Here is a 144,179-nt window from a genome sequence, read left to right as displayed (position 1 = left end):
GGTGTCTTTAGACTTTAAACTTAAAGAATAATTAGTTTCAACACCCATTTTAGCTCCAAACAACATTTGCTCAAATGAACACTGTTCTCAATTAAAGATACAGATATGTTTGATGCTGTTTTGGTGAAAGCATAATGCTACTGTTATCTATTGGAGGACAATTGAATAATCTTCTTTTTGTAGGAACCAATTTTCTCCACTGCTTCGAATAATGTTTTGTCATTTAATTTTTGAGATCAGAATCACTGTGACCCTCTGGAGACAGATTTGTTTTCAGATGCTGCATCTGTCTACAGCATGGAACATGAAAGAATCATGAATCTGATATTAGCTGAGCTGAGTGTCTTCATGTAGGGCAGTGTCAGTTCAAGGTGCTATGTATAACCAGAGGGGATACTACTGATCTGTGATAAACCAATGAAAAAGATGGAGTGTGTGTGTGTGGTGTGTTCCGCATGTTGAGACCGATTCAAACCAGGTTTCAGGCATGAAGTACAAATTACATCAGCTTGCTTTGAACTCATTAACCCAAACATGAAATGGCATGTTTTTATCCTCTGTTTCTTAAAGGAATCATTAGAAAGGTGCATATAGTTTTCAATGAAGTTAAAAAAAACTATACACATTTGGAACAGATTGGGATTGTCTGGATGTGGCCATTATATTTTCATTTATATTTTGTCATTTAGTAAGCGGTTTTATCTAAAGCATCTTACAAATGAGGACTACATCAGCAATCAAAAACCAACAAAAGGGCAATGATATGTAAGTGCTGTGAAAAGTCTTGGTTAGCCTAACGCAGTACGCATTGCAAGGTTTTTAGAAGAAGAAAGAATAACAAGTAGACCGAATAGGGAACATTAGTGTGAGGGTCTTTTTTTAATAAAAATAAAATAAGTCAAAAGAATAGAGTGCTAGTGTCAGAGGCTCTCTCTCTTTAAAGTAGTAAGAACAGAAATAGAATAGCGAGTGCAAGTTGTTAGAGCAGGGGTGTCAATCTCCACACAGAGACGCTACTTGCTGTATACGCATACATTGGAGTGTTGGAGCAGGGTTGGATCTAAATTGTGCAGGATTGCGGCCTTCCAGAAATTTAGTCTGACACCCCTGTGTTAGAGTGTCAAGTTTTTTTTTTGTTTTGTTTCTTCTTCTTAAAATTAGAACAGAGAGTGCTAGAATTAATTAGAGTGTCAAATGAAGATGAAAGAGATGTGTTTTTAGCTGTTTGTTGAAGATGGCTAAGGATTAGGATTTCTCAGAGGGCAGGCTACAAGTATAACTCGTTTGAAGTAATGGTACTTCATATAACATTATCCAAAGAAACAAATGTTAATGATAAATCCCCTGTTATGTTTGTACTGGCTACTGTATACAGGCCACCAGGGCACCATACAGACTTTATTAAAGAGTTTGGTGATTTTACATCCGAGTTAGTTCTGGCTGCAGATAAAGTTTTAATAGTTGGTGATTTTAATATCCATGTTGATAATGAAAACGATGCATTGGGATCAGCATTTATAGACATTCTGAACTCTATTGGTGTTAGACAACACGTTTCAGGACCTACTCATTGTCGAAATCATACTCTAGATTTAATACAGTCACATGGAATTGATGTTGATGGTGTTGAAATTATTCAGCCAAGTGATGATATCTCAGATCATTATTTAGTTCTTTGCAAAATTCATATAGCCAAAATTGTAAATTCTACTTCTTGTTACAAGTATGGAAGAACCATCACTTCTAACACAAAAGACTGCTTTTTAAGTTATCTTCCTGGTGTATCCAAATTCCTTAGCATATCCAAAACCTCAGAACAACTTGATGATGTAACAGAAACTATGGACTCTCTCTTTTCTAGCACTTTAAATAAAGTTGCTCCTTTACGCTTAAGGAAGGTTAAGGAAAACAGTTTGACACCATGGTATAATGAGCATACTCGCACCCTAAAGAGAGCAGCCCGAAAAATGGAGCGCAGCTGGAGGAAAACAAAACTAGAGGTAATTTGTATTGCTTGGCGGGAAAGTAACATATCCTACAGAAAAGCATTAAAAACTGCTAGATCCGATTACTTTTCTTCTCTTTTAGAAGAAAACAAAGATAACCCCAGGTATTAATTCAATACAGTGGCTAAATTAACGAAAAATAAAGCCTCAACAAGTGTTGACATTTCCCAACACCACAGCAGTAATGACTTTATGAACTACTTTACTTCTAAAATCGATACTATTAGAGATAAAATTGCAACCATTCAGCCGTCAGCTACAGTATCACATCAGACAGTGCACTATAGACCCCCTGAGGAACAGTTCCACTCATTCTCTACCATAGGAGAGGAAGAATTGTATAAACTTGTTAAATCATCTAAACCAACAACATGTATGTTAGACCCTATACCATCTAAGCTCCTAAAAGAGGTGCTTCCAGAAGTCATAGATCCTCTTCTGACTATTATTAATTCCTCATTGTCATTAGGATATGTCCCCAAAACCTTCAAACTGGCTGTTATTAAGCCTCTCATCAAAAAACCACAACTTGACCCCAAAGAACTAGTTAATTATAGACCAATCTCGAATCTCCCTTTTCTGTCCAAGATACTAGAAAAGGTGGTATCCACACAATTATATTCCTTCTTAGAGAAAAATGGTATATGTGAGGATTTCCAGTCAGGATTTAGACCGTATCATAGTACTGAGACTGCTCTCCTTAGAGTTACAAATGATCTGCTCTTATCATCTGATCGTGGGTGTATCTCTCTATTAGTTTTATTAGATCTTAGTGCTGCGTTTGACACAATTGACCACAACATTCTTTTGCATATACTTGAACACTTTGTTGGCATCAGTGGAAGTGCATTAGCATGGTTTAAATCGTACTTATATGACCGCCATCAGTTCGTAGCAGTGAATGAAGATGTATCCTATCGATCACAAGTGCAGTATGGAGTACCTCAAGGCTCAGTACTAGGGCCGCTACTCTTCACGCTTTATATGTTACCCTTGGGAGATATCATCAGGAAACATGGTGTTAGCTTTCACTATTATGCTGATGATACTCAGCTCTATATTTCTTCGCAGCCCGGTGAAACACACCAATTTGAAAAACGAATGGATTGCATAGTCGATATAAAAAAACTGGATGACGAGTAATTTCTTACTGCTAAATTCTGAAAAAACAGAGGTGTTAATTATAGGACCTAAAAACTCTGCTTGTAATAACCTACAACACTGTCTAAGACTTGATGGTTGCTCTGTCAATTCTTCGTCATCAGTTAGGAACCTAGGTGTGCTATTTGATCGCAATCTTTCCTTAGAAAGCCACGTTTCTAGCATTTGTAAAACTGCATTTTTCCATCTCAAAAATATATCTAAATTACGGCCTATGCTCTAAATGTCAAATGCAGAAATGTTAATCCATGCATTTATGACCTCAAGGTTAGATTATTGTAATGCTTTATTGGGTGGTTGTTCTGCACCCTTAGTAAACAAACTACAGCAAGTCCAAAATGCAACAGCAAGAGTTCTTACTGGAACCAGGAAGTATGACCATATTAGCCCGGTCCTGTCAACACTGCACTGGCTCCCTATCAAGCATCGCATAGATTTTAAAATATTGCTTATTACTTATAAAGCCCTGAATGGTTTAGCAGCTCAGTATTTGAATGAGCTCCTTTTACATTATAATCCTCTACGTCCGCTACGTTCTCAAAACTCAGGCAATTTGATAATACCTAGAATATCAAAATCAACTGCAGGCGGCAGATCCTTTTCCTATTTGGCGCCCAAACTCTGGAATAACCTACCTAACATTGTTCGGGAGGCAGACACACTCTTGCAGTTTAAATCTAGATTAAAGACCCATCTCTTTAACCTGGCATACACATAACATACTAATATGCTTTTATTATCCAAATCCGTTAAAGGATTTTTAGGCTGCATTAATTAGGTAAACCGGAACCGGAAACACTTCCCATAACACACTATGTACTTGCTAAATCATTAGAAGAATGGCATCTACGCTAATATTTGTCTGTTTCTCTCTTGTTCCGAGGTCACCGTGGCCACCAGATCCAGTCTGTGTCCAGATCAGAGGGTTGCTGCAGTCACCCGGATCCAGTACGTATCCAGACCAGATGGTGGATCAGCACCTAGAAAGGACCTCTACATCCCTGTAAGACAGTGGAGACCAGGACAACTAGAGCCCCAGATACAGATCCCCTGTAAAGACCTTGTCTCAGAGGAGCACCAGGACAAGACCACAGGAAACAGATGATTCTTCTGCACAATCTGACTTTGCTGCAGCCTGGAATTGAACTACTGGTTTCGTCTGGTCAGAGGAGAACTGGCCCCCCAACTGAGCCTGGTTTCTCCCAAGGTTTTTTTCTCCATTCTGTCACCGATGGAGTTTCGGTTCCTTGCCGCTGTCGCCTCTGGCTTGCTTAGTTGGGGACACTTCATCTACAGCGATATCGTTGACTTGATTGCAAATAAATGCACAGACACTATTTAACTGAACAGAGATGACATCACTGAATCCAATGATGAACTGCCTTTAACTGCTTTTATCATTTTTGCATTATTGACACTGTTTTCCTAATGAATGTTGTTCAGTTGCTTTGACGCAATGTATTTTGATTAAAGCGCTATATAAATAAAGGTGACATTGACATTGACATTGATTGAGTTGGGCAGGTAAATTCTGCCATCAAAAAAAAAAAACACTACAGTAGTTCTTGTCATGAATTTTTAAATCAATGTGCCAGAGAGAGAGTTAGGGCAAATCTGAAGATTTTAAATACACTGGGTTAAAAAAAAAACAATCCTCCTAGTGCTCAACGTGGGTGTCTCCAGGGTCGTTGTGCTGGATGGTCAGGTCTGGCTTGATAAAATTTGTCGATAAGATGACCCCCTCTCATACGTGAGTCCAGCAACACGTTCACCTTATAAGTGGGAGTTCTGTCAATGTCTGAAGGTGGTGGTGGCTCTCGGACCTCAGCTCCACAGTCAGCATCCAGGTGGACCGGTTTGAGCAGGGAAACATGAAAGGAGGGAGAAATATGTTAATTAGCAGGAAGCTCCAGTTGGTAAGTGACCTCATTTATTCTTCTGAGAATCTTAAAAGGGCCAACATACCTTGGCCTTAACTTTCTGCTGTGCAGCTGCAGCTTGAGGTTCCTCGATGAGAGTCAGAACCTGACCTTGTTGGTAGAGAGGATGTGGGCGACATTGTCTGTTTGCCTGTAATTCCTGTGTTCTTACTGCTCGCTGAAGGTGGACATGGGCACTGTCCCACACCCTCTCACTACGACAATCCATTCATCCACCACCGGGACTGAGGAAGGTTCTCCAGACCACAGAAACAAGGGATGTTGGTACCCCAGGATGCACTGGAAGGGGGATAAGCCTGTGGATGTTTTTGATAGAGTGTTTTGGGAATATTCTGCCCAGGGTAGGAACTCAGACCACCAATGTTGCTCTCGACTGCAGTAGGTATCGGCCGATCTCCTGGTTTAGTCACTCAACTTGGCCATTAGTCTGAGGGTGATAACCTGAAGTCAGACTCACGTTGATATCCAGATGGTCGCAGAAAGCCTTCCAGACTTGGAAAGTGAATTGGGTGCCCAGATCACTGACTATATCCTCTGCAAGGCCATAGATACAGAAGACATGGTGGAACAGTGCTTGAGCTATCTCCATAGCGGTGGGTAGTCCCTTCAATGGTACTAGGCGACAAGACTTAGAAGGATCAGTTACGAAGTAATCTGAGAGATTGGACCAAGGGCATTGTGGGATTGGCAGTGGTTGGAGGAGACCAGATGGTAGTTGTCTAGGGGTTTTGGACTGGGCACAGACTTGACATGATTTCACATATGCAGCAACGTCTCTTGACATAGATGACCACCAGAAGGAATTGTAAATCAGACTATGAGTGTGAGATATCCCTGGGTGTCCCATACCAATGGATGTGTGGACCCATTGCATGATTCACTTTCGCAGGTTGTGAGGTACAACCTGTTTGTTTGGGGGGCAGTTAGTAGGTGTTGGGTCAATTTGTTGTTCCCGCTGTAGCTCCTCCATGATGTCCCAGGTAATTGGAGCAATGATAAATGAAGGAGGGAGAATGGGTTCTGGTGTAAGCATTTCAGTAGAGGGATCATAACGTCTGGGCAATGCATCTGCCTTGCTATTCTTACTGCCTGGTTGGTACGTGACTGTAAATTGGAAACGAGTGAAGAACAAGGACCATCAAGCTTGACGTTGGTTGAGATGTTTGGCACTTTTGATATATTCAAGATTTTTAGGATCTGTAATGACTTGAAAAGGATGAATTGCCCCCTCTAGCCAGTGTCTCCACTCCATGATTTACATTTACATTTATTCATTTAGCTGATGCTTTTTATCCAAAGCGACTTACAATTGCTATATATGTCAGAGGTGGCACGCCTCTGGAGCAACTAGGGGTTAAGTGTCTTGCTCAGGGACACATTGGTGTCTCACAGTGGATTCGAACCCGGGTCTCTCACACCACAGGCATGTGTCTTACCCACTGCGCCAACACCACCCCATGATAGCTTCCTTCATGGAGAGAAGATCCTTGTTACCCACATCATAATTATGTTCAGCTGCCGTTAGCTTTCATGAGAAAAAATGTACATGGAAAAAGCCTGCCGGGTTGGCCATGATGTTGGGAAAGTACCGCTCTGATCCCACAGTCTGAGGCGTCTACTTCGACTACAAATGGGAGATTAGGGTCTGGATGTTTCAAGTTGGGTGCTATGGTAAATCTTTCTTTCAAGGTATTAAAAGCATTGATCGCCTCTTCTGGCAATCTTAATTTTAAGGGCTTGCCCTTCAGGAGAGAATGAAACTTCTATAGAAATTAGCGAAGCCCAGGAATCTCTAAAGTTCCTTTACCGTGGTTGGTTGAGGCCATTTGGTGGCTGCCTTTGCTTAAGTCTTGTCCATCCTTACACCCTCATGACTAACGAGATAGACCAGGAAAGTTGTTTGTTTTACATGGAATTCACACTTTTCTGCCTTGACGTAAAGCTGGTTCTCTAATAGTCTAGTAAGAACAGTTCTGATGTGGTTGTGTTCCTCTTCAGATCTAGAGTAAATCAAGATGTCAATGTAGGCGATTACATACTGATTGAGTATGTCTCTGAAGATTTCATTAACGAAGGATTGGAAGACAGCGGGTGAATAAGCAAGTCCATAAGGCATGGCCTGATAGTCATAGTGCCCCATAGTGGTGAGGAAGGCAGTTTTCCATTCATCTCCCTCCTATTCTAAATCAGATTGTATGCACTTCTTAAATCAAGCTTGGTGTAAATGGTGGCTTCACAAAGTTGCTCTAGGGCGGATGGTAGTAATAGCAGTTGATAACTAAATGTAACTGTTACATTATTGAGTCCGCTGTAATCAATGCAAGGTCTTAATCCTCCATCCTTCTTTTCAACAAAGAAAAACCCTGCGGCAGCTGGTGATGTGGAGGGACGTATAGGAAATGAGCATAGACGAAGCAGAGGGAGTGAAACACAGTCAGTACGCTGCCTGGGCATTACAATAGCAAAGTTTTTATGTCTATTATTATTATTATTTTTTTTTTTTAAATAAATGTACATATATAACATACTGTTTAAAAATCATATATAATCAATTCAAAAGTTAGTTTACCTAATTTGTCAACAATTTTAATTGTCTATCTATCTACATAGTGGGAAAATAATAATAAAGTTAGCCTTTGCTAGCTGTGTAAACTCTCATTAAAGCTGTGGAACCAAAGATAGAGGGCAGCCAAATGACACTCTCCTGTTACTGTCACATCTTTACACCTGAGACAACAGCCTTGAGTGGGATCTGTCAGTCACATTGTCACAATGAGCCTGAGAGGGTGCCTGGAGCTGACTGCTCATTGTCATGGCAACACTCTAAGGTGAGCACCTTAAGGACTCTCATTTGCGTCAGAGAGACACAGAAGAGGGCAGAGATCTTGCACAACACACGATACTTTCTGAAAAGGCAAAAAAATAAAGGAACATCTTTGTAAAGCTATAATTATGAGAATATTTCCTCAAAATAGATTTTTTTTTAAAAGTACTATATCTGAAACAAAAACAATCCAGCCTTTGCTGAATTGATTATCATGTTTAATTCCCAATAAATTAACATCTAAACAGCCACTAACATTCAAGCAGTATGCTATTGGTAGAACCCATTGTAAATGTGTGGTGTGTGTGTGTATAAAAAATAAATATATATATATATATATATATATATAGAGATAGATAGATAGATAGATAGATAGATAGATAGATAGATTGATTGATTGATTGATTTTGTCGATCCTAGTGGTTATTAAACAGAACTGCATGCATCCCGCGGAAGAACATTCTAACCGGAGCTACTTCTCCAAGTTTACGTCTGTGGCGATTCACGCAGGTATTGGTCACTCCGCAGCGGTGACGACCCGAACAGGCTACAATAGTCCACAATAGACACTTATTATAAATGTACCGAAGTGATTTAGGATAAGACAAGAAGGCGGTATGGTAGATGAATTTATGATGTACTCGTTCAATTTATACATTTAGCAAATTTTGGACATAGAAAAAGTTACAGATTTAAAGATCTTTAAGATCTTTGTGAATTTTGTATTATTAATCCCCAAAAAATAAAAATTCTGATTCACTGCTTATTATTATAGATGTATTATAAGTCCACCAAATTAAAGTAATGTGATCAGCCCAACACGATTGAATGAATGAATGAATGAATAAACAAATGATTTTTTTTTTTTTTTTTTGGATACTCTTCATTTAATATTGAGCTCTAGATAAGTTGACAGTCAGGACTAGTTGTGTTGATATCTATATGTAATTATGGTAAAAACCAGTCTAAACTTGTGCCACAACAGACTGTTGTTAAAGGTCTCCATAATAGCATTTCAGACAGAAACAGACCAATGACCATCTCAAACCAATTAAAAACATACATATATATATATAATTTTTTCAAGGACATGGTTAAATCCTGTTTTTTTTTCATGAAATAAGATTTCTGGGCTTTCTTCTGAAATATTCCGAGGGTAGCGTGACCCTGATTATGACAGTCTTTTTGCTGGTGTCTGTGGTAGATATCTCTCCAAACGAGGGTTAATAGGATAACCATGTCTTAAATAAATCACCAGCGACAGGGAAAGAAGAGACATCAGAGATAACTGCCTTCTCACTGAACAGTCCCTCTTTTGAAACAAGCTTCCGTGGTGGTTTTAAAACTGATTACACTGTTATTCAGTTACATAAAATGTGTACACATTATATACATGCATTATCAGATCTGCCTCATATATATATATACAGTACAGACCAAAAGTTTGGACACACCTTCTCATTCAAAGAGTTTTCTTTATTTTTATGACTATGAAAATTGTAGATTCACACTGAAGGCATCAAAACTATGAATTAACACATGTGAAATTATATATGGAATTATATACATAACAAAAAAGTGTGAAACAACTGAAAATATGTCATATTCTAGGTTCTTCAAAGTAGCCACCTTTTGCTTTGATTACTGCTTTGCACACTCTTGGCATTCTCTTGATGAGCTTCAAGTGGTAGTCACCTGAAATGGTCTTCCAACAGTCTTGGAGGAGTTCCCCGAGAGATGCTTAGCACTTGTTGGCCCTTTTGCTTTCTGTCTGCGGTCCAGCTCACCCCTAAACCATCTCGACTGGGTTCGGTCCGGTGACTGTGGAGGCCAGGTCATCTGGCGCAGCACCCCATCACTCTCCTTCTTGGTCAAATAGCCCTTGATGCCTTCAGTGTGACTCTACAATTTATATAGTCATGAAAATAAAGAAAACTCTTTGAATAAGAAGGTGTGTCCAAACTTTTGGTCTGTACTGTATATATATATATATATTGGCATTAAGGGAAGTGCATTAGCATGGTTTAAATCGTACTTATATGACCGCCATCAGTTTGTAGCAGTTAATGAAGATGTATCATATCGATCACAAGTGCAGTATGGAGTACCTCAAGGCTCAGTACTAAGGTCGCTTCTCTTCAAGCTTTATATGTTACCCTTGGGAGATATCATCAGGAAACATGGTGTTAGCTGTCACTGTTATGCTGATGATTTTCAGCTCTATATTTTTTTACGCAGCCTGGTGAAACACCAATTTGAAAAACTAATGGAATGCATAGTCGATATAAAAAACTGGATGACGAGTAATTTATTAGTGCTAAATTCTGAAAAAACAGGTGTTAATTACAGGACCTAAAAACTCTGCATGTAATAACCTAGAACATTGTCTAAGACTTGATGGCTGCTCTGTCAATTCTTCGTTACCAGTTAGGAACCTAGGTGTGCTATTTGATCGCAATCCTTCCTTAGCAAGCAACGTTTCTAGCATTTTTACTGCATTTTACCATCTCAAAAATATATCTAAATTACGGCCTAATGTCAAATGCAGAAATGTTAATCCATGCATTTATGACCTCAGGGTTAGATTATTGTAATGCTTTATTGGGTGGTTGTTCTGGACGCTTAGTAAACAAACTACAGCTAGTCCAAAATGCAGCAGCAAGAGTTCTTACTAGAAGCAGGAAGTATGACCATATTAGCCCTGTCCTGTCAACATTGCACTGGCTCCCTATCAAACATCGTATAGATTTTAAAATATTGCTTATTACTTATAAAGTCCTGAATGGTTTAGCACCTCAGTATTTGAATGAGCTCCTTTTACAGTATAATCCTCTACGTCCGCTGCGTTCTCAAAACTCAGGCAATTTGATAATACCTAGAATATCAAAATGAACTGCGGGTGGCAGTTCCTTTTCCTATTTGGCGCCTAAACTCTGGAATTACCTACCTAACATTGTTCGGGAGGCAAACACACTCTTGCGCTTTAAATCTAGATTAAAGGCCCATCTCTTTAACCTGGCTTACACATAATATACTAATATGCTTTTAATATCAAAATCCGTTAAAGGATTTTTAGGCTGCATTAATTAGGTAAACTGGAACAGTGAACACTTCCTATAACACCCGATGTACTTGGTACATCATTAGAAGAATGGCATCTATGCTAATATTAGTCCGTTTCTCTCTTATTCTGAGGTCACCGTAGCCACCAGATCCAGTCTGTATCCAGATCAGAGGGTCACTGCAGTCACCTGGATCCAGTACGTATCCAGACCAGATGGTGGATCAGCACCTAGAAAGGACCTCTACAGCCCTGAAAGACAGTGGAGACCAGGACAACTAGAGCCCCTGATACAGATCCCCTGTAAAGACCTTGTCTCAAACGACCACCAGGACAAGACCACAAGAAACAGATGATTCTTCTGCACAATCTGACTTTGCTGCAGCCTGGAATTGAACTACTGGTTTCGTCTGGTCAGAGGAGAACTGGCCCCCCAACTGAGTCTGGTTTCTCCCAAGGTTTTTATTCTCCATTCTGTCACCAATGGAGTTTCGGTTCCTTGCCACCATCGCCTCTGGCTTGCTTAGTTGGGGTCACTTCATCTACAGCGATATCATTGACTTGATTGCAAATAAATGCCCAGACACTATTTAAACTGAACAGAGATGACATCGCTGAATTCAATGATGAACTGCCTTTAACTTTCATTTTGCATTATTGACACACTGTTTTCCTAATGAATGTTGTTCAGTTGCTTTGATGCAATGTATTTTGATTAAAGCGCTATATAAATAAAGGTGATACATGAAGTCATTCTATAATTGTATTTATAAATGTGATATCTTAACACAAATGTTACAAATGTTGTCAATTAAAGGAAAGTAACTGCTTTGCCAGTGCAGTGGTTGATTTTGAAGTTGGCAAATGAAAGAGAAGAGAGTTAGTTAATTCTTTCCAGAGAGCAATGAGTCTAAGACTTAATGAGCTGTACTGCTTGCGAAAATAACATTTTGTTCCCCAGTACTTTCCAAAAAATTACACACTTTTAAAGCTGATGTAGTCAAAACCATGTATTATTTATTAGAATTTTTCCAACTGCATGTTTGTATTTATCTATGGCAGAAATCCAAGTTCCAGTGGCAGGGACAGAAAAAGAAAGGCAAGTGTTCCTCATTCACTGCTATGAGACTAACTATTGTAAGGCTCTGTAGATATTTGCATTGCACATTAGCAGTTAACACTGTACTAAGTGGTCATGAATTTTTCAGAGATAATCTAGTTCCAACTAGACTGTTGCATTCTCTGAAAAAGTTGGTCATGCATTAAAAAATTGATGGCAACAATGCTAGGGATGTTGTTATCAGGGCATTGCTATGCATATATATTAGAAAGGAGCATATATATATTAGAAATATTGCTATGCATATATATTTCACCTGGAGAACTACATCCTTGTTCTCTTTGCCTTTTTTGTTTCCGTCTCATTCTTGTTCTTTCTCTTCATCTCCATTTACACTTAGTTTAATCTCTTCTATGTTTATGATTAATTAAAATCATATTTCTATTAAAAATGGATGCAGGCCAGATGTAACATGACAGATACTTTTGCTACTCTCACAGTTTTCAAAGATAACCTCTTACATAGTCCAGCAATAATGGCTTGATCCACTCATCTCGTGTCTAATGATGAGAGAGCTTGTAATGTAATTTCTTTTTTTTTTTTTTTTTATTACCCTGACCTTGTATGACAGCTACGATTGAGTTGCACTTATTTATAAATTGCAAAACCATGGACGTGAAAGGAGCTGAAATGTTTATGGTCTTTGGGAAATTCAGCTGATAAAAAAAGCCATTATATTTTGAAATATTTAATGGACAGGCTTTAATTATGGTAGGGAATTAATTTTTTGAAGTTGCACTGTACTGTACAGTCATAGTGATAAAAAAAATAAGTTCTTAGGGATATTCATTTGTTCACCTATTTGTTAATTGCAGAGATGAAACATTTAGCTTTCATCTCTTACACCAAAGCATGAAATTCTGAGGATTGTCGAGTGATTTGTTAGTTTATTGTTAAAAGTCAGTGATGTGATATGAGGAGCCAGACCTGAACTACAAGTTCTTACAGTGGTTATAGAAAAGATTAACCCTCCTTACTGTAATAATAAAAACTCCATAATCATCGGGAAGAAGGAGGCGGGAACCGGCGGACGACTGATGCGCACAAATAAAAAGCAAACATAAAATAAAGCCCAGGCCTGGTTCCTGCCACTCTCAACACGATATTTATTTGGGCTCTCAATTTTACTGTTAAACTTCAGAACCAAACAATAATTCCATATCTTAAAACAGACTCAATCGTTGCTTTATAAAAAATTTACATGATATTACTGCTCACTCCAAACAATCACAATCTCCGTAAAAAATTTAAACGCAGGTGGATCCTTGTGCACACCCATGATCAGTGTTGGGGAGTAACTAGTTACATGTAAAGGCGTTACGTAATTTAATTACAAAATAAATGTAACAGTAATCAGTTACAGTTACTAAGAAAAAATGAGTAATTAAATTACAGTTACTTATGAAAATTGTAACGATTACAAAGAGGATTACATTTGAATATTTACACACATCCACATACAGCTTATTTCTTTTTCCAAATTGCACTAAGACATATGGCCCGAGACACGGAAAACACATTCGTAGAATCGAGTAATTAAAAATGGAATTCAGCCTATAACGCGGACGCAATATGACACATTTTGGATGAATAAATCAAAAGTAGGTCAGTACACTTGAATCAAAACCCGATATGGACTGATGTCTGTGAATATTAAGCCGCAAAAAGACTGAATATGAATCCTGCACGTTCTGCCTGTCTGTGGAAATCAGGCGCTGACTGGACATCGGGAGAACCGGGACTATTCCCGGTGGCCTGGCAGACGATTTAGCCTTCTACTTTAATATTGTTATTGTACAATTGCAGGCCGAATATACTAAAGCGATTATTTCCGACTCCGCCATTCGATAATTAAATCTCTAATAAATCATGAATCGGTTAGTCGTGACTGGCAATGGTTGGGCTCGCGCGCTCTCTGCGCCTCTGCCGAACGGTTTGGATCAGACTCCGAGTAATCAATGCGAGAGAGAGAGACCGGAGTGAACTGTGTAAGCGCACAGCTGGAGAAGAGAAGCGACACTTCTGTTCAGGGTTTCAGGTGCAGGTCAGTTTCAACTGTAAATATGCTAATGTAGTTTTGTCTTTGTTTACTTAGTCAAGCAGCAGCAGCACATTGCTCGCAATCACTCAAAATACTGTATAGCTAAACGACGTCATTATTATCTATTGTAATGTTACAGTAGTAAGTTAGCAGACAAATCATCATATTTTATCATAGGTTTAGGGGGAGCTAGTGGATACAAAAACACAACCCTTAGGAAAATTAATGTAGCCTATGTTATGGCACTAACCGTGGTTTAACTATGGAATTTGTAGTAAAAATAAATACAAGTGGTAATTCATTTGCCAAAAAAACAAAATTGCACTTACAAAACATGGTAAAAGTCAAATAAAAATCTTCAGTATTAAAGTCATGAGAGAGATGGATGGATAATGGAAGTGAAGGTGCAGTTCAGGAGAGAACTCTTGATTAAGTTGCCAGTCCCCCAACCTAAGGATTCAAATCTTTTTTGATGTCAGGTCCAAAAAAAAATAGGGTTTTCCATGTTTCAGAATGGTTTGTGGGTGTATGAGTGTGAGATTTCCCAGCCTATTTTTTTCCCAGTCCGCCCCTCATGGAAATTAATCTCTAGAATAGTCACTTCATGAGCATTTTTTACTTATTTTGAGAAACTATCATCATATCATATACAAAGAGACAGCAGTGTTTCAAAAAGACACCAATGTTTCAGGAGTTTAGTACACAAAATAGGACACATGCTTATTAGATAACCGTATTTGAGTTGATGTATATGCTTTTATTTTTTTATTAACTACTTTTCCCCAAACCATTGTTAGATGCAGTTAGATGCCTGTAGTTATGCAAAGATTTGGTTTCAAAAACAGTATCTATAAACTATTTCTTTTGATTTTAAATCTGCTTTGAACTTCAGATCAATCTCTAAGTAAAAGGCAGTAATAAAGTCTGATTGTGTGGTGGATGTGTTCAAATGTGATCATCTTAATTCAGGTGATGAAGGATGGTGAAAGTCTGACAGTATTGAGCACTACTGTAAGGTTAAACCTGCATGGTGTAAAATGGTTGAAGATGATTAACAGTTGCAAATTAACATTCATTAGAAATTTATAAAAGTAATCAAAATGTACTCAAAAGTAATTAGTTACATTACTTTATTAAAGTAATTAAAAAAGTTACACTACTATTACATTTTAAATAGGGTAACTTGTAATCTGTAACCTATTACATTTCCAAAGTAACCTTCCCAACACTGCCCATGATACACTTAAACTCACTATCAATGTAAACCCCCAAATATTTATAAGAAGGAACCTGTTTAATAGCTTCACCATGGACCACAACAGAGCTCCTATCCCCCACTGATCAAGGGTCTATGATGACCTCTTTAGTTTTTTTAACATTGATCTGTAGATAATGTTCATCACAACAGCCCACAAATGCTTTTATAGCAGCTTTGTTGTCATCAATACTGCAGTCTCTTGTCAACAATTGCAATATTACTGTGTCATCCTAAAGTTTTATAATAAGTTGATTTGATTGCTGACTAATGCAGTCGTTTGTGAACAAAGTAAACAGAAGTGGCGAACTTACACACAAGGTGGGGCCCCTGTATTATTTACTGCAACATCCGACAACACTGAGTTAAATTTCACCTGTTGTGTCCTATTTGTTAAAAAGGAATAATACCAATTAATTATAAAATGATTAATTTGTAGATTAATTAATTTCTCTAACAGTTTATGCGGTTGGATGGGGTTGAACGCAGAACCAAAATCAATAAAAAGCAGCCTAGCATAAGCAGCTGGACTCTCCAGATGCTTTAAAACAAGGTGTGTTAATGTGGAAACCGCATCATTAGTACCACGATTGCTTTTATATGCAAATTGATACTGATCTAAGGATGGCTCCACTTCCTTATACAACTCTCGTATTATAATCTTCTCAAATGATTTCATGACATTCGATGTTGAGGCCACTATAGGCCTATAGTCATTATTGTCCTGAGGGCATGAATTTTTTGGAAATGGGATTACAATAGATTTTCTTCAAAGCTCTTGTAATGAATAAGTATCAACTGAGAGCTGGAAAAGGCGATGCCAGGCTGATGTGAGCTCCTCAGCAAATGTCTTTAAAAGAAAGCATGACATCCCATCTGGTCCCGTTGCTTTACTAGAGCATAAATTTTAAAAATCCCTTGTAACATGCCCTGAATATATTAATATTCTATCATCACTGATGTTACAGTTTACATTACCTAATATATCATGACATTCCTTAAAGGTTTCTGTCTCAAATCAAATAAAATAAATAAAATAAAAATTATTCAGTTCATTTGCTCTATCAGTTTCATTGACGGCGAACAATGGCTTCTTTTTCGGGGTCATGTTGGTCATTCCTTGAATTGAATTCCATCTGTGATGACATCATAATTGTGTTGCATTATGATCTACAGAGCGGCCTGAAGTGTGCACATGAAGCAGACTCACTCCCTCTGTCAGAATTGAGGGATCGAGGGTATGTCCATGTAAACTTCCCTTGTCCACTTGTCGAAGTGGAACACATTTCAAAATGGCGGCGGGGATAACCCAAAGGTAACCCTTACGAAAAGGAAGTTTATTCAAGTGTGCCATAAGTATACTTAGTATACAAGAATACTTCTTTTAAACTAAAAATAGGAAAGTATGCTTTTAGCTTACTTTTTATGTACTTCTCAGAAGTGGGCGTTATGTACTTCTCAGAAATATAATTAAAATGACTTTTGAGTATACTTGACTTATACTTACAAAAAGTCAAAATATATTTGAACTTATACTTGTGCTCCTAAATTACTGGAACATGCGCGATCACACATGAACATGATAAAAGTGGCCGTTTGTGTGCATGCTTTGTTAAATATTCAAATTCAAAAGCATCGATGTTTTACAATAGAATAAGTTATACATTGATCATAATGAATTAATTCATCAGGACTCAAAATTAATCACACAGAAATACAGTTATTTCTATTTTATTTATTTTCAATGCTTATGATAATACAGTAGCCTGCTTATTCAGTCGACCCTGTTTCTGTTTATTTGTAGCCACACTGTGTTATAGCTGTGGCTGCCACAGTAGCCTTTACGTCACATTTAGAATGAATGATAATATCTCTATATTTATAAAAGCTCCCGAACAAAAACATTATATTTTTTATGATAGGCAACGTGGAACTAAACTCTCGAGACAAGACTTATGGCAGATAATATAAGTGACTAAATAAATACACGATTGTGATAGAGAATAAGAAGCTGATGTCTGATTTCTTCAAGCGGTCATATTTACCATGTTTACTATGGTAACATGTTTAGCGTGCATAGACTTTTACATCACTTAAAATATTTCTGCCTTATTTAGTGATTATAATCCACATCGGATCGCGTTATTTCAAACACTCGCTGCTGAGTAAGAGTGATTTTTGAACTCAACTTATTTTAAAAAGTCTTTAATACTGGTGTTATAGCTGTTAGCTTTCTGTAATGATCTGCAGCGCTGAGCTCTCCAGACACAGAGAAACTCTGCCTTTGTTCATAACCCCTCCACTAGCCCCAGCTGGCCCGCTTTAGCCCAAGGTTGTTGTCGTGCCAAAAAACCCTGGCCGTTGGTCCATAGGAAGTCCCGACGAGGCACGATCCAGCCCCGGAAGTGACAGTGGAAATGCGACTGGCCCTGGCACGCACTAGCACTCACGGTTTTAGCTCAACAGTGGGAACACGGCTATTGTATCCCCCAACCTGTAGGCCATTTTTTCTTTTTAATGCAATCTTTAATTCCCCTTGTAACATGTGGTTTGTTTTTCGGATACCTCTTAATAGCTCTTTGAGGGATAACTAGATCCACACAAAAGGAAATATTGTTTCAGTGACCATATCTATATTTGCATCTTGATAAAAAATGTCCCAATCCGTACAGGGGAAACATCCCTTCAGCTCCTCTACACTATCACTTGACCACAACTTAACCACCTTTGTAACTAGTTTACTTGTCTTAAAAACGTTAAAAAAAAAGAAGTTGAGGATATTTTGCCCCACCTGTCCTGACAAGTGTGCAAGGACAAGGATATTACCACCTTCATGCTTTACTGTAAGAATGTGGAATTTGGATGGTGAGCTGTATTGGATTTCCGGTAGACATATTGTTTGATGTTGAGGCCAAAAAACCCCCCCTCATTTTTAGTCCCCTCTGCCTCAGACTCTTCAAGGTGCATTTTGGCAAAGCTCAGTCGTGACTGCATGTGATCTTTCCTGAGGAGTGGCTTTTTTCTTGAATTGCTGTTGGTCTCTTGGTTGCCTAAAAATAACCACAGCTGATCACAGTTGAAAGTTAAATGGCTTTGTCTGCATTCCAGTCCATTTTTTATGCCCTTCACTCTCAAACTTCCCTCTGTCTCGTTAACTCAGATGTACGTCATTGATTACGTTGCATAAATGCCCACTTCTGGTGATGGGCTGAACTGGAACATCTTAAGCCCTTGATCACTGAGAATCAGGTATTCAGTTGGTTTATTGTTTATATTGTTCCCCTTATAAATTTGTTTGGTGAAGCATTCTATATGTATATATGTATGCCTGGGCTGTTTGAAAAGTAAAAAAAAAAAAAAAAAAGTATATATATATATATATATATATATATATATTATAGAATTGTTTGGGGTGGGGATAAATGAAACGCGATCTGTGATGACATCATAATTGTCTTGCATTATGGTCTACAGAGCGGCCTGAAGTGTGCACATGAAAGCAGACTCGCTGCCTCTGTCAGAATTGAGGGATCGAGGGTATAGGGTCCATGTAAACTACCCTTGTCCACTTGACGAAGTGGAACACACTTCAAAATGTCGGCGGCGGGGATAACCCGAAGTTAACCCTTACGAAAAAGAAGTTTATTCAAGTGTGCCATTATTATACTTTTTTTAAACTAAAAATAGGAAAGTATGCTTTTAGTTTACTTTTTATGTACTTCTCAGAAATGGGCGTTATGTACTTCTCAGAATTATACTTAAAATGACATTTAAGTATACTTGACTTATACTTACAAAAAGTCTAAATATATTTGAACTTATACTTGTGCTCCTAGAATCCATGTTTTCATTATTATACGGTAAAGGGCACTACATCTTCTGTACAGAATTTCCAAAAAAAAACAAACAAGTGAGGAAGAAAAAGAAACAACAGATACTAACACATGCAACACGATCATCTAACATGAAACAGCATCAAAACTGTAACGTTATGGAATAAAATGTTGACCGATGAAGAGGTAATAATTACACTCAAGCTTTGGGGTGTTGATGGACTCCATCTACATTTTGATTATCATTCCGAATCCAATTCATAGTCTATTTTCAGCTTTTTGTTCAAAATGTTATTTCTTTATTTTTTTTTTTTAGTTTTTAGTATTATTTTTTGTTATGAAACCCAAATTCAAGTGTTTAAAAAAGAATGCATGAAGCTAGAATATAATGTTTTTGTTTACAATCAGATCAGGCGCGCAGATGGCACTAAGGACGGGGTGGGGCGACATGACCCCCCCAGATTCATAGTAACCAGATCCATCCCCCTCAGTGTCTCAATAGACCATCACAGTCCCGCCCACAGCTGGTGCCGGAAGTAAAAATTCAATACAATTTCTGCATTGACATTTGGGAAATAAGCCATAAAAACTTAACCATACATGGTAGACTTAAAACCAGCTATGGCTGTACTAAGCGATAGTATATGCTCATATAAACGCCAAAAGTTCATGGGGCACTAACCTTGTTTTGAAATAAATGCCTTTTATTCGAGATGTCTTGGATAAGTACTTCATTACCCACAATCCTGAACAATCCCACAGTGATGCATCTGATTGGTGGAACTTGTGTAACTGTCTGGTTAAACCCCGCGAAGGTCCGTGCAGACTGAAGATCATTAATAAAAAAATAAAATAAAATAAAAACCTGTGTTGCGTTTTTGCACGGTAGACTTATCAGTACAATCATTAGCTCCTTGGCTGCCATGATGGCTTTTTTCAAGGAGGAAAACAAGTGTTCAAAGGGGTGAAAAACACTTTAGATAGGGTCATGTAACGTTAGTTGAGTGAAGCGTGTCCGAGGGTCAGCTTGTGGGTTTAGTAAGGGCCAGCATGAGGGACAAGACCTACAAAGTTTTGGTGAGTTTTGCAGGGAGGTTGGTTTGTAAGGTTAGTTAGCATTATCGTCCACTTTAGCTAGGCTACTGTAGCCTTCATACGGTGTGAGTCATATCAAGCATTTTATGATGCCACTGTCAAAACAATATTTAGCCTAGGCATACCTTTTTGTGCAATTACTGAACATTTGTGTAATGGCAACGACATGTGTTGACTACTGAGCGGTGATTTCAGTCAGGTACAAAGCACTGCACCATGTTGCTGACGTTATCGTTAACGGCTTTCAAACACGCACACAATATATAAAATACACGATGATAAATATAAAAATCAATACACAATACCTATATAAAACACTATTTATTTACACGATTAATACTGAAAGAACTGCTATTACTGCACATTCACTATATAAAATAAAATTCACTGGAGGAAAAAGTTAGATTTGGAAGTCGCTCAAAAGGCTCGTTCGCGGCTGTGGGCTTCAGTCTAATTCAGTGAGGCGCGGTGGTTTATGGGATGAATAGTTCCTTCGCTCGAAATGAAAATATGTACACAGTCTTGTACCTTTTTCTCTTACTTTTTTCACTTGAAATGATATGTTGTATGCTTATGAGTTCAGCCATAGCTGGTTATCCTCAGACATGCTCTAAAACTCTTTAGATACGGATTTTTCCAAAAGTCAATGGGAGAAATGAATGGGAAATTTACTTCCGGCACCAAAGCTCTCTCGGGCTGTGGGCGGGACTGTGATGCTCTATGAAAGGCTCTATTGGTAAACAGAGGATTAATCTGAGTTTCCGCTATGTACAGTAGTCTAAGTAGAAGCGACCCGACCCGCCGCTCCTTAAATGTGTACTAAACGATTTTTGAAAACACACTTTTGACCGCAGTGTCTGACCCGAGTCCCAAAACACACTTGTAGCCAATCAGCGGTAAGGGGGCGTGTCTTGTCCTGATAGCGAGAAGAGAGAGTGCTCAATTTGAGTGCACAGGACGCATATTACATTACATTTACATTTAGTCATTTAGCAGATGCTTTTATTCAAAATTAGCATATTAGCAGATCGACTACAGATTGAGAGAGATGGCAGACAAAAAAGAGGGTTTACAATCAGGCAAGAGGCAGGACCCACGTAAATATCGGGGCAGCTTTCCAGCAGTGGAGAGAAACTCAAGGATTGGGAAGGGCTCAAATCGGACGCTGAGGTTTATTTGTTTCTTTTTGATAGGTGAGTAACGTTGATTTTGCGTTGTTTCACACAACTTTTTGTTTGAATATGCTTGTGTGTCATCTTCGCTTGTTTCCGCGATCGTCGTTTCCATGGTTGCGCACGCACATGTGGGGTCAGGTGAAGATTTCAAAATAGGGGCGAGGCACGGTGGCCGAGAGAGCTCAACGCGCTGCAACTTCACAAAACGCGTTCAAATAGAAAAAGCACCAGCAAATTAAGAAAACATCTTCATCAGTTTGACAGCACACGTGCTGCAAATACTCACAACACAAACAAATACAGAAACGCTCTGCAAATACTCAACACAAACAAGATTACCCCAACAAAAAGAAAATTTAAACAAGGTTTTTTATTTTTGTGTATTGATTACCATTTGTATAACCATAGTTGTACAAATACCATGGTTAAACTATGGTTAGAGTAGTAAATCCATGGTTAATTTGTTAATGATTACAGTAACAATTTTTTTTTGTTTGCTTTTTTTTATATAATAAATGTATTTATTAATTAATTCATTTCAATAGTATAACCATAGGCTATGTTTTGTTTTTGTAAGGTAAGTTATAAATGTAAGTTAGCCAGCTTACATAACCTTTCACAGTTACAGTAATTGTGTATTTAGTCAGCTTATTTAGGCTAATAATATCCATTTAAAAAAAAATAAAGCTAAGGAATCTATGACCAGGATTGTTAAAATAAAGATATTTTCAGAGTAAACATGGATAAATAATGTACCAGCCATGTTTGTCACTTTACGGTTCCCTTAAATATAAAACTTCTTTATTTGTTTGTATTGTGAGTATTTGCAGCACGTGTTGTCAAACTGAAGATATGTTCATAATTTGCAGGGATTTTTGTCATTTGCAGCACGTTTAGCTCTCTCGGCCACCATAGCAGGTCCTGTTGATGTATGGGTGTGTTTGTTTTGGTGCTAAAGAATGGGGTCAGGGCTATATCTAATAATCTAACCATTACTTTGTACCCACCTTCTCACTACACACTGTTCTGTTGTCAAACACACGACGATGGTGCTGCCACTGACGTTTATGTTCTCTGTGTGTGTGCTATGACTCCTGACCCCGGGGTCCTACGAGGAGCTGGTAGCTGCCTCAATTGTGCCTGTAGCGGTAACCATAGTGATCTTATACAGGTGCATTTAAAAAAATTTGAATGTCATGGAAAAGTTCTTTATTTTTGTAATTTAATTTAAAAAAAGCAAACTTTCTTATATTCTAGATTCATTGCACACAGACTGAAATATTTCAAGAGTTTTTTGTTTTAATTCTGATGGTGACTTCCAGCTAAGAAAAATTAAAAGTAGGAAACTTTGAAAAAAAAAATTCAAATTGAAATCCAAAGTAGGTTTAAATATGCACTCAATACTCAAATACAACCTGGGCTTCAGTGTGGCGTGGCATGAAGGTGATCAGCCTGTGGCACTGCTGAGGTGTTACTGAAGCCCAGGTTGATTTGACAGTGGTCTTCAGCTCCTCTGTATTGTTTGTCAGATGTTACTTATCTTCCTCTTTACAATACCCCATAGATCCTCTCTGAGGTTCAGGTCAGGTGAGCTGGCTGGCCAATCAAGCACAATAGTATCATGTTCAGCAAACCACTTGGAAGTGGTTGTGTCACTGTGGGCAGGTGCTAACATCCTGCTGGAAGAGGAAATCAGCATCTCCATAAAGCTTATCAGCAGATGGAAGATGGAAGTGCTCCCAAAACCTCCTGGTAGATGGCTGCATTGACTTTGGACTTGATAAAACACAATGGAGCAATACCAGCAGACGTCACGGCACCCAAATCATCTCTGACTTCAGAAACTTCACACTGGACTTTGAATTCTGTGCCTCTCCAGTCTTCCTCCAGACTCCAGACCTTGATTTCCAAATGAAATGCTGAATTTACTTTCATCTGAAAAGAGGACTGTGGACCACTGAGCAACAGTCCAGTTCTTTTTCTCCTTACCTCAGGTGAAATGCTTCTGACATTTTTCTCTGGTTCAGGAGTGGCTAGGATTGTGACAGCTGTAGCTCTTTTCCTGAAGACGTCTAAGTATGGTGACTCTTGATATGCTGACTCCAGCTTCAGTCCACTCTTTGTGAAACTTTCCCAATTTCTTGAATTGGCTTTTCCTGATAATTTTCCCAAGACTGTGGTCATCCCTGTTGCTTGTGCACCTTTTCCTACCACACTTTTTCCTTTCAGTTAACTTTCTATGAATATGTTTTGATATAGCACTCTGTGAACAGCCAGCCCTTTCAGCAATGACCTTCTGTGGCTTACCCTCCTTGTGGAGGATGTTGATAATCATCTTCTGGACAACTGTCAAGTCAGTAGTCTTTCCCATAATTGTGGTTGCATGTTCTAAACTAGCCCAGGAGGTACCCTGTATTTATACTCAAAATTAATCAAGTGAATCAAGCTCAAAATAGAATATTAAAATTTTTGAGATTTATTTTTTATTTTCTTAAGCTGTAAGTCGTAACCATCAGAATTAAAACAAAAAAAAATTGAAATATTTCAGTTTGTGTACAATGATTCTAGAATATAAGAAAGTTAGCTTTTTTTAATTAAGTTACAAAAAAGAAAGACCTTTTCTATGATATTCAATTTTTTTAGATGCAATTATACTGTCGTATATGACTGTGCTGGTGATTTTTCTGGACAGAAAAAATTTGACTGCTGGACAGCTTGGTCCCCCCCAGTTAAAAAATCCTATCTGCGCCCCTGAATCAGATACCCTGTTCTTTCTTTTGATGTTTTGTATGTTTAGATATTCATATAACAAAATATATACAAATTAAAACCTAAATAGGGACATAGTAGTATACTTATAGTATGATCCAAAGTTTACTTAAAGAAAACTTATGTGATTATTCTTGCAGTATAAAACTACTAAACTAATAGTTTACTGAGACTATTCTGTACTTCAAATTGTACAAAGTATTTCATTAGTAAACTTTCAGTATATCTATAAGTTCTCTTTTAGTATAATTGCAGTACAAACTACATAGAGGTAAACTAGTTGTGTACTCAAAAGTATAATTTTATATACTAGAAAGTGGGCCAATTTAGTCACATGGAGTATTGAAACAGTACACTAACAAGTAAACTACTAGAACACTGATATTTGTATACTTGCTAAATAAAGTATACTTAAAAATATACTTGAACTTTACTTAAGTATACTTAATAAAATAAACTTGAATTATACTACTTTATGGTAAGTGCATGTCTAAAAGTAAACTGGAACGCAGCCTTTGTGTGCCACTAAGGGCTACACATGATTTGAGTTTACAATATTTAGGAGGGGGGTGATCCTTTCTCCATCTCAGTGATTCTGTTTTTTGTTTTTTTTTCTCTCTTGTTTTTTTCCCTGAATGTTAGGGTTAGGTTTATTTATATCTTTTATGTGGATGTTACAAGTTGCACTAAGTAAATATTGCTGGATAAAACAAAAACTCTTGTCTGTCTTCATTTCTGGCTGAAAAGCAACAAAATTAGATTTTTATTTTATTTTTGTTAATGGGGGGGGGGGTCTTTTCAATACCCACTATATGTTTTACCCATCTTTCTTTACAATGCACTAAAATTTACTGCAGTTTTTAAATATTATATCAGCTAGTCAAGGATATTCAATATCTGTGCATTCAGCATTTATGCTAAAAAAGCCTTATGTTCTAGGAGGTAATAAATCTGTTTTGGAGAACTCTCTTCCTACGTTTTTAAAAGAAGCAGTCAACGAACTTTGAAGTGAAATCGGAAACAAAACACATTCAGGAGTCTCTGGCCCACCTAAGGCAAATGTAAATGAGACCTGTGGGAATTTAAACTGGATAAAAGGGAGATTTAATGTTTCACTGGTATCATTTATTTTTTTCTCCCTCGGCATGCTCCTAATCTCCAAATGTGTGATCAGTATGAGGCTTATAGGAAGTGACAAGATCAGCTCATGAACAGATGGACTCGATATAGCCACTCTAAACTCTTCTTCAGCCCCTTTTCATTTGATTTCAGGAACTGATATCTGCTGAATGTCTTCGATTATTTTAAATTTTGCAGTTGTGCACAGCATGAGTTAAGTAGAGAGGGCTCAGGTTCACTCTGCACCACAGTTTCATAGTCCTCAGCATCTATTCTAGTATAGCAGCCTTCATTAAAGATTTAGCCTGTACACCACAATTCTTTTGTTTTCGCCGTTTTAAAGACACTGTACAAGAAAAATAGTTTGAAAGCTTTGTTAGCTTAGCTTCATATTGAATTTACAGCTGCAGTTACCCTTTCTTAAAGCACCACAGGAAGACTTGACATACAAAGCTTAATTTCTTCCATGTAAATTCTGGTTTTGTCCAGTTCAGGCGTGACCACAAAATAAATAAGCGACAGATTGTGCGACATCAGCCACCCACTATATGAAACATCATTAGACCAAAATTTCACTCCTCATAACTGTACATTAAATATTACATATATTCTAATTGACTGCAACTGTGTGCCATCGACAGCACATTAACATTCAACATAGAAAGACAAATTGCTTGTTGTTGAAATCTTATTGCATTATGTCTGGTTAGCACATAGTCTAAGTCTCTTCACAGTGATGGGCCTCTGCATGAGTCCTGCTTTGCAAATGACCATCTGGAGTGTCTTCTCTCAGACACTATAAGTATCACTTAATCACAGTTCAAGGATTGTCAACCCTGATTAAGGAAATCGACTCATAAATACATGCAAAATGCACCAGCGCTTCTCATTTTAGCTGTCTTGCATAGTTTGCATGACTTTCTAAACAGCACAACAAAACAAGACTTAATGAACAAAATTGCATAAATGAAACAGGATGATTAAAATCAAAGCAAAATATTTCCATTAACATTTTTGTCTTCTAAGAATTCAGTAATTATTTTTACAATATAAGAGAATCTCTTCATGTGAAAGTTAAAGATCTCTGCTGAGTCGCACTTTCTTCTTTTGTATATACTGGAGGAGGGCCTTGGCTCTTTGCTCTACGTGCCGGATGATAGATTTGAGTCCGGACGCTTTTCCTCTGCTCACCCAGAATTCCCGATCCACAGACAGGGAACGAAGGAGCATCCTCTCCAGACATCCTGATTGCAGCACTGAAACGGCCCGCTCTGGAAACCTGCCAATCAACAAATACACTGTTACACTAACTGTTTTGTATGTTGATCAGTCTTATTTCCTTGAGAACAGAATCCTTATTCTGAAATTTGTATTTGTAAACATAACTTGTCTGCTTCTAATTCAGTTGGCACTTGTATCCAAATGGACTTGGGTCAGCAAGTCTGTTATTCAAAGGCACAGTGTTAAGAAGTCACAGTTCAAACTTTTAATAGTTAAAAGTCCACATTTTTTACCACTGGGCCAGTATAAGATAGTATAAATATTGTAAGTCTAGATAAATATTCACAAATATTAATACTTACTCATCAATACCTTCAAGCAGTCTGAAGTTGAGGTTGTCCTGTGGTTGATGAGGTCTTCCTGCATTGTCAATAAAAACCAGTCTGGATGGTTCTGTCTTCTGAACCTATAAATAGAGGGATTAGATTCATGCTTATTTCTATTATGTATTTGGAAACATTTAGACATTTAATTGGTTAGTTCCACCAATAATAAGAATTTTCAGAAGCTCAAACATGCTGATGTTATACGGGAGAACAAACCTCTTGGTTCTTTTGGTCAAGCAAGCACATTTGAGCTTCCTCTTACCATATGTGATGAGTCTTAATCAACATTTATGTGATTAAAATCCTAAATTAAATCTGTCCATCATATAAATTTACAATGTCTTTATGAACTTTTTAAAGGATCACCAAAGTTTTGGTTCCTTGTTCAATGGAGGGACAATAATATCTCATGTTTCATTAAAAATTTATTTTTGTGTTTTGAAGATGAACAAAAGCCTTATGGAGTTGGAACAAAATGAGGATATGAGAGAACTTTCATTTCTGGGTGAACTAACCCTTTAACCGCATCAACTCTGGGGACCCACCGGTGGGTCCAATATTGCATATGCCTAATTCTCAAAAAATCAAAATAACAGCTGAAGTGGTTAAGTCACACCTCAAAAATATTAGAATTGCATTTAATAACATAAATACAATGTATTTTTTTTTTCAGTTCGTATGCATGTTTAATGTTAGGGTTAACAAAAGAAACAGTTTGTATGAATTATACTAGCTGCAGTGGGCTCTGTAAGGTTTTCTAAGCAACAGGGAGATATTTCTGAAATTGTGGAATTTTTTTTTTGTGAGCAAGCAATATTAAAACAGATGACTTTTGCAGAATGGGTCCAAAAACCTAAACTACATCTACACTGGAGCTCCATTTCACCAGCTCTCTTAACACTATCAGATATTGACTATAGAACCAATCTAAAGGCTCCCATGGAAACTGATTGGCTTGACTTATTTTAGCTGCCCTCACATTATTTAGTTGGGTTTCTAACTCACAGTTTGAGAGTGATCTCAAACCTCACGTAGATCTTGAGAGCTGTTGGAAAGTTATTGCTTTTGATACTGGGAAGCCGGATTAAAGGGGAAAAAAATCTCTACACTCTCCTGGTAGAAAATGAATACTTTCCAGCTATGTGACCTTGTCATTATCAGTAAGTACAACTTGAGGAAAAAGGCAATTGCTTAAAGTTACACTGATGCCATAGTGTCATTATTTATGCATGTTTACTCTCTTCAAAGTCAAATGGTGTACTGATCATTTTAAGGATACTTTATAATTTAACTGACGCTAATACCTAACTAAATAGAAACATCTACATAATAGAGCAAAGAACACTGCAAGGTCAGATTTAAACATTTTAAACAGATAAAAATAAGGGTTCATCCCATATCATATTTATCATTATGGGTCTTACAAGTTTCATCTGCTCAATATTTTGTTATTCATTGTATTCCACTGTATTGCTGTAATGGATTTTCAAGCAGTTATGTAAAAATACAAAAAAATTACAATTGCGCTGGATCTTGTGCCCTTGATGTTTTTTTTTATTTATATTTATTACCATTTTAGTTATATAAAATATGGGACCCTTTACTCTACAACTGGGAGGTAACTAGGGACTATAAGGGTGGGACTTGAATGAGGATGTTGTTTATTGACATTTTTTTATTGGAAGATCTGAGAAATATCACCAATATTTCCTTTACCAAGATGTGCACCAAATTTAAGTCCTTTGGGTTTCCACATTTGACATGCAGAAGGTTTTCTACACAGAGTTCTGATGGGTCTGGTCTGAAACCACAGCAAGACCGGTCTAATCTGTCATTCACCTGGAGAAAACAACAAATTAATCACATGTTTAAAAAAAACAAAACAAATTCATATGTCAATAGACATTCACAAATAGGCTTTCAAAAATTTTCAAACCACTTACGATTTAAACCTGGGTAAAGTCATGCTTCACACGTTTTTTGAACAGGGGTTAGTTTGAACAGCTTGTATTTGTTCATGCTACATGATTTCAGTTCAGGTCTAGTCAACGTTTTTTTCTTTTTCTTTTTTTTATGGCAGGTCTTCTACTTTGGTTTCAGTTATGTTTCTTCTGTTTCATGTCATGTGACATCCTATTCCTGCTTGTTGCTCATGTCATGTTTTCATTGGTTCATGGTCTTGCTGTCTCATTATTAATTCTGTTCTCTCATTGGTTCATGTTCATTTTGTTTAGCAATTCAGTTTCGTCATTGGTTGTTTACATCATGTGATTACCATAAAGTCTTGTTTTTAAGCCCTCGTGGTTGTTACTTTGTCATGTATTTAAGTATATTAAGATGTCGCATGTCATTATTTTCTAGTCAAGCCCATAGTCATTGAAAATAAACTGCAACTGGTTCTCCATGCCATCATCCTTGCATGTTTCATACCAGCAAAATTACAGTGTTAAATATTTGCATCTCATACAAAATATCTAGTTATTTTTATCAATCTCATGAATATGTAAATAAGAATATGAATGCAGTTTACAGTGTAAAATATTGCACAGCTTGAGTACTCAGGGTTACTTACTTACCTTACTGTTTTCAAACAAATTTGTAATTTATAAAGGCAATAAGTGACTAAACTTTCAAAGCAGAGAGAGTCCAGCGAAAATACTGTGGTTGATTTTTTTCTCGTAACATTTAACTGCATTACTCCTCTAACAAGAACATTTAACACATTTGGTTCCAATGTGTCCTGGGACTGTTGGTAAGAAGAAAAAGACTGTTGGTGAGAAGTTAAGGTGAGATGTGACCCTGTGGTACGGTAAGTGTTTTAACAGCTCATTCCTAGTTAGAACACCTTCCCTACCTCTCAAACCCCACAGGCCATACTGACACACCATTGCTATATTTCACACTGTAAAGTGAACCGCGTCTGATTTTAGAACAACAGAGATCCACTGTAAATGGATATGATGGGTAATAAAGGCCATCAACATTTTGTCATTATTTACTTTTTAAATTCTATGGTGCTTGTCTTATTTGTGTTAAACCTGACATGATGCAAGGGCAAAAGAGATTTGAGAACTGGCATAAAGAGGAAGATTCAATATCAATAACAGCTTATGTTTCAGTCTGTTCATCACACAAAACTAAATTCAGAACACTCACATTTTCAACCACATACTCTATGGTAACACTTAGATTTCTCAATATCACATATTTAAATAAATAAATAATTTATTTATTTATTTTGGACCTTTAAAGTGTAAATGACCATTAGTTTTTGTATGGAAAAGAGCTCCTTAAACATTCTGCTAAACATCTGTTGTGTTTCATGGGATATATAAATGCGTTAAAAATAGCTACAAAATGTTTATGTCACTTGTCTGCATGCTGATTTAATACTAAAAATACTAATATTTTTAACATCAGTTCAGTGTCTGTGACAGCTGCTGTCAGTTGGCAGTGACACACATTGTGTTCTTGCCACACATCGCACTCAAATCTGTGCTCTCTTTCCTCAAACAGCCAGCACTGTGATAACCTTAGGGCTCGCTTACGTAATGCTCTAGCCCAGTAGTGAACCATGGTGAATGCCACAGAGCATTTCTGTTGAAGACATTTCCATGTCACAGCCCCTGAATATTCTGATTAATCTGACCTTTTGTTCAGAAACTAATGAAATCATCTTTGCCACTGGTTTGAGTTATGTTGGGTTTATGCAGTGCCTTTATACATACTGGTATACAGTCATTTTTAGCATTTTATTAAACAAAAATATAGTAATTACAAATTATATTTTTAATATTCAGTAAAATAACTTGAGTAAAATAAATAAATAAATAAATAAATAAAATAGCATGTTTTTCAGAATTTTCTTTAATGACAGCAGCACTTGACCTGCCGTTAACACAATTTGTGTAAAACTTTTAAAATGTGATAGTGTCACAATCTCCTACTGGAGTGCCTACTGTATGTGCTCCTCTAAAGGGCACTCTATAATTTACCTGTACTATTGTTTCACGATCTCCCATAACACCCCATGCTAGGAACTAATTGCGTGCACAGCTGTTTCCACTTAGAAGGACTGGTCAAGTTTAGGACTATTAAGTTTCACACATTCTGACTCACATGGTGAATTATTGTTTAGCTGTTGCAGACTGTGCCAAGAGTTTTTTTTTTTTTTTTCATTTGCCATTGCCTTGTTTCATGGTTTTGTACTTTGAACTGTTGATTTGGATTTCGACCATGGACTGTTCATTTGGATTTTTGTTTGCTGGGTTTTGACCTTGCCTGTTTTGACCACGTATGCTGTGTAATAAAGCTTGCATTTGGTTCTATAAAGTGAGTCCCATTACAAAAAGAAGCAAGGAAATTTACAGTTAAACCCCATAGAGAGATAAATATGGTCAGTGAAACTCAAATATGATCAGTGCAGACCAGGAGTCAAATTTGATGTTCAACCCATTGACAGTTTACGAAGATAGAGTTCACCACACTACCAAGGGCAAAAGAAAATTAAGTGCAGACTTAACCTAAATTAAAACAGAGAAACACTAGTACTAATAGTCATATGGATGATCAGTTGATGTCATTTACAAGTTCTGATAGGTTAACAGTATAGATAATTCAGATTTAAATTAGGATTTTCAGTGTGCTGTCAAGACCATACTGTTTGGTGTGTTCTCTTTTAATGAGTTCTGTCACAAATTGAAATAAGCTAAAACACAACGAAATCGTTGCAGCACAACAAAATTAGCACAAAGGAAATGCACAAAACAGCAGCACTGTACAGAAGATTCCACCTCCTCCCAGTGACCAGGTGATGATGCTATCCCTGGACAGCGTGAGGAGATCCCTCAGCAGGATCAACGGACGCAAAACTCCAGGTCCTGACAACATTCCTGGGCATGTACTGAGAGACAGTGCAGTGGAACTCACTGATGTCTTCACAGACATTTTCAGCATCTCACTAAGACTGTTGTCCCCACATGCTTCAAAACTACCACCATCATTCCAGTCCTGAAGAAGCCGTCTCCATCCTGCTTCAATGATTACCAGTTGCAATTACTCCTATTCTCATGAAGTGCGTTGAACAGCTAGTCATGCAACATATCAAGTCTGGGCTCCCCCCTCCCTAGACCCCTTCCAGTTTGCATATCGGTCTAACCACTTGACCGATGACCCTATTGCACTCAAACACATCTAGACAAAAAAAGTCTCATATGTCAGAATGATGTAGATAGACTTCAGTTCAGTATTCAACACTATCATACCTCAACAGATCATTCACAAACTGGTACAGCTGGGGCTCAACACTTCGCTGTGCAACTGGCTGTTGGACTTTCTGACTAGATGACCTCAGGCTGTACGGTCGGCAGCAACACATCTAGCACCATCACACTAAATGAACACTGGGAACTTCCAAGTATGTGTGCTGAGCCCCCTCCTTTTCACTCTGCTGACTCAACTGCACACCATCACACAACTCCAGCCTGTTCTTTAAGTTGTGCAGATGACACAACTGTAGTGGGTCCCATTAGCAACAGAGATGAGTCAAACTACAGGACGAGGTCAGCCACATGGCCGTGTGATGCAGTGACAACAATCTCTCTCTCAATGTGGAGAAGATGAAGGAGAGTGCACACTCAACATGTTCCTTTGACCATCAATGGTGCGACTGTGGAAAGAGTGAGTAGCACCAAGTTCCTGAGTATGCACATCACAGAGGACCTCTTCTGGACTGACAACACTGCAGCACTGGCCAAGAAAGTACAGCAGCATCTCTACTTTCTCCACAAACTGAGAAGAGCCAGAGCCCCCGCCCCCATCATGTGCACCTTATACAGAGGCACCATCGAGAGCATCCTGACTAGATGCATTACTGTGTCATATGACACCTGCAACGTGTCCTACCGCAAGTCACTTCAATGCATAGTAAGAGGAGCTGAGAAGATCGGTGGTGTTTCTCTTCCCTCCCTCCAGGACATTTATGGGACCTGTCTCACCCGCAAAACCCTCTGCATTGCAGGAGATCCCACTCACCCACCACACAGCTTCTTCACTCTGCTGCCATCAGGTACTGTGGAGTCTCCAGGCCAGGACCAGCAGACTGAAGGATAGCTTAATTCATCAGGGTGTCAGGAAGCTGAACTCCCTCCCAACCCTGATCCCCCCTCCCCACTTTTGCCCCAGGTGCACCAATGAACTCTGAACCCTCTCCCCTCTTTACCTCCCCCCCAACTCCCACATCCCCAGGTCCTTCCACTTCCAACCCACAATTCCCCCCACCCCACAAACAAACTGTGACCTGCACCAGACACTTTCTGTAGCAATGGTCCGCTCACTACCTCATTCAACTACTTCTTCAGTCAGTTTAAATAAAAAATTGCTCTCTGAGTTTTTTGTCACTTTAATCAGACTGAATAAGCTCTTTTGCACTACAATCACTTTATCTGCACTGTTTGTTTACTTCACTGGTTTGCACTTTGCATCTGCCATGTGGCTTGAGCTGCTTTTTTTAACTTTATTTAACTTTATTTTTTTATTGTAATTTTATTTTATTTTTTTACATGCCCATATTTCACCACTATATAGGATGTATTAAAACTAAGGACTATACCAGAGGTAACAGTCTAATGCAATACAAATTTAGGGCATTTTAGTACCTTTCTTTTTTTTTTTTTTTTACCATTAACCATGTCATTTATATGGTGATGCGAATTTAAAGTGTCATTTAAAAATCCTAATGCAGTAAAAGTTCTTTAAAATAAATAATGTTTTTGGACCATTAACTATAGTACAAATTTTTGCTTTAAAGCATAATTTACGTTACAGTGAGAAACAGCATTATGGAATTAATTCAACAGTAATAATATGTGCAAGTTCAAGAGTCCATAAAATCATTGGTATGGTATTGATATAGCTAATTGTTTAATATTAAGTTTTCGCTAGTCCATTACAAGTATATAAAGCTTGCATGTACGGTATAGAAGGCAGCAGCAATTTGCAGTGTGTAAGCAGCATATTTTAGATGTTGTTTACACTAATTGACAAAAGAAAGTATTTTAGAGATGCACCATTTAAAACAAGTAAAAATAGCAATAAATTCTATTTACACTATGTGTTTTCTATGCAATATGTGTAAATTGCCATTGGATATAATTGTCATTAGATATAATAATAGGCTATAGTCTATGTAGTGGCAGATGTTTGCACCTCAGTTTTGTTGTACATTAACAGGATGCAATAGTAATGTACAGTGTATATAATTACAGGTGCATCTTAATAAATTTTAATGTCATGGAAAAGTTCATTTCAGTAATTCAACTCAAATTGTGAAATTTTTATATTAAATAAATTCTGACTGAAGAAATCTGACTGAATAAATTCTGACAGACTGAAGCAGTTTAAGTCTTTGGTTCTTTTAATTGTGATGATTTAGGCTCACATTTAACAAAAACCCACCAATAATCTCAACAAAATAAATAATTTTCCTTCCACTCAACTTTATGTTATTATGCTTGGATACAGCACTCTATGAACAGTGGTTAATTTAAATCCAACTATGATTCCTATGCCTAAAAAAGTAATGGACTATTAAGAAGTTCTAGAAGTTACTAGTTACTATTTTGGTCATGTGAATAAGCTACGTTGACCAACAGAAAGCTGAACTATCGCTAAACTAGACAATGGACAAAATATACTTTTTTTGCCCATAACATCTTGTTAATATGATGATAATATAAAGGTACAGACACATTAGTGAAACTTTAGTGAGATTTCACTGGCAAAGTAGGTCCACATCTGTTGTCAATAGTGTATGAAGCATCACTTACTCGGGTCACTTCCAAACCAAGTGGTTTTATACAGGTAAATGCACATTTGCATTTTAAAAATGAATCCAATGTGAAATGTATTGGTTTGGACATCAGCAACAAAAAAAGGGCTTTTTCCCCTCACACCAAATGCTGTTTAACATATTTAACTTGCTGTCTTATAACTATGCTTGATTATATGGTTAGTTGCATTGATTTATCTGCATTATCTTATTTCCTGCCATCTGTGGTCCTATCTGGCCAGACATGTGGCCCACCAGTTGAGGACCACTGATCTACATTTCAGAGCGCCACACAGAAGGACTTGTGTTTCCTATGGTGACAGTGAGTGTGTCCTTCACACTGTTCGGTGCTTAAGGGTGTGAGGTTTCACATCAGTTCCATCAGAGATGCTAAATGAATAGAGAGGAACAAGTGTTCAAGGGTCCCAGTCAGCGATTTCACCAGATCAGTACAAAGGTATTAGCTGTTGGCCATGTTACAGATATTGACTTTTCAAAGATCTAATGTATTATTCATGGTCCATTCATCCTCCCACTTTTCCACAGTGCACAGATTTTACACGCATTGATTATTTTCAGAAATTCATGAAGCACATTCATGAGCACTTGCAATTACATATTCTTGGGCACGCAACATTAGTCTACAATATGTCTGCCATCTAATTATTATTATTATTTTTTTTTTACACATGATTTGGTCTAGTTTTTAATAAAGAAGGAAGATGGTTGAAGTCTTGCAGTGCTGTAAATTATATGTAAAATGGTCCTCTTAAAAATTTATAAATATTCTGTGTTAAAGAGGTGCTCATCACGCAAAATTAGTTAAACAAATGCCAAGGATAGCTCCCAAGCAGTAAAAGCTATTTAAATAAATAGTTTACTCAGAAATTCTAATTTGCTAAACCTTGGTGAGCTGGCATGTAGCTTTAGAAACATGTATCTTTTCACTTCACAAGACATTAACTGATAGGAGTTTTGTGGATTATTGTAATGCTTTTATCAGCTGTTCGGACTCTCATTCTGACGGCACCCATTCACTGCACTGGTGCGGAAGTGATGTAATGCTATTTTTATTTTTATTTAAAATCTCTTCTGATAAAAAAAACAATGTGCATTACATTTAAATTTTTTGGTGAACTGTTTCTTTAAAATCTTCAGCCAACTATTATAACTAGGAGTTACAATACATCTCAAGAGCAGCATTTAATGCAACTGCCAAGATTTAATTTCAGTGTGTTATTTGATTTGTAAAGATTATACTAAAATCATAAAATTACAAAGGAAGTTTCACCCTGTCAATTTCAACCTGTTTATTAGAAAGGATTCATGCAATTACCTATGTTCAAAACGTTACCTATTTTCACAATTTTAATTATCACCATGACAACTGTGATTCTTGAAAAAAAAAACAGTGCAGCTATGGGGAGCAAAAAGTAAAGAGGAAGAAAAGAAGAAAGTGCAAAATATATCTTCTAAACTTGCTAATGAGGCGATACTGACTCACAATTCTAATGTGCTCCTCAGAATTAGAGATATAATCATTCACAGTGAATGAAACTCTCAGTGGGCACTCTTGTTACTGTGCTACTTTGCCCACATCATATTTAACCTGTCTAAGAGTGTTTGTCTAAGAAATTAGTATTAAATTATATACATACTAGTGCTGTCAAGTGTTAACGCTGGCAATTAAAAGACAACACTGGCCTCAAAATTCTGTAGCCTATTTATTATGTGTCTTTCCAATTCAAAGTAGATTTTGAATGCAGCTTCCAAAAGACAAAAATAACCGATTAATATTTTATATATTTTATACAATCACACCGGCATGAATATAACATTCAGTGCATCATATCATCAGCAGTTAAATTCAATCTGCATTCACTGGCTGACGCTGAACCAGATACAGACGTGTTTTTACAGCACTGTGCATAATAACAATCAAACACAATGCTGTTGAGCTTATAAATGCAATGACTAATCAGAGGTGTTCAGATGAGTCATTGCTAAAATACCGTGTTTTCTTCAATCACTTGCTGATTGAATACATCTTTCTGGCAAATTCTCATCCTCAAAAATAATGAGTGGATGACGCCCCTGACTGCCCCATGCCCATCATGATAAGAGAATTCACAAGAGTGCAGAATTCAGTCAGCGAGCACGCGCACTAAAAACGACAACAACAACAACAAAAACGCAAAGGTTAAATATGTACGAAGCTATCACACAGCTATAGCTAGATAGGCTAATATATAATGTAGTGCTACTATGTTGCTTCTTGTTATTACACATATAGAGAACAACAATAATTTTTCTATCTTACAACTATCTTACATTTTCTATCTTTAACTATCTTACATAATCAGACAGTAAAATGTGATATTGTAACATAATGTGTTAAAAAACAAAAACAAAACATATAAACAAAAACAAGTGTAACATACTCGCTTTATTATTATTTTTTTTTTTATTGTTTCAGAGGGATGTTTTGTATTGTTTATTTATTTGTATGAATTGTAATAATCTAAATATATATATACATTTATATAAAATAGCTAAATTTTTGTAAAATTCATTTCATTTAGAGGTGGCAGATGGGGTGGTTCGCCCAGTGCACCATATACAAGCTAGAACCGCCACTGGCCTCATCACACCCGAATCAACTCATGAGCTGAGGTGGGTAAGAATAGGTAAATGGATGTGTTTCAGATCCGCATCATGTTCAGCAGCAGCTCTTAAAGTAATAGCAGCCAAAAAAACAACAACAAAAACAACAACAACAAAAACCCTAATAACCCAGCTGCTGTGATGTCAAACAATACAATGGAAAAAGAGGAAATCAATAATTTTTTTATAGCTTTAAGGATTCATCTTTATTTAATTTAAAATGTAGTGTTTGATAACATTATTCAATTTCTGTATATTTCCTACTTGCTGAAGGCCACATTTATTATAATGAGGTTTTGTGAAGATTGTTTTAAGTTCACATAATTTAAGTTATTTTAAGTTAGTTATTTTAAGTAGTCTAATAAATGTTCAAATTGATAGCTCTCAATTATACTGTAATGTTGAATGGCTAATAAATGGTTAAATATTAGGAAAAACAATTTTATAGATACATCAGTTGCATTAGTATCAATGATACATACTGGCCGTCATTCATAAAGAAAAATATTCCAAAAAACATTAACAAACAAACAAACAAACAAACAAAAAACCTTCAATGGGATTAATCACGATTAAACACAATTTATTTCAGAAAACAATGTGTGATTAATTAGTAATTTTTCTTTTGTATTTTTTAATCGATTGACTGCTCTAATAAATACACACATTTGAACTACTGAGCTTGACAAAGACTTATTCAGCATTTAATATTTAGCATTTAATATTATTTTCAATAAAGGCTAAATCTCTGTAAATATTTAACCCTTTTATAAAATTACCAGTTTTCTGCCAAATCTGTGATTGGTTTAGAACTTACAAAACCCTAGAATCACAGAAAAATAAATAAATAAATAAAACAAAGATAATTAAAGTAAGCTAAATCACAGTTTCATTATTTACATGTCCAATGCAAACAATTAATTATATGCAGTTTTTCTTTAATATAAATCAGCCTGTAATTCAAGCTGGGTATTAACTAGTTATCAATTTACAATCACTGTTTTAAACAAGTAGGTAAACTAGGTCATGTGATTGCATTTAAAAAATATATATATATTAGAAGCGCTATCATGAGAAAGAAGTTGAATTATATAATAATTCATTAAAAATCTTAATCTTCAACAGAGATGTGAACTACGGTGGCTCTCCCCTGAGAAGTGAATCAGACAGACTTTCTTGATGTTTCATGTGTGACTGTTTGCTGCAGATGTCACACTTTTGGTGCGCATTGTCCAGACTTAAACCATGTTGGATTTCTCTAGTTTGTCAAATCTAAAACCAACTACAAAGGTTAGAGTTTGTTTACTTTATCTTTGCGCAACTGGGTAATATCCTTTTAGTTATATTAGTAGTTAGTCGTAACGGCACACAAAGACACATCTATAACACTTTCTCCTGGGAATGAACTGTTTTCTGCCAAATCTGTGATGGGTTGATGGCAGCTTACAAAATACCCCCCCCCCCCCCCCCCCCCCCCAAAAAAATAGATTGATAACATGCTTGTTTTTAATAGGTAGTGAGGAGAAAATTAAGCTTAATCAACCCTGCCTGTGATTCAAGTTGGGTATTAACTGCCTGGTTATCAATTACAATCATTGTTTTAAGCAATTAAGTAGTTGACTAGGTCATGAACACACCAGTGATTGTATTAATTGTTTTAATTAAAAAGACTTTCTAGATGTCACACAATTATCTTGGCTCAATCAATGTTTTGAGTTTAATGCAGGACATAAAGTTGGTCTAACCAATGACAGATGGGGCAAAAGTTTGAATCCCAAAATGTTAAAACAACTCACTTCACCTTTAAGAGAGTAAAACCTTTTTTATTTTTTTACAGGAAAATGCCAATACTAAAATGGAAAACATTAATTATTTTAATTTAAATACCATGCTTGGCAGGTAGGCAATTTTTTACTTGGCAACACCTAAATTTTGTGACTCATACAAGGGTTTCTAACAATAGTGGTCAAATACATCATTTAAATGCATATAAACTAGTGTCATATAACCTAGTAACCTTTCAAATGTAAGTTAGAATCATTTCTATTTTATGGTCTAGATCAGGGGTGTGAAACTCAATTACTGGAGGGCTGGATCCCAGCAGAGATTAGAATCAACACTAATTAAACATACCTGATCCAACTAATCAAGTCCTTCAAGCTTATTTGAAAACTACATGGTTTGTGTGTTGGAGCAGGGTTGGAACAAAACTCTGCAGGGATCTGGCACTCCAGGAATTGAGTTTGACACCCCTGGTCTAGATATTCCAGTCTTTTTATGTTATAAGATCTAGTTCTTCCACACTGCTTCTGGGGACCCACTGTCTTAGCTGGTTTCAGGGGTTGAAGTCCTAGGTTATAAGATATTAATACTTTTTGTTTTTTATTATTTGCAATATAGGCCTACTGTACTTATACTATTTACTCTCAATACATGTATAATAACACATTAAACTCAAATGTTTGTGGAAAACAAATAGTAATTTTAATAGTGCCTCTTACCTGAAGCAAGAAGTCAAACAAGGCTAGCCGCCCCCACTCTGAATGATGAACTCCCACACAGCTTGTAAAGTTAAGTGGCACCCGAGTACCACACCTGCTCTGAAGTAGAGTCTGATACTGTGTCCAAGTAAGTGAGAAAGAGTTCTGGTCATTCTCAGCATCTGACAGATGTTGTATGCTGGGATCCCACCATATCACTGGTCTAGGAGACCCATTGGTGTATTTGTAAGGTAGAATCTCACTGTGGAATGTTCTCAACACTGCGGGCAAGCTCCGGTTTAGACCCAGAACTCTGTCCAGGTGAAAGGCAACCACTTCGAACCAGTCATTGGGACGTTTTATGAGTGCACAATGTCCTGTCTCACAGCGTGTAATACGATTGTCCCCTGTAGGGACAAATATGTCTTTTTTCTCACTAAATCTAACCTGAAGGACTTGTCCATGGCCTGGAAGCCTGGCTTTACTCAACACTGTGCCTCTGGAGAGAAGTGCCATCTTTTTTATATCATCCTCACTGAGCCAGGGTAGAGACTCTGTTTTGGTTTGGTTCCAGTTTTCAATGAAAGTCTCTTCAGAGATTGTCTTGCACCAGTCATTGGCTGACACCTTAATGCCAGCCTCTTCTGGAATCCCGTCATTGGTTTCTGCTCTGATTTGGGGCCTCTTCCTCTCAAAGGGTCCTGCTTGTTTTTCATTTGTTCCTGCTAGTCCAGGTGCCTGTTTCAGTTTTACCACCTGCTGTGCATCAGTGAGCTGCCCTACGAATGTCTCTGCTTTGGCCTCATCTGGAGTGCATTTGTGCCTGCATGTCTTGTTGTTTGGGTGGAGGCTTTGGATGCTGGCAGACTGGGGAAATGCTGGGTCATGTCTGGAGTGAAGAAGATGGATGGTTTGGTTAGAGTTCCTGCTATTTCCTAATTTAACAACTCGCCCTCTTTTGGCACGGGCTGCAAATGGCTTGACTGAATGCTTGTTTATGTTCTGCAGATATTGTTCTTTTTTGTTTGCTTTACTTTTTGCAGGCTTTTTGGTTGCTACTTTTTTCTCTGCTGTTTTTCCAGAGGAAAATGATTGTTGGTGATGGCTGACCATCAAGAGACCTTTAGCAGAATCTTTCATTTCAGGGTTCTTCCAGGTTTTGCTGTGTACGTATGAAGACGTTGGTAGATAGAGTCTCAGCGGCAACTTCTTGACCAGTCTGCTGGGTTTGTTATTGCGGGGGCCCCGTACGTTCAGCTTGCTCTGCTCAGATGGGAAAGGAGGGAGGGTGTATATCATCACCACTGATAGACTGAAGAAAAACAGGAAGGCCACCACAAACCGACATTTTAGTCTGAACTTCAACCACACTCTTAAAGCCTGCAAGACACAGCAGAGAAGGTAGTGGTAAAGACAAACGTACAATAAAGTCAGTAAGCAAGTCATTAATGTCAAAGAGAAAAGGCTTTGTAAAGAAACACAGTTTAGATTACATGGAAGGCAGGGAAATCTAAATGGGGAATATTTTTTTAGGGAATTCCATTCAAATGTATGGATGTTGAATGCACATGCCTGAGATTCATTTCACCCATTTCATATGTGGTTAAGACTGACATTGTGCCTTTAGGCTATAGATTTTGGTTTCACTTTATTTTTATGGTACTTGTAACACATTCTGTTAACTATAAGCAACGTTGCACGTACATATCTACAAAGTTTAACTAGTGTTAGTAGAGTGTTCGTAGACTGGTAGGGTTAGAGTTAGATTAAGTTTACTTATAGTCAGTAGAATGTCTGTTGGGAGACTATAACAATAAATAGTTAGCAGATATTAATCAGACAGACAACTAATACCCTAATAAGAGTTAGCTGACATGTTCAGGTGCAATATTACTTATTGTCAATAGAATGTTCAAAAGGGACCATCAAAATAAAGTGTTACAGAGATTTTCCATATGTGTCCATTCCATTGTGCACTCCAGTTTCCACAGTGTCAGACTGGAATGTAGATTGGATTTTTTTTCACTGCTGTTAGTTTTACAGAGATATGTTAGAGAATAAATCAGCCTGAATACGGAATGTTTGATTAAAGAATATTCTTATCATATTCTTGACATGAATGATTAAACAGGGTCTAGAGCATGTCACTGTATTTGGCTTGTTTTTAGCGGCATCCTCTAATTTTCCTGCCCGAGGCTTGACCCATTCTAAATTGGGAGAAGCCTGTCATTTAAGGTTTAGAAGGTACCAATCATCCCAAAACTGTACACACAACTGTAAAAAGTATAATATAGCTTGTAAAGGCTGCTGAAAATTAGAACATTTGTTGACTGTGACAGTTTAAACTAAGCAAAAACTACAGTAAAGCTCTTTTGAAAAAAGTTACTAGCTAACTAAAGACATATGAAGGGACAATTGCTTTTAAACATATAGCTATACTTTGATATAATTTATCGTTTAATCAGTGCTTTTAAACAGTGTTTTGTCATGCTAGTCGTTAGACAAAGCAGTTTCTTACTGGAAAAGCTACTAACTGCTCATCTACTGACAAATTTAGCATAGTTGCTCCCCAACACTAGTGTAAAAAAGCAATTTTAGGAAACATGCAATTAACATACATATAGCCTGCGTAATATACTAAATAAATAATACATGTTTGATATTAATCATGTTTGCAGACATTAAAAGGACAATATAAAGGTGTAAATATGTACATGTCCATGAATACTAGAAACATGTCAATGATATCTACATGTATTTTCACATATGCTACACAAAAAGAAATTTCTCAATACTGTGAGATCTCTCCCTTCTGGCTGACATTTTTATGACTTTAGCAGATAGCACCTGTGAAAGACTTCTTTTATGCTTCAGTTTAAAAAATGTCTTGTGTGCAGTTTCACAAGGCTGGGAAGTAGCACACAGCCTGCGACAGGTTAGGGCCTGTTTGACTGCTAACTTACACATCAAACTCAATGTTTTTTTGAAGGCAAGTGGATATTTAGGTCATAATTATGCATAAGGAAATCATGCAGATTTCTAGCTGATGCCAGGTTCACTATATAGGGTTTTGTGATGTCTGCTGTGCAGTTGTTTGGTAAAGGGCTCAGATGTTTTAAAAAAAATGTCAAATCAATGTAAAAATAATATCAATTATGGAAGCTGATGCATGATAAGTCATTTATCATGATCAAGATTACTGCAATATTTTGTGCCATGTTATTTATTCTTAATAATAATAATAATAATAATAATAATAATAATAATAATAAAAACAAATTATAATAATTGTCACGGAGTCACAGCCTACACCCTCTCCACATGCCACGCCTACTCGTTCACAATCACCAGAATTCTGAACACCTGTCCATCATCACCAGGCTGTCATATAAGGACCATCACTTCCCCTCACTCCTCGTCTGATCTAGCATTGACCCACATGTACTTACCTGAACCCTCGCTATCATTGTTGCTCCCCTGGATACCCGTTGTTCCTTCATCGTCAGTTCCTCTGTGCCGCCTTCCGATTCTGTCATCTACTTCCATCACAATTAATACAAGTTAAGTTCCAACCTTCTTCGTGTCAAGACTATTTCTGTTACTTCACCTGTGTCTGAAACCTCTGTCACAATAAATACTGCTACACGTTCACCTACCTCTGTGTTCCTGTCTTGTGTCTGACAGAAGATCAGACCATATGCAGAGCTCTTCGGACACAGGCGGGGACCGCACCGCGGATCCATTTGCTGCACTGGTTCACGCTGTACAGTCCTCACTACCACAACCCACGACGAACCTAACCCATGTTTCTCCCGAGATCATCACGGACGTACAGCAAGCACTCCATCAGCCACCGGCAACAACGACTACTTTGTCAGCTACCTCTGAAAGACCTGAGGCCCGACCAGCAACATACAGTGGCGACTCAGAGGATTGCATGGGTTTTTGCTTCAGTGCTCGCTCTACATCGAGGCCAACACTCACCTGTTCCAGAATGAACGCGGTCGCGTTGCATTCGTCATCTCGCTTCTCTCTGGACGAGCACTACAATGGGCTCAACCCCTCTGGGAAACAAATGCTCCGGTAACGACTTCACTCTCCACCTTCTTTGCTCAAATGAAAGATGTTTTTGGTCATCATACCGCTGAACTGTCCGTCCATGATCAGTTATATCATATTCATCAAGAAGAGGAGTCCGTCACTATGTATGCTCTCCGATTTCACACTCTGGCTTCAACGAGTGGTTGGAATGAAACTGCTTTGATAACTGCTTTTCGTCATGGTCTGCAAAGGGAGGTTCAGCAGCTAATAGTCATCTACGACGATACCATGGGACTTGAGAATCTTATTCAGAAGACTTTCAGAGTGTCACAACGTTTATACGCCTCCCACATGAATACTCCCACTGTCAATCCTCTGCCTGCTTCAACATCTGTCGCCGCCCCAGCACCTGAACCAATGCAGGTTGATTCAAACCATCTGACCAACGCGGAGCGTCTTCGACGGATGAATAATCGCCTTTGTCTTAATTGTGGGGGAGACGGACATGTGATTTCCAACTGCCCGGTCCGACCTCCACACCCAGCAGTGAGTACCCTCCAATTTCCACCTCAAACCTCTCAACTCATTAAGACTCTGGTCCATGTCGGTAATTCTCATACAAGGTGCCCGTATCTTCTCTAAGCTCGACCTCCGAAGCGCCTACAATCTCATCCGCATTAGAAGAGGCAATGAAAGACTGCCTTCATAACCCCGTAAGGACACTACGAATATCGGGTTATGCCGTATGGCCTGTCCAACTCCCCATCCGTCTTCCAGAACTATATGAACGAGATCTTCCGTGAGTACCTGAATCGCTTTGTCATCATCTATATAGACAATATCCTGATATACTCCAGTAACATGAAAGAACATGAGAAGCATGTACTCCAAATCCTTCAAAAACTACGAGAACATCAACTGTTTCTAAAATTAGAGAAGTGTGAGTTCCATACCTCCACCGTCCAATTCTTAGGCTACATCATCAACCAACATGGTATCAAGATGGACCAGAGGAAGGTGGAAACCATCCAGCAGTGGCCATTACCCAACACCGTGAAAGAACTTCAACGCTTCTTGGGATTTGCCAATTTCTACCGACGCTTCATTAACCAGTACAGTATGCTTAGTGCTCCTCTCACTTCTATGCTAAAGAACCGGCCCAAGTCACTCTCATGGACAACACCTGCCCAAAAAGCCTTCTCCCTACCGCAACAGGCTTTCCTATCGGCTCCAGTCCTGGTTCACCCCAATCCAGATATACCCTTCATAGTGGAGGTTGATGCCTCAGCAACCGGGATCGGAGCGGTCCTCTCTCAGCGGCAGGGTGACCCCCCACGGCTCCATCCATGTGCCTTCTATTCAAAAAAGTTATCCCCAGCGTAGCAGAATTACGACGTGGGAAACCGGGAGCTCCTAGCCATAAAATCAGCTCTCGAGGAATGGAGACACTGGCTGGAGGGAGCCAAGCAACCTTTCCAAGTCATTACAGATCATCGCAATCTTGAGTATCTCAGAGAAGCCAAATGCTTGAATCATCGCCAGGCCCGACGGGCTCTCTTCTTCACCCGATTTAATTTCCAGGTCACCTAAAGATCAGCTGACAAGAACAGTAGAGCGGATGCCCTGTCTCGCCTTTACCAAGCCGATCCTGAACCATCCGTTCCTGAACCCATTCTCCCTCCAGCCGTGCTTGTTAACCCGATTCAGTGGACCATCAACCAACAGATTACTAATGAGAATCTACAAAACCCAGCTCCACTGGGAGGTCCAGAGGGGCGTCTCTATGTTCCCCCAACCCATCGCCAGCCCCTCTTGGGCTTAACTCATACATCCCCGGGCTCTGGACACCCAGGCAGGAGAAGGACCCTCTCGCTCCTGAAACAATGCTAAGTGGCCCTCCATTGCTCGGGATGTCTCTCGATATTTGCAAGGGTGCTCAGTCTGTGTCGTTGCTGACACCCCTAGGAAGCTACCAGAAGGGAAACTCGTGCCTCTGCCCATCCCCGAGCGACCCTGGACGCATATTGAAGTAGACTTTATGACCGATCTTCCTCCATCCCAAGGTTACACTAGCGTCCTGGTCATGGTTGATTGATTCTCTAAATCTTGCAAACTCATTCCCCTCAAGGGTCTACCTACTGCTCTACAGACGGCAGAAGCACTCTTCCATCAAGTTTTCCGCCACTTCGGGCTCCCAGAGGACATTGTCTCGGATAGAGGTCCCCAATTCATCTCACGCTTCTGGAATGCCTTCTTCCATCTCCTAGGGGTGTCCATCAGTCTCTCCTCCGGATACCATCCTCAAACCAACGGCCAGACTGAGCGTAAGATCCAGGAAGTTGGGAGATTCCTGAGACTGTATTGCCACCAGAACCAGGACAGCTGGCGCCAATACCTACCCTGGGCTGAATACGCACAAAATTCACTCCATCAAACTACCACTGGGCTCACCCCGTTTCAATGTGTCCTTGGCTATCAGCCACCTCTCTTCCCCTGGTCAGGTGAGCCCTCCGAGGTTCCAGCTGTCAACCACTGGTTCCAGCAAAGCGAGAGGGTCTGGGACTTGGCTCACGTGCATCTCCAACAGGCAGTGCGGAGACACAAGGAACAAGCCGACGCCCGAAGGGGTCCCACTCTGCAATACCAACCTTGAAAGAAGATTTGGCTATCCACTCGGGACATCCGTCTCCGGCTGCCTTGCCGTAAGCTGAGTCCCCGGTATATTGGTCCATTTACCATCAAGAGGCAGCTGAACGAAGTAACCTACAGACTCAACCTCCCTGCTCACTACCGTATCTCACCTTCATTCCATGTCTCGTTACTGAAACCTCACACTGACCCTTTGTCTCCTCCCTCCACAGAGTCTGGTGATGATGTGGTACCTCCTCCTCCTGCCATCGATGAGATTCAAAACATCTACCGAGTATGGGCCATCCTCGACTCCAGACGACAGGGTCCACAGCTGGAATACCTCGTGGACTGGGAAGACTACGGCCCCGAGGAACGATGCTGGGCGAACCGCAACGACATCCTGGACCCTACCCTACTTACCCAATTCCATCAGTAACACCCAGATCGTCCAGCTCCTCGGGGTCGTGGCAGACCCCGTCGGCAACATCCCGTCCGGCCGTCGGGTGCCGCCCGTGGAGGAGGGGGTACTGTCACGGAGTCACAGCCTACACCCTCTCCACATGCCACGCCTACTCGTTCAAAATCACCAGAATTCTGAACACCTGTCCATCATCACCAGGATCTCATATAAGGACCATCACTTCCCCTCACTCCTCGTCTGATCTAGCATTGACCCAAATGTACTTACCTGAACCCTCGCTATCATTGTTGCTCCCCTGGATACCCGTTGTTCCTTCATCGTCAGTTCCTCTGTGCCGCCTTCCGATTCTGTCATCTACTTCCATCACAACCAGAGCTAAGTTCCAACCTTCTTCGTGTCAAGACTATTCCTGTTACTTCACCTGTGTCTGAAACCTCTGTCACAATAAATACTGCTACACGTTCACCTACCTCTGTGTTCCCGTCTTGTGTCTGACAATAAAATTTTCATTAACATTTTTGTTATCTTGCATTGGAAACAAGCCTCAACGAGCTTTTATAGTTGCACCCAATCAGAGATTAAAAGATTATTTTTAAATAAAAAATAAAAACATAAATTAGTAACTTTGAATGCTACAAGTGAATTTAGTCATCACAACATTACAATGTTCAGTACGAAAATGGATACTTATTTTGAGATTTGCAAAAGATCACATTAGATATAGATGTTAGATTAGATGACAGCAAAAGTAATTTACAGTTAATGGACATGCACAATTAAATATTCAATATTGTTTGATATATATCCGATTGCATATAAAAAAATAAAAAAAATTCTAATGTCAGACAAAAGAAGTAAGACAATTAAGCTTACTACCTTATTTATTTCCAGATATTTTGTTTTTCTTTTTAAGCGTAAACTCACTTAATTTTGATACATTTACCAGAAAACAATATAAAAAATTTGTTTTTCTTCTCAAATAAAAGTACCTTGATTTACAAATTTAGATATTTTTACTGTAAATCAAAATAACTTTTTTTTGAGTGTAGGATAAAGATTTTGCCTTTTTCTTTAAGGCTACAGGCTTTAGATATGTTTTTTTTTTTTAAAAAAAGGAGAGAGGGATTTGGCTATTTCCCACATGTTTACAACAACACAAATTTCACAAAGGGAATCTTTAAATCCAGGTCAGTGTAATTAATGGTGAGTCAGAGATTAAACCCCCCAGCAATTCACATTATCTAAACTGTAAGGAAAACAACCCACCGAGACAGCAGTCTCTCAATGATCCAGAGACACACAACATCTGACAAAACAAATAAAATGAAACCTTCACAATCATTAACAAATCTTATACCTCCTAAAGTATCAAATGTCTTTGATTAGTGAATGAATGGAAAAAAAGTTGACTAGATGCTCAGATGGTTTAAGGAAAGGGTTGAAGGTATGGCTATGTGGGCAAACTCAAAATAGACTGAACTTCACACTAAAAGTTGTTGTGTGTCTTAGACGACCCTTGCAAATGAAGTGTCCTGCATTAAGCACTTAGTACTTCTGTTAACAACTAAACATATTGACACCATGTTGTTAACTGGCAGATGCAAGTATGGCAAAGACATCATCACACAGTTCAACAAGGCAGTAATCCAAGCACAACAAACACGAGGAGACAGGCTGAGATCATGAAGAGGAATTACTCAGACAAGTACAATGTTTTGGGGAAAACGTTAACATCTCAAAGCTTTTGTTTTTCAATAGTTTTTCTGGGTCTTACTTGCACAGATTACACCTTCATGATTCAAATCATAGTGCATAAATAAGTTTCTAGTGAAACAATGGAAAGAAAGTAAAGGAGTAATAAAACCAAATAACATTACATAAAAAAATAAAAATAAATAAAAAATACACCAAATGAACCCAACAAACATGCTATCTGCAGTCAAAATATGACATGTGAAGACACGGTAGTTACTTTTTTAAAGCAGGGTGTTTGACGTGTTGTAAAGTGGTATCAAAAGAGTGTGTTGGATTTTGAAGTAAACTGAAGTATACTTAAATGACCCCTAGTTTAATCAAAAATAGGTCACTCTTTTTCCTAAAAACACACCATGCTGAAATGGCAGTTTATCCAGCTATTCTTGGACGGCAGGACAAAGCAAAAGAAAACGGGTTTAGCTGTCACACTCTTATTTTTAAGGGCTAATCCAGGAGGAAGAAAATAGAGGGAACGGTACTCTATGGAAGTTTTCGCTCTCACACTCTCACTGGCCCCTCTCATTGAAAAGAAAATATGATAATTTGGGTAACTCGCACTGAGCAGCTTCCTGTGCTTTCATTCGCTGTCCTGTGTCTATGGTACATTATAGAAATAGGTTAAGCGGTGTGTCCATGAAAATCTTTTTATGTGCTTGAAGCCAAAAATATCTATGGATGAGTCAAAATTACTGTCTGTGCAAGTGTTTTTTTTCTGTGTTAAAATACCCTTCCTTATACCACCATAATATGCAGAGGCAACTTTAAATAAGCGATTTGCTCTGTTTGCAACATTTTCCTGTTTGTTGAACAACATGCACAGCAACATTTGCGTAACTAGTATGACTTTGGGGAAGGGTGAAGTGTTTGGTTAGGGAAACCATTGATACATTACATACTGTACATGTGCCCTCTCAGGTCCAAAGAAGAGGAGTCGCTAACTTTTTGATTTAATTAAAATAGTAAATAGAATATCAAAATACTTCACTACATATTTCTCTGTCATGAGCAAGAAATTGAAACAAACAAACTGCCAGCAGCTGAATGCTTGTTTATGACAGCTGCATTAGAGATCTGAATGAACACTTTGTTATGACAACAGAGAACAAGGGAAGTCGTGGCCTAATGGTTAGAGAGTTGGACTCGCAATTGAAAGGTTGTGAGTTCGAGTCTCGGGCCGGCAGGAATTGTAGGTGGGGGGAGTGCATGTACAGCGCTCTCTCCACCCTCAATACCACGACTTAGGTGCCCTTGAGCAAGGCATCGAACCCCCAACTGCTCCCTGGGTGCAGCAGCATAAATGGCTGCCCACTGCTCTGGGTGTGTGTTCACAGTGTGTGTGTGTGTTCACTGCTCTGTGTGTGTGCACTTTGGATGGGTTAAATGCAGAGCACGAATTCTGAGTATGGGTCACCATACTTGGCTGAATGTCATGTCACTTTCACTTTTCAAAGACTCGCTCAGTGCTGAGATGTAATTGGGAAAGATGGTGCTCTCTGAGCCCCTTTAGCTGCAGTACATCTCGTTCTTCCTCAACCAATCATTTAAGGCCATATTCTTTAAAGTAGAGAGATTATTCACAGCTGGTGTAGAATGAGACAATGAAAAAATTTGGTAGGTTTAAAACAAAGTTTTAGATTAGGACAAAAGTATTTTAGAGATAAATTTAATTGAAATACGAACACAATCAAAAGCTAGAGATGCCAACTGTTATGATGAAATCCTATAGAAACAGATATTTATGAATTCTATTAGGTCCATGAAATATTGATTTATTTATAGGTTGATTTTATTGTTTTTAATCAATGAAAGTAATTAAATATGTCCAATGTCTTCACCTTTATTAAATGCATTTATTTCATAGTCCATATAATCATAAAATGTGTATTTGTGTAATCAGTTGTGTATTTTAATATACATTTATCTTCCTTTTATGTTTTTATTTTGTCTAGAAATGTTAGGGTTAAGTTAAACCCTGAAAGTAGGGTTGGTGTTGAGGGCTTAAAAATATCATAAATTAAGCTATTGTAACTACAGTTATTGTCATTGTAAATAGATACAACATTTATGATTAAAAAATATATCCAGATCAGATGGACATCTTGCAATATGTAATTTTTTTTTCACTTTTAAGATGCCGTTTCAATTTCCATTTGACTGAATTTTGGTGTTTCTAAACGAAACTTGTGTGAACAGCAAAACATTTATTTTACTCTACATTTTTTTTTAGATTTACTGTATTTAGCAGCTGAATTGCCCCAGTAATAGAAAAATTTCATTATTTCATTTCAAAAATTATTTCATTTAAGACTAAATGAAAAGTGTAATGTCAGCATAGCATGACCGGCTGTGGGAAAACTCTGTTTGATGTATGATCTTTCACACATTGTGCAAAGGTCAGCATTACGTTCTACCGATATAGGAGGATCCACAATACCATTGCATGCAGCAGGAGAGGAAGGTACGATTGGGGAAAGAGAAAGAGAGAAAAGAGAGAGGAAGGAAAAAGAGATTAGCCATCTGCCGCTGTGTCTGTCCTACCTCAGTGTGTCATCAGTGGAGTGTCTTTCTTATTATGGAGCAGATGCTTTTGACACTAGTGTCATGCTGAAATATAGTGCGGGTTAGGTTCTGCAGTCATTTATATTCACACACACAAAAGCAACAGAGAAAAACAGCAAATACCTCTCAGAAATTTGCATTTTATTATTTGTAATTGAAGCGATGTGTAAATAGGTGTGAAAACTGTGCGGGGGTTTAAAAAAAGTGGAATTGACGTCACATACAGCCAAGTATGGTGACCCATACTCGGAATTTGTGCTCTGCTTTTAACCCATCCAAAGTGCACACACACACAGCAGTGAACACACACACACACACACACACACACAAACACACAATGTGAACACACACACCCAAAGCAGTGGGCAGCCATTTATGCTGCAGCGCCCGGCGAGCAGTTAGGGGTTTGGTGCCTTGCTCAAGGGCACCTCAGTCGTGGTATTGAAGGTGGAGAGAGCACTGTACATTCACTCCCCCCACCCACAATTCCTGCCAGCCCGAGACTCGAACTTGCAACCCTTGGATTGCAAGTCAAACACTCTAACCGTTAATATGACAGGCCATGACTGCCCCTCATGTGTGACCTATGACTGACTAGAGGAAAGAATAATACTGAATGCAACTCTAACCTTAAGGTTGTTAAGGTTAGATCTCCCAGCTGCAGGAGTTCCGGCTCTCCATGTTCCGGCTCAAATTAAGCCCTGGTAAAACCTGACTTTTCAAATGAGCGTGAACGTGAACTGCGCGTTCTGTTCATTCCTGCCAGAGTGAGCGCCGCTCTCGTTCACGTTCATTGTATGAAAAGTGATTCGTTCAGTTCAGCGTTCGGCGAAAATATGAACGCGTTCAGTGAACGTCGTTCAGTAAACGTCGTTCATTGAACGCGTTCATGCACAACACTGCAGTAAATAAATGTTTTTCTACAGTTTGTTGCCGTTAATTCAAGGAAAAAACAGCAATATAATGTAAATTTAATTATATAATATATAATGTAAAGTTAATTTGACAGAAATTTGTCAGCATCTATAGAAAAAAAAGTTATGCAAAGTCATAGACTGATAATGAGAGTAAATACTGAACTCAACTGTATTAATGTGTGTTTGCACAAGAGAGATCTGTTAGTTTAATGTAGTTTTGTGGTTCACCATTGTGCTGGAGAGTAGAGCCTGTGCTTCAGTCAATCATGAGCCACTTATACTGATTTCTGTTTTTTATATAAAGACAGTAAATGTGAAGTCGCTGATACAGTGATGATCTCTGTGTTAAGTATTTCAGCACATACATGTGTGCTATAGCTGACAATGAACTGCCGTGATCTGAGTAAAAATCATGCTTTTAGTTATTTTACACATTAAGTGTTTGCAGTTTTATATTAAGAAATATTCTTTCTCAGTGGAATCAAATGAAATAAGTTCACAGTACTTACATCATATGAATGCTAGTTTTTAAACTAAAACTGTTTGAAGCAAAGGGAGTGGAGTTAATTTCCACGGTAAAATTATGGTTAAACACTGTAAAAAAAAAAGAAGAGTTGTAAATTAATGGTTGAGAGCAGCTTTAGAGATGGCAATATTCTGTGGATTCTTAGAATCCATTAATGTGTGGCAAATCTGGCGAAAACGTCTCGGTTACGTATGGTAACCCTCGTTCCCTGAAGGAGGGAACGGAGATGCCACGTCGGTGACCGACGAATATGGGATATCGCTTCGATAGACTAATCTACTTCCATTGTAAACTAAACGAGCCAATGCACATTGGCATGCAATTATTGCATCCAGCTGCCGCTGATCACTGCGTGAGTATAAGAGGGCAGCAGGTGCAATGCATACCAGTTTTTCGCTGAGGAGCCGAGCCGGGACCCGGCAGCTCAGCGGCGGTACAGCAACCATGGCGACGGGACGTGGCGTCTCCGTTCCCTCCTTCAGGGAACGAGGGTTACCATACGTAACCGAGACGTTCCCTTTCAGTCGGTCACTCTCGACGCCACGTCGGTGACCGACGAATATGGGATCCCTATCAAAGCGCCATGGGTGCTGCCCCTTCCAGTGCCCTGTGCGAGCCACCTGCGCCCCTATTAGGTGTAGGCCGGGGCTCAGAACAAGTAGCTCCACTCACCATTGTCAAAGCACTACCTCACTGGGTGAGATTGGATAACAATGTCAATGTCAATGTCAATGTCACCTTTATTTATATAGCGCTTTAAACAAAATACATTGCGTCAAAGCAACTGAACAACATTCATTAGGAAAACAGTGTCAATAATGCAAAAATGAGAGTTAAAGGCAGTTCATCATTGGATTCAGTTATGTCATCTCTGTTCAGTTAAATAGTGTCTGTGCATTTATTTGCAATCAAGTCAACGATATCGCTGTAGATGAAGTGTCCCCAACTAAGCAAGCCAGAGGCGACAGCGGCAAGGAACCGAAACTCCATCGGTGACAGAATGGAGAAAAAAACCTTGGGAGAAACCAGGCTCAGTTGGGGGGCCAGTTCTCCTCTGACCAGACGAAACCAGTAGTTCAATTCCAGGCTGCAGCAAAGTCAGATTGTGCAGAAGAATCATCTGTTTCCTGTGGTCTTGTCCTGGTGCTCCTCTGAGACAAGGTCTTTACAGGGGATCTGTATCTGGGGCTCTAGTTGTCCTGGTCTCCGCTGTCTTTCAGGGATGTAGAGGTCCTTTCTAGGTGCTGATCCACCATCTGGTCTGGATACGTACTGGATCCGGGTGACTGCAGTGACCCTCTGATCTGGACACAGACTGGATCTGGTGGCCACGGTGACCTCGGAACAAGAGAGAAACAGACAAATATTAGCGTAGATGCCATTCTTCTAATGATGTAGCAAGTACATAGGTTGTTATGGGAAGTGTTTCCGGTTCCGGTTTACCTAATTAATGCAGCCTAAAAATCCTTTAACGGATTTGGATAATAAAAGCATATTAGTATGTTATGTGTATGCCAGGTTAAAGAGATGGGTCTTTAATCTAGATTTAAACTGCAAGAGTGTGTCTGCCTCCCGAACAATGTTAGGTAGGTTATTCCAGAGTTTGGGCGCCAAATAGGAAAAGGATCTGCCGCCTGCAGTTGATTTTGATATTCTAGGTATTATCAAATTGCCCGAGTTTTGAGAACGTAGCGGACGTAGAGGATTATAATGTAAAAGGAGCTCATTCAAATACTTAGGTGCTAAACCATTCAGGGCTTTATAAGTAATAAGCAATATTTTAAAATCTATGCGATGCTTGATAGGGAGCCAGTGCTGTGTTGACAGGACCGGGCTAATATGGTCATACTTCCTGGTTCTAGTAAGAACTCTTGCTGCTGCATTTTGGACTAGCTGTAGTTTGTTTACTAAGCGTGCAGAACAACCACCCAATAAAGCATTACAATAATCTAACCTTGAGGTCATAAATGCATGGATTAACATTTCTGCATTTGACATTGAGAGCATAGGCCGTAATTTAGATATATTTTTGAGATGGAAAAATGCAGTTTTACAAATGCTAGAAACGTGGCTTTCTAAGGAAAGATTGCGATCAAGTAGCACACCTAGGTTCCTAACTGATGATGAAGAATTGACAGAGCAACCATCAAGTCTTAGACAGTGTTCCAGGTTATTACAAGCAGAGTTTTTAGGTCCTATAATTAACACCTCTGTTTTTTCAGAATTTAGCAGTAAGAAATTACTCGTCATCCAGTTTTTTATATCGACTATGCAATCCATTAGTTTTTCAAATTGGTGTGTTTCACCGGGCTGCGAAGAAATATAGAGCTGAGTATCATCAGCATAACAGTGAAAGCTAACACCATGTTTCCTGATGATATCTCCCAAGGGTAACATATAAAGCGTGAAGAGTAGCGGCCCTAGTACTGAGCCTTGAGGTACTCCATACTGCACTTGTGATCGATAGGATACATCTTCATTCACTGCTACGAACTGATGGCGGACATATAAGTACGATTTAAACCATGCTAATGCACTTCCACTGATGCCAACAAAGTATTCAAGTCTATGCAAAAGAATGTTGTGGTCAATTGTGTCAAACGCAGCACTAAGATCCAATAAAACTAATAGAGAGATACACCCACGATCAGATGATAAGAGCAGATCATTTGTAACTCTAAGAAGAGCAGTCTCAGTACTATGATACAGTCTAAATCCTGACTGGAAATCCTCACATATACCATTTTTCTCTAAGAAGGAATATAATTGTGTGGATACCACCTTTTCTAGTATCTTGGACAGAAAAGGGAGATTTGAGATTGGTCTATAATTAACTAGTTCTTTGGGGTCAAGTTGTGGTTTTTTGATGAGAGGCTTAATAACAGCCAGTTTGAAGGTTTTGGGGACATGTCCTAATGACAATGAGGAATTAATAATAGTCAGAAGAGGATCTATGACCTCTGGAAGCACCTCTTTCAGGAGCTTAGATGGTATAGGGTCTAACATACATGTTGTTGGTTTAGATGATTTAACAAGTTTATACAATTCTTCCTCTCCTATAGTAGAGAATGAGTGGAACTGTTCCTCAGGGGATCTATAGTGCACTGTCTGATGTGATACTGTAGCTGACGGCTGAATGGTTGCAATTTTATCTCTAATAGTATTGATTTTAGAAGTAAAGTAGTTCATAAAGTCATTACTGCTGTGGTGTTGGGAAATGTCAACACTTGTTGAGGCTTTATTTTTCGTTAATTTAGCCACTGTATTGAACAAATACCTGGGGTTATGTTTGTTTTCTTCTAAAAGAGAAGAAAAGTAATCGGATCTAGCAGTTTTTAATGCTTTTCTGTAGGATATGTTACTTTCCCGCCAAGCAATACGAAATACCTCTAGTTTTGTTTTCCTCCAGCTGCGCTCTATTTTTCGGGCTGCTCTCTTTAGGGTGCGAGTATGCTCATTATACCATGGTGTCAAACTGTTTTCCTTAACCTTCCTTAAGCGTAAAGGAGCAACTTTATTTAAAGTGCTAGAAAAGAGAGAGTCCATAGTTTCTGTTACATCATCAAGTTGTTCTGAGGTTTTGGATATGCTAAGGAATTTGGATACATCAGGAAGATAACTTAAAAAGCAGTCTTTTGTGGTAGAAGTGATGGTTCTTCCATACTTGTAACAAGAAGTAGAATTTACAATTTTGGCTATATGAATTTTGCAAAGAACTAAATAATGATCTGAGATATCATCACTTGGCTGAATAATTTCAACACCATCAACATCAATTCCATGTGACAGTATTAAATCTAGAGTATGATTTCGACAATGAGTAGGTCCTGAAACGTGTTGTCTCACACCAATAGAGTTCAGAATGTCTATAAATGCTGATCCCAATGCATCATGTGTGTTTTCATTATCAACATGGATATTAAAATCACCAACTATTAAAACTTTATCTGCAGCCAGAACTAACTCGGATGTAAAATCACCAAACTCTTTAATAAAGTCTGTATGGTGCCCTGGTGGCCTGTATACAGTAGCCAGTACAAACATAACAGGGGATTTATCATTAACATTTGTTTCTTTGGATAATGTTATATGAAGTACCATTACTTCAAATGAGTTATACTTGAAGCCTGCCCTCTGAGAAATCCTGAAAACGTTGTTATAAATTGAAGCAAGACCTCCACCTTTGCCTTTTAGACGTGGCTCATGTTTATAACAGTAATCTTGGGGGGTGGACTCATTTAAAATAATGTAATCATCAGGTTTTAGCCAGGTTTCTGTCAAACAGAGTACATCTATATTATGATCAGTGATCATATTATTTACAAAAAGTGTTTTCGTAGAAAGGGATCTGATATTCAATAAGCCAAGCTTTATCATTTGTTTATCCATATTGCTTCTGTTTTTTATTTGTTGAACCTCAATTAAATTGTTAATCTTAACTTGGTTTGGACGTTTTTTGTATTTTCTAGTTCGGGGAACAGACACAGTCTCTATAGTGTGATATCTAGGTGAAAAAGTCTCTATGTGCTGAGAATTAACTGACCTCTGTGACGGGAGGCAGCTAGCAGACGGTCGGTTTAGCCAGTCTGTCTGCTTCCTGACCTGGGCCCCAGTTAGTCAAGTATAAACACTAAGACTATTTGCCATATTTCTAGAGAGAAGAGTGGCGCCACCCCAGGAGGGATGAAGACCATCTCTTTTCAACAGGTCAGGTCTGCCCCAAAAGCTCGTCCAATTGTCTATGAAACCTATGTTATTCTGTGGGCACCACTTAGACATCCAGCCATTGAGTGATGACAATCTGCTATGCATCTCATCACCACGGTAAGCAGGGAGGGGACCAGAGCATATTACAGTGTCTGACATCGTGCTTGCAAGTTCACACACCTCTTTAATGTTATTTTTAGTGATCTCCGACTGGCGAAGTCGAACATCATTAGCGCCGGCATGAATAACAATCTTACTGTATTTACGTTTAGCATTAGCCAGCACTTTTAAATTTGCCAAGATGTCAGGCGCTCTGGCTCCCGGTAAACATTTGACTATGGTGGCTGGTGTCTCTATATTCACGTTCCGTACAATAGAATCACCAATAACTAGAGCACTTTCATCAGGTTTCTCAGTGGGTGCATCACTGAGTGGGGAGAACCTGTTTAATGTTTTGATCGGAACAGAAGAGCGGTGTTTTGACCCACGACTACGCTGCCTCACCATCACCCAGTTGCCCTGCTGCTGGGGCTCTGTTTCCGGAACCGAACAATGTACAGGAATCCCTGAGCTAGACGCATCCAAAGCCGTATCTAGAGCCCTAACATTCTTACTGTCCTCAATTAAAGTTTGGATGCGTGTCTCTAATTCTGAAATCTTCTCTGTCAGCCTAACTATTTCCCTGCATTTATCACATGTGAATCCCTCATCAGCGACAGAGATAGATAAACTGTACATGTGGCAAGAGGTGCAAGAAACAATGATAGGAGAAGCCATTACTCACCGTGCTTGATGAAAATTCTTACTGCGGTTGTTTGATGAACTTGTGAAAAACTGGAGCGAGGGAGAGGAGAAAAGAAGACAGCGATAGGTTCGAATGAAAACGCTAATGACAAGCTAACGAGTGCTAACGCTTTGCAGGTGTACTGCACTCATGTAAATAAAATAAAAGTGAACGATCAAAGTTAATCTGATAAGATTGATCGATAATATCAGAAATATGGTGTGAATTAAGTTATATTTTACCACTTTAAAAAACAGAGAGTGATAGTAAGATAAAGATTCTAGAGAAAAAAATAAAATAAAACAGCTACACGGAGCTACAATTTGCTACAGAAGGCCAACAGGAAGTAGAGAAAACACTGGATAACACTGGGAAAACGTACCCGGTCCGCTTGGAGCCGGGACGCTGCGGAAGCCCCATCCTTCCTGAAGGAGGTCTCGGAGGCAAATACACATATAGCATCCGTTTAGGAGTATACGGAGAAATTTGAGGTGATTAGAACCCTCTTGGGAAGGCAGAAGTCTGCCGGGGAAACACGGGCTCTAAGGCTATACTGTGGACTATACACATATGAGTACCGCTTAGGTCTCAATATGGAACCCACCCTTCCATGGTTCTCACAGATTCATCATGAAGGTCTGGCGCCGGACGTTCCGCTGCGTCCAGCTGCTTAGGGTGATGGAGGATCTCAACAGGGTCTACAATACGGACACTCTGGAGCGGTTTAAGCAAGCCGACACTAACCGGGGCCTGTCAGTGCCACTACCCGTTTGAGGTGAGAACACAGGAGGATACCGGCTCTACACGAAGGCTATAGAACCTAGCGAACGTGTTAGGGGTCGCCCAGCCCGCAGCTCTACAAATATCTGTCAGCGAGGCACCACGAGCCAGCGCCCAGGAGGATGCAACACTTCTAGTTGAGTGAGCTCGCAACCTGAACGGGCAGGGCACATCCTGAGCCTGATAAGCCAGGGTTATGGCATCCACAATCCAGTGGGCCATCCTCTGCTTAGAGAGGGCACTCCTCTTCTGCCGGCCTCCGTAACAGACAAAGAGCTGGTCTGAGGTCCTGAAGCTTTGTGTCCGGTCTACGTAGCACCTTAATGCTCGGACGGGACAAAGCAAAGCCAGGGCTGTGTCTGCCTCCTCCAGGGGCAGCGCTTGCAGGTTCACCACTTGGTCTTTGAAGGGTGTAGTGGGAACCTTGGGCACGTAGCCAGGCCGGGGCCTCAGGATTACCTGGGAGTCAGCCGGCCCAAACTGTAGGCACGAATCGTCGACCGAAAATGCATGCAGGTCCCCTACCCTCTTGATGGAGGCCAGTGCAAGCAGGAGCAGAGTTTTCAATGAAAGAAACTTTAGCTCAACTGAATGCAAAGGCTCGAAAGGGCCCTGCTGTAGTGATTTAAGCACTAGAGACAGGTCCCAAGAGGGTATACAGGGGGGGCGGGAAGGATTTAACCTCCTGGCCCCTCTAAGGAACCTGACGATGAGGTCATGCTTACCCAGAGACTTCCCATTCACGGGGTCATGGTACGCAGCAATAGCGGCAACCTGGACTTTGAGGGTGGAGGGAGACAGCCTTCGCTCCAACCCTTGCTGCAGAAAGGATAGCACGACCACAATCGGGCATCTTCGGGGGTCTTCTCGACGAGAAGAACACCACTCAACGAACAGGTTCCACTTCAAGGCGTAAGCGTGTCTCGTAGACGGTGCTCTCGCCGAAGTGATGGTGTTCACTACCTCTTGGGGTAGGTCACCTAGAACCTCCGCGTCCCGTCCAGGGACCAGACATGGAGTTTCCAGAGGTCTGGACGCGGGTGCCAGATGGTGCCCCGTCTCTGAGTCAGTAGATCCTTCGTCAGAGGAATTGGCCAAGGAGGGGCTGTCGCAAGGAGCACTAGTTAGGGGAACCAGGTCCACATGGGCCAATACGGCGCTACTAGCAAGACTTGCTCCTTGTCCTCCCGGACTCTGCACAGTGTCTGTGCGAGAAGGCTCACTGGGGGAAACGCCTACTTGCGTAGGTCCCGAGGCCAGCTGTGTGCCAGAGCATCCGTGCCGGGAGTTCCCTCGGTCAGGGAGTAGAACAACTGGCAGTGAGAGGTCTCTGGAGAAGCAAACAGGTCTACCTGAGCGGCTCCGAACCATCTCCAAATCAGCTGGACCATCAGGGGATGGAGTCGCCATTCTCCCGGGAGCATTGCTCGAGACAGCTCGTCGGCTGTATGACTGAGCAGGCCTGGAATGTGAACGGCACGAAGTGACCTCAGAACCTTCTGACTCCAAAGGAGGAGGTGGCGAGCGAGTTGCGACATGCGACGGAAGAGCAGACCACCTTGTCGGTTGATGTACGCAATGGTCGCAGTGTTGTCCGTTCGGACCAGCACATGCTTGCCTCACAAGAGACCTTTGAGACGGTTCAAGGCAAGGTGTACTGCTAGCAACTCTAGGCAATTGATGTGCCACTGCAGCTGCGGGCCCGTCCAAACCCCTGAGACTGCATGCCCATTGTACGTGGCCCCCCAGTCGGTGGTGGAGGCATCCGTGTAAACCACAGCATGCCTGGAGATCTGCTCTAGGGGCACCCCTGCCCGGAGAAATGCAAGATCTGACCACGGAGTGAGGGTTTGGCGACAGGCCGGTGTAACTTGGACCCGGTGAGTGCCGCGCTTCCACACCCACCTCAGGACTCGGCCATAAAGCCAGTGCTGGAGCGATCTCATATGTAATAGGCTGAGCGGTGTAAGTGCCGCCACGGCCGCCATATGCCCCAGGAGCCTCTGAAAGAGTTTCAGTGGGACCGCTGTCCTGCTCTTGAACGTATTCAAGCAGGCTAGCACCGACCGCGCACGTTCCTCTGTGAGGCGTGCTGTCTGTTCGACCGAATCCAACTCCATATCGAGAAAAGAGATCCTCCACGGGAGTTTGCTCTTTTCCGAGCTGACCTGAAGGCCCAACAGGCTCAGGTGCCGGAGCACCACATCGCTGTGCTCGCACAACTGATCTCGATACTGTGCTAGTATCAGCCAATCATCTAAGTAGTCGAGAATGCGAACACCCTGCTCTCTGAGAGGAACGAGAACTGCCTCCGTGACTTTCGTAAAGACACGGGGAGACCGGGACAGCCTGCAGGGCAGGACCTTGTACTGATATGCCAGTCCTTCGAACGCAAACCGCAGAAAAGGTCTGTGGCGCGGAAGGACGGACAAATGAAAGTACACGTCCTTCAGGTCGATCGCTGCAAACCAATCTTGGGGACGGACGCACCCGAAAATGCGTTTCTGTGTCAACATTTTAAATGGTAGCCGATCGAGGGCCCGATTCAAAACTCGCAGATCCAAGATCGGTCGTAACCCACCGCCTTTCTTGGGTACAATGAAGAACGGGCTGTAAAACCCCATCCTCATATCGGCTGGAGGGACCGGCTCTATCGCGTCCTTCGCCAGTAGGACTGCGATCCCTTCCCGCAGGACAGGGGCAGGGGCATCGGACGCTTTCACTGTAGTGGAGCGGACACCGCAGAGCTTGGGGGGGAGCCGGGCGATCTGAATCGCATAGCCGAGGCTGATGGTTCGCAGAAGCCAGCGAGACGGGCTGGGTAGCGCTGACCAGGCGCCTAAAAACCGTACAAGCGGGACCAGCGGAACCACAGCCGTACCCGCAGTGGGGCAGCGAGGTGGAACACAGGGACCCAACTCGGGCGGCTTGTGAGCAGGCCGGAGTGTGGTGCGAGTGTGGGGTGCAGGGCTCACCTGGTTCCACGGGTTGGCAGAGGGTGCGTGAGTAGGGCCTTTGTTGACGCTCTCGAACTGCCCGCTGCTGCCATCTGGCGAAGGAGGAGGATGAGTGAGGTCCGGAGCTTGGCCGTCCGCAACTCTCCGTGCCCTCCAGGGACCCAGAGAGGAAGAAAACTGCTCTCCTGTCGAGATTTCCAGATTCTCCGCCTGGCCCTCCTCCAGGGGAGGGAGAGGTGCCTTCACCATCCCCCAGAAAGCAGCTACCTCTCTCCGGGTTACCCGTCCCGGGGCCTCTTTCTCTTCTGCTCACCGCCAAGTTTGACGGGGGCCGGGACGGGAGGGGCAGCCTGCCTGCGCCCAGCTCCACGGCACCACTTGGAGGCTGCTGCAGATGCGGCGCGTGAGCGGGGGCGGATGCAGGGGGCTGCCCTTGGCGACGAGCAGGCTGGGGCACTGCGGCCGGCGGGCGGGTAGAGGCAGCAGCTGCCCGCCAGGGCAGGATGTGTCGGATCCCCTCAGTCTGCTTCTGGGCAGCAGAGACTTGCTGGGCCAAGTTCTCGACTGCGTCGCCAAAGAGGCCGGTCTGGGACACAGGGACATTGACAAACCGGACCTTGTCGGTGTCCCTCATGTCTGCCAGACCCAGCCAGAGATGGCGCTCCTGGACAACTAATGTGGACATCGCACGACCCAGGGAACTCGCGGTGACCTTCGTCGCTCGGAGCGCGAGGTCAGTGGCGGGTTCAGAGCTCCTTTAGAACTTCCGGGTCATGACCACCCTCGTGCAGGTCCTTCAGTGCCTTAGCCTGGTGCACCTGCAGTAACGCCATGGCGTGTAAGGCGGACGCAGCTTCCCCGCAAGCCGTATAGGCACTGCCGGTCAGACCAGACGAGTGCCTACAGGCCCGGGAAGGAAGCACCGGGTCTCCACGCCAGGAGGAGGCGGCCTTAGGACACAATTGCATCGCTACCGCCCGCTCCACCGACGGGATTCCCGAATACCCCTTCGCCGCACCGCCATTGAGGGTGGTGAGGGAGGAGGAGCCCACCGGCCGGTTTCTGGCAGTAAAAGGTGCCACACGAGGCTGAAGTGTGCAATCCACTCGACACAGGAACGACCGCCGCTGAAGCGCCGTCTCGCCAACACACGAAGCTTCCGAGAGCGTGCTGAACTCGTAGTTCACAGCAGACACAGTTGAGCAGAGCGATACTAACACTCGGCTCCGAAGCGAAAAGCTGGTATGCATTGCACCTGCTGCCCTCTTATACTTACGCAGTGATCAGCGGCAGCTGGATGCAATAATTGCATGCCAATGTGCATTGGCTCGTTTAGTTTACACTCGAAGTAGATTGGTCTATCGAAGCGATATCCCATATTCGTCGGTCACCGACGTGGCGTCGAGAGTGACCGACTGAAAGGGAACAGTTTTGTTAAAGACACAAATAGAACAACAAACATAAATAAATCCAAGCCAGACCCTCAAAGAATTACAACATTTGATGAGCATTTAAAATATGTGGAAAAAGGCTTTTTCTTCATTGAATGTTCTTTGCACTGAAAAGAGAAGAGAAATCTGGCCATTCCAAAACATTTTCATAAACAAACGTTTTCACACCCATAAACATAGGTAAGATTAGAGAACACAAATTAATGAGACAGAAGGTTGTAGGCATTTATAAACCAGACAATGCACTACAAATAGTGTATTGTCCACATAACAAGGACCACAGTAGTACAATTGAAGGAGCTTTTAGTTTCCTGGTGTCAACAATGCTGCAACCTGCAATTAAACAGCATCTCCATGCCAACAAACCATTGCAAGGTTTGCCAAAATAAAAAACCTTTTGCTCTTGCCAAACTTATAAGTGCCCAGGGTTTCCTGTTGTTTAAAAATAAAGGAATTAGCTAGTACAGTGAAAAACACACAGCTTTTTGGCATAAGTTTAATGTAAAAATGCCATGCAGACAATAACCGAATCTCCCTGTGAGGTATGATTATTTGTTTTTACTTGCAAAACACCTGGCAATCTTATTAAAATACCTCCAGATGGACTCCAGATTAAATTCCAGTTTTTACATTGACATCTGGATACCAGTGCCAGCAGGCATGACATATTTTGTCTCACATACCCCAGTATGCATGAATTATTTCTGTTTGTATCATTGTTTTATTACACGGATCTCTGAAAAGCTTGGTTCTGACTGGTCAGTTACGCCATTCTTAGGTCTGTTATGGCCGTTTTCAGTATCAATGCTGAATAATAGACCGCTCAACCAGGTATTGGAGTCAAGTGCATCTTTCATGTCTTTCGTATCATAATGATGCCTTGCCCTTTTATACAAATGCAACTGGTATCATCTTGTGTCTCACTTGCAGTGTAATAAAAATGTCCAAAAACTGTACCTTTAGAGGTACAACAGCGTGTCACTTGCCAGGATGACTGTCTTGTAAATTTAACATATTATAACATAATAATCAGGTAAGATTTTAAGCTTTGTATTGGGGTCTTGATCATTGTTTATTCTGCGATACCAAACGGCTGGATTTTCCACCATCAGAGAGTGTCCACTAAGTCCAGAATGCATGAGTGCCTAAAGTTGTGACCCATATTAAAAATAACTTAAAAAAGAAATTTAATTTCATAAAACATTTGATTTATCTCAGTAGTTCAATGATCAGCAAATAAAGACCACATGCATTTTTCATGTCCTTTTCTGCAAATAATGACAATGCAATGCTTGGTAGCTGCTACCAAACCCTCACTGGCAGAAAGCAATGATCTTTGAGTCTGCTGAGTCAGGGAGTTTAACGGGGTCTACTGAGAAGTCTGGAACTGGGATGAATGATTCAAAGAATTCTCAATGCTGAAAAAAACATTAGGCACTGTTGTTGTACAGCTCTTGCAATATTAACAAAGACTTTCCTGCTGAATATAAATACATGAGAAGTCTAATCTTAATACACACAATGTGCTTTAGTGCAAAGTCCTGCAAAGAGCACTGGAACAAATTATTTTTATATGTTTCGGGACTATACTTTTTCACTGAACTCAGAGACATTTTAATAGCAATCTTTGTGAGGCTTTGCATTGTGAGTTAAAAAAAGTTATTCATTCACGCTTTCGGTATTTGATAATTAACCATGAAACATGACCTGTGCAATATAAAAGAAAGCAGTGAATGTGCAAATGGAATTACATATAGCTCATTCTGAACTAGTGTAATAATGAAAAGTTCTCAATTGGACACTTACCATTATAAACACCACTGATAGAAGTCTAATGTGTTTCGTCTGTCCAGTCACAGCATCTTCATTCCTGCACTCCTCATCCATGCAAACACATTTTTATTCCTGCATGTATACGCACGTTCTTGAAGTTACTCTCATCTTAACTGGACCAGTGTGTCCATGAGATGCATCCAAAATCACATTGTTTAGTGACTTTGCCTGGGTTTATTCTTGAGTTTCCATTGCAAAGTTTCAAAAGTCTCAGAACAAAGCTCTGATCTCTAGCAACACATTGCAGGAGGATGGTGGAAGGAAAAGCAGAGTGGAGGTTTGGAGAGGAATGTGCTGTGTAACATGAGAAGAGACTTAAAAAAAAAGAAAAAGAAAAACATACAGAGGAGATTTATTGTTCTGGGCTGGCCGCTTCTAGAGTTTACGGCGTATTGCTGATCCACAAATGTTCTATGCGATCTTCATTTAATTTTCATATAAACAAAATTCTTATTCAGAAGACAATTAAATTGACTATGGTAACTAATTTGAATCAAAGAAGTTACAGCTACAGTTAATGTTGTGAAAACATTTTAGTGGGAACCTGGTGTTAGCCTCACTGTCATCTAAAAAAAGGGTACAAAATTATGAAAAATTCTGAAACATTGTTTGAAAAAGATCCCACATAAATAAATGATGATTTCAGAGTACTAACAATAATAGTTAGAATGGTGAATTACAGGAAGTAATGTAGGGCTTTGCGAAACTATTTCACTGTTCGAAGAAAATGGTTTATATTAATTGTATTATTCAAACAATATTTTACCTTTTCTTTCACAATCCATAAAGAGCATGTCTACAAATGATTTAATGCACCTAAAGAGCTCATTTAAGGACTATACTGTCCTCTTCTGGTAGACTGTTGATTTACAGAAGTATGTGAACCAGGCTAGTGCAAAGTACAATGTTTTTACTAGTGTACATTATTACATTTCTTTTTAATTTTTCTTTCTTTTTTTCTCTAATGTTGGGAATAGTAATAATATCAGTAGTAATAATGCCGAATTTGTGAGCAACTATTTTTTTTGTAGATGAGTCTGATTTCTCACAATATTTTTGTATTTATTTTTTCTCCATTTCTGTCACTGGTGGAGTTTGGGTTCCTTGCCACTGTTGCCTTTGCCTTGGGGAAACTTAATATTTGGCAATGCTATTGACTTGATTGCACAGACACCATTGGAAGAAAACTGAACTGATCTGGATGATGACATTACTGAATCAATGATGAACTAATTTCATTGAAAAGGGATTGTTTACTATTGTCCTCTTTTTTAGATCTGCTTTACGGCATAACTGAATGTTGTTTGCATTATTGAAACATATGTTTCCTGTTTGACACTGAAAAGCTGCTTTGACACAATCTGAGTTGTACACAAGGCTATATAAATAAAGGTGACCTGACTTTATAATGTATAATGTGTCCTTAGCATTCATTTCCATTACTTTAATTATAGCATTAAATGCCAAATTCCTAGATCATCAGTTGAAATACATAAACATCAGTCTTCACTGCACTGTCATTAACAATCATAACATTTATTTAGAGTACTATGACATATTTCATTTAAAGACAATGTGTGCTGGAGAGCACATGCAGAAATATATGTGTAAGATACATAATGGATGATGCAATTGAATGAGACAAACATTTGATACAATACACAACCAAAACATTGTCATGACCTAGTAGATACTTTTTACTGTATATAAGCAAAAATCTTTCCTTTGTCTTCAGTGTTTTCAATCAAATCCACATTATAATACATTGCTACTGTATTCCTGGACCTGTACACTCCCTTTTTTTTGATAGAATGGCATTAAATACAAGTTTTAAAAATACATTTGGTGTTCACATCAGGTGTCTTCTTTGTAACCTTAGCACCACTGGACCTTCATGACCTTCAGGTTCTAAAATTAAAAAGTTTCACTAGCAGGAATATCTGCACTGACAAATCAGCATCTCTCCTGGTTTGCAAAACTGCCTTAAGTGGGACACTGGACCTACAGATGAGAACTCAGTGCAATATAGATGGGAATTCAGCACACACACACACACAAAAAAACTTAATAACAAAAGTGCACAAGCGCTATGACGAGGTATGTGAAGCTGATAATAGTCAGAGCAGAGAACAAGAGGAGGAGTCCAGTGAAGAGGATGTTGTTTATGGGTAGCTTGAGGATTTTCCCTTCAGCTGGGATCATGTTGGAAAGTGCAAGCATGTAGCCCAGGGACCAGGCTATACTGGTATCATTTACCTATGAAACACAAAGAGACATATGATGGGGTCCAGTTTACTCCAGAATTTTGGATAGAGAGAATATCATTAGCAGATATTTGATATTACACTCATACTTTATGTTAAGACTATACTATACTACTATGTTAAGTATACATACTTTAATACATGCAAGACTTGATATAAATTCCAAATGCATGTACTGTGAAAAGGCATTTAAAAGAAAATTCCTGATTCATCATACACAAATACAGTATATTAAAAAAGTGTAATCACGTTTAATGATGTGTAATGATGTGCCATGTATAATCATGTTTAATTCAATTGACTTGCCATTTCATTTTAATTATTTGTAAAATGTATTATCCATTTATGAGTTTTGGGGTATTTTGTAAAATGTTATTGTGGCAATGTTGTAATATGTACTGTATGTATGTACTATATGTATGTTCAGAAAGTGTAATGCATAGACACATTGCATTCTAGTAAGCAATTATTTAACTTTGTGGCTATAAAAAGATTGAACTGGTCCATGCACTTCCATTGTATTCTATTGTATTGAGCACAGAATATTCATTTAATATGCTTCAATTGCATAATCAGAAAGTTCACTCTTCTCCTTTGTTCATGAAGCAGTATTATTTTATCCGAACTAAAAGGAAGAAAACAAATTGATGTGTGGAAAATGTTGGCATATGAAAAGATTTTAATGCAGCTTGATAATATTAATGACTAAAACTGCCAACCACATAAATTATCCTGTTTTTATATATACCTGGTTAAAACAGGACTGACTTTCTTTGTAATAGGATGACTTGTTTTGTAAACCAAATAAACTGTAAAATACTTTTTATCTCTGCTAGAAATTGTGAATGGTCAGACTAAATGCCTAGTAATGCATAGTCGGAATGCATAGTCGATATGAAAAATTGAACGACGAGTAATTTCTTACTGCTAAATTCTGAAAAAAAAGAGAGTTGTTAATTATAGGACCTAAAAACTCTGCATGTAATAACCTAGAATGCTGTCTAAGACTTAATGGCTGCTCTGTCAATTCTTCGTCATAAGTTAGGAACCTAGGTGTGCTATTTGATAGCAATCTTTCCTTCGAAATCCACGTTCCTAGCATTTGTAAAAATTCGGGAGGCAGACACACTCTTGCAGTTTAAATCTAGATTAAAGACCCATCTCTTTAACCTGGCTTACACATAACACACCAATATGCTTCTAATATCCAAATCCCTTAAAGGATTTTTAGGCTGCATTAATTGGGTAAACAGGAACCGGGAACACTTCCCATAACACCAGATGTACTTGCTACAACATTAGAAGAATGGCATCTATGCTAATATTAGTCTGTTTCTCTCTGATTCCGAGGTCACCATAGCCAACAGATCCAGTCTGTATCCACATCAGAGGGTCACTGCAGTCACCCGGATCCAGTACGTATCCAGACCAGATGGTTGATCAGCACCTATAAAGGACCTCTACTGCCCTGAAAGACAGCGGAGACCAGGACAACTACAGCCCCAGATACAGATCCCCTGTAAAGACCTTGTCTCAGATGACCACCGGGACAATACCACAGGAAACAGATGATTCTTCTCCACAATCTGACTTTGCTGCAACCTGGAATTAAACTGTTGGTTTCGTCTGGTCAGAGGAGAACTGGCCCCCAAATGATCCTGGTTTCTCCCAAGGTTTTTTCTCCATTCTGTCACAGATGGAGTTTCGGTTCCTTGCCGCTGTCGCCTCTGCCTTGCTTAGTTGGGGTCACTTCATTTACAGCGATATCGTTGACTTGATTGCAAATGATTACACAGATACTATTTAAACTGAACTGAGATGATGACATCACTGAATTCAATGATGAACTGCCTTTAACTGTCATTTTGCATTATTGAAAGACTTTTCCTAATTAATGTTGTTCAGTTGCTTTGACGCAATCTTTTTTGTTTAAAGTGCTATATAAATAAAGGTGACTTGACTTGACTTAAATGTAACTCTTTGCAATCTCATGAGACATGCTAAACATAAAATTGAATGTACCTCTTTCTGAAAACTGAGATTCTTCCAATTGTCTGTGTTGAACTTATAACCATCTGCAAGAATGATGTGCACATAATTTGCAGAGTAGCAGTAGGACTTCAGATGCTTGTCTTTTGCGTCTTTGATGGATGTCTTGAGCTAAAGGGGGTTCGGGGGGACATTAAATGTAGGTTTATTGATTTTATAAATCCGTTGTAACTCTAATACAAAGATTCATTCCTCCCAATCTGTATTTTCCTGCTAGTAATGGTTATGCAGTTGGCCAATACTCACAGTTTTCCAATCCTTTTTGCATAACAGCTTCATGTTCGTGTTGAATGTCTCCATACTTTTTGATCCCTCCACTTTAAGAGCCCAAGCAGTCCAGTAGAACCCTGCATAAGCCTAAGCAAATACTTGGAATTTAGTGCACTTTGTCAAATGCTCTTCTTTTACATTGAATTGTATGTCCTTTTTAGGATTTTTTTGTTATAAAGATTTTCCAAAGCTCACCTTTTGCATTGTACATACAAAATTAAAGCATCCATGTTTGGAATGATATGAGGTTGAGTAAATTATAACAATTTAAATTTTTGGGTAAACTATTTTGGTAACTTTATTTTAAGGCCCAATTCTCACTATTAATTAGTTGCTTACTAGCATGCATATTACTAGCATGTTGGCTGTTTACTAGTACTTATAAAGTGCATATTAATATCTTATTTTGCATGACCATATTTTAGATCCCTTAATCCTACCTCATACCTAAACTTAAAGGGGTCATATGATGCGATTTAAATTTTTCCTTTCTCTCTGGAGTGTTTCAAGCTCTTGGTCCATAAACAAGATCTGAAAAGTTGCAAAGACTTTATAAAAGCTAAGAGTCAGCCACGCCTACCTAAAATGGCTCGTTCTAACATGCCCCCACATGTCTATGTCACGATATTTGAAGAATTGCATAGCGCTGCCCAAATGTTCACGTAAAGAAAAAATGCTTAACTTTTATTCTCGGTGTTGCTTCCAAAAGAGGACACAAATAGAAATCAGTGGTTAAGTTGTATTTACAACACTGTTCCGGAATAGTTCAACCCAAATATTCAGATGTATGCAGCGCATTTTACTGAGGATGATTCCATTCAATTCCAACTTTGCAAAGACAGTCTGGAGCTTCTGACTCATAGCCTGTAAGAACGTTTTCATATTTAAAGAATTTGCCACTGATGATTCAGTAGAGTAGCGCTTGGTGTTTGTCATTTCTCTGATCACAAATGCAGACATGGTTTTATGTTTATGCAGCGCGATATGCAACGCAACGCGTAAAAAAACAGCTTGAGTCATTATAATCAGTAATTATGTCCCCACTGGATGCAACAAATGCCTCGTTTATAATGGGTTTTATTGTTTTTGTCTTGTCGCACCAGGACATAGCATCACAGTATGGTAAGGGGCGTAACATTTCCATCACACAGTTGAGGAATTTGGCCAAACACAATGCATTGGATAGCTGGCCAATCAGAGCACACCTTGCTTTTCAGAATGATGAGCTTTGTAAAAATTTACGCTTTTTAGAAAAGCAGGGTATAGAGGAGAAACAATTATGTGAAAAATAATGTGTTTTTGAACCTTAAACTGCAAAAACACATTGCATTACACCAAATACACAAAATAATGTTCTTTTTAGCAGCATCATATGACCCCTTAGCTTTACTAAAAAGAAATGCATACCATAAAGTCTCCACTGAGCGGTGGTTGATAAACTCCATCAAAGGAACAGTTTTCAGCTTCCCGGCACGACGTCAGGTCAAATATACTCCTGACCAAGACTTTGCACTGTTCAGGATTACTTTGTCCAAAGAAAGTAATATTTTGCTTTGGGCTATATTTAGTTGGAAGGTAATTGTTTGTGCATTCACTGCCAAAAACATCTTCTACAAGCATGGAGATATTGTAGCCAGAAGGATAACAGGGCTGCTTCACATAAGCCCAGTTGGTGGATTCCTGGAAAGAAAAAAAAAGCACTGTTAAACTTAATTATCCCCAGTCTGTTTAATTAGTCATGTCATTCACCTGTGCCCTGTTCATCACTTATCTCATTTAACTCCCTCATTTGTTCTTGTGTATATATACTTCCTGTGTCTCTCAGTTCTTTGTCCTATCTTTTCTAGGTGTTACATCAATGTTAGTGGACGTATTTGCTTTTCTCCTGTGTTTCTGTGTTCCTAAGCCGGGCCAGTGCAAGCCAGGGCTTAAAATGGGCCAGGCGGGGCTAATAGCTTCGGGCCAGTGGCACGAGGCCAGAATAGTGCAGCGTTTCCACTGTCGGTCCTGAAGCACTGTTGCGCTTCACTAAAACACCCTCTTTACACGCCTTTCAGGAACAACGTCATGCAACCTCATCATTTCACAGACAAAGAGAAGTTATCAGAAAACTAGGAAATAAGTCACTGGAACTAGCGCGATCACAAAACGAATATGATAAAAGTGCCCGTTTGTTTGCATGCTTTGTTAAATGTTTAAATTCAAAAGCATCTATGTTTTACTATAGAATACGTGATAAATTGATCATAATGAATTAATTTATCAGGACTCAAAATTAGTCACACAGAAATACATTTATTTATATTTTATTTCTTTATTTTTAACGCTTAAGCGTTATGAAAATAGCCTGCTCATTCAGTCAAGTCTGTTTATGTTTATTTGTAGCCTATAAATAACATTTCGAATGAATGATAATATGAATGATAATTTTATTTTCATAAAATAATCCACATCGGATCAAATTATTTCAAACACTCGCTGCTGACTGAAAGTGAATTTTGAGCTCAAGCCCTCCCTGCTTACCGTGGTGACGAGATGCATAGCAGATTGTCATCACTCAATGGCTGGATGTCTAAGTGGTGCCCACAGAATAACATAGGTTTCATAGACAATTGGACAAGCTTTTGGGGCAGACCTGACCTGTTTAAAAGAGATGGTCTTCATCCCTCCTGGGGTGGCGCCACTCTTCTCTCTAGAAATATGGCAAATAGTCTTAGTGTTTATACTTGACTAACTGGGGCCCAGGTCAGGAAGCAGACAGACTGGCTAAACCGACCGTCTACTAGCTGCCTCCCGTCACAGAGGTCAGTTAATTCTCAGCACATAGAGACTTTTTCACCTAGATATCCCACTATAGAGACTGTGTCTGTTCCCCGAACTAGAAAATACAAAAAAACGTCCAAACCAAGTTAAGATTAACAATTTAATTGAGGTTCTACAAATAAAAAACAGAAGCAATATGGATAAACAAATGATAAAGCTTGGCTTATTGAATATCAGATCCCTTTCTACGAAAACACTTTTTGTAAATAATATGATCACTGATCATAATATAGATGTACTCTGTTTGACAGAAACCTGGCTAAAACCTGATGATTACATTATTTTAAATGAGTCCACCCCCCAAAATCACTGTTATAAACATGAGCCGCGTCTAAAAGGCAAAGGTGGAGGTGTTGCTTCAATTTATAACAACGTTTTCAGGATTTCTCAGAGGGCAGGTTTCAAAAAAAAAAAAACATTATCCAGAGAAACAAATGTTAATGATAAATCCCCTGTTATGTTTATACTGGCTACTGTATACAGGCCACCAGGTGAGTTTGGTGATTTTACATCCGAGTTAGTTCTGGCTGCAGATAAAGTTTTAATAGTTGGTGATTTGAATATCCATGTTGATAATGAAAAATATGCATTGGGATCAGCATTTATAGACATTCTGAACTCTATTTGTGTTAGACAAAACGTTTCAGGACCTACTCATTGTCGAAATCATACTCTAGATTTAATACTGTCACATGGAATTGATGTTGATAGTGTTGAAATTATTCAGCCAAGTGATGATATCTCAGATCAATATTTAGTTCTGTGCAAACTTCATATAGCCAAAATTGTAAATTCTACTTCTTGTTACAAGTATGGAAGAACCATCACTTCTACCACAAAAGACTGCTTTTTAACTTATCTTCCTGATGTATCCAAATTCCTTAGCATATCCAAAACCTCAGAACAACTTGATGATGTAACAGAAACTATGAACTCTCTTTTCTAGCGCTTTAAATACAGTTGCTCCTTTACGCTTAAGGAAGGTTAAGGAAAACAGTTTGAAACCATGGTATAATGAGCATACTCGCACCCAAAAGAGTGCAGCCCGAAAAATGGAGCGCAGCTGGAGGAAAACAAAACTAGAGGTATTTCGTATTGCTTGGCGGGAAAGTAACATATCCTACAGAAAAGCATTAAAAACTGCTAGATCCGATTACTTTTCTTCTCTTTTAGAAGAAAACAAACATAACCCCAGGTATTTATTCAATACAGTGGCTAAATTAACGAAAAATAAAGCCTCAACAAGTGTTGACATTTCCCAACACCACAGCAGTAATGACTTTATGAACTACTTTACTTCTAAAATCGATACTATTAGAGATAAAATTTCTACCATTCAGCCGTCAGCTACAGTATCACATCAGAGAGTGCACTATAGACCCCCTGAGGAACTGTTCCACTCATTCTCTACTATAGGAGAGGAAGAATTGTATAAACTTGTTAAATCATCTAAAACAACAACATGTATGTTAGACCCTATACCATCTAAGCTCCTAGGTGCTTCCAGAAGTCATAGATCCTCTTCTGACTATTATTAATTCCTCATTGTCATTAGGATATGTCCCCAAAACCTTCAAAGTGGCTGTTATTAAGCCTCTCATCAAAAAACCACAACTTGACCCCAAAGAACTAGTTAATTATAGACCAATCTCGAATCTCCCTTTTCTGTCCAAGATACTAGAAAAGGTGGAATCCTCACAATTATATTCCTTCTTAGAGAAAAATGGTATATGTGAGGATTTCCAGTCAGGATTTAGACTGTATCAAAGTACTGAGACTGCTCTCCTTAGAGTTACAAATGATCTGCTCTTATCATCTGATCGTGGGTGTATCTCTCTATTAGTTTTATTGGATCTTAGTGCTGCGTTTGACACAATTGACCACAACATTCTTTTGCATAGACTTGAACACTTTGTTGGCATCAGTGGAATTGCATTAGCATGGTTTAAATTGTACTTATATGACCTCCATCAGTTCGTAGCAGTGAATGAAGATGTATCATATCGATCACAAGTGCAGTATGGAGTACCTCAAGGCTCAGTACTAGGGCCGCTACTCTTCACGCTCTATATGTTACCCTTGGGAGATATCATCAGGAAACATGGTGTTAGCTTTCACTGTTATGCTGATGATACTCAGCTCTATATTTCTTCGCGGCCCGGTGAAACACACCATTTGAAAAACTAATGGAATGCACCGCTCGGGTTCAGATCAGGGGGGCCGTTCCTCCCAATCACGCCCCTCCAGGTGTCACTGTCGTTGCCCACGTGGGCGTTGAAGTCCCCCAGTAAAACGACGGAGTCCCCAGTCGAAGCACTTTCCAGCACCCCTCCCAGAGACTCCAAGAAGGCTGGGTACTCTGCATTGCCGTTCGGCCCGTAGGCACAAACGACAGTGAGAGACCTATCCCCGACCCGAAGGCGCAGGGAAGCGACCCTCTCGTTCACCGGGGTAAACTCCAACACATGGCAGCTGAGCTGGGGGGCTATAAGCAAACCCACACCAGCCCACCGCCTCTCACCTTGGGCAACTCCAGAGTGGTGAAGAGTCCATCCTCTCTCGAGGAGTGTGGTACCAGAGCCCAAGCTGTGCGTAGAGGTGAGTCCGACTATCGCTAGTCGGAACCTCTCTACCTCACGCACAATCTCGGGCTCCTTCCCCGCCAGTGAGGTGACGTTCCACGTCCCTAGAGCTAGTTTCCGTGTCCAGGGATCGGGCTGTCGAGGCCCCCGCCTTCGACTGCCACCCGATTGTCTAAGCACCGGCCCCTTACGGTTTCAGTTATTGGACTTCTGTGCTAGTTACAGCTTGTCCATAACGAACACCATGTTCAAGCATAAGGGTGTCCATCAGTACACGTGGCACCAGGACACCCTAGGCCGTAGGTCGATGATTGACTTTGTGGTCGTTTCATCCGACCTCCGGCCGTATGTCTTGGACACTCGGGTGAAGAGAGGGGCGGAGCTGTCAACCGATCACCACCTGGTGGTGAGTTGGATCCGATGGCGGGGGAGGAAGCTGGACAGACTCGGCAGACCCAAACGTACTGTGAGGGTCTGCTGGGAACGTTTGGCCGAGTCTCCTGTCAGAGAGATCTTCAACTCCCACCTCCGGCAGAGCTTTGACCGGATCCCGAGGGAGGCTGGAGATATTGAGTCCGAGTGGACCATGTTCTCCACCTCCATTGTCGAAGCGGCCGCTCGGAGCTGTGGCCGTAAGGTTTCCGGTGCCTGTCGAGGCGGCAATCCCCGAACCCGGTGGTGGACACCGGAAGTAAGGGATGCCGTCAAGCTGAAGAAGGAGTCCTATCGGGCCTGGTTGGCTTGTGGGACTCCAGAGGCAGCTGACAGGTACCGGCAGGCCAAGCGGACTACAGCCCGGGTGGTTGTGGAGGCAAAAACTCGGGCCTGGGAGGAGTTCGGTGAGGCCATGGAGAAGGACTATCGGTCAGCCTCGAAGAGATTCTGGCAAACCGTCCGGCGCCTCAGGAGAGGGAAGCAGTGCCCTACCAACGCTGTTTACAGTAGAGGTGGGGAGCTGTTGACCTCAACTGGGGATGTCGTTGGACGGTGGAAGGAATACTTCGAGGATCTCCTCAATCCCGCTGTCACGTCTTCCATTGAGGAAGCAGAGGCTGAGGGCTCAGATGTGGACTCGTCCATAACCCAAGCTGAAGTCACCGAGGTAGTCAAGAAACTCCTCGGTGGCAAGGCACCGGGGGTGGATGAGATCCGCCCTGAGTACCTCAAGTCTCTGGATGTTGTGGGGCTGTCTTGGCTGACACGCCTCTGCAGCATCGCGTGGCAGTCGGGGACGGTGCCTCTGGGATGGCAGACCGGGGTGGTGGTCCCTCTTTTTAAGAAGGGGGACCGGAGGGTGTGTTCCAACTACAGGGGGATCACACTTCTCAGCCTCCCTGGGAAAGTCTATGCCAGGGTACTGGAGAGGAGAATCCGGCCGATAGTAGAACCTCGGATTCAGGAGGAACAGTGTGGTTTTCGTCCAGGCCGTGGAACACTGGACCAGCTCTATACCCTCTACAGGGTGCTGGAGGGTTCATGGGAGTATGCCCAACCAGTCCACATGTGCTTTGTGGATTTGGAGAAGGCATTCGACTGTGTCCCTCGCGGCGGCCTGTGGAGGGTTCTCCGGGAGTATGGGGTCCGGGGCCCTTTGATAAGGGCTATCCGGTCCCTGTACGAACGGAGCAGGAGCTTGGTTCGTATTGCCAGCTGTAAGTCAGACTTGTTCCCGGTGTGTGTTGGACTCCGGCAGGGCTGCCCTTTGTCGCCGGTTCTGTTCATGATTTTTATGGACAGAATTTCTAGGCGCAGCCAGGGGCCGGAGGGGGTCAGGTTTGGTGACAACACGATTTCGTCTCTGCTCTTTGCGGATGATGTTGTCGTGTTGGCCTCATCAGGCCAGGACCTTCAGCATGCACTGGGACGGTTTGCAGCCGAGTGTGAAGCGGCTGGGATGAGAATCAGCACCTCCAAATCCGAGGCCATGGTCCTCAGTCGGAAAAGGGTGGCTTGCCCACTTCAGGTTGGTGGAGAGTTCCTGCCTCAAGTGGAGGAGTTTAAGTATCTTGGGGTCTTGTTCACGAGTGAGGGAAGGATGGAACGGGAGATTGACAGACGGATCGGTGCAGCTTCTGCAGTAATGCGGTCGATGTACCGGTCTGTCGTGGTGAAGAAAGAGCTGAGCCGCAAGGCGAAGCTCTCGATTTACCGGTCAATCTACGTTCCTACTCTCACCTATGGTCATGAGCTTTGGGTCATGACCGAAAGGACAAGATCCCGGATACAGGCGGCCGAAATGTGCTTTCTCCGCAGGGTGGCTGGGCAATCCCTTAGAGATAGGGTGAGAAGCTCAGTCACCCGGGAGGAGCTCAGAGTAGAGCCGCTGCTCCTCCACATCGAGAGGGGTCAGCTGAGGTGGCTCGGGCATCTGTTCCGGATGCCTCCTGGACGCCTTCCCGGGAAGGTGTTCCGGGCACATCCCACTGGGAGGAGACCCCGGGGGAGACCTAGGACACGCTGGAGAGACTATGTCTCCCGGCTGGCCTGGGAACGCCTCGGTGTCCCCCCAGAAGAGCTGGAGGAAGTGTCTAGGGAGAGGGAAGTCTGGGGTTCTCTGCTTAGACTGCTGCCCCCGCGACCCGGCCCCGGATAAGCGGTAGAAGATGGATGGATGGATGGATAATGGAATGCATAGTCGATATAAAAAACTGGATGACGAGTAATTTCTTACTGCTAAATTCTGAAAAAACAGAGGTGTTAATTATAGGACCTAAAAACTCTGCTTGTAATAACCTAGAACACTGTCTAAGACTTGATGGTTGCTCTGTCAATTCTTCGTCATCAGTTAGGAACCTAGGTGTGCTATTTGATCGCAATCTTTCCTTAGAAAGCCACGTTTCTAGCATTTGTAAAACTGCATTTTTCCATCTCAAAAATATATCTAAATTACGGCCTATGCTCTCAATGTCAAATGCAGAAATGTTAATCCATGCATTTATGACCTCAAGGTTAGATTATTGTAATGCTTTATTGGGTGGTTTTCTGCACGCTTAGTAAACAAACTACAGCTAGTCCAAAATGCAGCAGCAAGAGTTCTTACTAGAACCAGGAAGTATGACCATATTAGCCCGGTCCTGTCAATGCTGCACTGGCTCCCTATCAAACATCGTATAGATTTTAAAATATTGCTTATTACTTATAAAGCCCTGAATGGTTTATCACCTCAGTATTTGAATGAGCTCCTTTTACATTATAATCCTCTACGTCCACTACGTTCTCAAAACTCAGGCAATTTGATAATAACAAGAATATCACAATCAACTGCGGGCGGCAGATCCTTTTCCTATTTGGCGCCTAAACTCTGTAATAACCTACCTAACATTGTTCGGGAGGCAGACACACTCTTGCAGTTTAAATCTAGATTAAAGACCCATCTCTTTAACCTGGCATACACATAACATACTAATATGCTTAAATCCGTTAAAGGATTTTTAGGCTGCATTAATTAGGTAAACCGGAACCGGAAACACTTCCCATAACACCCTATGTACTTGCTACATCATTAGAAGAATGGCATCTACGCTAATATTTGTCTGTTTCTCTCTTGTTCCGAGGTCACCGTGGCCACCAGATCCAGTCTGTGTCCAGATCAAAGGGTCACTGCAGTCACCCGGATCCAGTACGTATCCAGACCAGATGGTGGATCAGCACCTAGAAAGGACCTCTATTGCCCTGAAAGACAGCAGAGAGCAGGACAACTAGAGCCCCAGATACAGATCCCCTGTAAAGACCTTGTCTCAGAGGACCACCAGGACAAGACCACAGGAAACAGATGATTCTTCTGCACAATCTGACTTTGCTGCAGCCTGGAATTGAACTACTGGTTCCGTCTGGTCAGAGGAGATCTGGCCCCCCAACTGGGCCTCGTTTCTCCCAAGGTTTTTTTTCTCCATTCTGTCACTGATGGAGTTTCGGTTCCTTGCCGCTGTCGCCTCTGGCTTGCTTAGTTGGGGTCACTTTATCTACAGCGATATAGTTGACTTGATTGCAAATAAATGCACAGACACTATTTAACTGAACAGAGATGACATAACTGAATTCAATGATGAACTGCTTTTAACTATCATTTTGCATTATTGACACACTGTTTTCCTAATGAATGTTGTTCAGTTGTTTAAAGCACTATATAAACAAAGGTGACTTGACTTGACTAAATAAATTCACGATTGTGATAGAGAATAAGAAGCTGACGTCTGATTTCTCCAAGTGGTTGCATTTATCATGTTTACTTTGGTAACTTTAATGTTTTAATGTCTTTTGCATCACTTATAAATATTTCTGCCTGTTTTAGTGATTATAATCAACATCTGATCAAGTTATTTCAAACATTTGCTGATGACTGAAAGTGAGTTTTGAGCTTAACTTATTTTAAAAAGTCTTTAATGCTGGTGTTATAGCTGTTAGCTTTCTGAAATGATCCGCGGCTGACGATCTCCAGAAGCGGAGAAACTCTGCCTTTGTGCAGAACCACTCCTCTAGCCCCGGCTGGCCCGCTTTGGCCCTAGGTTTTTGTTGGGCCAAAAAACCTGGCCGTTGGCCCCGAGGAAGCCCCGACGAGGCACGATCCAGCCCCGGAAGTGACAGTGGAAACGCAACCAGCCCTGGCAGTAGTGATGTGCGGATCGATACTAAAATATCGATATCTCCTAAACCAGCTTTGTATGTTCTAGAATCGATTATCTTATCAAAATATCGATATTTCAGTAATTTGGAGCAAATATGTAGTTTATTGGAAATAGAAAGACAGCGGAAAGTAACCACAATTACCCTCGTTTATCTGAATAATGCCAACTTAGTCGGAACTACTTGTTCTTCCACCTGCCAAGTCATGAGCGTAATACGGCACTGTACAACTGGCTGCAGTGCAGAGCACGCGTCGCTAGCAGCCACTCACACTCAGTCCGCTGCTGGCACATGTTGTTGTTCAGTCACGCTGTGTCAGTCCGGCGGATTGGATATGGCTGAACGCAAGCGAAGTTACGTGTGGAGCTACTTCACTTCCATAAACTCAAACGATGCGGTTTGTGACACGTGAAACAAAACAGTGAGGTACTGTGGTAATACCACAAACCTAATCAAACATCTACATATAAATCACAAGACAGAATATGACGACGTCATGACGAGGCGGTCAGAGGAGGAGGAAAGGAGAGGTACAGGTGCTGCTAGGGCGAGACAGACATCGCTTTCAGAGTCCTTTGGTGCAGCAGGCAGGCCCTATCCAGGTACAGACTAGGGAGAAAATGAGGCGATATGGCTGTATTTTGGGGGCTTGGGTTTTAGTGACAATGATAAAACAACGGCAGTTCCCTGAATTCTTAAAACAAATTTGTTTTAGAACTTTGGTTATACATACAGTTTCTATTTTATAAAAAAAAATGCTGTGACTCAAATTGAAATGGCTAGTACAATACATAATTAGAGAAGTACCATAATAACTTCATAATTGTCAGAACCCACATTTTGAAATTTCTATTTAACCATCAGTCAAAACAAATGACACGAAGAATAATACAACTGAGTATTATTCTACTGATACAATATTATCTGTCTTCTTACCTATCATATACTTTTCCTGGCAAACGTACTGTAAAGTCCAATGCAGCCTTGTCAATGTAATTTAAATGATCAACTCTGCAGATAACCTTACCTAACTAAATCTGGGCCAGCTGAATTGATGTGCGATTATCTCAGGGACACATTTTACTAAAATAAAGTAAATAAATAAGTAATGAAATAATTAAATGACCAAAATGTCTGCAATAGTTCAGCTTGGAGTAAAATGTGAATCTTTTCAAAGGCAGGCGAGGTTGTGAGCAAAAAAAGGAGCAGACTCAAAGGAAAAACTGTTAATATGTTGTTGTTCCTAAACAAAAACCTGTGAATGAGAGAAATTTTGAGGGAAGGTTAAAAATCTTCAAGGGGACCGGCTTAACATGTCACTAAACCATAAAGTGTGAATGTTTATTGTTTTATGTTAAGATGTTCAAGCAGGCGTTTTAATATATACATGCTGCTCAGATGCTGTCAATAAATATGTAAGTTGGCTCTTTTTTTGTATGATAATTCTTCATCAATAAACAAGAAGAACCCATAATATGTCTCGTATTCAGTATGAAGTGACACTTTTGAGTACACTAACATTACTTGTTACTTTAATTTCCCAAACAGTAATTTTTGGGCAAAGTATCGGTATCGGATCAGTATCGCCGATACTCGCCTTGATTTTACTTGGTATCGGATCGGATAGGAAACCAGTGGTATCGCACATCACTACCTGGCAGGCACTAGCACGCCCGGTTTAAGCTTGACATTGGAAACGCAACTATTGTGCGCTCCTTACTATCCTGTTACTGAAGATTGGATCAAAACAGTTTTTGTTGGCACATTTGAAAATCACAAGTTAGGGACTGTGTATTAGCCTGTGATGTTTATGTAGTATTTTGAAAATAGCCTTTTTAGAACATCTTAACTGACAACACTTACACCGTGGTAAGATTTTGCTTGAGTTAACTGCTTATTCAAATTTACTTTATTTTCTATGCCTACTGTGACATTTTACAATACATTAACAATACAATCAATTTAAGCTTCTGTAATGTTTTAATTTTAGTTCAACAAAAATGTCTAAATATTTTTTGAAAAAGACCATGACTAGGACTATTATCTAGCATTCAATGAAATAATTGTGTATGTCATTTTCAACTGTATGCACAACATTGGAATGAAAGGTATAGGTATGCTAATTCGACTAACTAGCTAGCTTGCTGGCTGACATGTACAAATAATTTACTAAATGTAACCATTATTATGCCCCCATTGTTGTCTGTTAGACTATTTCAGGCATTTCATATTGCTCATATTTCACTTTGTTGTAATAAGTACTTGTCACTGTAGGCATAGTTCTGGGAGTAGGCCATATCCGGTCTCTTCAATTGGCTATTTTAACAGATTCACTCATAAAACACCTACAAGGTGCTTAGACATCTCCATTTACAGTTGTGGCCAAAATTATTGGCAGTTACACAAATTTTGTGTTTTGCTAAATTTGCTACTTATGCTGTCGTGGTGTTCATTCACATTGTTTCTACAAGTATTGGCAGTGACATAATCTAGAAGCAATGTTAATGAACACCACAACAGCTTAAGTAGCAAATCTTAAAGGGCTCCAACAGAGCCTTGGCCGGCCCTGACATTAGGCACTATTTTTTCAATATCCTCAGTCCATTCCTTCTGAAGTTCACTCAAATTCTTTAATTGATTTTGCTTGACAATCCTCATAAGGCTGTGGTTTTTCTTTCATCTTTTTCTTCCACACTTTTTCCTTTCACTCAACTTTCTGTTAACATGCTTGGATACAGCACTCTGTGAGCAGCCAGCTGCTTTGGCAATGGATGTTTGTGGCTTACCCGTCCTATTTAAGGGTGTCAATGATTGTCTTTTGGACAACTGTCAGATCATAGGTCTTTCCCGTGATTGTGTAGCCTAGTGAACCAAACTGAAAGACCATTTTGAAGGCTCAGGAATCCTTTGCAGGTGTTTTGAGTTGATTAGCTAATTGGCATGTCACCATACTCTAATTTGTTGAGATTGGTGGGTTTTCGTTAAATGTGAGCCAAAATCATCACAATTAAAATAACCAAAGACTTAAACTACATCAGTCTGTGTGCACTGAATTTATTTAATACATGAGTTTCACAACTTCAGTTGAATTACTGAAATAAATTAACTTTTCCACAACATTCTAATTTATTGAGATGCACCTGTATATTTTATGGAACAAGTATTAATTTAGAAATTCAATTGACGATGACATAAGTATACTCTACCTTTGAAAGTTTGGCCAAAACTCTCTTCTCAGCTTCATCTTTCCCATAGCAGAGGAAACTGTGTGTATAGATGTTGTATTCATAGCCATAGAGTGAAACCTTAATGATATTTTCACCTTTAGCATCTTTAGAAGTGGCAAAGGCAATCTGGGTGGAGCCTCCACCCAAGTCCAATGAGCCAACTGTCTTAGCTCCATGAGGATGTACCCAGGCATTCCAAAGATTTTTCTATAAAACAAACTAAAGTTAAATATTTTAAAAGATCAATCAGTTTTCCCTACTTCTGGTTTAGATTCAATATTGTGTCATAAAATGACTGCAGTACCCTAAACACTCATAGTACCCTTAAGATAAAACAATTCTGTTCCATATCAAAGAATTAAAAGATCCCCTCTGCACAATAAACTGCCCATGAACTGACCTCTAGGAAGTTCCCCTTCAGGTAGTTGACTGTGATCCAGCCATAAAGGCCTTCTTCCTGTCCAGAGATAATGGAAGCATTTTGGAAATTTAAAGGAAGAGAGCTAAGGTAATTCTTTATGTCTTTCAGGATAGCGTTGTATTTCTCTTCATCTGTCATGCTGTGTAAAAAATATATTGCAAAGATATGGCATGCATTGTGTCAGTGTCAAGTTAACTTTTGTTGATGGATTTAACATTGTTTGTTATTTAAGAAATAACATCATAATTGAAAAACTCTGGATATAATTTTAACACTATGCACATGTGTATAAGTAAATTTTTCTTTAATCAAACATTGTTATTTTTTTATTGTACTCTATTGTCTAACACTGTATGATCCCCTGAGCTCTCAGTATCAAAGTAAATGTCTCTACGGATACATAAATATATTGAGATATAGAGGTAAGAACATGTTAAAAAAAATGTTTAAATAAATCTTACCGTAGAAGCCTCATCCCTGCTGTTGCACCGAGGAAAACTGAGGTCGTATTAAGCCGATGGGAAGGAATGGCCTCGGTTATATTTGCCATGCAATTTTTAAAACTTTTCCATGTCTTTTTGTCCTGATCCTCATTTTTACCGAGATCTGAAATTCCAGGGCCTTGAAAAGATATTTATCATTACATTACTTTCTGTAATATATATATATATATATATATATATATATATATTTTTTTTTTTTTTTTTGCTTTATTATTGTATCACTGTATATGTTAAAAGAGTAGTAAAGACCTAGTAAAATGAGTAGTAAAGAACTACACTGAGATAAACGATTTCAATTATTCACATATTATATATATATGAAAAGCACTTTTTCTCTTTCAAATAAATGTTCAGTGAGAGAGGTGCTTTCAGATAATGTTGACCATCAACCTGCATTGAATTGTATCATGCATTAAATAGGGATGAAAAGGTCAAGTCCTCATCATATTGACACATAAAAGTTTTAACCTTTTCATGCTAAGTATTATTTTTTGAAAGAAAAAGAAAAAAAAGTGGGATTTGTCCAAATTTGTTTATTTTATATATATATATATATATATATATATATATATATATATATATATATATATATATATATATACATACAGTACAGACCAAAAGTTTGGACACACCTTCTCATTCAAAGAGTTTTCTTTATTTTCATGACTATGAAAATTGTAATTTCACACTGAAGGCATCAAGGGCTATTTGACCAAGAAGGAGAGTGATGGGGAGCTGCGCCAGATGACCTGGCCTCCACAGTCACCGGACCTGAACCCAATCGAGATGGTTTAGGGGTGAGCTGGACCGCAGACAGAAGGCAAAAGGGCCAACAAGTGCTAAGCATCTCTCAGGGAACTCCTTCAAGACTGTTGGAAGACCATTTCAGGTGACTACCTCTTGAAGCTCATCAAGAGAATGCCAAGAGTGTGCAAAGCAGTAATCAAAGCAAAAGGTGGCTACTTTGAAGAACCTAGAATATGACATATTTTCAGTTGTTTCACACTTTTTTTGTTATGTATATAATTCCATATATAATTCCACATGTGTTCATTCATAGTTTTGATGCCTTCAGTGTAAATCTACAATTTTCATAGTCATGAAAATAAAGAAAACTCTTTGAATGAGAAGGTGTGTCCAAACTTTTGGTCTGTACTGTACATTATGGGACAACCAGCTATGCAGAATTCATGGAAAGTTCCACTAGTATCTCTGAGCTTTTAGTCACTATAAAGCATGAGCCATGTATTTGAATAAATCTTCTAACCTTCAACCTGGCACTTAGTGTTCTCCCTCACAACCCCTGTGTTGTTTTCCTTTTCGGCAGGCCACTCATAGAGATACACGGTGGTCCTGGAGGAGCCTGCATCCAAAACAATACCATACTAGAGAGAGAGAGAGAGAGAGAGAGCAACAGAAGTGAAATGAAGAAAGAGTGTTACAGTAACCACGTTAAGACCAAATTCTGAAGATCTTGTAAAACAATAAAGAGCTTATTCATTTGCACTCTTTGCAAAATGTACTGGTGAATAGCAATTTCCCATGGTCTAAATCATGATTGAGTGAAGCATTCAAGGACAGACATGTCTAAGCACCTGGAGCTCTTTTGGAAGAACAAACAAAAGCACATTCTTCCATTTGGAAAATATTCAAGGACTGATGGTATGAGTCATCAGAAGGATCTTCTTAAGGTTAAGGATGCAGCATTGTATGCAATTAAATAACTCCATCAATGGTGATTAATCATTGAAAGATGTTTTTGTGTGTAGAAAAACAGGTTTCTGGTGAGAAAGGTTTTGGTTTTTAACTATTTGTTTTCACTAAAACTACAAAGAAACTGAATGAAGCATAATGAAAAATCATAATCCATAAATCATATCTTAATCTTTCACCACATTGTACTCACCATTCATCTGTAAATTAATAAGGGCCCATGTGTGTGACATGTGATGTTTGTTTTTCAACACAGAATAGAAATGTTACATAAGCAGAAAATACAAACATTCCTCATATATATGATACATTATTTAATGAATAATATTGTATAATATTAAATAACCGTAATTAATCAGTTAATATTACACACTCTGAAGGGAACCCAATTAATTGATCGGTTTAATAGGCTCCACCTTGTATCACATATGCTCATATTATAATGTTTTACCTTTAATCCACGGGATATATAAGTCTTCTTATGAATTTGTATAACTGCTATTGAAATGATGACTGCTATGCTTGCCAGCATAAATGCAGCGGCCAAAGCTATTGCAATTTTTGCCATCCTCACCTACAGACAAAATAAATAAATAAATAAATAAAAATGAATATATCACATTTCCATCTTACTGTGAAGCTTGATTCTCATTGAACTAATAGTTGAACACACTTTTATAACAGAAGATAAAATAGAATACTACTAATAATAATGTTTTACAGGAAAAATATTAATATTATTATTATCATAATTACTTTAGAAAATAATGTAGTAATGATTTAAAGAACTCAGAAATCAAACAATCATGCATCTAACAGGCTCAAATGCTCAAAAGAGGTTAAAATGTGCACTTGTAATATTGAAGTGGGCTATACATTTTAAGGTCACTTGATGTAACCTTGTAGTATATTACATTTTAATATATATATATATATATATATATATATATATATATATTATTATTATTATTATTATTATTATTATTATTATTATTATCTTTTTTTTATTTATATATGTTTCTAATAAAACAATTTTACAGTGTTTTGACTGAGAAAGAGTAATATTTGTTGAGCCCGGGAACTGTTAATAAAAACTTTACTTTCTAAATGATTTCCCAAGACATTCTTGAACAAAAATGTGCAAGTACAAACATATTTACTTTTACCATGTTGTGAGATTTAGGAAACGCTTTCAAACACTGTCAAGGCCATAGGTACACTGTCAAGTGTGTTATGTTCTGTAAAAATGTTCTGTAAAAAGTCAGGAGCATGCTCCGTTTTGTACCTATAGAAGTATACACTCATATAATCCTGGAACCTCTTAAACTAAGCCATATTATTGTTTCAGTTTCTAATTTGATTAAAGAAAGTGGTTCTTTGAACTCAAAGACATGCAGTATCTGTATAAAGTCAATCTAATACTACTGCTGTGCTGTCATCCAAAAAACCTTGACATGCAATTGCATTACCACATACATATATATTTATTTATGCTTGTTGATGTTGTATTTATGTATACCAAAAACTGCTCTTTTGTAAAGACATAGCAGATTTCAAAGACATCATATCAATCAATTAATCAATTAAATGCTTAATTGATCTAAGCCACATTTGTTCTATGATCTGATCTTACATGATCTAAAAAGAAAGCAAATATCAAATGCAAAAAACATACATTTCTGTCACAACAATACTGCCATTATTAATTTAGTAATAAAAGGTTTATTTGCTTACCCCTCTTCGTGAGGCTGTTGTAAGGTGGTCTGAAGATTGTGACTCCTTATTGATCATTCTGTCCAGACATGCAAGACCATGAATGTGCAACTGTGTTTGGATTTGCGTGTGTGAGAGTGTGTGTGCTCAAGTTTGTGTATGAAAAAGCATCCTGAGGAAACAGAATGGGAGGGGTTAGGCTGTGACTGTCCAATAAGCAGGACCATTCTAATAAAGTTCATTAGAAACTCCACCCATTCAGATAAATGTTAATAAGGAAAATACCTTATCATTAACATTTCTGAAAAAAATCAAATAATACTATAATAGATATAATAGATCATATTTAGCTATTTATACATTATGCACACTTTTTTTTCTTTTTCAATTCATTGAATAACTGCCAATGAAAACCTAGAATCAATTATTTGTATTTTTAAATATAAAATATTTTAAACACATTTAGAATTCCTATGATATTGTGTGGACATGTGCTGCTACACATTCATAGTTATGAATATGACAGTTCCCAGGAGAGAGAGAAAAAAGAGACTTCAGTTTATTTTAACCCCTGTGTGATGTTCATATTTTGTTACTCAGCCTGTGTTCGTGGGTCTGGTGGACCCGCTGCAGTTTTGGGTTTTTAATTTAACAGAATAAAAAATTATATGTTAAAATACTCAACGGATGTTTATTTCATTTTAATTACAAGCAATACAAACAGCATATAGACGGTTTCAACGGCAACAACATAAACAAACACTTTTGTGGCCCTAACTTAACTTCCGGTAGACTTCCAAATAGAATCAATAACAACAGCCAAGTCCCTCTAGAGTAGATTTTTTTTTTTGATAACAAACAAAATATGTTTGCTGCGTAAATCAGGTGGACTTAATGAAAATGCAAATTAATTATTTCCGAGCAGGAGATGCATAAATCACGAGGAATAGAGGTTTCCCCAGTAACAGCTGTAAACAAAGCAGAGCTATGCTCACAAACTCTGTTTTATCAGGCATATAACATGCAAGTCTTCCTTCAGAAATAGTGATATAAAAACGTCTCGGTTACGTATGGTAACCCTCGTTCCCTGAAGGAGGGAACGGAGACGCCACGTTGGTGACCGACGAATATGGGATATCGCTTCGATAGACCAATCTACTTCGAGTGTAAACTAAACGAGCCAATGCACATTGGCATGCAATTATTGCATCCAGCTGCCGCTGATCACTGCATGAGTATAAGAAGGCAGCAGGTGCAATGCATTCCAGTTTTTCGGTGAGGAGCCAAGACGGGGACCCGTCAGCTCGGCGACAGTACAGCAACCATGGCAACGGAACGTGGCGTCTCCGTTCCCTCCTTCAGGGAACGAGGGTTACCATACGTAACCGAGACGTTCCCTTTCAGTCGGTCACTCTCGACGCCACGTCGGTGACCGACGAATATGGGGTCCCTATCAAAGCACCATGGGTGCTGCCCCTTCCAGTGCCCTGTGCGAGCCGCCTGCGCCCCTATTAGGTGTAGGCCGGGGCTCAGAACAAGTAGCTCCACTCACCGTTGTCAAAGCACTACCTCACTGGGTGAGATTGGATAACACTGGAAAAACGTACCTGGTCCGCTTGGAGCCGGGACGCTGCGGAAGCCCCATCCTTCCGGAAGGAGGTCTCGGAGGCAAATACACATATAGCATCCGTTTAGGAGTATACAGAGAAATTTGAGGTGATTAAAACCCTCTTGGGAAGGCAGAAGTCTGCCGGGGAACACGGGCTCTAAGGCTATACCGTGGACTATACACATACGAGTACCGCTTAATTCTCAATATGGAACCCACCCTTCCATGGTTCTCACGGATTCATCATGAAGGTCTGGCGCCGGACGTTCCGCCGCATCCAGCTGCTTAGGGTGATGGAGGTTCTTAACAGGGTGTACAGTACGGACAATCTGGAGCGGTTTAAGCAAGCCGACACTAACCGGGGCCTCTCAGTGCCACTATCCGTTTGAGGTGAGAACACAGGAGGATACCGGCTCTACATGAAGGCTATAGAACCTAGCGAACGTGTTAGGGGTCGCCCAGCCCGCAGCTCTACAAATATCTGTCAGCGAGGCGCCACGAGCCAGCGCCCAGGAGGATGCAACACTTCTAGTTGAGTGAGCTCGCAACCTGAACGGACAGGGCACATCCTGAGCCTGATAAGCCAGGGTTATGGCATCCACAATCCAGTGGGCCATCCTCTGCTTAGAGACGGCACTCCCCTTCTGCCAGCCTCCGTAACAGACAAAGAGCTGGTCTGAGGTCCTGAAGCTTTGTGTCCGGTCTACGTAGAACCTTAATGCTCGGACGGGACAAAGCAAAGCCAGGGCTGGGTCTGCCTCCTCCAGGGGCAGCGCTTGCAGTTTCACCACTTGGTCTTTGAAGGGTGTAGTGGGAACCTTGGGCACGTAGCCAGGCCGGGGCCTCCGGATTACCTGGGAGTCAGCCGGCCCGAACTCTAGGCACGAATCGTCGACCGAAAATGCATGCCGTTCCCCTACCCTCTTGATGGAGGCCAGTGAAAGCAGGAGCAGAGTTTTCAATGAAAGAAACTTTAGCTCAACTGAATGCAAAGGCTCGAATGGGCCCTGCAGTAGTGATTTAAGCACTAGAGACAGGTCCCAAGAGGGTATAAAGGGGGGCCGGGAAGGATTTAACCTCCTGGCCCCTCTAAGGAACCTGACGATGAGGTCATGCTTACCCAGAGACCTCCCATTCATGGGGTCATGGTACGCAGCAATAGCGGCAACCTGGACTTTGAGGGTGGAGGGAGACAGCCTTCGCTCCAACCCTTGCTGCAGAAAGGATAGCATGACCGCAATTGGGCATCTTCGGGGGTCTTCTCTGCGAGAAGAACACCACTCAACGAACAGGTTCCACTTCAAGGCATAAGCGTGTCTCGTAGACGGTGCTCTCGCCGAAGTAATGGTGTTCACTACCTCTTGGGGTAGGTCACCTAGAACCTCCGCGTCCCATCCAGGGACCAGACATGGAGTTTCCAAAGGTCTGGACGTGGGTGCAAATGGTGCCCCATCTCTGAGTCAGTAGATCCTTCATCAGAGGAATTGGCCAAGGAGGGGCTGTCGCAAGGAGCACTAGTTTGGGGGATCAGGTCCAAGTGGGCCAATAAGGCGCAACTAGCAAGACTTGCTCCTCGTCCTCCCGGACTTTGCACAGTGTCTGTGCGAGAAGGCTAACTGGGGGAAATGCATACTTGAGTAGGTCCCGCGGCCAGCTGTGTGCCAGTGCGTCCGTGCCGAGAGTTCCCTCGGTCAGGGAGTAGAACAACTGGCAGTGAGAGGTCTCTGGAGAAGCAAACAGGTCTACCTGAGCGGCTCCGAACTGTCTCCAAATCAGCTGGACCGTCAGGGGATGGAGTCGCCATTCTCCCGGGAGCATTGCTCGAGACAGCTTGTCGGCTGTACGATTGAGCAGGCCTGGAATGTGAAAGGCACGAAGTGACCTCAGAACCTTCTGACTCCAAAGGAGGAGGTGGCGAGCGTGTTGCGACATGCGACGGGAGTGCAGACCACCTTGTCGGTTGATGTACGCAACGGTCGCAGTGTTGTCCGTTCGGACCAGCACATGCTTGCCTCATAAGAGACCTTTGAGACCGTTCAAGGCAAGGTGTACTGCTAGCAACTCTAGGCAATTGATGTGCCACTGCTGCTGCGGGCCCGTCCAAACCCCTGATACTACATGCCCGTTGTACGTGGCCCCCCAGTCGGTGGTGGAGGCATCCGTGTAAACCACAGCATGCCTGGAGATCTGCTCTAGGGGCACCCCTGCACGGAGAAATGCAAGATCTGACCACGGATTGAGGGTTTGGCGACAGGCCGGTGTAACTTTGACCCGGTGAGTGCCGCGCTTCCACGCCCATCTCGGGACTCAGCCATAAAGCCAGTGCTGGAGCGGTCTCATATGTAATAGGCTGAGCGGTGTAAGTGCCGCCGCGGCCGCCATATGCCCCAGGAGCCTCTGAAAGAGTTTCAGTGGGACCGCTGTCCTGCTCTTGAACGTATTCAAGCAGGCTAGCACTGACCGCGCACGTTCCTCTGTGAGGCGTGCTGTCTGTTTGACCGAATCCAACTCCATATCGAGAAAAGAGATCCTCTGCCACGGGAGTTTGCTCTTTTCCGAGCTGACCTGAAGGCCCAACAGGCTCAGGTGCCGGAGCACCACATCCCTGTGCTCGCACAACTGATCACGAGACTGTGCTAGTATCAGCCAATCGTCTAAGTAGTCGAGAATGCGAACACCCTGCTCTCTGAGAGGAACGAGAGCTGCCTCCGTGACTTTCGTAAAGACACGGGGAGACCGGGACAGCCCGCAGGGCAGGACCTTGTACTGATATGCCAGTCCTTCGAACGCAAACCACAGAAAAGGTCTGTGGCGCGGAAGGATGGACACATGAAAGTACACGTCCTTCAGGTTGATCGCTGCAAACCCATCTCGAGGACGGACGCACCCGAAAATGCGTTTCTGTGTCAACATTTTGAACGTTAGCCGATGGAGGGCCCGATTCAAAACTCCAAGATCGGTCGTAACCCACCGCCTTTCTTGGGTACAATGAAGTACGGGCTGTAAAACCCCATCCTCATATCGGCTGGAGGGACCGGCTCTATCGCGTCCTTCGCCAGTAGGACTGCGATCTCTTCCCACAGGACAGGGGCATCGGACGCTTCCACTGTAGTGAAGCGGACACCGCAGAGCTTGGGGGGATGCCGGGCGATCTGAACGCATAGCTGAGGCTTATGGTTAGCAGTAGCCAGCGAGACGGGCTGGGTAGCACTGACCAGGCGCTTTAAAACCGTACAAGTGGGACCAGCGGAACCACAGCCGTACCCGCAGTGGGGCAGCGAGGTGGAAAACAGGGACCCAACTCGCGCGGCTTGTGAGCAGGCCGGAGTGTGGTGCGAGTGTGGGGTGCAGGGCTCACCTGGTTCCACGGGTTGGCAGAGGGTGCGTGAGTAGGGCCTTTGTTGACACTCTCGAACCGCCCGCTGCTGCCATCTGGCGATGGAGGAGTCCAACTTCAGTCTACTCATCACCTTGACTTTAACTGCGTTTGTAGACGGCCGACACCCGATGAAACCGTCTATATGGTCAAAATTTGCACTTGGTGTCAATGGCTGTCACTTAAAGGGTATGTATATTGTGATGATGCACATTATTGTGCGACTCTTTTACAGGGTGTTCTGAAGGCAGATCAACGTGATTACAAAATATGTGCAAACTGTAATGAAGCTGAGATCGTTCGCCAGCTTAAGTGTAAGTTAACATGCCTAGCATTTTCGGCTCGTACATTACACGCCACATTGTGATGTCATGTGTCATTACTGGACCTTTACAGGTTGTGTGTGAATGCATACGCACAGATTCAGGGAAATCACTGGCAGTATGAATAAACCAAAATCTAACAATCCGGGAACAATTGCCAGGACACATTACCCGTGTATTATCTGGAATCTCAGTGTGAAAACTTTGTCAGTTAACTTTGCATTTAAGTTAGCAATTACAGTTAAATTAATTTCTTTGAATATAATTTCAGTTTAATTCCAGCTCCTTTCAAATTCCTTCCATTCAAATTTGACTCAATTTGATCCTTCTAGCAAATTTTACATTTTATTTAAGTTCAATTCTGAATGAAACCACTAATACTCGAACACTTACTGTAAAACCAAAGCAGTATCAAATTTACAGTTTGTAATAAATTAATTGTACTTTTTCTAACCAGTTTGAACATTTACACTGATAAATAAATTATGTAAGAATTTAAATTCGTGAATTAGCCTGAATCATCATTGAAATTCATTCATTTTAGAAACTAACTGATTTCAACTTTTGCCATTTTTAAAGTGTATTACTTACAACCTTGCAGAGGATAAAGCTGTATGGAAAATGGATGGATGGATATTATAACTTGACTAAGCTCAGCAAAAGTAAAGAGATCACACTCAGATCATACTGGACTATATATATATATATATTTTTTTATCTTTTTTTTTTTTGTTCCAAACATACTTTGAATTTTCTCTACTGAGCTTCAACTTTTCTTTACTGCAGTTCTATGAAATGCTGGGCATCACCGCCACCCTGACGCCTCACACATCTATTCAAAGCTGCTATATGCTGGAAAGATGTATCATACCTTAACACTGACTGGATTGAGGAACACCAAACTGAATTAGATTGTTCTCTTCGTCATAGGCTGTGCTGAATACATGTATTTTTAGCTGCTGGAAGTGTGATTTGAAACTCCATTAGCCACAAGAAGCCGAAAGTTCTTCACAATTGGATTAGGATGGAGAATGGAGGGAAAACAGGCATATTAAAACCTTTCTCACTATGCTTTAACATGGTTTGCAGTCCTTGGGTTCACTGCAACGCACACAGGCCTTATACCTATAAATACCCTGGCTTGTCAGCAGTCTTTAATATCCAAAACATGATCCACTGTGATGACATGGATGACTGCAGTTTTTATGTGTTGGTATTTGGATGTGAGCATGAACTAATGACGAGCCACTTTATGCTTTTTTCCGAATCATATGTTATTTTATTTTATTTTATTTATTTATTCATTTATGTAAATGTTAGTTGATCTGGTTGGTGGGTATGCACTATAAGCAGGTGTGAACTTCACACAGTAGGAAAAAAAAGTTTAAACAAAACAGGATATACTTTACAGTATAGGTTAATTTGTTAACATTATTTAATGCATTATTTTATTATGAATTAGAAATTAATTTATAAGGACAATATTCATTAATGACTGATCATTGTTACATCTAGCAATTAACATTAACCACTTTTAACAAATGTTCAACATGTTCAGTGTAAAACTCTCCATTTGTGTATACAGTCTCATTTAGAGTATGTATAATGAGTGTGACAGTAGACAGAAGAAAGTTGTTCCCTAAATTATATTAATATATCATACAACCATTGAACAATTTAATAGCAGTTGATTCAATTCAATTCTCAGTGAAACTTAAAACCGTCTTATTACATTAGCATCCATATTTAGATAGGAAGTCAATGAAAAGTTTAAGTGTGGAGAGATATGAACGATTTGCTCATCATAACATCCCTGATGTCTGGACAAGAGAGGTTTTTAGATGACTTTAACATTTGACATTTGAATCACTTAAGTGATGAATAGCAATAATTATCAGGAATAAATGAAAAAGATCTACACAAAGATTAATCTTCAGTCAATTATTATAAAAAGCATTAATGCTGCCAGGGATGATGGATTCCTATCTGTATACTATAAATAAAATATGCTGGTTTGTTGATACATCTGTATGTTATTATGTTTATAGACCAGATACTGTCAGAATACATTAATGCTTCCGTTATCTCTATAGATATCTGAAATGGAGGATGCTGAGATATGTGACTCCTCAAAAAACAAATAGTTGAGCAAGTGCTCTTTGGATTTAAAGCTGACAAGACACTGACCAGAGAGAGAAATAGTGTCCTTTTTACATCCACAGCAGTTAATCAAATAACACAGAGTCAGGAAGTAGGCACAATGTATACTTCACAATGTATACTTTACTGTACTCAAATCATTCCTCCCTAAGGTCTCAATAATTATTATGCCATGTCTGTGGTGTACATCTTTATTAGTAGTAAATTTTCTCATACTCTTAACAATTAAGGATTGAAGGAATTCAAGTATGCTGGGACTTTGTAGATTTGGTTGAGTGCCAGACAATATCCTGTCACATTCGACAGATATAAAGTGAGATGACCAGACACTTAAACAAACATGCCAGTGGGACCTATAAGTCAAAAGTAGGTTTCATTATGCCATTTGCACAATTGAACATTTGTGTTTAATGTGTGTGATTCCCTATTATCATCTTCCAGGCGGTCTGCCTGGCCAACCAGTTTCAGAAAGTATTGCACTCAACTATCATTATGCTTATTTGGCATGTTACATGGAAAATGTTAATAATAATCCTATTCAGTTACCAGTTCATCATATCTGTAACATGTAATTATATCCTGTAAATATCCTTCAACCTGTTAAACTTAAAGGATAGTTCACAGATTTACTCACCCTCACGTTGTTCTAAACCTGCAGAACATGGAGACATTTTTCAAATGATCTTCATTTGTGCTCCACAGAGGAAAATCATACAGGTTTGAAATGAAGACAGAATTTTATTTTTTTGGCAAATATCCCAGCAATGCAGATCACCAGAAGTGTTCAGAATAATTTTAATGCTAATAATAATAATAATAATAATAATAATAATAATAATAATAATAATAATAAAACAGGGCAAGTCTAACATTCAGAGCCACTAGAATAAACTCATTAGTATTGTATCCCATCTATACATCCTCTTTTATGATTGTATAGTCCATTAATCAAAGTGCAGCTGTTAAGTGGGCAATGAGATAGGCATAGTGCATTAGCACATAGTATTACAAGTATTTTGATATCTTCACATCAGAACATTTATCTGTATCCTTGCATTGTTAATCAATAATTAGACAGCTCAAACTTGAATGAATAAAGATATATATTTACAGATATAGATTATATATATTTTAGCACAATACTTGAACAATACCATGTTATGACCTCAAAACACTTTTACCATAGGTCATAATTTGTAGACTAATACATTTTGACATTTGCATTGCAAAAGCAGCTTCATATGTATGGCTATTGTAATGTAGTAAATTTGCCTGATAGCTAAACTGGTACAGAATTCCCCTTGATGACGTTTTATTAACAAGGTTCTGGAGAAGCATGATCAGATAATCAACTAATTCACCACAGGTGTAACATATTCAGTTAATTAGCTTAACTGGCTCAATATGTGTTTTGTGTAAACATGGACCACGTCAAAATAACGTTTATCATGTCAGATAAAGTTTTTATTGTTGGTGATTTTAATATACAGCTGATAATGAAAAAGGCACATTGGGATCAGCATTCATAGACATTTTGAACTCTATTGGGGTTAGACAACATGTTTCAGGACAGATTTAATACTGTCAAATGGAAATTATGCTGATGGTGTTGAAACTATATGCAGCCAAGCGATGATATTTCAGAGTTATCAAAGTGAACGCGTCTATTTGAATAGTGACAGTGGATTATTTACTTTATGGCACATTTGTGTTATTAACATCTGTATAAGTGGCCATCAGCACATCAGAATTTATTTGCATCGTAATTCATTGTAAATGCTGCAATTTCTTGCAATCTCAGGATTTTCTGTAATTGGCAAACAAAGTTAAATCTTTTTTTATTTTTCTTATTATTCCTATTTTTCTTACTCAAATTATTCTTACTGTATTTTTCTAGTGCTCAAATACATCACTTATATGATGTCTACGTTTCTGTCTGATGTTTGATAATTAAAAAAAAAACTATGCAGTGGTATGTTTAATGACTAAATAGTTTGTAGAAGCCTTCAATACAGTTGGTAATTTTTTTTATATGGGGGGGGGGGGGTGTAGACATAGTCTCATAAAACTATTTGCAGGAGTCTCACTTGTCATGATATCTTATTCAGATTTGAAATAGAAACTCATGAGACATGTGACTTTAAACCCATTACTTTTCTAGATTGCTCCAGGACTGATTTCATGTATTTTTGTATCAAATAAAAAATATTTAAAGGCCATGGTGCAGGTTAAACACCACTGTCGATTAATGGGTACATAAAGCAGTCAAGATATGTATATAAAGTTAGAAATGTCTCCAAAATGGTGTTAAAGTCCAGTTTTTGTAGTTTTTGGTTAGTAACGGTTATTTTTTACGCAATTCGGCGATGACGTCACATGAGGCAGCCGTGGTGGAACGTAGCCTCCTCAGCCTTGCTCAGCTACTAGAACTATTTCTAACACTGACTATGGCGTCTAACTGGGATGAGGAAGAGGTGGCAAGACCCACAGTTAACATTTATGATGGCCCACAGCCATATAATTTCGAACCGTTTAGACGTGAGAGGGCGAATGAGGAAATACCGAGAGCTGATGGCCGTCAAAGACAAATAAATGCATGGTTAGAGGAGAATGACTGGAGAGTTGCTACCATTTAGAAACCCAGCAATGACTGCTGGAGATAGTAGTCTATGAACAGCAGTGCATACAACAAACTTCTTTTTGCATTCAGTGAATAGCATCGAGTGAAAGTCAACGTTCTCTTTATATCTAGTGAGAGTGATTATGTCGTTGGCTCAGATAAGTAAACTTAGTCAGACGATCTATAAATAGAAGGCATATTACATTTAATAATTACATTTAATAATCACCTAGTGTTTATTTATAAGCTTTTACCTCTTTCTCCGGTGAAAATGTTGTTTGCAAACGTATCTGACGCCGAGTAGGCTGGTCATGTCTTCAGTGTGATTATTGTTGATAGTGCTAAGCAGATGTAACGTGCCTTACGCAGCATCCTGGATTTGAGGCATGCTGCCTGAATCCGTTTGTGCTACACATAGCATACTCACACTTCAGGCAGGATCATGGTCCCCTTCAAGCCAGCACGCACGAGTATGTTCATGGTTTATGTTTACTTTACCAATCTTTTTACACTGAGTCCTTTGAACAACAGCTAATTGGTGTCAGGAGATGTGTTGCATACACAATAAACATGCATAAGAGACAGGCTTAAAATGACATTTACAACTTACTTACAGAGTTTTAAACTTAAAAATCTTTCCTACTTATTCCTAGGCAATACCGGTACACTGCGTACAGACAGGCTATACGCTGGGCTTATGGAGTTTTAGGCAGGAGTATAAGGAAGCCTATACCCTCTTGTGTGGTTTCAACCATCAGACAAAAATTCCAAAGTGGTGACCAGACCTATCAGGGCTTTCAATGGCCTCGTTTGGATGAAAATGAATAAAAATAATTGCTTATTCTGTTGTGATCACCCAATTACCCTTAAAATGTTATAAAGTACACAGAACACACGGATTTTGATAAGAAAAAACTGTTTATTTGGCATTTCTTGTAATGGTTACTGAACATTTAAACATTTACTGAACAAAGACACAGGTTGGAAGTAAACAAATCTATATAAAAAAAATGGTTAGGCACAAAACCTACAAGGAACACTGATGAAGGGCTAGAACTGAAACGTTTGCACATTGTTTCTTTTGCCTGCAATATTGTGGTCTTACCTGAGGGTCAACTGATCTTTCTCTTTCACACACACACACACACACACACAGTGATGCATGCAAAAGCACATCAAGCAGACACACAGTGAGCCCCCCACCCCACACACACACACACACACACACGCACACACACACACACACACGCACACAGTGACGCATGCAAAAGCACATCAAGCAGACACACAGTGAGCCCCCCACCCCACACACACACACACACACGCACACAGTGACGCATGCAAAAGCACATCAAGCAGACACACAGTGAGCCCAGACAACACCGCACACAGAGGTTGACAAGGCACAGTTAAAATGATTGGTAAATTATTTTTAATTACATACAACAAATTCCATGCAAATAACGGACAGAGGAGCAGACATGCAGCATGCAGGACCCCTTGAATGGGGTACAGCGACAATTATTGCCACAAAGACGAAAAAAAGTAATTTTGTGCAAAGTAAAACCAAAGCAACAGCACACAAAGAAAAAACAAAACATGCAGCATGCAGGAAACCACCACCAAATGAGAGGACAGGGACAGAAGGAGAAAAAGATAAATACTTACAGCTAAATCATTGGACTTGTCTGTGAAAAAAAGAAAAGAAAAAAAAAGTGAAATTAGTTTTTTTTGTAGCGTGACTGCCGGGCTAGGTAGAGGCTGACGGCCTCCTCCTTAGGAACCTGTTCGAAGGATTTGGCGATGGGGGCGGGTGCATCGGAGGACAAATTGGCGCTAACCTCTCGAAGAGCTGCAGGTGATTTGGTGTAGCTTTCCCGAGGGGCCTTCATCAATGATGTTGCATAACCTGTAGACATAATAATAATAATAATGCTGTATAAAGATCATTGCCACTGTCATTAAAACTACAGTACACAAAAAAAAGAGCATTCAAAATGGTATATATTGGTTTTAAATTATCTCACTTGTGGTTGGGGTCACAAGTGTAAGGTGGCTCCTCATCAAACAAGTCCTCCTCATCCTCCTCATGCATCGGCTCTTCGGGCGCCCATGATAATTCACTGATGACAGAGGCATTATCATCTTCATCTGTCTGTTCTGGACTAGCGAGGGGAGTGGAGGTTTGTGGGCTAAATGACGTCTGTGTGCCTACACTGACCATCTTGGGCTTCAGGTTTACCTGCACAGCTGTGGAGAGGCAGTAAACATACCCAAACATGTGACAATTATGGCAAATCTAAGCGGCTATGTTTTGGTGTAGGCTATGTATTGATTTAATCAATGTGTATGGAAATGTCCTGCTTGCATAGATACTGGCAATGTTTTAAACAGAATATCTACCCCTTAAAATACCCAAGATTTATCGTGAGACCATCGGGGGGGCTTCAGATAACACTGTGTCTCAGCGTCAGAAGTGGAGGAGGGCAAGGGCTGATCCCCAGTATCGACACTCTCCACAGTGTCTACACTGTCCACGGTCTCCTGCTGTGAGACGTCTGTCAACATCTTGCGAAAACAAATATAAAAAAAGGGTCAGCGAAATGCAAGGGTGTAGTGGTGAAATAAGAGGTGGGTACACTATGAATACTTAGATCAGTGATTAGCAACCAAGGGTACACAAGCACATTGCAGGGGTACATGGAAACATTTAATCATTTATTTTCAACTTGGAAGTACTAAGAATTATTTACTTATCATCTTTGAAATGCCAAGACGATAAGTAAATATTCCCAGTCATTGCATAAGTTCATCAATAAATCGGGACGTGTGTGCTACAACTAGTTTCCCAGTGGAAACAATAACCTATGGCACAGCTGTACCAAAATCAAAACAGTGTGAGTGGGTGAGAAAAAGGCTAAGAGGCTAAAAAAGGCTAAAAAACTTAGATTACAGTACAGTGGACCCTGATATGCGCTACTCAATGTTTTAAAAAATACATAAAAGACATTCAGAACATATTTGATGATGTTGAAGGTTACTGTTAAATGTTTACACCAATACTAGTGGTAATAGATGTCTAGAGTACATGTGGTGCATAAACTCTATGAGGTAGTGAATTTACTGAGAGGTAGCTAAACTCTGAAGTGAGAAGTGGATAAACTGTTTCTGACATTTCAGCGGTGGGTAAACTGCGTTTACTTGCGTTTAGCCTCCACTACAGCCCTGGCGACACGGTCACGGTCAAATATATGTGAAAGAGAACCGTAGCAGACTAACACAAAACGCAAACACACTATTGTGAAAGCCGCTTGATGATCATCACCACTGATCCAAACACTAGCCATGAAGCTTTCATGACGATATGGACATTTACTACAGGGCAATATGGTTTTGGCTCATATTCGTGAATCACGAAATATGCTCTTCTAACGTCTGAGTGATCTTGTTTGTAGTGGAGGCTGTGTCAAAGGGAACATACACACAGAGCTAGCTAACACGCAACTTGTAAACATTAACGTTAGCATGATGCTTACCGTGGCAATAGCTCGCTTGCGGCAGATGGTGGTGTCTCTTGACCTCGGGACAGGGCAAGCAGAGAGGTTTGGATTCACAGACGGCACGGCGGTAGGAATTAACTTTGCCATTTTCTCATTCTTTAAACCAAGTGCGACCATCTTGGCGTCCCCTGAGTGGTAATCCTCCTCGTTGAAATGCGCGCTGCATATTCTCGAGTAGGCGGTGACAGAGCTAGCTGAAAAATCTGCCCGCCTAATCTTGACAAATTGCACCCAGCTTCGGAAGATCCCTTTGTCCTTAGGGAAACAATGGACCCTATGTCCAGTTTTGCTGGAGTTCTTGCACCCGGCACAAACACAGCGATACACCATTTTATCTATTTATTATCTACTCTTTCTCTAAGCTATCTGTTATGCTATGCTATCTCTCACTATCTATCTATTTTATGTTATGTTATGTTATTCTATCTATCTATCTATCTATCTATCTGTATATCTGTCTATCTGTCTGTCTGTCTGTCTATCTATCTCTATATCTGTCTATTTACTTATATATCTGACACTGTCACTCTTTCACTAGCTGTTACTCTCACTACTCGTCTCACTCTCTCTCAATGGCGGGCTTTCGTCTGCTAGCTAGTGCCTCATGTGACGTCATGGAATGCATGCGGGAGAAATAAGAATCATCGCTAACCGCTAAAATATCACCTACTTTTCCTTATTATATTTCTTTTTTGTAATACTTTACAACATCAAATACAATGGATAACTGTTTAAATGTTTATTACCAACTAGAAAAGTGTAAAAAAAAAAAAAAAAAAAAAAAAAAAAAAAAAACCTGCACCATGGCCTTTATGTGTGGTAAAAAAAAAAATCAAGGCACTTCAGTGTCTATAGCTTTTAATAATTTTGAGCATTATCAAATCTGGTTGATAAAAAGTAAAGCCAAAAGGGTCTTTTTTCCAAAGACACCAAAATTATGTTTGTAACATACTGAAGTAGGAAACTGTTACAATTATAAGTTGGGTAGAGCACTTTCAGCTGTGAGTCCTATAATGGGGGGTGCTGGCTAACAGGTTAAAGTGATAAATTATAACTTAATCCACGACATATTTCTGATATTATTGATTAATCTTATCAGATTAATTTTGTTCGTTCACTCTTATTCTATATCCGTGAGTGCAGTGCACCTGCATTGCGTTAGCACTCGTTAGCTTGTCATTAACATTTTCATTCGAACGTATCGCTGTTTTCTTTTCTATTCTCCTCTCTCTCGCTCCAGTTTTTCACAAATTCATCAAACAACTGTGGTAAGAATATTTCATCAAGCACGCTGAGTAATGGCTTCTCCTGCTATTGTTATTTACACCTCTTGCCACATGTAGAGTTTATCTATCTCTGTCACAGATGAGGGGTTCACATGTGATAAATGCAGGGAAATAGTTAGGCTGACCAAGAAGATTTCAGAATTAGAGACACGCATCCAAACTTTAATTGAGGACAGTAAGAATGTTAGGGCTCTAGATACAGCTTTGGATGCATATAGCTTAGGGATTTATGTACATTGTTCGGTTCCGGCAACAGAGCCCCTGCAGCAGGGCAAGTGGGTGACAGTGAGGCAGCGTAGTCATGGGTCAATACAATGCTCTTCTCTTCCGATCAAAACATTAAACAGGTTCTCCCCACTCAGTGATGTACCCACTGAGAAACCTGATGAAAGTGCTCTAGTTATTGGCGATTCTATTGTACGTAATGTAAATATAGAGACACCAGCCACCATAGTCAAATGTTTACCGGGAGCCAGAGTGCCTGACATCTTGGCAAATTTAAAAGTGCTGGCTAATGCTAAATGTAAAAATACAGTAAAATTTTTATTTATGTCTGCGCATAAATGACTTCACCAGTCGGAGATCACTAAAAATAACATTAAAGAGGTGTGTGAACTTGCAAGCATGAAGTCAGACACTGTAATATGCTCTGGTCCCCTCCCTGCTTGCGATGGTGATGAGATGCATAGCAGATTGTCATCACTCAATGGCTGGATGTCTAAGTGGTGCCCACAGAATAACATAGGTTTCATAGACAATTGGATGAGCTTTTGGGGCAGACCTGACCTGTTGTAAATAGATGGCCTTCATCCCTCCTGGGGTGGCGCCGCTCTTCTCTCAAGAAATATGGCAAATAGTCTTAGAGTTTATTCTTGACTAACTGGGGCCCAGGTCAGGAAGCAGACAGACTTCCTAAACCAACCGTCTGCTACCTGCCTCATGTCACAGAGGTCAGTTAATTCTCAGCACATACTGTAGAGACTCTTTCACCTAGATATCACATTATAGAGACTGTGTCTGTTCCCTGAACTAGAAAATACAAAAAACGTCCAAACCAAGTTAAGAGTAACAATTTAATTGAGGTACAACAAATAAAAAACAGATGCAATATGGATAAACAAATGATAAAGTTTGGCTTTTTGGATATCAGATCCCTTTCTACGAAAACACTTTTTGTAAATAATATGATCACTGATCATAATCTAGATGTGCTCTGTTTGACAGAAACCTGGCTAAAACCTGATGATTACATTATTTTAAATGAGTCCACCCCCCAAGATTACTAATATAAACATGAGCCGAGTCTAAAAGGTGAAGTCAAAGTCAAAGTCAAAGTCACCTTTATTTATAACGCGCTTTAAACAAAATACATTGCGTCAAAGCAACTGAACAACATTCATTAGGAAAACAGTGTCAATAATGCAAAAATGATTGTTAAAGGCAGTTCATCATTAGATTCAGTTATGTCATCTCTGTTCAGTTAAATAGTGTCTGTGCATTTATTTGCAATCAAGTCAACGATATCGCTGTAGATGAAGTGTCCCCAACTAAGCAAGCCAGAGGCGACAGCGGCAAGGAAACGAAACTCCATCGGTGACAGAATGGAGAAAAAAACCTTGGGAGAAACCAGGCTCAGTTGGGGGGCCAGTTCTCCTCTGACCAGACGAAACCAGTAGTTCAATTCCAGGCTGCAGCAAAGTCAGATTGTGCAGAAGAATCATCTGTTTCCTGTGGTCTTGTCCTGGTGCTCCTCTGAGACAAGGTCTTTACAGGGGATCTGTATCTGGGGCTCTAGTTGTTCTGGTCTCCGCTGTCTTTCAGGGATGTAGAGGTCCTTTTTAGGTGCTGATCCAGCATCTGGTCTGGATACGTACTGGATCCGGGTGACTGCAGTGACCCTCTGATCTGGACACAGACTGGATCTGGTGGCCACGGTGACCTCGGAACAAGAGAGAAACAGACAAATATTAGCGTAGATGCCATTCTTCTAATGATGTAGCAAGTACACAAGGTGTTATGGGAAGTGTTTCCGGTTCCGGTTTACCTAATTAATACAGCTTAAAAATCCTTTAACGGATTTGGATAATAAAAGCATATTAGTATGTTATGTGTATGCCAGGTTAAAGAGATGGGTCTTTAATCTAGATTTAAACTGCAAGAGTGTGTCTGCCTCCTGAACAATGTTAGGTAGGTTATTCCAGAGTTTAGGCGCCAAATAGGAAAAGGATCTGCCGCCCGCAGTTGATTTGATATTCTAGGTATTATCAAATTGCCTGAGTTTTGAGAACGTAGCGGACGTAGAGGATTATAATGTAAAAGGAGCTCATTCAAATACTGAGGTGCTAAACCATTCAGGGCTTTATAAGTAATAAGCAATATTTTAAAATCTTTACGATGTTTGATAGGGAGCCAGTGCAGTGTTGACAGGACCGGGCTAATATGGTCATACTTCCTGGTTCTAGTAAGAACTCTTGCTGCTGCATTTTGGACTAGCTGTAGTTTGTTTACTAAGCGTGCAGAACAACCACCCAATAAAGCATTACAATTATCTAACCTTGAGGTCATAAATGCATGGATTAACATTTCTGCATTTGACATTGAGAGCATAGGCCGTAATTTAGATATATTTTTGAGATGGAAAAATGCAGTTTTACAAATGCTAGAAACGTGGCTTTCTAAGGAAAGGTTGTGATCAAATAGCACACCTAGGTTCCTAACTGATGACGAAGAATTGACAGAGCAACCATCAAGTCTTAGACAGTGTTCTAGGTTATTACAAGCGGAGTTTTTAGGTCCTATAGTTAACACCTCTGTTTTTTTCAGAATTTAGCAGTAAGAAATTACTCGTCATCCAGTTTTTTATATCGACTATGCAATCCATTAGTTTTTCAAATTGGTGTGTTTAACCGGCCTGCGAAGAAATATAGAGCTGAGTATCATCAGCATAACAGTGAAAGCTAACACCATGTTTCCCGATGATATCTCCCAAGGGTAACATATAAAGCGTGAAGAGTAGCGGCCCTAGTACTGAGCCTTGAGGTACTCCATACTGCACTTGTGATCGATAGGATACATCTTCATTCACTGCTACGAACTGATGGCGGTCATATAAGTACGATTTAAACCATGCTAATGCACTTCCACTGATGCCAACAAAGTGTTCAAGTCTATGCAAAAGAATGTTGTGGTCAATTGTGTCAAACGCAGCACTAAGATCCAATAAAACTAATAGAGAGATACACCCACGATCAGATGATAAGAGCAGATCATTTGTAACTCTAAGGAGAGCAGTCTCAGTAATATGATGAAGAGTGAAGAGGGAGGTGTTGCTTCAATTTATAACAACGTTTTCAGGATTTCTCAGAGGGCAGGCTTCAAGTATAACTCGTTTGAAGTAATCGTGCTTCATATAACATTATCCAGAGAAACAAATGTTAATGATAAATCCCCTGTGATGTTTGTACTGGCTACTGTATACAGGCCACCAGGGCACCTAACAGACTTTATTAAAGAGTTTGGTGATTTTACATCTGAGTTAGTTCTGGCTGCAGATAAAGTTTTAATAGTTGGTGATTTTAATATTCATGTTGATAATGAAAAAGATGCACTGGGATCAGCATTTATAGACATTCTGAACTCCATTGGCATTAAACGTTTCAGGACCTACTCTTTGTCGAAATCATACTCTAGATGTAATACGATCACATGGAATTGATGTTGATAGTGTTGAAATTATGCAGCCAAGTGATTTAGTATTTAGTATTTAGTTTTGTGCAAACTTCATATAGCCAAAATTGTAAATTCTACTTCTTGTTACAAGTATGGTAGAACCATCACTTCTACCACAAAAGACTGCTTTTTAAGTTATCTTCTTGAGGTATCCAAATTCCTTGGCATATCCAAAACCTCAGAACAACTTGATAATGTAACCGAAACTATGGACTCTCTCTTTTCTAGCATTTTAAATACAGTTACTCCTTTACGCTTAAGGAAGGTTAAGGAAACCAGTTAGACATCATGGTATAATGAGCATACTCGCACCCTAAAGGGAGCAGCCTGAAAAATGGAGCACAGCTGGAGGAAAACAAAACTAGAGGTATTTCGTATTGCTTGGCGGGAAAGTAACCTATCCTACAGAAAAGCATTAAAAACTGCTAGATTCGATTACTTTTCTTCTCTTTTAGAAGAAGAAAAAATCACTGAATTCAATGATGAACTGCCTTTAACTGTCATTTTGCATTATTGACACAATATTTTCCTAATGAATGTTGTTCAGTTGCTTTGATGCAATGTATTTTGTTTAAAGCGCTATATAAATGAAGGTGACTTGACTTGACTTGACTAAGGAATTCGGATACATCAGGAAGATAACTTAAAAAGCCATATTTTGTGGTAGAAGTGATGGTTCTACCATACTTGTAACAAGAAGTAGAATTTTCAATTTTGGCTATATGAAGTTTTCACAAAACTAAATAATGACCTGAGATATCATCACTTGGCTGCATAATTTCAACACTATCAACATCAATTCCTTGTGACTATTAAATCTAGAGTATGATTTCGACAATGAGTAGGTCCTGAAATGTGTTGTCTAACCCCAATAGAGTTCAGAATGTCTATAAATGCTGGTACCAATGCATCTTTTTCATTTTCAACATGGACATTAAAATCACCAACAATTAAAACTTTATCTGCAGCCAGAACTAACTCGGATGTAAAATCACCAAACTCTTTAATAAAGTCTGTATGGTGCCATGGTGGCCTGTATACAGTATCCAGTACAAACATCACAGGGGATTTATCATTAACATTTGTTTGTTGAAGCAACATCTCCCCCTTTGCCTTTTAGATGCGGGTCATGTTTATAACAGTAATCTTGTGGGGTGGACTCATTTAAAATAATGTAATCATCAGGTTTTAGCCAGGGTTCTGTCAAACAGAGCACATCTAGATTATGATCAGTGATCATATTATTTACAAAAAGTTTTTTTCGTAGAAAGGGATCTGATATTCAATAAGCCAAGCTTTATCATTTGTTTATCCGTATTGCATGTGTTTTTTATTTGTTGAACCTCAATTAAATTGTTACTCTTAAATTGGTTTGGATGTTTTTGTATTTTCTAGTTTGGGGAAGAGACACAGTCTCTATAGTGTGATATCTAGGTGAAAGAGTCTCTATGTGCTGAGAATTAACTAACCTCTGTGATGTGAGGCAGCTAGCAGATGGTCGGTTTAGCCAGTTTGTCTGCTTCCTGAAGATCATCTCTTTTCAACAGGTCAGGTCTGCCCCAAAAGCTAGTCCAATTGTCTATGAAACTTATGTTATTCTGCAGGCACCACTTAGACATCCAGCCATTGAGTGATGACAATCTGCTATGCATCTCAACACCATGGTAAGCAGGGAGGGGACCAGAGCATATTATAGTGTCTGACATCATGCTTGCAAGTTCACACACCTCTTTAATGTTATTTTTAGTGATCTCCAACTGGCAAAGTCGAACATCATTAGCGCCGGCATGAATAACAATCTTACTGTATTTATGTTTAGCATTAGCCAACACTTTTAAATAGGACAAGATGTCAGGCGCTCTGGCTCCCAGTAAACATTTGACTATGGTGGCTGGTGTCTCTATATTCATGTTCCTTACAATAGAATCGCCAATAACTAGAGCACTTTCATCAAGTTTGTCAGTGGGTGCATCACTGAGTGGGGAGAACCTGTTTAATGTTTTGATCGGAACAGAAGAGTGGTGTTTTGACCCACGACTATGCTGCCTCACTGTCACCCAGTTGCCCTGCTGCAGTGGCTCTGTTGCAGGACCTGAACAATGTACAGGAAACCCTGAGCAAGACGCATCCAAAGCCGTATCTAGAGCTCTAACATTCTTACTGTCCTCAATTAAAGTTTGGATGCGTGTCTCTAATTCTGAAATCTTCTCTGTCAGCCTAACTATTTCCCAGCATTTATCACATGTGAATCCCTCGTCTGTGACAGAGATAGATAAACTGTACATGTGGCAAGAGGTGCAAATATCAATAGCAGGAGAAGCCATTACTCACCGTGCTTGATGAAATATTCTTACCACAGTTGTTTGATGAACTTGTGAAAAACTGAAGCGAGAGAGAGGAGAAAAGAAAACAGCGATATGTTCGAATGAAAACGCTAATGACAGGCTAACGAGTGCTAACGCAATGCAGATGTAATGCACTCATGAATACAAATAAAAGTGAACGATCAAAATTAATCTGATAAGATTGATCAATAATATCAGAAATATGGTGTGAATTAAATTATATTTTATCACTTTAAAAAACAGAGAGTGATCGTAAGATAAAGAAAAAAACAGCTACAGTATCGCATCAGACAGTGCACTATAGACCCCCTGAGGAACAGTTCCACTCATTCTCTACTATAGGAGAGGAACAATTGTATAAACTTGTTAAATCATCTAAACCAACAACATGTATGTTAGACCCTATACTATCTAAGCTCCTAAAAGTGGTGCTTCCAGAGGTCATAGATCCTCTTCTGACTATTATTAATTCCTCATTGTCATTAGGATATGTCCCCAAAACCTTCAAACTGGATGTTATTAAGCCTCTCATCAAAAAAACACAACTTGACCCCAAAGAACTAGTTAATTATAGACCAGTCTCGAATCTCACTTTTCTGTACAAGATACTAGAAAAGGTAGTATCCTCACAATTTTATTTCTTCTTAGAGAAAAATGTTATATGTGAGGATTTCCAGTCAGGATTTAGACCGTATCATAGTACTTAGACTGCTCTCCTAAGAGTTACAAATGACCTGCTCTTATCATCTGATCGTGGTTGTACCTCTCTATTAGTTCTATTGGATCTTAGTGCTGCGTTTGACACAATTGACCACAACATTCTTTTGCATAGACTTAAACACTTTGTTGGCATTAATGGAAGTGCATTAGCATGGTTTAAATTGTACTTATATGACCGCCATCAATTCGTAGCAATGAATGAAGAGGTCTCATATTGATCACAAGTGCAGTATGGAGTACCTCAAGGCTCAGTACTTGGGCCGCTACTCTTCATGCTCTATATGTTACCTTGGGAGATATCATCAGGAAACATGGTGTTAGCTTTCACTGTTATGCTGATGATACTCAGCTCTATACTGTATGTCTTCGCGGCCCAGTGAAACACACCAATTTGAAAAACTAATGGAATGCATAGTTGTCATAAAAAACTGGATGACGAGTAATTTCTTACTGCTAAATTCTAAAGAAAAAAAAACAGAGGTGTTAATTATAGGACCTAAAAACTCTGCATGTAATATGTAAAATTCCCAGAGTCAAGTCAGGTCCCCGTTGACCGTCCAGAGTCAGGTCAAGTCACCATTAACACCCATGAGTAAAGTAAAATCACAGTTAAACTTCATAAGTCAAGTGCCCGTTGATCAGGTCCCTGTTGATTTTTCCAGAGTCTAGTCAAGTTACTTTCAACCGTTCAGAGTCAAGTAAAATCACAGTTGATCTTCATGAACGAAGCCAAGTCACCAAGGATCTTCATAAACAAAGTCAAGTCACAGTTGATCTTCATGAACAAAGTCATGTCCCAGTTGATCTTTGTGAACAAAATCAAGTCACAGTTGATCTCCGTGAACAAAGTCAGCCCAGAGTCACCAATGTTCGTCGTGAGTCAATTCAAGTCACCATTTACCTCCATGAGTTAAGACCACAGTTGAACTTCATGAGTTAAGTCAAGTCACAGTTGATTTTCATGAACTAAGTCAAGTCACAGTTGATCTTCATGAACAAAGTCAAGTCACTAATGATCTTTATGAGCCCAGTCATATCACCACGGATCTTCCAGAGCTTCGTCACGTCTCAGCAGATCTTCCAGAGCTTCATCGTACCACAACAGATCATCCAGAGCCTTGTCACGTCTCAGCTGAACTTCCAGAGCCTTGTCACATCTCAGCCTAACTTCCAGAGCCTGGTCACATCCTGTCTGTTGCACCCAGCAATGCTCTCTCAGCCTGTTGTGTTTCTGTCAAGGAGACTGTTACTGCTGTGGAACCTCCAGAGGTGGCAGCAACTGCTGCAGAACCTTAAGAGGTGTCAGTAGCATCCATCCATGAAGTCACGTTCTGTTCTGTCCTGTCATGGCCATGAAGGCCATCCACCAACTCACTGTCTGTCCTGTCACGGCCACGGAGGCCATCCATGAACTCTCGTCCTATCCTGTCATGGCCATGGAGGCCATCCACCAACTCATGGTCTGTCCTGTCATGGCCACGGAGGCCATCCATGAACTCCTCGCCTGCCCTGTCACTGCCACGGAGGCTGCCATTAACCTGTTTATGTTCTCTGTTTCAGTCCTACCTGACCAGACTTGCTCTCCTGTGCCATCGACTCCGCTGTGGTGGTCCTATGTCCGCCCTGGTGGGCTTCTGTCTCGTCTGCTAGGCTGTGGTGGTCCTCTGCTCTGCCCTGGTGGGCTTCTGTCCCATCTGCTTGGCTGTGATGGTCGTCTGTTCCACCCTGGTGGGCTTCCATCCTGACTGCTCCGCCCTGGTGGGCTCCCCTTGCTCCACCCTGGTGGGCTCCAGCTCCAACTGCTCTGACCTGGTGGGCTCCAGCTCCACCTGCTCTGCCCTGACCATTCTTATAATAAAAGTTCTGCATATAGATCCGAACGTCTTTGTCTCCTCATTATAGTAGAAATGTAATCCTTTTTCCCCAATGGAGGGAATGGAAATGTCACATCGGTGATGACCGAAGATATAATATCATGTTTTTACTGAGGAGCCATGCCAGTGACCCAGCAGATTAGCGGTGGTACAGCAACTGTGGCAACAGGACGTGATGTCTTCATTCCTTCCTTCGGGAAATGAGGGTTATATACGTAACTGAGACTTTCCCTTTCAATTAAGCACTCTCAATGTCAAGTTGTGAATCACCAAGCTACAGGTGCTGCCCCCTCTGGTGCCCTGTGTAGGCCTCCTGATCCTTCTTATAAGGCAGACGATAGAACTAGGCTCTACACAAAGAAGGCCAACTACAATTGTTCCTCACAACCCAACATTAGGACTTGCCTTTCCATTTGGAAGGAGACACACTGTGGAGTCACCTCCTCCCAGATGAGGAACTGATCAACTGTGGTTGCATCATATTTCAGAAAATTTAAGAGCAACTACATAATTTATCACACGCTATAAGTAAGTGACGCTTGACTTCGGTTTCTTCCTTTCTAAAGCCAATTGAATATTAAAAACAAAATTTTTATGATCTGATATCGCAATATCCTCAATTAAAAAATTATTGGGAGCCAACCTAATGTATAACAATGCCTCTGTGTGGGACTTGACACATGTTGTACCAAGGTTTGAAAACCTTGAATTGCAGTTACTTGCGGAATTATCTTCCTTGCATGGGTTGTACTCTGGCATTGCTCCAGAGCAGATAAATCTAATGTTTTGAGGAGTATGTGTGCCTTTCAGGCACTGCACTGATGTGAATCCTATACTTAGTAATCACAGATATTAGCTTATGTCTTGGAAAATATGCCAAAAATAAGAATTCTCACTGTATATTGTCCTCTGAACAAGTAAGTTACAAGTCTGTCACATTTGTTCTGATCAACTGAGGAAAAAAGCATTACAAGAAATTGCATTACCAATGGTGATTTAATCTAACGATTGATTAGCTCATGTCACCTCAAATTGTGTAAATGATTGTTTTTATACTTGATTCTTATTGTTAATGTTAACAACATCAGCTTTGCATGACTGTGAGTATAGTGTGTACTAGTGTGTAGATTTCAATTTCTGTACAGTCTTATCTCTAATTGTCATACCATTTCGAATTTCAAAATCTGTAATCAGAAGCACATTTAAAACTGTAATATCATTTAATTTCAGTCACACGTGTTTCATATAATCCTTTCTGGATTAAAATCTGCCATCAAAAAGAAATTTAAACCACCTTTCACTTCATGAGTGTGGTCAGTGTTCTGCCAACACCTCAACATTAACGTCAGTCTCAACTTTGGACACCACTCACAGTCGAATGGTCAGGTAGAGAGATTAAATCATTAGCTTACCCGCTTTCTGCATTCCTTTTGCCAACAAAATCAAAACAACTGGAGTTGCTTCCTTCTGTTGGCAGAGTATGCACAGAATTCTCTCCACAAGCCATCCTTACGCCCTTTCAGTGTGTACTCTGTTTCCAAACACCCATGTGTCCCTGGTCCGAAGAACCCTCTGAGGTTCCTGCCATAAAGGACTGGCTACAAAGAAGTGAGGAGACATGGAATACTGCTCATGTGCATCTTCAGCATGCCATCCACATGGTCAAGAAACAAGCTGACCATCACAGAAGGCCAAGTCCCACTTACACTCCTGGACAATGGGTCTGGCTCTCTACAAGAGATATTCCCCTTTGGCTAAAATGCCGGAAGTTGACTCCCATGTACGTGGGTTCATTCAAAATCATTAGACAAATTACACCAGTATCTTACCATTTGGCTCTCCCCCCAAATGATCATATGTCATCCACTTTTCATGTTTCTCTGCTCAAGCCTGGCGGTTGTTTGAGAGAAGAGAGGGATCAGGAGGAGGCCTTGAGCAAGAGTACTCCTCACATCATCATGGACGGTGAGGAGGCATAGCAGATGCAGAGAATCCTGGATTCCCGATGCCGGGGCATGTTACTTCGATAACTCATTGACTGTGTGGGGTATGGGCCTAAGGAAAGATCTTGGGTCAATGCTCAGGATATCCTGGAGCCTTCACTCACTACTGAATTCCATTGCTGAACCTCACAAACCAGCTCCTCGCTCCCGTGGAAGACCTCTTTGTTGTATACCTCCTCGCTTCAGGAGCCACTTGCAGAGAGGGGCTCTGTCACAAATCAGACCTCTGTGGCTCTCTCCGACCGTCACTGGAGTACTAGCGTTTATGGACTTAACATCCCATAATCCCAGTGCCTGGGACTGATTACTGGCACAGGTTTTTCCCCTTAGCTTCCCTATTTAAACTGCTTCCAGACTCTTAGTTTTCATAAAGTCTTGTTTTGCCCTGGCTAACATTTCTGAGTGAATATTTCTGTCTGTTTGATCTCTTGTGTTTGACCTTGGAGTGTTCAACCTGTTGTGATTCTCTGCTGCCTGCCCGTGTGGTTTTATTGTTGGATAATACTCACTGTGCCTTGTTTGTCTGCCTCGACCCTCATTCTGTTACAGTTTGCTCTTCTGGATTGTCTCTATTGTTCCTGATGCCGTTGATTGATTACTGCCTGTATGACTCTGCTATTATTTCATTAAAGCTGCAAATGGATCTGCATGCCTCTCACATTTCAAGACAGCTGAAAGAACAGTCACCTGACTTATCAGGACATTGTTGCATTTTCACAAAAATGTATAATTTGCCCACCTTTTTAAGTATTTTAAGCCATTTGGTACGGACGCTCCAGAGGCTATATTCTGTGCCATCACATTAAAAGTTTGCATGTGTAAAGGCTGCCTCACGAGTATTATATAAGTTATTTTTCATAGTTTGTTGAGCTTAAGCAAACTAATACACAAAATATGATATCTGTCGTGGGTCTTGATTAATAAAACAATTCCATGGCACACTATACTGAAATACAGGGTGGAAAAAGAAATAAAGGGGGGGGGGGGGTATTGTATCAGACAGTTGCACTTAAAATTAGACTATATCAAAAACAACCTTAAATGGAGTTTTTTGGCCAGCGAATGAGGAGTCTCTGTTTTTTGTCTGTCAATAGAATGGTCGCATCTGAGACAAGTGCATGGCATTATATGCTTTCATCAACTTTTAGAAGTAATATAATGTTTGTTTTTGCTATATGGGCACTTAGTTTTCTTATTGTTTAATACACATAGTCTCATGATATAAAAAAGGCTTTATGCACAGGATATTTAAAATGTTCAAAAGTGTATTTGCTAGATGGCAAATAACCTACAGTACTTCTCCACTCCACTCCTTTACAGACATAGTGTTTGAGTAAACAAAAGGCTGTACTATTCAAAAATCAGTTCATCAATTGATGAACTGTTGAACAATCACTGTTGATGATTGTTTCAATTGATCAATTGATGTTGACGGTGTTGAAACTATGCAGCCAAGCGATGATATCTCAGATTATTATTTAGTTTTGTGTAAACTTCATACAGCTAAAATTTTCAGTTCTACTTCTTGTTACAAGTACATTAGAACCATCACTTCTACCACAAAAGACTGCTTTGTAAGTTATCTTCCTGATGTATCCCAATTCCTTAGCATATCCAAAAACTCAAAACAACTTGATGTAACAGAAACTATGGACTCTCTCTTTTTCTGAGTCTGACACTGTGGTATAATGAGCACAAAGCCCGGAAAATGGAGTGCAGCTGGAGGAAAAGTATTTTGTAGAGGTATTTCATATTGCTTGACAGAAAAGTAACCTATCCTACATAAAAGCATTAAAAAATACTAGATCCGATTACTTTTCGTCTCTTTTAGAAGAAAACAAACATAACCCCAGCTATTTATTCAATACAGTGGCTAAATTAATAAAAAATACAAGTGCATCAACAAGTGTTGACATTTCCCAGGAGCACAGCAGTAATCACTTTATGAATAAGATCGATACTATTGGAGATAAAATAGTTACCATGAAGCCATCAGCTATATTATCTCATCACACAGTGCACTATAGATCCCCTGAGAAACAGTTCCACTCATTCTCTACTACAGGAGAGGATGATTTGTATAAACTTGTTAAATCATTTAAACCAACAACATTTATGTTAGACCCTATTCTATCTAAGCTCCTAAAAGAGATGCTTCCAGAAGTCATAGATCCTCTTCTGACTATTATTAATTTCTCATTGTCATTAGGATATGTCCCAAAAAAACCTTCAAACTGGCTTTTTTACTCACTTACAGACTCTCTGATCACTGAGCAACTCACTGCTCGACAAGAGTATACTGACCGGTTTATAGAACAACTACAGACAACAGCACCTCGCAGATGCGCCAGTCAGAGCTCAGCAATTCCTGGTGTGACTAACGGAGCATGATGACATCAAAGCTTACCACCCAAAGATTGAGGTTATTGCGACTCGAGAGGGGTGGGTTATAGAGGAGTGGGCCCGCATCATCACCCCCTACCTCACTGGAGAGGCACAGCAGGCCTATTATGCACTTGAGGCACCCGAAATGAACAATATGCAGAGCTGAAGGCTGAGATTCTCGCCGGGGTGGGGCTGTCCCCCTTGTCAAGTCAAGTCAAGTCAAGTCACCTTTATTTATATAGCGCTTTAAACAAAATACATTGCGTCAAAGCAACTGAACATCATTCATTAGGAAAACAGTGCGTCAATAATGCAAAATGACAGTTAAAGGCATTTCATCATTGATTTCACTGATGTCATCTCTGTTCAGTTTAAATAGTGTCTGTGCATTTATTTGCAATCAAGTCAATGATATCGCTGTAGATGAAGTGACCCCAACTAAGCAAGCCAAAGGTGATGGCGGCAAGGAACCGAAACTGCATCGGTGACAGAATGCAGAAAAAATCCTTGGGAGAAACCAGGCTCAGTTGGGGGGCCAGTTCTCCTATGACCAGAAGAAACCAGCAGTTCAATTCCAGGCTGCAGCATAGTCAGATTGTGCAGACGAATCATCTGTTTCTTGTGGTCTTGTCCTGGTGGTCATCTGAGACAAGGTCCTTACAGGGGATCTGTATCTGGGGCTCTAGTTGTCCTGGTCTCCACTGTCTTTCAGGGATGTAGAGGTCCTTTCTAGGTGCTGATCCACCATCTGGTCTGGATACGTACTGGATCCGGGTGACTGTAGTGACCCTTTGATCTGGACACAGACTGGATCTGGTGGCTACGGTGACCTCGGAATAAGAGAGAAACAGACTAATATTAGCCTAGATGCCATTCTTCTAACTATGTAGCAAGTACATCGGGTGTTATGGGAAGTGTTCCCGGTTCCGGTTTACCTAATTAATGAAGCCTAAAAATCCTTTAACGGATTTGGATATTAAAAGCATATTAGTATGTTATGTGTAAGCCATGTTAAAGAGATAGTTCTTTAATATAGATTTAAAATGCAAGGGTGTGTCTGCCGCCCGAACAATGTTAGGTAGGTTATTCCAGAGTTTAGGAGCCAAATAGGAAAAGGATCTGCCGCCTGCAGTGGATTTTGATATTCTAGGTATTATCAAATTGCCTTAGTTTTGAGAACGTAGCGGACGTAGAGGATTATAATGTAAAAGGAGCTCATTCAAATACTGAGGTGCTAAACCATTCAGGGCTTTATAAGTAATAAACAATATTTTAAAATCTATACGATGTTTGATAGGGAGCCAGTGCAGGGTTGACAGAACAGGGCTAATATGGTCATACTTCCTGGTTCTAGTAAGAACTCTTGCTGCTGCATTTTGGACTAGCTGTAGTTTGTTTAAAAAGCGTGCAGAACAACCACACAATAAAGCATTACAATAATCTAACCTTGAGGTCATAAATGCACTGATTAACATTTCTGCATTTGACATTGAGAGCATAGGCCGTAATTTCGATATATTTTTGAGATGGAAAAATGCAGTTTTACAAATGCTAGAAACGTGGCTTTCTAAGGAAAGACTGCGATCAAATAGCACACCTAGGTTCAAAACTGATGAAAAAGAATTGACAGAGCAGCCATCAAGTCTTAGACAGTGTTCTAGGTTATTACATGCAGAGTTTTTAGGTCCTATAATTAACACCTCTGTTTTTTTCAGAATTTAGCAATAAGAAGTTACTCGTCATCCAGTTTTTTATAACGACTATGCATTCCATTAGTTTTTAAAATTGGTGTGTTTCACCGGGCCTCGAAGAACTATAGAGCTGAGTATCATCAGCATAACAGTGAAAGCTAACACCATGTTTCCTGATGATATCTCCCAAGGGTAACATATAAAGCGTGAAGAGTAGCAGCCCTAGTACTGAGCCTTGAGGTACTCCATACTGCACTTGTGATCGATAAGATACCTCTTCATTCACTGCTACGAACTGATGGTGGTCATATAAGTACGCTAATGCACTTCAATTAATGCCAACAAAGTGTTCAAGTGCAAAAGAATGTTGTGGTCAATTGTGTCAAACGCAGCACTAAGATCCAATAGAACTAATAGAGAGATACAACCCGGATCAGATGATAAGAGCAGGTCATTTGTAACTCTAAGGAGAGCAGTCTCAGTACTATGATAAGGTCTAAATCCTGATTGGAAATCACATATACCATTTTTCTCTAAGAAGGAATATAATTGTGAGGATACCACCTTTTCTAGTATCTTGGACAGAAAAGGGAGATTCGAGATTGATCTTTAATTAACTAGTTCTTTGGGGTCAAGTTGTGGTTTTTTGATGAGAGGCTTAATAACAGCCATTTTGAAGGTTTTGGGGACATATGACAATGAGGAATTTATAATAATCAGAAGAGGATTTATGACTTCTGGAAGCACCTCTTTTAGGAGCTTAGATGGTATAAGGTCTAATTTACATGTTGTTGGTTTAGATGATTTAAGAAGTTTATACAATTCTTCCTCTCCTATGGTAGAGAATGAGTGGAACTGTTCCTCAGGGGGTCTATAGTGCACTGTCTGATGCGATACTGTAGCTGACGGCTGAATGGTTTCAATTGTATCTCTAATAGTATCGATTGTAGAAGTAAAGTAGATCTTATGATCATTACTGCTGTAATGTTGGGAAATGTCAACACTTGTTGATGCTTTATTTTTCGTTAATTTAGCCGCTGTATTGAATAAATACCTGGGGTTGGGTTTGTTTTCTTCTAAAAGAGAAGAAAAGTCATTCGTATCTAGCAGTATTTAATGCTTTTCTGTAGGATAGGTTACTTTATAGGTTAAAAAACCTTGGGAGAAACCAGGCTCAGTTGGGGGGCCAGTTCTCCTCTGACCAGACGAAACCAGCAGTTCAATTCCAGGCTGCAGCAAAGTCAGATTGTGCAGAAGAATCATCTGTTTCCTGTGGTCTTGTCCTGGTGGTCATCTAAGACAGGGGATCTGTATCTGGGGCTCTAGTTGTCCTGGTCTCCGCTGTCTTTCAGGGATGTAGAGGTCCTTTCTAGGTGCTGATCCACCATCTGGTCTGGATACGTACTGGATCCACGTGACTGCAGTGACCCTCTGATCTGGATACAGACTGGATCTGGTGGCTACGATGACCTCGGAATAAGAGAGAAACAGACAAATATTAGCGTAGATGCCATTCTTCTAATGAGGTAGCAAGTACATCGGGTGGTATGGGAAGTGTTCCTGGTTCCGGTTTACCTAATTAATGCAGCCTAAAAAATCCTTTAATGGATTTGGATATTAAAAGCATATTAGTATGTTATGTGTAAGCCAGGTTAAATAAATGGGTCTTTAATCTAGATTTAAACTGCAAGAATGTGTCTGCCTCCTGAACAATGTTAGGAAGGTTATTCCAGAGTTTAGACGCCAAATAGGAAAAGGATCTGCCGCCCGCAGTTGATTTTGATATTCTAGGTATTATCAAATTGCCTGAATTTTGAGAACGTAGCGGACGTAGAGGATTATAATGTAAAAGGAGCTAATTCAAATACTGAGGTGCTAAACCATTCAGGGCTTTATGATTGTGGCAAGGCGGGTTAGATTCCGCCCTGTGATTTGTGTTGAGTAACGGGGCTGACAGCCTATCGGCAGCCACCCCTGGCTTATTTAAGGCGGAGTTCAGGTTACCCGGTTATACGTCATCGTCACAGACTTTGTTGTTGTGCGCGTGCAGTTCCGTGGGAGCCAGGTTACTGTCCGAATTAATGCGACGTTGCTTGTGGGTGCAGGCTGTCACTATCCGAGTGCGGCTAACGTGCTTGAACGGATGTAACATCTCTGTACGCTGGCGGGTTGCCTGTTGTGAACGAGACTGCGTTGCAGTAAACCACTTGTGAGCGGTTCATCATTGTGGACTGGAGGCAAAAATGCTCCATTGATAACGTCGCTAAGACGGCACTGTTGTTTTCTGCTGCCATTTAATATCACTGTGATCATCGTGATTCATTATTTGTTTTCGTTAGCTCACATTGCATCTGCATATGGTTATAAAAGCTGGTTGTACTAGTGTGTGGCTACTGGCTAGCTTCCGAGCCGTCCGTCCATGCATGACGTAGCTGCATGTGATGGTATAATTTAGCCTCACTTAATATATAACCACCAGCCTTTGGGTTATCCTTGAGCCCTTTGCTCTGTGTGTTCCTCGAAGATTGTGAAGTGAGCAACATTTCTTTGTCTTGTAAGCCTGGTTTTTGATTTCTGTGATTTAATGTCTAATTGTGTTTTGTGTGGTTCATTTCATTTGGTTCATAGCCTTTGGCTGTTGTAACATGGCCACATTGTGAACTTTCTAGGTCACTACCAGCCAGGCTAACTACGGTGCTCAGTAATTTGCAGACTGTTGATTTCTTTGTTGAATTTGTTTTATTATAACTTCATAAGCTCGCAGCCAACTGTGAAGGTGTATTATATTGTGTTTTTGTTTCTTTCAGGAGCTGAAGGCCCGCCCTTTGCAGAGGAGCTAGCTGTCTGTCCTCTTTTGGTGGTGGTTCCTTCACAGAGTGTTTTGCCGTGGGCGCCTGTGTGTCTTTCACCTAGTGAGTGTGAGTGTTGTGTGGAGTGGAATTTAATGAGTGGGGTGACCTTAGGACACTCACTGCCCAGCTAGCTCCCTGCTGGCAAGCCTCAGCCCAAAAGTGTTTTTGTTTTGTTATTTTTGTTTTTCTTTGTTTTTGGCCTGGTGCACACTTAACAGTGCAAAACTTGTCTACCTCAAAGTTTTTATATATTAAATTATTGTTGAGAAAATAAAAGAGTATTTTTGTATTTTGATCCACGTCTCTTGTCCTCTGTGGTCACGAACCAGCGTGTCTTGTGTAAATTTCTCCGTTTAGTGAAACAGGGTGGCGTAGTCTGCTTTTCAATTAGTTATACTTTTCCTCATAAGTGTAACTGTAATTTACCCGGTCCATCACCTCGCCACATAAGTAATAAGCAATATTTTAAAATCTATATGATGTTTGATAGGGAGCCAGTGAAGTGTTGACAGGACCGGGCTAATATGGTCATACTTCCTGGTTCTAGTAAGAACTCTTGCTGCTGAATTTTGGACTAGCTGTAGTTTGTTTACTAAGTGTGCAGAACAACCACCCAATAAAGCATTACAATAATCTAACCTTGAGGTCATAAATGCATGGATTAACATTCCTGCATTTGACATTGAGAGCATAGGCCGTAATTTAGATATATTTTTGAGATGGAAAAATGCAGTTTTACAAATGCTATAAACGTGGCTTTCTAAGGAAAGATTGCGATCATATAGCACACCTAGGTTCTTAACTAATGACGAAGAATTGACAGAGCAGCCATAAAGTCTTAGACAGTGTTCTAGGTTATTACATGCAGAGTTTTTAGGTCCTATAATTAACACCTCTGTTTTTTCAGAATTTAGCAGTAAGAACTTACTCGTCATCCAGTTTTTTATATCGACTAGGCATTCATTTCGTTTTTCAAATTGGTGTGTTTCACCAGGCCACGAAGAAATATAGAGCTGAGTATCATCAGCATAACAGTGAAAGCTAACACCATGTTTCCTGATGATATCTCCCAAGGGTAACATATAAAGCGTGAAGAGTAGCAGCCCTAGTACTGAGCCTTGAGGTACTCCATACTGCACTTGTGATCGATATGATACATCTTCATTCACTGCTACGACCTGATGGCGGTCATATAAGTACGATTTAAACCATGCTAATGCACTTCCATTAATGCCAACAAAGTGTTCAAGTCTATGCAAAAGAATGTTGTGGTCAATTGTGTCAAACGCAGCACTAAGATCCAATAAAACTAATAGAGAGATATAACCACGATCAGATGATAAGAGCAGATCATTTGTAACTCAAAGGAGAGCAGTCTCAGTACTATGATAGAGTCTAAATCCTGACTGGAAATCCTCACATATACCATTTTTCTCTAAGAAGGATTATAATTGTGAGGATACCACCTTTTCTAGTATCTTGGACAGAAAAGGGAGATTCGAGATTGGTCTATAATTAACTAGTTCTTTGGGGTCAAGTTGTGGTTTTTTGATGAGAGGCTTAATAACAGCCAGTTTGAAGGTTTTGGGGACATATCCTAATGACAATGAGGAATTAATAATAGTCAGAAGAGGATCTATGACTTCTGGAAGCACCTCTTTTAGGAACTTGGTGTAGGGTCTAACATACATGTTGTTGATTTAGATGATTTAACAAGTTTATCCAATTCTTCCTCTCCTATAGTTGAGAATGAGTAGAAGTGTTCCTCAGGGGGTCTATAGTGCACTGTCTGATGCTATACTGTAGCTGACAGCTGAATGGTTGCAATTTCATCTCTAATAGTATCGATGTTAGAAGTAAAGTAGTTCATAAAGTCATTACTGCTGTGATGTTGGGAAATGTCAACACTTGTTGAGGCTTTATTTTTCGTTAATTTAGCCACTGTATTGAATAAATACCTGGGGTTATGTTTGTTTTCTTCTAAAAGAGAAGAAAAGTAATCGGATCTAGCAGTTTTTAATGCTTTTCTGTAGGATAGGTTACTTTCCCGCCAAGCAATACGAAATACCTCTAGTTTTGTTTTCCTCCAGCTGTGCTCCCTTTTTCGGGCTGCTCTCTTTAGGGTGCGAGTATGCTCATTATACCATGGTGTCATACTGGTTTCCTTAACCTTCCTTAAGTGTAAATGAGCAATTTTATTTAAAATGCTAGAAACGAGAGAGTCTGTAGTTTCTGTTACATCATCAAGTTGTTCTGAGGTTTTGGATATGCTAAGGAATTTGGATACATCAGGAAGATAATTTAAAAAGCAGTCTTTTGTGGTAGAAGTGATGGTTCTTCCATACTTGTAACGAAGTAGAATTTACCATTTTGGCTATATGAAGTTTACACAAAACTAAATAATGATCTGAGATATCATCACTTGGCTGCATAATTTCAACACTATCAACATCAATTCCATGTGACAGTATTAAATCCAGAGAATGATTTCGACAATGAGTAGGTCCTGAAACGTGTTGTCTAATCCCAAAAGAGTTCATAATGTCTATAAATGCTGATCCCAGTGCATCCTTTTCATTATCAACATGGATATTAAAATCACCAACTATTAAAACTTTATCTGCAGCCATAACTAACTCGGATGTAAAATCACCAAACTCTTTAATAAAGTCTGTATGGTGCCCTGGTGACCTGTATACAGTAGCAGTACAAACATAACAGGGGATTTATCATTAACATTTCTTTCTCTGGATAATGTTATATGAAGCACCATTACTTCAAACTAGTTATACGTGAAGCCTGCCCTCTGAGAAATCCTGAAAACGTTGTTATAAATTGAAGCAACACCTCCCCCTTTGCCTTTTAGACGCAGCTCTTGTTTATAACAGTAATCATGGGGGGTGGACTCATTTAAAATAATGTAATCATCAGGTTTTAGCCAGGTTTCTGTCAAACAGAGCACATTATGATTATGTGATTATGATTAGATTATGACTAGATTATGATCAGTGATCATATTATTTGTCAATGTCAATGTCAATGTCACCTTTATTTATATAGCGCTTTAAACAAAATACATTGCGTCAAAGCAACTGAACAACATTCATTAGGAAAACAGTGTCAATAATGCAAAAATTATAGTTAAAGGCAGTTCATCATTGGATTCAGTTATGTCATCTCTGTTCAGTTAAATAGTGTCTGTGCATTTATTTGCAATCAAATCAACGATATCGCTGTAGATGAAGTGTCCCCAACTAAGCAAGCCAGAGGTGACAGCGGCAAGGAACCGAAACTCCATCGGTGACAGAATGGAGAAAAAAACCTTGGGAGAAACCAGGCTCAGTTGGGGGGCCAGTTCTCCTCTGACCAGACGAAACCAGTAGTTCAATTCCAGGCTGCAGCAAAGTCAGATTGTGCAGAAGAATCATCTGTTTCCTGTGGTTGTTTCCTTGTCCTGGTGCTCCTCTGAGACAAGGTCTTTACAGGGGATCTGTATCTGGGGCTCTAGTTGTCCTGGTCTCCGCTGTCTTTCAGGGATGTAGAGGTCCTTTCTAGGTGCTGATCCAGCATCTGGTCTGGATACGTACTGGATCCGGGTGACTGCAGTGACCCTCTGATCTGGACACAGACTGGATCTGGTGGCCACGGTGACCTCGGAACAAGAGAGAAACAGACAAATATTAGCGTAGATGCCATTCTTCTAATGATGTAGCAAGTACATAGGTTGTTATGGGAAGTGTTTCCGGTTCCGGTTTACCTAATTAATGCAGCCTAAAAATCCTTTAACGGATTTGGATAATAAAAGCATATTAGTATGTTATGTGTATGCCAGGTTAAAGAGATGGGTCTTTAATCTAGATTTAAACTGCAAGAGTGTGTCTGCCTCCCGAACAATGTTAGGTAGGTTATTCCAGAGTTTGGGCGCAAAATAGGAAAAGGATCTGCCGCCTGCAGTTGATTTTGATATTCTAGGTATTATCAAATTGCCTGAGTTTTGAGAACGTAGCGGACGTAGAGGATTATAATGTAAAAGGAGCTCATTCAAATACTGAGGTGCTAAACCATTCAGGGCTTTATAAGTAATAAGCAATATTTTAAAATCTATGCGATGCTTGATAGGGAGCCAGTGCAGTGTTGACAGGACCGGGCTAATATGGTCATACTTCCTAGTTCTAGTAAGAACTCTTGCTGCTGCATTTTGGACTAGCTGTAGTTTGTTTACTAAGCGTGCAGAACAACCACCCAATAAAGCATTACAATAATCTAACCTTGAGGTCATAAATGCATGGATTAACATTTCTGCATTTGACATTGAGAGCATAGGCCGTAATTTAGATATATTTTTGAGATGGAAAAATGCAGTTTTACAAATGCTAGAAACGTGGCTTTCTAAGGAAAGATTGCGAGCAAGTAGCACACCTAGTTTCCTAACTGATGACGAAGAATTGACAGAGCAACCATCAAGTCTTAGACAGTGTTCTAGGTTATTACAAGCAGAGTTTTTAGGTCCTATAATTAACACCTCTGTTTTTTCAGAATTTAGCAGTAAGAAATTACTCGTCATCCAGTTTTTTATATCGACTATGCAATCCATTAGTTTTTCAAATTGGTGTGTTTCACCGGGCTGCGAAGAAATATAGAGCTGAGTATCATCAGCATAACAGTGAAAGCTAACACCATGTTTCCTGATGATATCTCCCAAGGGTAACATATAAAGCGTGAAGAGTAGCGGCCCTAGTACTGAGCCTTGAGGTACTCCATACTGCACTTGTGATCGATAGGATACATCTTCATTCACTGCTACGAACTGATGGCGGTCATATAAGTACGATTTAAATCATGCTAATGCACTTCCACTGATGCCAACAAAGTATTCAAGTCTATGCAAAAGAATGTTGTGGTCAATTGTGTCAAACGCAGCACTAAGATCCAATAAAACTAATAGAGAGATACACCCACGATCAGATGATAAGAGCAGATCATTTGTAACTCTAAGAAGAGCAGTCTCAGTACTATGATACGGTCTAAATCCTGACTGGAAATCCTCACATATACCATTTTTCTCTAAGAAGGAATATAATTGTGTGGATACCACCTTTTCTAGTATCTTGGACAGAAAAGGGAGATTCGAGATTGGTCTATAATTAACTAGTTCTTTGGGCTCATGTTGTGGTTTTTTGATGAGAGGCTTAATAACAGCCAGTTTGAAGGTTTTGGGGACATGTCCTAATGACAATGAGGAATTAATAATAGTCAGAAGAGGATCTATGACTTCTGGAAGCACCTCTTTCAGGAGCTTAGATGGTATAGGGTCTAACATACATGTTGTTGGTTTAGATGATTTAACAAGTTTATACAATTCTTCCTCTCCTATGGTAGAGAATGAGTGAAACTGTTCCTCAGGGGGTCTATAGTGCACTGTCTGATGTGATACTGTAGCTGACGGCTGAATGGTTGCAATTTTATCTATAATAGTATCGATTTTAGAAGTAAAGTAGTTCATAAACTCATTACTGCTGTGGTGTTGGGAAATGTCAACACTTGTTGAGGCTTTATTTTTCGTTAATTTAGCCACTGTATTGAATAAATACCTGGGGTTATGTTTGTTTTCTTCTAAAAGAGAAGAAAAGTAATCGGATCTAGCAGTTTTTAATGCTTTTATGTAGGATATGTTACTTTCCCGCCAAGCAATACGAAATACCTCTAGTTTTGTTTTCCTCCAGCTGCGCTCCGTTTTTCGGGCTGCTCTCTTTAGGGTGTGAGTATGCTCATTATACCATGGTGTCAAACTGTTTTCCTTAACCTTCCTTAAGCGTAAAGGAGCAACTTTATTTAAAGTGCTAGAAAAGAGAGAGTCCATAGTCTCTGTTACATCATCAAGTTGTTCTGAGGTTTTGGATATGCTAAGGAATTTGGATACATCAGGAAGATAACTTAAAAAGCAGTCTTTTGTGTTAGAAGTGATGGTTCTTCCATACTTGTAACAAGAAGTAGAATTTACAATTTTGGCTATATGAATTTTGCAAAGAACTAAATAATGATCTGAGATATCATCACTTGGCTGAATAATTTCAACACCATCAACATCAATTCCATGTGACAGTATTAAATCTAGAGTATGATTTCGACAATGAGTAGGTCCTGAAACGTGTCGTCTAACACCAATAGAGTTCAGAATGTCTATAAATGCTGATCCCAATGCATCGTTTTCATTATCAACATGGATATTAAAATCACCAACTATTAAAACTTTATCTGCAGCCAGAACTCAGATGTAAAATCACCAAACTCTTTAATAAAGTCTGTATGGTGCCCTGGTGGCCTGTATACAGTAGCCAGTACAAACATAACAGGGGATTTATCATTAACATTTGTTTCTTTGGATAATGTTATATGAAGTACCATTACTTCAAACGAGTTATACTTGTAGCCTGCCCTCTGAGAAATCCTGAAAACGTTGTTATAAATTGAAGCAACACCTCCACCTTTGCCTTTTAGACGTGGCTCATGTTTATAACAGTAATCTTGGGGGGTGGACTCATTTAAAATAATGTAATCATCAGGTTTTAGCCAGGTTTCTGTCAAACAGAGTACATCTATATTATGATTAGTGATCATATTATTTACAAAAAGTGTTTTCGTAGAAAGGGATCTGATATTCAATAAGCCAAGCTTTATCATTTGTTTATCCATATTGCTTCTGTTTTTTATTTGTTGAACCTCAATTAAATTGTTAATCTTAACTTGGTTTGGACGTTTTTCGACACAGTCTCTATAGTGTGATATCTAGGTGAAAAAGTCTCTATGTGCTGAGAAATTAACTGACCTCTGTGACGGGAGGCAACTAGCAGACGGTCGGTTTAGCCAGTCTGTCTGCTTCCTGACCTGGGCCCCAGTTAGTCAAGTATAAACACTAAGACTATTTGCCATATTTCTAGAGAGAAGAGTGGCGCCACCCCAGGAGGGATGAAGACCATCTCTTTTAAACAGGTCAGGTCTGCCCCAAAAGCTCGTCCAATTGTCTATGAAACCTATGTTATTCTGTGGGCACCACTTAGACATCCAGCCATTGAGTGATGACAATCTGCTATGCATCTCATCACCACGGTAAGCAGGGAGGGGACCAGAGCATATTACAGTGTCTGACATCGTGCTTGCAAGTTCACACACCTCTTTAATGTTATTTTTAGTGATCTCTAACTGGCGAAGTCGAACATCATTAGCGCCGGCATGAATAACAATCTTACTGTATTTACGTTTAGCATTAGCCAGCACTTTTAAATTTGCCAAGATGTCAGGCGCTCTGGGTCCCGGTAAACATTTGACTATGGTGGCTGGTGTCTCTATATTCACGTTCCGTACAATAGAATCACCAATAACTAGAGCACTTTCATCAGGTTTCTCAGTGGGTGCATCACTGAGTGGGGAGAACCTGTTTAATGTTTTGATCGGAACAGAAGAGCGGTGTTTTGACCCACGACTATGCTGCCTCACCGTCACCCAGTTGCCCTGCTGCTGGGGCTCTGTTTCCGGAACCGAACAATGTACAGGAATCCCTGAGCTAGACGCATCCAAAGCCGTATCTAGAGCCCTAACATTTTTACTGTCCTCAATTAAAGTTTGGATGCGTGTCTCTAATTCTGAAATCTTCTCTGTCAGCCTAACTATTTCCCTGCATTTATCACATGTGAATCCCTCATCAGCGACATAGATAGATAAACTGTACATGTGGCAAGAGGTGCAAGAAACAATGATAGGAGAAGCCATTACTCACCGTGCTTGATGAAAATTCTTACTGCGGTTGTTTGATGAACTTGTGAAAAACTGGAGCGAGGGAGAGGAGAAAAGAAAACAGCGATAGGTTCGAATGAAGACGCTAATGACAAGCTAACGAGTGCTAACGCTTTGCAGGTGTACTGCACTCACGGAAATAAAATAAAAGTGAACGATCAAAGTTAATCTGATAAGATTGATCGATAATATCAGAAATATGGTGTGAATTAAGTTATATTTTACCACTTTAAAAAACAGAGAGTGATAGTAAGATAAAGATTCTAGAGTAAAAAATAAAATAAAAACAGCTACACGGAGCTACAATTTGCTACAGAAGGCCAACAGGAAGTAGAGAAAACACTGTCCAACAGCGACACCCGCAGGCAGCCAACACAAACGACCTTCCGTATGCCACACTTTTTATTTACAAAAAGTGTTTTCGTAGAAAGGGATCTGATATTCAATAAGCCAAGCTTAATCATTTGTTTATCCATATTGCATCTGTTTTTTATTTGTTGAACCTCAATTAAGTTGTTAATCTTAACTTGTTTGGACGTTTTTTGTATTTGAACAGACACAGTCTCTATAGTGTGATATCTAGGTGAAAGAGTCTCTATGTGCTGAGAATTAACTAGTGATGTGCGATACCACTGGTTTCCTATCCGATCCGATACCAAGTAAAATCAAGGCGAGTATCGGCGAGTATCGGCGATACCGATCCGATACCGATACTTTGCCCAAAAATTACTGTCTGGGAAATTAAAGTAACAAGTAATGTTAGTGTACTCAAAAGTGTCACTTCATACTGAATACGAGACATATTATGGGTTCTTCTTGTTTATTGATGAAGAATTATCATACAAAAAAAGAGCCAACTTACATATTTATTGACAGCATCTGAGCAGCATGTATATATTAAAACGCCTGCTTGAACATCTTAACATAAAACAATAAACATTCACACTTTATGGTTTAGTGACATGTTAATCCGGTCCCCTTGAAGATTTTTAACCTTCCCTCAAAATTTCTCTCATTCACAGGTTTTTGTTTAGGAACAACAACATATTAACAGTTTTTCCTTTGAGTCTGCTCCTTTTTTTGCTCACAACCTCGCCTGCCTTTGAAAAGATTCACATTTTACTCCAAGCTAAACTATTGCAGACATTTTGTTCATTTAATTATTTCATTACTTATTTATTTACTTTATTTTAGTAAAATGTGTCCCTGAGATAATCGCACATCAATTCAGCCGGCCCAGATTTAGTTAGGTAAGATTATCTGCAGAGTAGATCATTTAAATTACATTGACAAGGCTGCATTGGACTTTACAGTACGTTTGCCAGGAAAAGTATTTGATAGGTAAGAAGACAGATAATATTGTATCAGTAGAATAATACTCAGTTGTATTATTCGTCATCTCATTTGTTTTGACTGATGGTTAAATAGAAATTTCAAAATGTGGGTTCTGACAATTATGAAGTTATTATGGTACTTCTCTAATTATGTATTGTACTAGCCATTTCAATTTGAGTCACAGCATTTTTTTTATAAAATAGAAACTGTATGTATAACCAAAGTTCTAAAACAAATTTGTTTTAAGAATTCAGGGAACTGCCGTTGTTTTATCATTGTCACTAAAACCCAAGCCCCCAAAATACAGCCACATCGCTTCATTTTCTCCCTAGTCTGTACCTGGATAGGGCCTGCCTGCTGCACCAAAGGACTCTGAAAGCGATGTCTGTCTCGCCCTAGCAGCACCTGTACCTCTCCTTTCCTCCTCCTCTGACCGCCTCGTCATGACGTCGTCATATTCTGTCTTGTGATTTATATGTAGATGTTTGATTAGGTTTGTGGTATTACCACAGTACCTCACTGTTTTGTTACACGTGTCACAAACCGCATCGTTTGAGTTTATGGAAGTGAAGTAGCTCCACACGTAACTTCGCCGGACTGACACAGCGTGACTGAACAACAACATGTGCCAGCAGCGGACTGAGTGTTAGTGGCTGCTAGCGACGCGTGCTCTGCACTGCAGCCAGTTGTACAGTGCCGTATTACGCTCATGACTTGGCAGGCGGAAGAACAAGTAGTTCCGACTAAGTTGGCATTATTCAGATAAACGAGGGTAATTGTGGTTACTTTCCGCTGTCTTTCTATTTCCAATAAACTACATATTTGCTCCAAATTACATAAATATCGATATTTTTATAAGATAATCGATTCTAGAACATACATAGCTGGTATCGGAGAAATCGATATATTAGTATCGATCCGCACATCACTAGAATTAACTGACCTCTGTGACGTGAGGCAGCAAGCACATGGTCGGTTTAGCCAGTCTGCCTGCTTCCTGACCTGGGCCCCAGTTAGTCAAGTATAAACACTAAGACTATTTGCCATATTTCTAGAGAAAAGAGTGGCGCCACCCCAGGAGGGATGAAGACCATCTCTTTTCAACAGGTCAGGTCTGCCCCAAAAGCTCGTCCAATTGTCTATGAAACCTATATTATTCTGCGAGCACCACTTACACATCCAGCCATTGAGTGATGACAATCTGCTATGCATCTTGTCACCACGGTAAGCAGGGAGGGGACCAGATCATATTACAGTGTCTGACATCATGCTTGCAAGTTCACACACCTCTTTAATGTTATTTTTAGTGATCTCTAACTGGCGAAGTCGAACATCATTAGCGCCGGCATGAATAACAATCTTACTGCATTTACGTTTAGCATTAGCCAGCACTTTTAAACTTGCCAAGATGTCAGGCGCTCTGGCTCTCGGTAAACATTTGACTATGGTGGCTGGTGTATCAATATTCACGTTCTGTACAATAGAATCACCAATAACTAGAGCACTTTCATCAGGTTTCTCAGTGGGTGCATCACTGAGTGGGGAGAACCTGTTTAATGTTTTGATCGGAACAGAAGAGCGGTGTTTTGACCCATGACTACGCTGGGCAGATGAGGGATTCACATGTGAATCCCTCATCTGCGACAGATAGATAAACTGTACATGTGACAAGAGGTGCAAATAACAATAGCAGGAGAAGCCATTACTCACCCTGCTTGATGAAATATTCTTACCACAGTTGTTTGATGAACTTGTGAAAAACTGGAGCAAGAGAGAGGAGAGGAGAAAAGAAAAGAAAACAGTGATAGGTTCGAATGAAAACGCTAATGATCACGATCAAACGATCTAAACAATCAAAATTAATCTGATAAGATTGATCGATAATATCAGAAATATGGTGTGAATTAAGATATATTTTATCACTTTAAAAAACAGACAGTGATAGTAAGATAAAGATTCTAGAGAAAAAAATTAATAAAAACAGCTATATATATATATAGAGAGAGAGAGAGAGAGAGAGAGAGAGATGAAATTTGGATAATTTTCACGGCATACCTGATTGGGCTACAGTATGGCAACTGCCATATGGAAACGCCGCCCCTGGAGGAGGGGGATCTGCCAAAATGAGGTGACGGACATTATCCAGATCCGGTTTGTTCCTGCACAAATTAAGCCCTGGTTATATCTGATCAAATGCACATTACTATTCTTTAGCTTGGGTTAAACAAATCATTTTTGCTTGATATGAACCCTGAGACCACATACATAAGTATCAAATATTGCTATAAGTTCAATTGCAACTGGACCCCTGGACCCCTTCCAGTTTGTATACCGGTCCAACCGCTCAACCAATGATGCCATCGCAACTGACCTCCACTCAGCACTCACACATTTAGACAAAAAGGACTTATACGTCAGAATGCTGTTCATAGACTTCAGCTCAGCGCACTCCAAAGGCTGTATTATGTGCCCTCACAGTCATATCCAAAGTTTGCGCGTATAAAGCCGTTTCGCAAGTAATATAAGAATTATTTTTCGTGGTTTGTTGAGTTTAAGCAACCAAATACACACAATACAATGTCTGATGGGTATTGACAAATAAAACAGTTTCATGGCATGTGCACTTCTATAGTCTATATGAAAAACAAGCTCAAATGCAGTTAAGGTTTTTTTGAATAAGGAGATCTGTGTTTTGTCTGTCAGTAGAATGTGCAAGTTCATCGCATTATACGTTTTCATCAACTTTTACAAGTTATATAACGTTATCATTGATATATGGGTGCCTATTTTTTATTTAATTTTTTTCACTTGGCCAAAGTCTCATGATATAAATGATTAAGCGCTTATGCATAGGATATTTTAAAAAGTACAAAAATATATTGGCTAGATAGCAAAAAAATAATACGTATACGGTCTTCAAACACACAAAACATTAGCCTTTACAGGCATAGTGTTTGAGTAAATAAATGGTGTACTATTCAAAGTTATTTGTCTGCCCTTTAAGAGGAGATCTGTCTACCCCGGGCTGAGTGGAGGTGGGTGACGAAGTTTTGCTGATCATTGGTTAAATATTTGTAAAACCCTCTGATTTAAAATGATAATAAACAGATTATAATAGAGATATGAAGTCTGGATAGTTTTTTCCCAGCACATCTGACTGGATTGCTATTATCTGCCATAGAGACCCCCTCCCCCCCAAAAAAAACAAACAGCTTATACTACTGTTTCAACTATTAAAATAGTTCAGTTTTGTATGTAATATTCGTTTTTATTAAGGTTAAGGTTCATTCGTGGCTATGAGGGTCTGCTTTCATTTGAGCACATTCACAATATCAAATGCTGTGCTTTTGTAGAATGGGGAAAAACAAACATGATACGCTTTCTGACTTCTCGTCTTTAACCGGAGGAAAAAAAATGAACCGACACTGCATGTCTATAGAAAGATTTAAATGACTACTTAACGAAATTAAACAACGGAAAACAAAAACTTTTTCATTATATAATCATAATCCGTAAAGATGCACTTCTCTAAAGGCGTGTCTAATGAGGAGTCAGCCTCGACAACTTCATCCTTACGACACAGACTCAGAAAACAATAGTTTATTCAAATATCTCCTTATTATTTCTTCGTCACATTTATGATAATTACTTTTGCTGGTGCTTTGCAAGCTTAAGCCTATTGCATGTCTTTGACCGCAGAACTGTTCATCTGTGCTGCTGCTGCGGTACAATAAACAACATCAAGTCGCTCTTGACAGTCGCTGTAGCACGGTCTCGCGTTGTTTCCACCAGCGCAGCAATTATTATTCTTTTTTTCATCACTAATTGATGGAAGTCTAAAATATACAAATAAGACCAAGCTTCATACAAACCCGACCCGCGTCTGAACTGCAAAATGGAAATCGGCCCGAAGCCGGCCCGAGGGGCGTAAAAAAGTCAGGCTAAAATGCAGGGCTCTCTCAGCCATACGGAAACACTGCCCCTGGAGGAGGGGGATCCGCCCAAATGAGGTGCCGGATCCGTTTTCGGAGGTCCCGGATCCAGATCCGGCTTGTTCCGGCACAAATTAAGCCCCGATTCAGCACCATCACACTGAACACTGGGGCCCCCCAAGGATGTGTACTGAGCCCCCTCCTCTTCACTCTGCTGACCCACGACTGCACACCGTCACACAACTCCAACCTCTTCATTAAGTTTGCGGATGACACGACTGTGGTGGGTCTCATTAGCAACAAAGATGAGACAAACTACAGAAGTGAGATGAGCCGCCTGGCCGGGTGGTGCAGTGACAACAATTTCTCTCTGAATGTGGAGAAGACGAAGGAGATTGTTGTTGACTTCAGGAGGGCGCACACTCAGCATGTTCCCCTTACCATCAATGGTGCGACTGTGGAGAGAGTGTGCAGCACCAAGTTCCTGGGTGTGCACATCACAGAGGACTTCTCCTGGACTGACAACACCGCAGTACTGGCCTAGAAATCACAGCAGCGAGCTGTAACCGCAGTGCAGGATTTAACCCTTCCTGGTAAACCGTCAGCAATGCCTTCTCGTTCCATCCACTCATTGCGGCCAGAGTCCGGAATTCTAGAGAATACTCAGACACAGATTTCCTAGTGGGGTACTGATGTGCGTGTTGCTCCAGTGCGAGAGAACATTGTAACAGAAATCCATTGCAGTCTTCTTCCCGGTCGGAGAAGGGCGCTGGTCAAGAGATTGTGTTTGCGAGGTACACCAGTGTTGGACCGGTGTTTGCGGAAGTGACGTCCTCGGGCTGTGCTGAATTCATGTCGGTGTTGGTCAAGCCTTCTGTCAGGATGTACACTGGAGACAGAGATAATGGAATTCAACACAGTGTTTTTATTTAAACAAGAGTTTGTGAGAGGTGAGTCCGGATCTCCATCCGGAACCGCTTCGCTCCCCTCCGCGAGACAGGACGCGACGCTGTGATCATCGGAGACTCCATCGTCCGACACGTAAGTGCTACGTTAGCCGAAGGTAAAGTGCACACTCATTGTTTGCCTGGTGCTCGTGTTCTCGATGTTTCTGCGCAGATACCCGCGATCCTGAAGGTCGACGAGAGCCCCAGAGCGGTCGTGCTTCACGCCGGGGTTAACGACACCACGCTGCGGCAGACGGAGACGCTGAAGAGGGACTTCAGCAGCCTGATCGAGACGGTTCGCAGCACGACGCCCGCGGCGACGATCGTCGTGTCAGGACCACTGCCCACGTATCGACGAGGACACGAAAGGTTCAGTAGACTTTTTGCTTTAAATGAATGGCTGTTGTCATGGTGTAAAGAACAGAAACTGCTATTTGTTAATAACTGGAATCTTTTTTGGGAGCGTCCTAGGCTGTTTCGCGCTGATGGATTACACCCCAGCAGAATCGGAGCGGAGCTGCTCTCTGACAACATCTCCAGGACACTTCGCTCCATGTGACTAGTGAGACAATTCCCTAATAACTATTATGATGAGTTTTGTTCCACCCGCTTAAATGATAAAAGTACTTGTGCTGTAAAAACTATTAAGACTGTGTCTGTTCCCCGAATAGTGAGGTCAAAATATAATGTAGGATCTAGAAAAAATCTCATCGTAATTAAACCAGAAAAATGTAAAGTAAATGAACAAAAACAATTTTTAAAGTTTGGGCTCATAAATATTAGATCACTCACACCCAAAGCAGTTATTGTAAATGAAATGATCACAGAAAATAGTTTTGATGTACTCTGCTTGACTGAAACCTGGCTAAAACCAAATGATTATTTTGGTCTAAATGAGTCTACTCCACCAAACTACTGTTATAAGCATGAGCCCCGTCAGACTGGTCGTGGAGGAGGTGTTGCAACAATATATAGTGATATTCTCAATGTTACCCAGAAAACAGGATACAGGTTTAACTCTTTTGAAATACTTCTGCTAAATGTTACACTGTCAGACATGCAAAAGAAGTCTAATGTATCTCTTGCTCTGGCTACTATGTATAGACCACCAGGGCCGTATACAGAATTCCTAAAAGAATTTGCAGATTTCCTCTCAGACCTTCTAGTTACAGTTGATAAGGCGCTAATCATGGGAGATTTTAATATTCACGTTGATAATGCAAATGATACATTAGGACTTGTGTTTACTGACCTAATAAACTCCTTTGGAGTCAAGCAAAATGTCACCGGGCCCACTCATCGTTTTAATCATACACTAGATCTAATTATATCGCATGGAATCGATCTTACTGCTATAGATATTGTACCCCAATGTGATGATATTACAGACCATTTCCTTGTATCGTGCATGCTGCGTATAACTGATATTAACTATATGTCTCAGCGTTACCGTCTGGGCAGAACTATTGTTCCAGCCACCAAAGACAGATTCGCAAATAACCTGCCTGATCTATCTCAACTGCTATTTGTACCCAAAAATACACATGAATTAGACGAAATTACTGACAACATGGGCACTATTTTCTCTAATACATTAGAAGCTGTTGCCCCCATCAAATTGAAAAAGGTTAGAGAAAAACGTACCGTGCCATGGTATAACAGTAATACTCACTCTCTCAAGAAAGTAACTCGTAGTCTTGAACGCAAATGGAGAAAAACTAACTTGGAAGTTTTTAAAACTGCATGGAAAAACAGTATGTCCAGGTATAGACAGGCTCTAAAAACTGCTAGGGCAGAGCATATCCACAAACTCATTGAAAATAACCAAAACAATCCAAGGTTTTTATTTAGTACAGTGGCTAAATTAACAAATTACCAGACGCCACCTGATTCAAATATTCCACCAACGTTAAATAGTAATGACTTTATGAATTTCTTCACTGATAAAATAGATAACATTAGAAATACAATAGCAAATGTAGATTCTACAGCGTCTAACACTTCAGTTTCATCCATCGCACCCAAAGATAAACTGCAGTGCTTTACAAATATAGGACAGGAAGAGCTAAATAAACTTATCACTGTATCTAAACCAACAACATGTTTATTAGATCCTGTACCCACTAAATTACTAAAAGAGCTGTTACCTGTAGCCGAAGAACCGCTTCTCAATATCATTAACTCGTCGTTATCTTTAGGTCACGTCCCAAAACCATTCAAGCTGGCGGTTATCAAGCCTCTTATTAAGAAACCAAAACTAGATCCTAGTGTACTGGCAAATTATAGGCCTATTTCAAATCTTCCATTTATGTCTAAAATTTTAGAAAAAGTTGTGTCTGCTCAATTGAGCACCTTCCTGCATAAAAATGATCTGTATGAAGAATTTCAGTCAGGTTTTAGGCCCCACCATAGCACAGAAACTGCACTTGTTAAAATTACAAATGACCTGCTTCTTGCGTCAGATCAAGGCTGCATCTCATTTCTAGTCTTACTTGATCTTAGTGCTGCGTTCGACACCATAGATCATGACATACTCATAGATCGATTACAAAACTATACAGGTATTCAAGGGCAGGCTCTAAGATGGTTTAGATCCTACCTGTCCGATCGCTACCATTTTGTTTACTTAAATGGGGTGTCATCTCATTTATCATCAGTAAAATATGGAGTGCCACAAGGATCCGTCCTAGGTCCCCTTCTATTTTCAATATACATGTTGCCCCTTGGTAATATTATTAGAAAATACGGAATTAGCTTCCACTGTTATGCTGATGATACTCAGCTATATATTTCAACGAGACCAGATGAAACTTCCCAATTATCTAAGCTAACAGAGTGTGTTAAAAATGTAAAAGATTGGATGACAAATAATTTTCTCCAATTAAATTCGGATAAGACAGAGATATTAATTATTGGACCAAAAAACACCACACAGAATCTTGTAGATTACAATCTGCAACTAGACGGATGTACTGTTACTTCCTCTACAGTCAGAAATCTGGGTGTTATATTGGACAGCAATTTGTCTTTTGAAAATCATATTTCCAATGTTACAAAAACCGCATTCTTCCATCTTAGAAACATTGCCAAGCTACGAAACATGTTATCTGTTTCTGATGCAGAAAAGCTAGTTCATGCTTTCATGACCTCTAGACTGGACTATTGTAATGGACTTCTAGGTGGTTGTCCTGCTTCGTCAATAAACAAGCTACAGGTCGTCCAAAATGCAGCAGCTAGAGTCCTTACCAGGTCAAGAAAATATGATCATATTACCCCTATTTTACAGTCTCTGCACTGGCTACCTATTAAGTTCCGTATCAGTTACAAATTATCATTACTTACCTATAAGGCCCTAAATGGTTTAGCTCCTGCGTACCTAACTAGCCTTCTACCACGCTACAACCCATCACGCACCCTAAGGTCACAAAACGCTGGACTTTTGGTAGTTCCTAGGATAGCAAAGTCCACTAAAGGAGGTAGAGCTTTTTCACATTTGGCTCCCAAACTCTGGAATAGCCTTCCTGATAATGTTCGGGGTTCAGACACACTCTCTCTGTTTAAATCTAGATTAAAAACGCATCTCTTTCGCCAAGCATTCGAATAATGTATCTCTTAAATTGTGAGTGTAGTTGCATCTGCATTTTTATTCTTTAGCTTGGGTTAAACTAATTTTACTTTGTTGGATCAGCAGCTATGCTAATGATGTCTCTATTTTGTTTCTATGTTTTGCCACGGGATTTACATCCCGTGGTAACTAGGATTTACACAAGCTCCAGTCTGGATCCAGAACACCTGAGAAGAGATGATGCTGACCCTCAGAGGACCCCAGATGATGCTAACCTTGAATCAACAAACAGAACTAACAAATATTGCTACATGTGTGACTGCATCCTATAAATTACTATTAATTAATAATATTGATAGTTCATCATCTAGCTGACTACGTCTTGTATTATTATTATTATTATTTTTATTTTTCTAAAATCCTGTCAAACGTGCACAAACTACTAGCTACTACTAAATATTGTAGAAACATAATTTTCTGTAAAGTTGCTTTGTAACGATTTGTATTGTAAAAAGCGCTATACAAATAAACTTGAATTGAATTGAATTGAAAGGTGAGTAGGAGGTAATTTCAGGTGTGAGTTCTGTGAATGAAATACAGGTGAGTTTGTCAATTGTGGAGACGTCAAAGCCACACTAATACTTGTCTCTTTTGCTTTACAGGGAAGGTCACTGCCCAGAGAGTTTTATGAGAATACAGGAGATATCAAAGCTCGTAGGGAATTCAGGTAACTGGTTTGTCACAGGCGTCCTGGAGACAGGAGAACAAAGAAACACAGGTTAGCTGTACTGTACTGTACATGTGGAAGTATTGACAATAAAGCAGACTTGATTATTGCTAATAATAACGTTCATTGTCTGATTATGTCTTTAATAGATTTTTCCGTACATTTCTGCCATGTGTACATTAACTGACAGTCACCACTGATAAGCTACTAATAAATATTTTGTAGAAACTTAATTTTCTGTAAAGTTGCCTTGCAACAATTTGTATTGTGAAAAGTGCTATGCAAAAATTAACTTGAATATCTTGAGTGAGTCACTGAATCATTTATTCATAAATTGCATGTGATTTTGTTTAGTTGTCTACTGTTTTATCTATCTATTCAGCTCCAATAAATGGTTTGCAAGGGACAGACACTGAATAAATGTTTCACTTCATTATATGATCACTTTGAAATCGAAAATAGGAATTGAAAATAATCTGAATCAATAAGCGGAATCGAATCAGAATTTATTAAATTCAAACAATACCCAACCCTAGTTATATCGATACATACATAAGACTTGGAAATAGCTAATGCTTCAATATCCTTCTGATTGCAGTGTGCTGCCTAAACACACATTATGGCCACCGCCAAAGCAAGGAGAGAAATCATTAGAATAAGGTCCTCTTTACAGATCTCTGGGATGAAAATGTGCATTGGGGCCATCTCAGGGCTGCATTCAGGGGCTTGAGCTATCAATAGACTATGGTCAGGGACTGGAGCCTGCACTGGACTCTGGTCAGGGGCTGGAACCTGCACTGGAATTAGATCAGAGGCAGAAACTTGGTCTGGATGGAATTCTTGTATGGAAAGTGAATGGAGAATTTGTTACAAGGATGAGTGGCCTCTGTGGCTAATTCTGGGGTGTTGATAGGCTCTATGCATCATTTTGAGGATAAAGCAGACTCATCACTTAATACAGGGGCTAAAGTGAACTCATAACTGAAATCTGGGACTGGGCTGAACTCATGGACTGAAGCCATTTCTGTATTCTGTACAACCTGCTATCTTGACACACTTCCCACATCTTTTTTCAAAAGTGTGCTTAACTGCTTAGAAGCAGATCTTTTAGAAGTGGTGAACGCCTCACTTCTTTCTGGGACATTTCCAAACTCCTTAAAAACTGCAGTTGTTAAGCCCCTCCTGAAAAAGAGCAATCTTGATAACACCATTTTGAGCAATTTTAGACCAATATCTAATCTTCCTTTTATAGGCAAATTTTTTAAGTTTTTAATCAGCTTAACAAATGCTTAAACTCAAATGGATACCTGGACCATTTTCAATCTGGTTTTCGACCGCATCACAGCACAGAGTCAGCACTCATTAAGATAATAAATGATATTCGCTTAAATTGTGACTCTGGCAAAATATCGGTGCTGGTATTGCTAGATCTCAGTGCTGCGTTTGACACTGTCGATCATAACATACTACTAGAGAGACTGGAAAACTGGGTTGGGCTTTCTGGGATGGTACTCAAATGGTTCAGGTCATAATTAGAAGGGAGAGGCTATTATGTGAGTATAGGAGAGTATAAGTCTAAGTGGACGTCCATGACATGCGGAGTCCCACAAGGGTCAATTCTTGCACTGCTCTTGTTTAGCCTGTGTATGCTCCCACTAAGTCAAATAATGAGAAAGAACCAAATTGCCTATCACAGCTATGCTGATGATACCCAGATTTACCTAGCCTTATCTCCAAATGACTACAGCCCCATTGACAATGCATTGATGAAATTAATAGTTGGATGTGCCAGAACTTTCTTCAGTTAAACAAGGAAAAAACTGAAGTCATTGCATTTGGAAACAAAGATGAAGTGTTCAAGGTGAATGCATACCTTGACTCTAGGGGTCAAACAACTAAAAATCAAGTCAGGAATCTTGGTGTGATTCTGGAGACAGACCTTAGTTTCAGTAGTCATGTCAAAGCAGTAACTAAATCAGCATACTATCATTTAAAAAACATTGCAAGAATTAGATGTTTTGTTTCAAGTCAAGACTTGGAGAAACTAGTTCATGCCTTCATCACCAGCAGGGTGGACTATTGTAATGGGCTCCTCACCGGCCTTCCCAAAAAGTCCATTAGACAGCTGCAGCTCATACAGAACGCTGCTGTCAGGATTCTGACTAGAACCAGAAAATCTGAGCATATCTCACCAGTCCTCAGGTCCTTACACTGGCTTCCATTTACATTTAGGATTGATTTTAAAGTACTTTTACTCGTATATAAGTCACTAAATGACCTAGGACCGAAATATATTTCAGATATGCTCACTGAATATAATCCTAACAGACCACTCAGATCATTAGGATCGAGTCAGTTAGAAATACCAAGGGTTCACACAAAACAAGGGCAGTCTGCCTTTAGTTACAATGCTGCCTGCAGTTGGAATCAGCTTCCAGAAGAGATGAGATGTGCTAAAACACTAGTCACATTTAAATCTAGACTTAAAACTCATCTGTTTAGCTGTGCATTTATTGAATGAGCACTGTGCAATGTCCGAACTGATTGCACTATATTTTCACTATTTTTTTATTTTATTTTATGTAAAATCATTTTCTAACTGTTTTAAATTCATTTTAAATAAGTAAATTTTTTAATAATTTTAAAAGTTTTAAAATTGCTTGTTTTATTCTTGTTATTATTTTTCTTCATTATTATTTTAATTTATTTTATGTAAAGCACTTTGAATTACCATTGTGTACGAAATGTGCTATATAAATAAACTTGCCTTTCCTTGCCTATTGTGCTAAGGAGCTGGAGCCGACACTGGAGTTAATTTAGGGGAATGAGCCGACGCTGGAGTAAACACTGGAGTGGGTTCAGTGGCTGGATCCAACACTGGAGTAGTCTCAGCTGCTGGAATAAACATTGGGTTATGATCAGTGGATAAACTGTACACTGGAATTACAGACACTGTTCCATGATCATGGATTGGAAAAGGATTTGGATTGTAACCTGGAGCTGGAACATATATTGGACTGTGATTAGAATCTGGATCTTTATACAGACTGAACTCAGGGGTTTGATCTATCTCACGACTGAACTCAAACTGTGAAGTTATCTTTGGGCTGAGCTCTAGTATATCTTTACAGAATGCTTTTTTCTTTCTCTTCCTCCTCTTTTGAGCTAGGGGTAAATGGAAAATGTTTTTTGCAGATTTGGGACTGGGTTCTGACTCTGAAGCAGATTCTGGAGTGAGCTCATGGGCTGTAGCAAACTCTGGATGTTGGGACCAAAAAAGTGGAAATTTCTTCTGAGCCACCCGGATGAACTTGTAGGGAGGATCTGCTACTTAGACCCAGTCTGCACTGTTGGAAATAGCCTCCGTACTCTGGATATGGGAACCCTCCACTTTTGGGCTGTGGTTAAGTCGAATGCAGGTCATTACAGGTAGATTCCAAAATTGCACAAACTCATACCTTCCAATACTGTGGTCGTCTTGATACATTGAACACAGGATATCCTCCACAAAGGTTCTTGTAGCACAGTCCATGATATCTGGCTTACTTTAAGGTTTGGTTTTCTGTCACAATACAGAGAAAGATGGACAGACAGGACTAGTAAACTCAATCTCAAGATGTTTATTTACAGGTTTTGTAGAACAACTGAGATGCATACAGGTGAGTATTAGAAAATGAGTTGATTTGAACTTGCAGGTAACAGTTTTTTGGTTTCAAGTTCAACATTTATTTAGACATTACAACATTACAGTTGATGGGAATTTGTCTTGGTATGCTCACACATACAACTTAATACAAAACACTGACACAACAACAGATTCCAAAACATATAGCCCCCAAAACAACCAATACACAGACATGAACAACACATATTACACATTAAGTGTGTCAGCAGGTTATGAACCAGTCCGTAAGTGCTTTGTGTAAAACACACAATGCAGATATATTAATAAAGCATTGAAATTGAGATTGGGGTAAGTAAAAGTGACTGGTGGGGTGTAAAACATCCAACTAGTTCATGAACTTAATTTAATATAAGCATTCAATGTTCTAACTTCAGACCATGTTTAAATAACGTATGGCTTGAGGGTAGGTACTATCTCTGAAACGTGATGTTCTACTTATGATGCTTCTGTACCTCGGGGAAGTTGTGGCCTAATGGTTAGAGAGTTGGACTCCCAATCGAAAGGTTGTGAGTTCGAGTCCCGGGCGGGCAGGAATTGTGGGTGGGGGGAGTGCATGTACAGTTCTCTCTTCACCTTCAACACCACGACTTAGGTGGCCTTGAGCAAGGCATCGAACCCCCAACTGCTCCCCGGGCGCCGCAGCATAAATGGCTGCCCACTGCTCCGGGTGTGTGCTCACAGTGTGTGTGTGTGTGTTCACTGCTCTGTGTGTGTGCACTTTGGATGGGTTAAACGCAGAGCACAAATTCCGAGTATGGGTCACCATACTTGGCTGAATGTCACTTCACTTCCCTGAGGGCAGTAGAATGAATAAGTAATGTGCTGGGTGATAGGGGTCAATGATGATGTTTCTCATCTTCCTAATAATTTTGGAGTCATAGTGTGAGGCTATAGTAGGCAGACTACAGCCAATGATCTTGGAGGCTCTCCTCACTTCTTTCTCTGGTATGGTCGCATTACCATACCAGGACAGGATAGAGAAGGTCAGCACACCTTCTATGGTGGCTCAGTAAAAATGAGTCATGCCTTTCTGACTAAACCCAAATTTCCTCAACTGACGGAGAAAATAAAGTTTCTGATGGGCTTTGCTTACAATGATACTGATATTCAGGTTCTATGAGAGAGACTGATGAATGGCGGTGCCCAAGAAACTGAAGGAAGAGACCCTCTCAACAACCTGACATTGATGGAGAGGGGAAGGTCTCCTAAAGTCCACTATCATCTCTTTAGTTTTATATGTATTGAGGGTTAAGTTATTAACCTCACACCACTTCAACAGCTGTTCAACTTCACACCGATAACCAGATTCATCCCGATCAGAGATAAGACATATTACAGTGGTACCATCTGCAAATTTTAACAGTTTTACTGATGTTAAATTGGACGTATAGTTATTGGTATAAAGAGAAAATGAAAGAGGAGAGAGGACACAACCTTGTGGGGCGCCAGTGTTAAGAACTCTGGTTGATGACACATGATTACTAATTTTAACATATTGTTTCCTGTAAGACAAAAAATTCAAGATTCATTGACAGAGTACAGTATTAACACCTATGGGTAATAATAAACAGCCTGACAGGGTAATAGTGTTAAAAGCTGAACTAAAATCAATGAATAAGATACAGACATATGTGTTCTTAGAATCAAGATGTTGGAGAATAAAATGTGCACCTAAAAACACTGCATCATCCAGTCCCCTATTCGCCCTGTAAGCAAACTGATGATGATCCAGTGTAATATGCGCTAAGTTCCTACAGACTAAGCGCTTGAACACCTTCACAACAACATACATGAGTGCAATAAGCCTGTAATCATTAAGGCAGGTGATGTTATTCTTTTTAGGCACTGGAATAATCATAGCCGATTTAAAACAAGTGGGTAGTATTGAAGAGATGATAGACCAGTTGAAAATGTGATTGAGTATGGGAGTAAGCTGGTCTGCACAGCTCCTTGGAGTAGCTGCAATACCATCAGGCCCCCTGCTTTCCTGATGTTTTGATTGTGTAGCAACCTCCTGACATCATGCTCTAAGATTGAAAAAAGAGGGTGACCAATAAGACCCAGATGGGGGCGACTGAGAGAGTCTATCTGAGCTTCACTGGACTCAAATCTGCAGTAGAAATCATTAAGCCTCTC

At 40.0% G+C, this 144,179-nt stretch overlaps 3 protein-coding genes across 5 annotated transcripts; all 3 read right to left on the bottom strand.

Annotated features, from left to right (window-relative positions):
• Positions 1-25,845: 25,845 nt before the first annotated feature.
• On the bottom strand, positions 25,846-65,668 carry LOC132102775 (Golgi-associated kinase 1A-like). Of its 3 annotated transcripts, none has more exons than XM_059507409.1 (6): positions 65,314-65,668; positions 40,000-41,358; positions 28,723-28,845; positions 26,983-27,086; positions 26,786-26,841; positions 26,544-26,678 (listed from the first exon to the last, which is right to left on the bottom strand). In XM_059507409.1, exons 1-5 carry the CDS (start codon positions 65,392-65,394, stop codon positions 26,796-26,798), a joined length of 1,713 nt encoding a protein of 570 aa, XP_059363392.1. In that variant the 5' UTR covers positions 65,395-65,668; the 3' UTR covers positions 26,544-26,678; positions 26,786-26,795. The 3 variants fall into 3 exon arrangements, with proteins under 3 accessions (XP_059363391.1, XP_059363392.1, XP_059363393.1); XM_059507410.1 differs by having other exon boundaries at positions 26,993-27,086; XM_059507408.1 differs by lacking the exon at positions 26,786-26,841 and having other exon boundaries at positions 25,846-26,678.
• A 1,304-nt stretch (positions 65,669-66,972) lies between these two features.
• Positions 66,973-87,668, bottom strand: LOC132103571 (ectonucleoside triphosphate diphosphohydrolase 3-like). Its single transcript, XM_059508677.1, has 10 exons — positions 87,550-87,668; positions 86,267-86,389; positions 85,370-85,487; positions 84,061-84,220; positions 83,579-83,738; positions 83,158-83,385; positions 71,331-71,603; positions 69,900-70,010; positions 69,627-69,764; positions 66,973-67,596 (listed from the first exon to the last, which is right to left on the bottom strand). Exons 1-10 carry the CDS (start codon positions 87,604-87,606, stop codon positions 67,405-67,407), a joined length of 1,560 nt encoding a protein of 519 aa, XP_059364660.1. The 5' UTR covers positions 87,607-87,668; the 3' UTR covers positions 66,973-67,404.
• Positions 87,669-99,337: 11,669 nt separating this feature from the next.
• Positions 99,338-101,626, bottom strand: LOC132103792 (THAP domain-containing protein 10-like). The gene is made up of 4 exons (XM_059508882.1): positions 101,153-101,626; positions 100,032-100,184; positions 99,660-99,858; positions 99,338-99,525 (listed from the first exon to the last, which is right to left on the bottom strand). The coding sequence occupies exons 1-4, from the start codon at positions 101,504-101,506 to the stop codon at positions 99,338-99,340; spliced, it is 894 nt and encodes a 297-aa protein (XP_059364865.1). The 5' UTR covers positions 101,507-101,626.
• Positions 101,627-144,179: the final 42,553 nt, after the last annotated feature.

The sequence above is a fragment of the Carassius carassius genome, chromosome 24 (genome assembly GCF_963082965.1).
Source record: "Carassius carassius chromosome 24, fCarCar2.1, whole genome shotgun sequence".
Lineage (NCBI taxonomy): Eukaryota > Metazoa > Chordata > Actinopteri > Cypriniformes > Cyprinidae > Carassius > Carassius carassius.
This window is presented reverse-complemented; position numbering and strand designations above follow the sequence as displayed.

Excerpts from the sequence above, each read along its gene's own strand:
- LOC132103571 (XM_059508677.1), bottom strand. The coding sequence starts at position 87,606 with ATGATCAATAAGGAGTCACAATCTTCAGACCACCTTACAACAGCCTCA. Across the intron at positions 86,390-87,549 it reads CAACAGCCTCACGAAGAGGG|GTGAGGATGGCAAAAATTGC; the intron begins GTAAGCAAATAA and ends TTTTGTCTGTAG. Across the intron at positions 85,488-86,266 it reads ATATATCCCGTGGATTAAAG|TATGGTATTGTTTTGGATGC; the intron begins GTAAAACATTAT and ends CTCTCTCTCTAG.
- LOC132103792 (XM_059508882.1), bottom strand. The coding sequence starts at position 101,506 with ATGGTGTATCGCTGTGTTTGTGCCGGGTGCAAGAACTCCAGCAAAACT. Across the intron at positions 99,859-100,031 it reads GGTCTCACGATAAATCTTGG|GTAAACCTGAAGCCCAAGAT; the intron begins GTATTTTAAGGG and ends ACAGCTGTGCAG. Across the intron at positions 99,526-99,659 it reads TGAGGAGCCACCTTACACTT|GTTATGCAACATCATTGATG; the intron begins GTGACCCCAACC and ends TTATGTCTACAG.
- LOC132102775 (XM_059507408.1), bottom strand. The coding sequence starts at position 65,394 with ATGGATGAGGAGTGCAGGAATGAAGATGCTGTGACTGGACAGACGAAA. Across the intron at positions 41,359-65,313 it reads TATCAGTGGTGTTTATAATG|GCTTTAAGAGTGTGGTTGAA; the intron begins GTAAGTGTCCAA and ends TGTGTCTTGCAG. Across the intron at positions 28,846-39,999 it reads TGTTTGACTTCTTGCTTCAG|GTGAATGACAGATTAGACCG; the intron begins GTAAGAGGCACT and ends TGTTTTCTCCAG.